This window comes from Taurulus bubalis (genome assembly GCF_910589615.1).
Source record: "Taurulus bubalis genome assembly, chromosome: 2".
Classification (NCBI taxonomy): domain Eukaryota; kingdom Metazoa; phylum Chordata; class Actinopteri; order Perciformes; family Cottidae; genus Taurulus; species Taurulus bubalis.
The window spans coordinates 34,463,292-34,580,791 of record NC_136590.1 but is presented as its reverse complement, the minus strand read 5'-3'; the positions used below and the strand labels follow the sequence as shown (position 1 = coordinate 34,580,791).

At 40.3% G+C, this 117,500-nt stretch overlaps 5 protein-coding genes across 5 annotated transcripts in view; 4 read left to right on the top strand and 1 right to left on the bottom strand.

Annotated features, from left to right (window-relative positions):
- The window catches only part of rtn4rl1a (reticulon 4 receptor-like 1a), a gene marked incomplete at both ends in the record, with an annotated part of 56,888 nt that extends 45,616 nt beyond the window's left edge, over window positions 1-11,272 (top strand). Inside the window, 2 exons of the mRNA XM_079237853.1 lie at window positions 9,253-9,707; window positions 10,373-11,272. Coding sequence (XP_079093979.1) covers window positions 9,253-9,707; window positions 10,373-11,272 — 1,355 coding nt within the window. The remainder of the gene's footprint in view (window positions 1-9,252; window positions 9,708-10,372) is intronic.
- Window positions 11,273-46,203: 34,931 nt separating this feature from the next.
- On the bottom strand, window positions 46,204-78,563 carry LOC306753531 (replication protein A 70 kDa DNA-binding subunit-like). Its single transcript, XM_079237411.1, has 15 exons — window positions 78,509-78,563; window positions 78,203-78,311; window positions 78,011-78,102; window positions 77,828-77,926; window positions 71,268-71,589; window positions 69,194-69,296; window positions 68,996-69,064; window positions 66,126-66,318; window positions 62,079-62,215; window positions 61,376-61,524; window positions 59,317-59,446; window positions 54,226-54,402; window positions 53,969-54,076; window positions 53,325-53,411; window positions 46,204-46,978 (listed from the first exon to the last, which is right to left on the bottom strand). The coding sequence occupies exons 1-15, from the start codon at window positions 78,537-78,539 to the stop codon at window positions 46,877-46,879; spliced, it is 1,908 nt and encodes a 635-aa protein (XP_079093537.1). The 5' UTR covers window positions 78,540-78,563; the 3' UTR covers window positions 46,204-46,876.
- Window positions 78,564-81,643: 3,080 nt separating this feature from the next.
- Window positions 81,644-88,347, top strand: smyd4 (SET and MYND domain containing 4; the record flags this gene model as incomplete). The annotated part of the gene is made up of 10 exons (XM_079238087.1): window positions 81,644-81,780; window positions 82,046-82,190; window positions 82,629-82,718; window positions 83,636-84,665; window positions 85,592-85,837; window positions 86,472-86,644; window positions 86,780-86,927; window positions 87,037-87,153; window positions 87,650-87,773; window positions 87,922-88,347. The coding sequence occupies 10 exons, from the start codon at window positions 81,644-81,646 to the stop codon at window positions 88,043-88,045; spliced, it is 2,334 nt and encodes a 777-aa protein (XP_079094213.1). The 3' UTR covers window positions 88,046-88,347.
- Window positions 88,348-101,386: 13,039 nt separating this feature from the next.
- tpbgl (trophoblast glycoprotein like) lies at window positions 101,387-102,460 on the top strand (the record flags this gene model as incomplete). Its single annotated transcript, XM_079237483.1, has 1 exon — window positions 101,387-102,460. One exon carries the CDS (start codon window positions 101,387-101,389, stop codon window positions 102,458-102,460), a length of 1,074 nt encoding a protein of 357 aa, XP_079093609.1.
- Window positions 102,461-116,364: 13,904 nt separating this feature from the next.
- The window catches only part of LOC306733103 (olfactory receptor 2AT4-like), a gene marked incomplete at both ends in the record, with an annotated part of 6,651 nt that continues 5,515 nt past the window's right edge, over window positions 116,365-117,500 (top strand). Inside the window, one exon of the mRNA XM_079214297.1 lies at window positions 116,365-116,509. Coding sequence (XP_079070423.1) covers window positions 116,365-116,509 — 145 coding nt within the window. The remainder of the gene's footprint in view (window positions 116,510-117,500) is intronic.

Here is a 117,500-nt window from a genome sequence, read left to right as displayed (position 1 = left end):
TGGAGTATCTCTTTAAATAGAAACAGGACCTCCGGAATGGGAGGGCAGACAAGTTCATGATCAAAATCAAAAAGTAATTGAGAAAACGAGGAACTGTAGCACAACAAACTAGAAAGCAGAAGAAGAGCAAGGCGAGACATTTCCAGATGATTCTAACCTTCACAGGAGCCGAACACTATGACTGATAGCGGAGTTTAACCAGCAACCTTCAGATTAGCCAGATCCGATGACTGATGGGAGGGAGTTTAGCCGACATGCTCTTCTCGCTTCATCCATCTTTCTTTAGCTGATGGAGCAAAGCTGTGACACGTCCTCCTGTTCGCCTGCCATACATCCCTCCTCTCCCTTTCACTGCCCTTCTCATATTTCCTGACTGATGTCTTCTCTCTGCTATTTCTCTGTCATGCCACCTGAATGTATTTTCCTTCAGCACCATAGTGGGAAACATGTCAACAAGAAAAAAGCAGGCCGAACGAGGAGAGCACAACTCTTTGCCACACTAATATCATGCTAATGGTGTCGTGAGAACGCTTAAAATGGCTGTCACTTGTAAACTATTAGAAACATTTCAGTCCGACACTCTGGATTTAGATGGACGGGGTTGATCAGGCAATTCTATTCCAGCACAGTATACTGTATGTTTAGTTGTGCTCTCAAGTCATTAATCATTCTGTTGCAGTAGGTTTCACATTTGTCAGCTGCTAGATAACTCATTTTGGAACGAAACTGATCGCATCAAGTGCTGACAGTTCTATGGTGCTTAAAATCATTCTCCATGGGGAGGCTGTTTAATGAGAGACCTGATGCCGACACCCCCCCTCCTGCTTGTTGTGGCCAATCAGTCTGAAAAATAGCCCATGCCTGCCTGTGATTGGCTCAGTGAAAGGCAAGTGCAGTAACAGCGTGTTATCCGATAAAACAGCCCAGTGATAGAAGATCCCTCGGACATGTCACTGCGCTGAAATCTCTCACTTCACTTGTCATTCTGGATATTTGGATTTGTAACCCTTCATCTCGTTTGCCTTCTGCCTCCTTCGTCTTTTCTTCTCTCTTTTCTTGAATCTGTGTGTGTCTGATTTACAAGTGTAATCCCCAAGCATGACGGAAATTTCTCGCTCCAAGTGCCTCAAAAACAAATACTGTGGAAACGAGGTGCAAGAGCGCAGACAGTCATTGCCATGAAAGATTTATGCAATAATAAGTCCAGATGTACTTTTAGCAGTCTTTGTAATAGAGACAGATGGGAAACTAAACGAACAACAGGGAGGAGAGCGGAGGAGGGTGACAAAGGGTGATTCATACCTGCAGTATAGAGGAGAGAGCAGGGAATGCTGTAGTCACAAGAAGAGGAGGAGATATTTTCCTTGTGCTGAGGGGAATTGGACCAACAGCTATTAAGAAAAGGAAACAGCTGGGCTGCCATGCTGCACTTTCCTTCCCTCTTCTCGTTGGCTTGTTGGACAGCCTCATTTCTCCCTGCTCTCCACTGAGGATATCTGCCAAAGAGCGTTCCAGATTCAGTCATGGGAAGACACAGGAGGCCAACCAGCATCCCAACCACAACTGCTGTAGAGTGTTTGTGGATGTACACACACACGTACACACACACACACGTACATACACACCATCTTAGCAAACACAGGCGCCTTCTGCCAGATCACGGTCAGTCAGCTGTGAAAATCCTGTGAATTAGCTCCATTGCGGCTGTACATCCGTGTGCGAGTGTGTGTTTGGGCGTCACGTTGCATCTGCATTTAGGCATTTAGGCATGTGTGTTATTGTTCGGAATAGTGTATGTTTCATAGTTTTCAGTATGCTCATTGTTATCACTTACTTATTTAAAAAAAATCTGCTTGATGTTCCCACGCACCCAAACATTTAGTTTTATGATTTCAGAATCAGAACCATTTATTTGCGAGGTATGTTTCACAAACGAGAAATTTGTCTTGGCCGGTGGTGCTTTCATTAGACAAACAACAACAATCAACACAGTGCAATGAATAGAACCATATTCAATTTACAATAGAATATAAAAAAGTAAAATAAAGTGCACCGACAGTACACAGTAACAGTACACTGCTTCACATCAGTTTACGATAATAATAAAAACGATTGTCTTTCAATACTAGCAGCTCAGATACTCAGATAAAGTTTTTTTGCAAATGAGCATCTCACTGGGAACCAGTGTATTTCTAAGTAAATAAGCAGTTGAACCGTGATTTTTGTTTTCCAATTTTCTTCACTTTTTTTAATGACAGGTGCTCCCCAAGTGCAGTACACATCGTGTTTCTGTGTAGAAGAGTGTGGGTCTCGGCTTCCCGTGTCCTTGCTTCCCTGAATGCATTAGTGTTTGATGCCTGAGGAGGGGGGTATACCTGCTCATCGAAGTCGGACCATGGCCTCTTTTTACCATTGACACATGTTATTATGGTTTCAGTGAGGCAGAATGAGACGGCGAGCAGCAGCAGCACTACTGTACGCCCGCTGACGTCTTTCCTCCACTAATAGGCAGGAGTTAAATATGGAAAGCTGTGACCTGCATCATCTGATTATGCATGTAGAGAGTGTGCATATGGGAGGGAGGGGTAGGCAAAGTTTTTCTGAGTATAATAAGAGCTTGATTAGTGTTGAGATAAGCTTACCCTTTAAATGACCCAATTACTGCATACAAAGAGGGTAGAGGTTATTTTTGCATTTTCTCTCTCTCTCTATCTCTCTCTCTATCTCTCTCTCTCACACACACGTGCGCACGCACACACACACACACACACACACACACACACACACAGACACACAGACACACACACGTGTTTGCAGATGCCCTGATCTGAGTAGATTGTGTGAATGTTTTTAATGGGCATGTGTGGTGTGTGCTGAACAGCTGTCACTATGCCGGGCCAGGGGCCAGAGCAGACAATCAGACCAGGCAGTGTCAGGCGGGGGAGAAGAGACCACACAGTAAAATACCTAGATACCTTTGAAAACAATTTTCAAGCAGGCCTCCTCGGATTTGTTAAACAGGCGAGGTCCCACTTAAGGTGCTTCATTATAATGAACATCGATTTTTCTTTCAAATTTAAGCACTTTGCTTCCTTGCTGGACAGAGGCAAACAACACCGCTGTGCTGGGGATCCTGAGGTTAAAGAGTCTGCAGTTTCCTATTATTATACAAGATTAAAAAGGACCAAAGCTGGTGGATTTATATGCTTTAGTGCATTAACAATGGCTATTTGTGAAGTAAATGATACTGTAGACTTTCAGATCTCATCATGTGGCAGCCACCAATGTACATGCTATAGACATTAACTTGCTTAAGATGAGTATTCCACAGTGAGTACTTCATTGTCAGGTTTGTTTCATGAAATCAGTCACTCCAACTCTGGCTGGTCAGACATGATTTGTCTGCAAGCTTTGCTTTCATTGTTTTCTTTGGGTTCACAGAAGTGAGACTAAATAAAAGAAACTTTCAAGACTACAAAATAGTTATTTCAAGGCCACAGAGGATCAGTGGTGCAGAGCCGGCAATATTGACCTGGTTTGTCTCCAATATGAAGATGGATGTAATGGTGATGTACTATATTACATGAGGGGAGGATTATATACTGCAGAGATATTTCAGCTGTGTCTTTGAGGCAATGACGCCATTTAAATCTCTCATTAACTCTGCCAGAGATTTATCACCATTTGAATGAGCAACACTAAATGATCTTTGGGATTATGCTAAGCTAAATCAACCACCAACAAGAGAGGAGCAGCAGCATCTATATTGAGTGTCTGAGCGAGCCGCTGTCCCTCCTGCACCCTGTCTCATTCTCTGCCTCCTCATTTTTGTAAATTCCACTCTTATTTCTCTCCCATTTTCACTCTGTTTTGCTCTTGCTTTTTGAATCTATTTGTATATTTTTCAGGTGAAACCCTGCCACTGCTGTTTAATTACAGTTGATTATCTGTGTCTGTATGTGGGTGTATGTGCCCGCGGCCTGTGTGCACGTGTGTGCGCGCACCTGGGTGAACAAGAAAAATACAAGTGATTCAGTGTGACTAAATGTTTTTTTCTCTGCAAGTCGAGTGTGCATGTGTGTTAATTAATTTGCAAGTGTTTATCTGACTCACCTCAAAGAAGGTCATAGAATTAGTTGTCATTTCATCGGAAGGCACAGCTGTGTTCTCTGCAGAGCAGACAAACATTTAGACACCTACATATATAATGGTCTACGCCTCACAGAAGATCCCTGTCACCCCATCATCCTTTATAAGCAGTCTCACTCGCTCTGCTCTCTTTCCCTCCCACACTGCCACGCTGAGCCTCCCTCCCCTTGCCTCTACTTTCATGTTTAAGAGCTTCCCATTCTCTTTGAGTTTGATATTGCCCACTCCCCTCCTCTCTGGCTCCCCTCCTCTTCTTTTCCCTCCCTCTCTCACATTCACCGCTCTGTTACTTTTTCCCTTATGTTCACCAGAATGACTGGCAGGTGCCTCTCCTCCAGATGCCAAGTTGTAGTTGGGAGGCAGAGGCAGTTGTGATGATGGCCTGACAAGCAGCATGTGGATATGCTTCTTTTCTTTTGTGTGTGTGTGTGTGTGTGTGTGTGTGTGTGTGTGTGTGTGTGTGTGTGTGTGTGTGTGTGTGTGTGTGTGTGTGTGTGTGTGTGTGTGCGCATAATGCCTGGTGTGGAGTGATGGAGCAGAGACGAGGAGAGAAATTGAACCCCGGCTGTGCTTGATGAAGCTTTCAGCTAATATCTATCCGGGGAGGCTAAGGTGAGAATTTAGACAAACAACCAGCAGGAGACAGACGCAGAGTGCAAAGAGAGAGAGTTGTGATTAAAAAGGCATCACTTACTGAAATGGACAATTACTGGTGTAAAGCGAAAGCTGTGCATGTTTGCCAACCCAGAGGACAAAAGGACATCGACACCAGTGTGATTATGATTCAATCAAGCTGGGATTTGAACAGCAAAACCTATTTGGTGGTGTCGTCGACAGTCCTCTATCACTTTTCCAAAGAGTAGATTTACACAATAGACCACTCAACCATATACGATTGTGGTTTTTGTTGGTCTCGGGCTGTGTTTTATGATTTCAGTGAGACCGCTTCAGTTCCAATACAGGAAAGACAATAGTGTGCTTTAACACTTTGAGAAAAAACGTTTTCCTGTAACAACATGACAATAGCCCCGCACACAAAGCCAGGTCCAGTTTGCTGTGAGGTTCAGGCCTGCACTGAGCCCGAGGAATCTCTTGGGATTAACTGAAACTCAGAATATGAACAATGCCGTGTCACTCCTCATCAGTGTCAGATCTCACTAATGCATATCCCAACACCCAAGTTACAAAATATTGCAAAAGGCTTTTCCAGGAGAGTGGAGTCTGTTTTACAGCAATGAGACCCGTGTAGAAATTACATACTGTGTAGATGTAATGCTCAGGTGTCCACATACTTATATACTCTATCTGTAGTGACTGAAGTGTACTGTAATTGTCCAGTATTATTGTTGAGGTATTTTATGCATATTAGATACACCTCCCTTAGCATTTTATTATGTTTTTATTGTAAAGCATTTTAATATATTTTTGAAAGGTGATATAGACATTTTTTATTATTATTTGTATAATGTCCGACGAATCAAATTTGCAAATGGTTTAGCACAAGCTGCAGCCCACATACTGCGCTCCACCCTTGTTCAGCAGAGCACCTGGTGACTAAAGAACAAAACATATTTCAATCTTAAGATGGTAGTAGGTATCAAATGAGCTATAAAACATTACACCCCTTCACCAGAGATTCACAGCAGGCCAAACCACTTTTATGGAAACTCAGCCTGATTCATTTTCCTATTTAACAGCAAGCAGTAGACAGGGATATGCTTCATGAAGAATTACTGGTGAAACATATTTGTATGTACCTAGAGTCTCCTTACTGGGAGGTCTGACGCTTGGCTCATTGCCAACTTGATACATCTGCTAATTGCTGATTTACAATTAGCTGTCTATTAATGTATGCAGAAGGCACTACTGCTGCGGAGATGAGCAGTTGAAAATATACAGTAGTAATTCCAAAGATTTGAAAACATGTTATCAAGAATTTGTTGTTGATTGCCGATTTTTCCTCACTGGTGCTGAAAATACATTTAAATAGCAATATGTTTTAAAAACTGCTCATGCATTATCTATACACTTATTGCAACCTTGAACTGTAAACCTTGTTTTTCTCATTTGCTACATAGTATCAAAAGCAGACTAACACTATCAGTAAAAAAAGACAATGGCCTCTCAAATGATCAAATGTTTGAATGACTGGATGCTGGTGGGAGAGTTGCTGCTCCAGTGGCACAGCCATACAGTGTCACAGTCTGCAGCTGTAATATCTGATTTAATCACATCCATCTCTCAATCTTTACATTTTAAACACCCACAAGCAGCAAGCAGAGATGCAAACACACATTTCACTCAGATCGGCTCAAAAGTACAGAATACACGCACTACTACATACACACTACATTGCACAATGACAAGCAGAATAATTTAGAGGATATAATTGGAAAGAATAAAAGAGGCAATGCGGAGGACGAAAGAAGTCAGATATAACGCGATGGTGATGAAAATACAAAAAGAAAAAAGAAAAAGACTGCAGGGGTAAACAGAAGGCAACGGCGAAGCAAAAGCAATTGTAAATGCAAACTAACACCAGAAGCACTATCACAAGTACGTGTCAAGCTGACTTATACTGTTGACAATTTGAATGGAAAGATATATTTTTACGAAACCAATGGGAACACATTCTGGGGAGTTCAACAATGTAAACTCACACTACCAGCTGACAGGTTGCTGAACTCTCAGTTATCAAACCCTTTGTAGTCCCATGTAGAGTGTACTTTGCATGTACATGAAGACGTACATGAAGAGCTATGTGTCATGGTCATGTCAATTTATACAATAAAACGTAAAAGCTAAAAGGAACTAATAAAACCTCAAACCAAGAAAACAGTTTTGTCAAGGGATTCTCAAAAAGAAGCACAAGGAAACAAAGTCACAGATACACACAGGCATGCACATACAGTCCAATATGCTCTATAACACAGTCCACATTTTATACAATAAGTAGCAGATAGGAGCTTTATACCTCATTAACAGGTACAGCATGCAGGGTGGAGCCGCACATGAAGCATATAGGGCAACACAGATGAACAAATAAAGTGGAGGAGTAGAAGAGGACAAAACAGAGAGGTATAATCCTTTTGATACCCATAGGGACTGAATACACACTGTATGTTACAGCTTACAGATATATAACATTTGACCAATCAAATATAAAGGCAGACTTTGAGTATAAAACAAATCAGTATGAAACACATTAAAAGAACGTTAAAAGAGGAGGAGAAATGGCTGAACGTACAAAAAAAACAAATCTTCGTATTTTTTTCAATATTATTCAATTGAACTTTGTTCACTTGCTTTTTTCTATTACATACATTGATACAACCGATAGACTACTTCAAATTATGTGGCACTAAATCATAGCATTGACATAATTTATTATTGTGATGTTCTGGACCTTTGCATGAGGAAATTCTCCTCGTTGACTTGTAATTGTGCACTGTGAAAACTACGTCTACTGTTGTCTGTATGAGTTGATTTGGTGGCAAATGAGTTTGCACACTGGGGATTAATAAAGCTTTCTAATCTAATCTAATTGTATACCTCTGACCTATCCGATTAAAGTGTGTGTTTCATCAATTATTAAAGAGTAAAACGTCACTAAAATTCACAAATAATTAAGTTGTTGTTGCAGGCAAAAACATTGTTTTTCACACACTGATCAATTTTGAGATTTCTGGCTACTTTACTTCCATAACAGTGGAAAGAAAACATCCAAAATACACATTCCGGTGTTTGTACTACATGGTGCCTATATTTGCATCTCTAGATTTCTCCAAAATTCACTAAAAGTTAGCCTTAGATAATGCATCATTTACATATTTAAACATAACATTTTAGAAAAGTGTCACGGTGAAATCTATTTGTAAAAAATACTGTTTCCCCTGTTCCTGGAGTGTCTCCCTTTTACCATCTTTATTTCTAAATGTTTAATCTACAGTATTAAAGAGGACCGCACAGTATTGATTTCTTGTTGGTAACCAACGACAGAGAGCTGTCTGCCATGAGGACAGCTGTGTGTTTTATGAAAAGGTCAGTCTTGTCAAATACAACAGACACTGCTCTCACAATATGTTCCAGATAAAATGTCACGTATACAGAGAGACTTGAGGACAACACACATATAGATGTGCGTGGTAACACAAGTGCACAGAGCAATGCAGATGCATACTGCTGCTCCGTCCTCTGCTGACATTTCAAAACATGTTGTTCTTTACAGAGCAGTAGCGTCCTGGACAAGCTGACATCTGTCGATCACATCTGTCCATGTCACACATGTCAGCACATTCTGTTCATATGCATCGTAACTCTGTCCGCCCAGTAATCACTCCCGGATCAGCATGTTTCCATCATCTTCCTTTTTTCTTTTTCTTGTTACCTCTCTGGCTACACAATACATGATCAACACTGGTGTGATCCAACGCAGGGAAAAGAAATCTAATAAATAACTAAGGAGTGAGATGAGGGGAGTCTGAAAACAAAAAGTAATATCCACTTCACAGGCATGCTGCAGATGATTCCCGCTTCATCCTCCATTTCCTCTCTCTCCCTCGCTTTTGTTTTCTCGCTTCCCCTTATTGTGGGAATGTATTACAGATGAGGTGCATGTTTACTTGTAAGCAGGAGAAACATCGATTTTCCTGTCGCCTTTAGAGGATAACCAAAAGATATAACATTGTGCGGTGCTTGATAGGATGCTGAATTGTCAAGATTGGTCCCAGGAACACATTAAGGAAATGTGACAATTATACTACCTTTAAAAAAAAAAAAATCCTGCATCTGAGGAGTAGTGTGTCAGTGGTGAAGGTGCCTCTTAGTATTAAGGGTTTTCAAGGTTTTTGCCAAATGTAAAAAATATGGTCCCCTGAGTTTGGATTTGAGATTAAGATGAATATAACAGTGGAGAGAAGGCAAGGTTAAGATTTAGCGTGAACAGTTTGGGAATACAAAATATGGGCTAACAAAACAATACCTGAATAATAAAGTGTGTACATGTGTGTAACAGGAGCTCTGCTGTATGACTCCAGCTAATTCTGCTTGTCTTTTTTTTCCTGCTCTCTTTCCTTTCTCTCTTATTCTCCTCTCCTCTCTCAGGTTATGGTGGGGTGGAGTTACTGTTGGTGCTGTGTGGCCTGGATCTCTCTCTGCCGTGCCCTCGCCACTGCATCTGCTACACCTCACCTAGCACCGTCTCCTGCCAGGCCCACAACTTCCATGCCGTGCCTGAGGGCATCCCTGCCCAGAGCGAGCGCGTCTTCCTGCAGAACAACAAGATCCAGCGGCTGCTTCGCGGCCACTTCTCGCCCACCACCACCATGTTGTGGCTTTATTCCAACAACATCTCCTACATACAACCCTCCACCTTCCATGGCTTTGACCGTCTGGAGGAGCTCGATCTTGGGGACAACCGGCACCTGCAGGCTGTTGCTTCAGACACCTTCCTGGGCCTGGGGAGGCTACACGCCCTGCACCTGTACCACTGCGGCCTGATCACCCTGCCTCCAGGCATCTTCGCAGGCCTCAATAATCTCCAGTATCTCTACCTACAGGTACATGGATAACAGTCTGCTTTTATCTTTACTGTATATTACATCTGCAACCACAATCACATTATGGTGTAATCAGCCTGGCTCAGCACTTACTATATATTGTGATTTATATTAATTGCACAATGATCAAATCCTAGCTGAGTACAGGGGAAATAGCCAAGAAAATCCTTTTTTGACCCCTCTTATACCGCTCACCACTTTTTTAGCTACTGCCCTCTGGAAGCCGTACAGATCAGTCTGCATCAAAGAACGATACAGACTTTTAATTCCTTGCATAGCCCAGCTACCTGTACTTAATGTGCTTTGTTAATGTATTGTGCGCAATAAGGCAAACCTAGTCTTTGTGTTGTATAATGTATGTGTGTGTGTGTGTGTGTATGTGCGTGTGTATGCATGTATGCATGTATGTGTGTGTGTGTATGCATGTATGCATGTATGTATGTATGTATGTATGTATTTGTTCTTCTGTACAAGACAAGAATACTGCTAAAATCCATGTAGAGTAGGATAATAATGTTTTTCCAATGACATTATATCATAATATAGCACATTTATCTTAAATTACTCTTACAGAATCAAATTGGTGTTCAATGGCCTGCATCCCATTTTAAACTTCTGTTTGTTTGTTTGTTTTTACCTTCCATCCTTCCCCTACATCCTGGCAGGACAACCAGTTGGAGTTCCTGGAGGACGATCTATTCATCGACCTTCTGAACCTGAGTCATCTCTTCCTGCACGGCAATAAGCTATGGAGCCTTCGCCAGAACACTTTCCGTGGTCTGGGCTCCTTAGACCGCCTGCTTCTGCACCAGAACCGGATCCAGTGGGTTGACCGCCAAGCTTTCCATGACCTGCGGCGCCTCACCACCCTGTACCTGTTTAATAACTCCCTCACTGAGCTATCCGGATCCAGCTTGACTCTCCTGCCGGCCCTGGAGTACCTACGACTGAACGACAACCCCTGGGAGTGTGACTGCAAGGCACTGTCACTTTGGGATTGGCTGCGTAGGTTCAGAGGCTCCACCTCAACTCTGATGTGTGTTTCACCACCAGAGCTGGCGGAGAAGGACCTGAAAACGCTGAAGAAAGAGGAGCTGCCCAGTTGCCTGTCAACAGAGGGTCACGCACACGGTGCCCCAGGTGGAGAGACGGAGCATGGAGAGTCTTTGAACCACCTGAATCGTCACAGAAACCGTCACACCCACCATCAGAGGCCGTACTTGCCCCACGGGGATCAGTACAGCTTGCCTTCACCCTCGCCCCTGCCGCGGCCACCAAAGGGAGGCCGCAGAAACTGTACCCGCCGGGGCCGCAAGGCAAAAGGGGGGCAGAATGAGGTGCAGGTACTGCGGGAGGGGGGTGAGAAAGACTATACTCCAGATGGAGGCAAATATGATCTGTCTGGAACTGCAAGGAGGAAGAACAAGTGCATCCCAAGAACTTCTGTCGGCCCACCAAGTGGGGTCCAGAGAGCCACTAACAACGCAGGGTCACACTTTGCCGATTATACCTTCTGTTTACTAACAGCTCTGCTGCTGTCACTCAACTCTGTCATCCTACGCTGAGACAGGAAACTGCCACTTTTGTGCTGGTGATCCAGCCTTATGATTCATTCTCCTGAACCACCCTGTCCTGGCTCTTTAAATGAGGCACGTGTGCATAACTGTGTGTACATGACTGTGTAAAAAAATAGAACATTATCAAATATCTACTGTCAAAGTACCCCTGCTGTATTAAGGCAGGAATCTTTATGAGTCATAATCAAAACATGGGAAAACAGGGAAAACAATTTAGCCTATTGCTTTGATGATGTCACCAAGGGAAACATCAGGAAAACGTAACATTTGTCTCTGTGGCGTCGATTGCTTCACTAAATCCATGCTCTTATAAAAAAAACCTACAGCCACATAAAATAACAAGCCAATGACTCATTCAAGTAACAGCAAGAAACACTCACAATAAGGATCAAAACAGTTCAAGGCTCTGCCTCTATGGTTTGCCCTCCACACAATAATGCTCTCTCCATCTGTCACTCACGCTGAGATGAAGACAGTCATTCATAACTGTCACACTGCTCACTCAACAGCACCTTAAGGTCCAGAAGCAAGATACTGCAGACACAAGTGACAGTAAAGTGAATCACCGTACTGTCATAGCAGTAATAACTAGAATCACTGTATATCTAGTAATAAAGCCATTTTACTTGCATGTCTCACAGGAAGGTTAACCCACTTTGATGCACATCTTTACTTTTTTAGTTAAAACTCTAAAAAAAACACCACTCGTGTGACACATCTATATAACTGGCAATTCTTCAAACTAGTCCTGTTATAAGGTGTCTGTTGTCCTTGCAACACTTCTACTTAAAAGCCATTCAGAACCAACCTTTCATTGTAAAGAGCCAACCGGTCACAGTCAGTGTACATGAGTGAGTTAAAGAATGTCTGTGTAACTGTTTGTATTGTATGATTGCGTGTCTACTTAAAAAATACAACAACAAAAAAAAAACACTAAAGCCATGTGGGTAGAACAACACTAGATGCGAATGTCTAATGAAGGACAAACTATGGAGGTTATGGATGACTTTATTCACTCTTCAAATTCACTGGCTACGAAACAGAGGCATCTACGAGCCTAAAAGGTCAACACATGCAGGCCAAGGAAAAGCTGGAGCCTGGCTCACACAACGTCTGACTTCCAGAAACTGTTATGTACGTTCCTTTGCAATGCTGTGGAGGCAAAATATATCCTTCAAGTACAGATGATTTCAATCCAAATAGTCACAGGAAGGTTTCAAATGCTGGAAAAATGACCCTACAATCAGAGAGGAGTGCAGATGACCAATCGCAAGACGACAATGTACTGTATATCATGCAATGGTTTAAATAACTGCATAACACAAACAGCTCAGAATATGGGATGATCACCACAGGGCAAAGGAACGGACAAACTCCTACTTCACTCCTGTCCTTGTCCTCTCTGATGTGTTTTTTTGTGCTCCAAAACAGATGGACTCGACAATCTGTAAGCACTGAGTAGAGAGTTGGATATTAATGCTGCTACATCCGAGAGGACCGACACTTTCTGAGTCTTCTTCATGAAATAACAAGGACAGAGAGGACGATGGGACGCGGTGTTCTGTATGAACTGGAGCGGTTCAAGCACACACAACCCTAACAAAGCCCGATCACCTTCACAGCCTTCCTGTCACACTGCAAACTACTAAACCATGTTAGTGCAGGGATTTCAAATCCCAGAGCAGAGCACCACAGGTTATGACTTCAGACCTGAACTATTTCAGTCCTTCACTTAAAGTCTCAAGAGCTCAACTACAATAGGTGAACCCTGTACAGATACACACGGGCCATCCGGGTACCTTAACTAGCCAATGATGCTAAAAGTCTTTATTTCTTTTAGTATTACAAAGTTATACATTCTATTTTAAGAAGGAGCTGCCCTTGTATGCAAAATATGACTTAGCTAAAAAGCTAAAATCATGGCATGCTGACAAAAAGCACAAGAAGTTATCAGTATGGTTTGCTGGCAACCTAAACACGCGTGGTTCGGATGGGAATCAGAGAGCAGGGGCCACATTTGTACCCTGCTTGTGTGTGTTCCCGCTGAGCCCCGCCTTTTTATGTCTATCTATCTAAATGTTGGGGACGAACAGAGGCCTGTCACTGGTGTCATTCTTCTGACATGTAGGATTAGAGACCCCTTCTGGTGAACTTGTTTGTGCTGCTGTGATCCCAGAGGTGATGTAAATTGTGTCTGTTTATTCCTGTGAGGATTTTTTTTTTTCTTTTTGTAAAAAAAATGAAGAAAAAATAAGGGAAACTGTCTGCTGTCTCTCGATAGTTCCCTAAAAAGAAAAAAACAGGGAGCTAGGAGCTGGAACTTTATTTTTTATTAAATAAGATCATTATCATTATTTCATTTTGTTTTGTTTTGCTGAGTCATTCAATATACGGTACTCTAACACAACATCCTCCTCTATGCGTTTATATCTCCCTATTCATCCCGCTGTCTTTCCCTCCCACCTTCTCCTCACCTCCCCTCCCTCCCTTCTTGCTTGCATTTCTCTCCCTCCTGCTCCACCATATCCTCTCCTTTCTCGTCCATCTTTGTTGTTCCCTCCTTCCTCCCCTCTATCTCCTTATTCTTTTTCTCTCCTCTCTTCCTTTGTGCAACTCAAATGTTTTGTACGTGGTTATCAAACAATGCCAGACTCAAAAGCTGTTTATAAATAACATTAAACAGAAAGTGTCCTCAAATGGCTGAGGTGGTCTGTGTTTGTTTGCCTCGCTTTAGTAACGTGTGTGTGTGTGTGTGTGTGTGTGTGTGTGTGTGTGTGTTTGTGTGTAGCTAATAGAAATACCTCCAAAATGAGCCCTCAGGCTGACTGATAAGACAGTGAAAAGAAAGATTTTTTTTTTTTTTTTTTTTTTTTTTTTTTAAAGGTAATGGACTAAGTGCGCAAATTCATCTACAACTGCTGGGAATGAGAAACACACACACACACATTTAACCAGGATGTATTTTGGCCTCCTTCATGCCCTAGTTTCACTCATACGCTCAGCAGCCTCATATAAAATATGCATCAGAATGACTGTAAGCGCCAGCACGCACACACACATTCAAAAACTCACGCACCTGTCAAGCTGTATTAGCTGTAAGGGGGGCGAGGGAGGTGTCTTGCTCAGGTGAAGGTGAGGTCCAATGGAGCGCGAGCATGTGCTGCGTCCACCTTGATCGTTTGCACAGTGTTCACATTTATGCATGAGTGTGTGCACGTGTCACTGGATTGTTCGGTGTCTGTGTGTGTTTGTGTATTATATGTGCGTGTCCACCGGTGTACGAAGTCTGCCCACTGTCACAGCAGATACAGCCTGACAGCCGGCTAGGGCAAGGGAAGAGGTGTGCCTCTGAGAGACAGTATCACAGCTCTGTTTGTAAAACAAAGCTGACAATTGGGCTGGAGAGAGAGAGAACGAGAGAGAGAGAGAGAGAGAGAACGAGAGAGAGAGAGAGAGAGAGAGAGAGACTAAAGCACAAGGATTTAAAGGCAGAAAGGTGGAGATGTCTGCAGGAAGTAGTTATCAGTCCCAAACAGACCAGCAGCCAGTAGAGAGGAAGTGGCTGAAGCATCAGCTCCAAGTTGTGTCTGTCAATCCCTGCACGTGTCTCCCAAACAAAGCCTGGGCTGAAGTTCCCTTGTGTTTACCCACGTGGAGACACTACATGTAATGAGGAGCAGTCTTTGTATCAGAGCTTCAGTCTCAATGTGTTCAGAGCGAGTATGACATAGGAATCAGTTATAAAACAGAAGTGACACTTCCTTCTTTCAACCTCACTTGAATGACAAAAGGAGCAAAGTAATAAGGAAAGGAAGAACAAAAAGTTATATAGGAAGTAACATACAAAAGAAAGTGAACAATGAAGCAAGGGAGGATCTTATTAAGGAAAAGGAGGGACGAATGAATGCAGTGATAAAAAGAAAGAAAGATGGCAGAAAGATAGTAAAACAGTGAAGGCAATGAAGAAAAAGTTAAGTACAAAAAAGATAATACAAAGGAGAAAAGAAATAAAGTTGCAAAGGGAAGCTGATAGGAGGCACACAAAAAAAAGCAAGTCAAAAGATATAAAGATGCAGTTAAGGACGATCAGAAGCATGTGAGAAGTTACGGAAGGAAGAGTTTCAGGGAGAAAACAAGGTAGTGAGGAAAGAGTTATATAGAGGGATGCACGGAAAGACAGAAATCATCCATAGAGACACATGTATACAGGCTTTATGATCAAACAGAAGAACAGCTCATCCACTAGTTCATTCCCCAAGCTGAGGATCTGAAATAGCCGCATGTGAATATTTATATATGCCTATGTTCCCTTCCAAAGGCAAAGAGGCCAAGCAAAATTGATTTCTCTGTGTGAATCCCCGAAGAGTTAAGACTCAGAAAGAGAAAAGCAGAAAAGAGCAAGGGAGAGTGAAAATAAAGAAATGAAGCACTGCTAGAAAGAACAGTGGGTGATTTTGTGAAACATGCGGGGAAACTAAAACATGAGAGACACCTTCAGTGAAATGCAAATGTGTGATGTTCCCACCAAACTGATGCATCCACCATTTGTGCTGTGTTCACCCTCCCTCCGATGCAGAATGTCTCAACTACATGATTTGATTTTCGTTACCATCGCCATCCAAGCGCATGGCATCCATCACGCACCAGCTCACATGCCTTACAGTACCTCCCTGTAAGCACCATTTAACACCAGCCTGCTTTTCAGTACCATAACTCCATCAGGCTTCATTACACTCATTACAGGCAGATATCTGATTTGAATTAAGAGGAAGGTTGTGGCACCGTAATGGAGGCAACAAGGATGTGCCACCATGAAACCGTGAGGCTTTCCTGTTGGATCCAACACGATCTGTCTGGGGGAAAAAAATATCCTTTTCAAGTTAATACATTTACTCGCACCTTTAATGTACATTTATTGACGGCTCTTACTCCATCTTTGTCCAAACTCACCCGACCAATTCAATTCAGTTTATTTTGTATATCCCCAAATCACAAATTACAAATTAGCCTCAGAGGGGCTTTACAATCTGTACACATACGACATTCCTGTCCTCGAACCACACATCGGCTCATGAAAAACCTTTCACAGGGAAAAAAAGTGGTATAGTATAAGAATAATGGAAACACAACAAGTGGTCCCATTATTTTTATATATGTCTTTATCTTTTTAAAGGGTAACAAAAGTTCATGTGCACATTAACAAAACGGGGAACAGTCAGAAACAGTTGGAGACATTTTTAACCTGAAGAGACGTGAACCAGGAAATCTGCAAAACGGCATTCGAATATGTCTCATCTGCTGTGCACGCTGAATCAAACATTTCAGTGTGTTTTCCTCCGTTTTAGAGTCTTGCTGCAGCTTTATTAAATGTTTCATCATCCTAGTATCATGTTCGAAACAACTGAATGTCTCTGTATCTGCACTGTAACAACGGCACGCTGTGTTGTGTCAGAAACTATATTTGTGTTTCTAACTACATTTTGAATATACTGTTCCCTCGTTCAAACACTCTCGAAAACAGAGCAAACAAATCAATTGGAGCACATCTGTAGAGAAGAGACAGCTGAATAACACTGACGAAACATGCTTTAATTTAAACATATTTGTAATTGTGGACCAAACTTGAACAACACAGAAAGATTGGCAGCTCTGTGAGACTGTACTCAAAAACTATAGCGCTAAATGCCAACATCAGCATCCTAATTTGCTCACAATGACAATACTAAAGTAACTTAGAGTGCACGTTGAAGAAGCAACATTGCCGTTCTTAGAGCCACGGCGTTAGCATGGCATAAACGTGTCAGTGGTGGTAAACTTTGACCAGAGCACACGGAAGAGAAGACCTTTTGGCTCACATAATTGCAGAATGCTACACATGAACATGCAATTACATCTCAAAGCTTTGCCTAGTCTGACCCACAGGGGACTGTATGTGGCTGCCTGAATGAACAATGACCTGAGCAACTGTCTGCTGCCTCCCCGCAGAAGGCACTTTCAGTTCTACTGAAAATGCTTAACTGTCCTATATTATTCACACCAAGATCTCAAATCAGGTCAGGCACCAGTCAAGCCCAGTGCCCAGTGACCTGTGATGACTCACTTCAAGATCTACGTGTGAAAAGAAAAAAGCATCATCATGCAAATAATCGCTACAGTTGGAGATTACTATTCAATGCGACGTCATAAATTCTCAGCTCCTCTTACTAAAATCCTTGCCTGAGTAAAATGAAAAAAAACATTTCCTGCATTTTTTTCTAAAATAAGAAAAATGTGTTTTTCACCCAGAGCTCCCCGTCTAATGGGGTCCTATCTATTATTTCTCAGTGCTCTGCTATGCTGGGTGGTTTTCTAAAAGAGACAGCGTCTCTCTTTCAGTCCTCTACCCGTCATCGAGATGCTGTCCCAAATTATTTCCTACACCTCAAGTCCATCTATATTATTAATTATTTGGAGCTTTTAAGCAGTGACTCATTCTTTTAAGATGCAAAAGTTCACCGCTCACATTGTTTTTTTTATCATTCATCACAAACTACGTCCCAACATCTGACTCAGAGTCACATTCCACAAACCATTGCACTTGAGTAAGTTCAGTTTTGTAGGATTTTGCCATCTTCTCTGCTCACTCACGTGAGAAAAGCAGGGGTTTTTTTGATTACATTTTGACATTGCGTCATTCAGTTAGATAGTATGAGATGATAGCTCAATTGGCTCAACTGCTTGAAGTCAACTGCAGAACCCAGAAGCTTTATGAACCTGTAAATCTTATTAACGTGCACCTTCATGGTCCAACTGGATCTGCTGTAAAATACATTACATGTGAGATACATTTTAGTTTTTTACTTTGAGGTCAGCTATGGGACAAGCTAAACAGTTAGTTATATTTGTCATAAAAGCTATAATAAGAAGAGTTCCCCTTACTTTTAAGAAGAGCAGTTGTTGTATACCATTCATGTGAACACAGAATATGGACAGAGAGATATCTGACTTCTACACTCTGATCTCAGGATTTTCCACAAGATCAGCACAGCAGAGATTGATTGCACAGTGATGATAAACTTCCTCCAAAACCACATATAAGATGCAGAGCTTAGATATTATGTGGACGTGTGGTTATTCCCTGGAAGAGCAACTCCAACCAGAGCGGGGAATATACTAATTAGTGCACTGATATGGATCAATCTAAGCCCAACAATCCACTTGATTTGCAGCAGCAGCCAGGCTAAAAACATGCACTGCACTTTCACTCACTGACATGAGCACATTGAATATTAAACACAAATGCACGGCTTGGATCAGACAACCATGAGCAGCAAAACATCAGTGCATGGGAACAAGTTCAGATCCCGCTGTACTTTTGGGCTGTATATCTAGATCGAAGAGACCCCCGTATCCTGGTCTGCGGTCCATCGAGACCTTTCTCTGTCTTTTGCTTTGTTTAACTAGACCCTCTTAACTCAAAGTTAACATTAAATCGTGCATACTCAGCCTAACAAATTCTAACCTTAACAATTTCTCTCATGACAAATTTTCTATTTTGCTTAGGAAACCTCTGCGGCATTATGTAGGTAAGGTATTGATTTATTGTATTCATATTAAATGATCTCTTTTGGGGGATTCTGTCTTAGCAGATATCAGCATCACTACCCCTTGCTGATCCCAAATTAGTCCAATCGCCAAAGACTTTGCACTCTTGCACTTTGCCCTATGCAATTGTAATACATTATTGTTAAACTCTAAACAAGTCTCTCCTGATTGCAATAAGGATACAGCTGTTATAGGCTAATATTAGCAAATAATTGACCTTGTCAGTCAGAGTCATATCAACTCTGTATCAACATGACATGCATGTTAGCACAAGCAGTGAACACTTACCTTTGTAACGTAAACCAGGGATTCCCCGTATCCCGGCTGTGTTCTCATTGAGAGACTACAGATGGAAACCTTCAAGGCGAGGGGAGTTACAGCTGCATGCAGCCTGGAGTGGACCCACACAGGAGGCCTTTTCCTCCACAAACCATCCTCAAGCTACATGATTGGACAGTTGGCAGGTGTGTCTTTATAAAAAGACAGAGTTTGCACATGACAGCAACAGCAGAGCAGAAAAAAAGAGGAGGCCGAGCTGTACAGTGGGTTTAAATGAATCGCCTTATTTGCAAGAGGGTGCTAGTCAAAGAGCAAAGTGTTAATCCGGAAGTACCGTAACTTCACTGGCAGAAATAATAACAGCCTGCTGTAGCGTACTATTATTAGCCGTAGATTTTACTAAAATGGTATTAGCTTAATTGCATGTGTGGGTAAAACTGCATGGAGTTCGGTTAACATTAGTATGCTTGGTCAAAGATAGTCAGTGTTGGGGTAGTTACTCAGAAAAAGTAACTAGTTACAAGTTACTTCTGAAAATTGTAACTAGATTACTTTACTAGTTACTGCATTTGAAAAGTAACTTCACTACTAGTTACTTTACTTTCCATTTTTTTAAGCAAATCTCCAAATTAACCGCAAAGATACATGGACAAACATCAATAAAGGGCATCTCTTAGCCTTTCCACATAGTGTATTGTAAACATGTAAAACAAAATGGCATATAAAACTCAGCTATTAACTTGAACGAACATTAACCCTGTTCACACTGTCTGACCAAAGAAATATGCCTCACTTTAAAATCCACAAACAACAGGATACAAGAGGCTGTGTATGGTGGGGACATTCAGGTCAAACAGCATAACACATTAAAAACAGGCTTTTGGAAACATGAGACCCCACTAAACCAAATGGGGGCCGACTCCTAAGAACAAAACCAGCTTGTTATAGGAATCATTGTAGTGGTTTAAGAAAAGTAGAAAAATGAATGGCACTTTTTCCCAAAAAATAGAAACTGAAAATGCAATTAAATAATCAGAAAATCCACTTCATCTTTGCCTAAATAAAACAGAAAGTGCATTATATCCTATGAAGTTTATCATTTTTCTCTATTCCCTAACCCTTCAAAATAGCGATTGTATCGCATCAGTAAAAGTCTCTGCAATCTTTTATCCGACAGTCTGTTCCTCCTTGGGGTCAGAACAATACTGCCCAGGCTGAAAAGCCGTTCCACAGTGTTGTAAGTTGTTTTATTACATCAGAATCAGAATCAGAAACCGTTCATTGCCAGGAGTGTTTGCACAAACGAGGAATTTGGTTAGGCGGAAGGTGCATACATTAGACATTAGACATTAGACGAGACAAACAACAATCAACGACAGCAACAGTGCAATGATGTCTAAATCAGATAAAGATAAAGTGCTCAGACAACAGATAACATTAACGTAAGTGTATGTTAAAGTGACGTGTGTGTTAAAGTGACGTGTGTGTTTAAGTTAAAGTTAAAGTTAAGTGTATGTGGCATAAGTGTTTAAATATGAATTGTGCAGTGGAGTGACCGGTAGGATGAGAGAAAGGAATAAAGAATAAAAATAAATGGTCCGAAAGAATGGTCCGAGAATAGTCCTGTGATAGTCAGTCAGTGGGGAACCCGGGCTCTATTGATGAGCCCGACTGCCGACGGGAAGAAACTGTTAGTGTGGCGTGAGGTCTTAGTCCTGATGGACCTCAGTCTCCTGCCAGAGGGGAGGGACACGAACAGGTTGTGTCCAGGGTGAGAGGGGTCAGCTGCGATCTTTCTTGCCCGCTTCAGTGACCTGGAAGTGGACAGGACCTGGAGGGATGGCAAATTGCAGCCAATCACCCTCTCCGCAGAGCGGATGATGCGCTGCAGCCTGGCCTTGTCCTTGGCAGTGGCTGCGGCATGCCAGACGGTGATGGAGGAGCAGAGGATGGACTCTACGATGGCAGTGTAGAACTGCACCATCATTTTCTTTGGCAGGTTGAATTTCCTCAGCTGCCTCAGGAAGAACATCCTCTGCTGGGCCTTCTTTGGCTCCCACTTGAGGTCCTGGGAAAATGATGGAGCCCAGGAAGCGGAAGGACTCTACAGTTTCGACGGGGGAGTCACACAGGATGAGAGGGGCGGGTGGGGCTGCATTCTTTCTGAAGTCCACAACCATCTCCACTGTCTTCAGAGCGTTGAGCTCCAGGTTGTTCTGGCTGCACCAGGTCACCAGGTGGTCAGTCTCCCACCTGTAGGCAGACTCGTCCCCACCAGCGATGAGTCCGATGAGGGTGGTGTCATCCGCGAACTTCAGGAGCTTGACGGACTGGTGACTGGAGGTGCAGCTGTTGGTGTACAGGGAGAAGAGCAGCGGGGAAAGAACGCAGCCTTGGGAGGAACCGGTGCTGATGGTCCGAGAGCCTGAGACGTGTTTCCCCAGCTTCACGTGCTGCTTCCTGTCAGTCAGGAAGTCTGTGATCCACCTGCAGGTGGAGTCGGGCACGTGCAGCTGGGAGAGCTTGTCCTGCAGCAGAGACGGGATGATGGTGTTGAAGGCAGAGCTAAAGTCCACGAACAGGATCCTGGCGTAGGTTCCTGGGGAGTCCAGATGCTGGAGGATGTGGTGGAGGGCCATGTTGACTGCATCGTCTACAGACCTGTTGGCCCTGTAGGCGAACTGCAGAGGGTCCAGGAGTGGGTCAGTCAGGGTTTTGAGGTGGGACAGGACCAGGCGCTCAAAGGACTTCATGACCACAGAGGTCAGGGCGACGGGCCTGTAGTCATTGAGCCCTGTGATCCTGGGTTTCTTGGGGACGGGGATGATGGTGGAGGCCTTGAAGCAGGCTGGAACGTGACATGTCTCCAGGGAGGTGTTGAAGATCCCTGTGAACACCGGAGACTGTGGGGGATGGCGTCAGGACTGCTCCATTGTCTATCAAAGCGACAGTAGAACTTGTTCAGCTCGTCTGCCAGGCGGAGGTCGTTCATGGCGTGGGGGGTTTTCGGCTTGTAGCTGGTAATCTGCTTGAGCCCTTTCCAGACAGAAGCAGAGTCACTTGCTGATAGCTGTTGTTGCAGTTTCTCAGAGTACAGTCGTTTAGCATCTCTCACCGCCTTGCTAAACCTGTATTTTGACTCTGTATACAAGTCCTTGTCCCCACTGAATGCCTGGTCCTTTTGCAGGCGTAGCTTCCTGAGTTCCGCTGTGAACCAGGGTTTGTCATTGTTATAACTCACCCTGGAGCTGGTTGGAACACAGCTGTCCTCACAGAAGCTGATGTAGGAAGTTACAGCCTCTGTGTACTCATCCAGACTGTTAGTGGCAGTCCTGAAGACATCCCAGTCGGTACAATCCAGGCACGCCCGGAGATTCTCCAGAGCCTCGCTGGTCCACTTCTTGAATTTCCTCACCACAGGTTTGCAGAGCTTTAGTTTCTGCCTGTATGAGGGAATCAGGTGAACCATGGCGTGGTCAGAGTTTCCCAGTGCAGCGCGTGGAACGGCGTAATAAGCCCCACTGATTGTGGTGTAGCAGTGGTCCAGAATGCTCTTCTCTCTAGTAGGGCATTTAATAAACTGTCTGTATTTAGGGAGTTCGTGGCTGAGTTTACCTTTGTTAAAGTCCCCAAGAACAATAACTAAGGAGTCCGGCTAGGTCTGCTCCACACACCGCATCTGCTCGGCGAGTGTCCGCTGTGCGTCCTGCGCATTGGCCTGCGGCGGCATGTAAACACCGACCAGGATGAATGAAGCGAACTCACAGGGGGAGTAGAAGGGTTTGAGGTGGATGATGAGAGATTCCAGGTCCGGCGAACAGTACTGTAGAATCACTGTTACGTCGTTACACCAGCCGTTGTTGAAGTAGAAACAGATTTCATGATTTACTCTTATTGTGAAGAGCATGTAAACAGGAAGTGCTTTTACTTTGATGGCATAAAGTACAGTGATACGTGCTTGTTGACGCTAACTAATGTTGATGTTACGTGTGGAAAATATATACATGTCGGGTGCAAGAGCGCGTTCTCAATGCTTTAACAGTTGTAATACTGCAGTTCACCAGTAAAGTGATTCCGTTCATACCAGACGTGTCTTGTCCTCATTAGAAGCTCCACGTCATTACAGACAGGTGCACTTGATGGTATTGGAGTGTTGTATTGCTTTGCAATATCCTTAATCCTAGGGGACCTGGAGAGAACCTCCCAGTTGGATCCGGGCACTCCGTCTCCGTCTCATCCATTCCCCGCTTCCCTCCTTCTACGCACCAGCAGCTACGTCACTCAAATCACTCAGATCGAGTTCTGTGATAGATTGTTCATGCAGGAAGTGTCGTGTGACTCGCGCGCCGCTAAAAGAGAACTTTTCGGACTGGTACAAATGTCTTGAGTAACGCAGGAACGCGCGTTACTGAGGTCTAGTAAAGTAGTGTAGTTACCAATATTTTGAGTGTAATGCGTTACTTTACTTCGTTACCTATAAAAGTAATTACGTTACTGTAATCCGTTACTTTGTAACTCCTTCGTGTAGCCCATTTCTTTTTATTGATTGGCAGGGGATTCGGGGGAGACGTGCTTGATTCCTCCATGGTGAGGGCAGCGCCACCAGGTCATTTTTGCGCACTGCGGCACATTAAATAGCTTAGAGTTTTTTTTCAGCGTGAGAAATACGATGTGTGGCGGGAGGGCGTGACTTAAGACCGAAATGCATGACAGTCACACTCAATGCGTGACACTTGAGAGCCCTGTGATGCATTCAATACACAAACGAGCTACGTGGTGGCATCGCGTCATTTAATATTTTACCTAAGTGAAAATAGCAATGCCATAATGTCAAAATATCCCAGATGAATCTTAAAATGTTAACCTAAAGTATTAGCAAAATCGCTCATTAATGAGAGAAATGTTTCTTCAGTACATTAATCATGTTATAGGGTATAATTTTGGGTCAACATTTAAGCAGCATTTTTAGGTTCATGCTGGTCAAAGGGGAGCTAATTTGATGTCTTTTATATGCTGTTGGATGGTTTGTTCTTCAACTATGCATCACATTTCATAAACTCATAGTTTGTCTATGTGAAATCTTAAATTGCAATGTAACTAGCAACTACAGCTGTTATATAGTGGAGTATAATCATGTTTCTCTTTGTGAAGTAAAAGCAGGGATAGCTAATACTCAATTACTTGAGTAAATGAAAAAAATATAAATAGCAATAATTGCAATCTATTGTTTCTGTCTAGTCCTTCCTGAAAAGGAGACAGACATATTTGTATAAAAATTACTGTCTCATTGCAGCAGCTTTAGCACATTGAGAATAGAAGAGCGATGGGCAGGCAAATGCACCATGTGGCAGACAAGAGTACATTGCAGAGTCTACGTCTAAGTAACACATCCTAATTATGAGCACATACAAGTGATGTTCACTTTTAATCCTCTTAGTCCTGAGTGCAAGGAGCAATACTGCATCAAATCACAGTGAACTCTCATGAACTTGACAGATCTTACTAATATTGCACGACTGATAAATGGATGCATATTAAGAGAAATTCTCAGATAACACAAGCGTAAGATTGTAATAAACAGAATGAACATTCCCAGCTAGTGTAGCAGCTGTGGCGGAGCGCTTAACAGTGGAGAGTAGTGAGTATCTCAAAGTGCAGTATAGGCCACCATACAAACGGGCCAATCAGGCCCTTGAGCACACAATACTGAGACTGTCCTTCTTAAAGTCAAGAATGACTTTCGTCTGGCCGCGGATGATGTTCAGCTGTAATCCTCTTAGCCCGGAGTGCAGGTTTCAACTCAGCACCGCTCCATTTTGATCGTCTGTGTCAGAAACTGTCCGTGAGGTTACTTACACGGCTTCTCTTGTGCCATAAGTAAATCACGAGTTCAAGAGGTCAAAATGTGTTTTCATGTATACGTCACATTACACAGACATATTATTTGGGAGATATTGTGAGATTCGAAGAATTTGTCCCACAGTATTTTAAGATTGAAGTGTGTGTGTGTACGAGAGACATCTAGTACGAGGATGGTAAAGCGTTGCATTGTTGAGAGAGAGAAACTGGAGCAGTCCTTAGGAGGAGTAGTAGTTTATATTCTCAGAAATACTTTCAATTATGGGCTTCTCTCTTTCCCAAATTAATTAAAGTATAAGCATTTGAAAAATATAAACTCCATAGAGGGGGCGAAAAAGAGTGAGAGAACAATGAGTTAAGTGTAGGTGGCTTGTGCCTTGAGAGTTTTGCATGTTTATTGAAAACATAATGGCAGACAAATCAGTCAGGAGGAGGGAGAGAGCTGGGCGGTAGCAGAACTCAGAATCTAACGGAGAAACAAAAGAGTGCCTTGTCATTCTCATCCTCATCTTCTCCTCCACTTCATAACCTCACCCTGTTTATCTGACTCGTATTGCAGATGAGCAGATCCATCATGGTTTAATCTGTTTGTTAAGAGTCTGCCTGAGCCATGTGTGTGTCTGTAGCATAGGCTGGTCACAGCAAAAAATGCAGTGTTTATTTGGTTATCATTAATTCAAAGTCACAAGACTGCTCAGTGAGTCCTTAGAGACCATTTATGCAAGGCAGGAATACTATTGACAACATATTGCAATGTTTTTTATTGACAAATCCTTTACGGGGATGGTTGCAAACAGTATTTATCATCATTACGAATCCACATTTTGTTCGGTGGGCAGCTTGCTTGTAGATCAGCAGAAAGTAGTTTCGAGATGGAGATTGGAACATTTAAGCAAGCATAACAGAACTAATGAGAGGGATCATCACTGGCTCAAACACTATATATTGTAGCGACCCTGGGTCAGGAAAGCTACGAGACGTAGATGGCTGATAGGGTGTTTATTCAGGGAACATAGAACAGGCTACTGTTGGCCGTAGCCTACGCCAAAACAACAGCAAAACCCCGTGAAAGCCTCTCAACCAGCTTCACGTCTGCTCCGGGTCATAGACTCTGCTCCGAACGGCTCGTAACACAACACCACACAACACAACAACATCCTCGCTCTCCAATCACAGACACGCTTCACAGCTACCAGCTCATGAGACGTTCACTTACATCCTGAACATAATATTTATAACACAACATTTCCCTCAGTCCGTTACAATATATTAGGGCTGGGCACTTGCTGCGTTAACGCGCAAACTATTAACAGCTTAATTATTTGATCATGCGTTAAATCGTTTTTTTTTTTGTATTGGGAGGGGCTTAGTGCTGCCACACAGGTGCTGCACTTTAAATCTCTCCTAGACGGCGTAGTTTAGACCTGGGCATCTTACGGCTCTCCCAGTCCGGCCCGCATGAGGTTAATCAAAAAAGAAAAAGAAATAAATAAGATCAGGGCTCTCAAGTGTCACGCATTTCGGTCTTAAGTCACGCCCTCCCGCCACACATCGTATTTCTCACGCTGAAAAAAAAGGAGGATGATATGTCACTCTTACCTGTCATAATAACTTGAGAGCCCTTTAAGATGCACACCATGAATGCAATACAACGGCACTGCTTTTACTTTGAAGGCGATTTACGTATCTACCTGTTAGCTGTCCTTCACATCTCCACCTCATTCAATCAGACTGAACAGACTGTTTATGTTGTTCCCTGATAAAAGACAAATGTTTCTTCTTCAGCATGATATTAAGCTGTTTTACATTAGAATAAAATAGTCTATAACATCTGAAAATAAATACAATGTTTAATTTAATTTATTTAATGACCAGTCTGTCACGATGTTGGTTTGTCTGGTGTCCTGTCTTATTGTGAAGTTCTTGTCTTGTGTGTCCTCTGTGTTCCTGCACTTCCTCCCTTGTGATTGTCAGTAATTGTCTGTCTGCCCTGTTTCCTGATTGTGCATTCCTTTCACCTGTGCTGCCCTCAGTGTTTCCACCTGTTCCTTGTTACCCTCCTCTTGTATTTAAACCCTGTTTGTCTTCTGTCTCCTTGTCGGATTGTACTGGTTTTGCCCCCCAATGACACAGTCATATAGAAGCATTAAAAAAATAAAATACATCTTTTTTTCCTTCCCTATCTTATATATTTTTTTATTTATATACTGTTGTTAACTTGCTGTTGCTCCAGAGTGCCTGTTATATTGTTCTGATAACATTACTTTAAAATAAAAGCTTGCAATACACTAGTTTTTACTTCATTATTGAATTTGGCGCACACATGCGATTAAGCAGTTACATTTTTTCAATTTTGCCCAGCCCTAATATATATATATTTATATATATATAATTAGAGTTGCTTCTCTTCTTTCATTCAAGCAGGTAAGAGAAGAGGACAGCATAAAACGTAACACGTATAAACGATGCATATGATGCATACAATGTAAACTGCCTCACACTACACAATAAAGCATAGAAAATAAAGTTTAGTTCAACTTTAAAAAGGTTTTTGAATTCTCAGGTGGCCATCCAAATAAATTGGAATACAACACCTTTGACAGAGTTAAGTGAAGTCAGTTCTTAAATACTGACTTGAATTAATCAAGAGTAATCACCTCAGGCAATTTCACATCGAGGGAGCAGCATATTTAACCCCTCAAACCTCTCCGACGAGCCATTGGGTCAGTCCTTACAAACTCATAGACTTAAATCTAAAAGTTTCCAAAGATACCAAATACATCAGGCTCATCTTGGGGGAAATTAGCATTCAAGGTGGTGCAGCCATAAAAACATGTACTTTTAATACTTCACTCAAGTGTGGATATTATACAGCTACAATGAAGGGTTGGAACAAGCTGATACAGAATATATAAATATGACATTGTGGATTAAGTAGATTTTCCAACATTAAAAACTATATGTTAAGGGGGGAAATGCCAAAAAACAGCCTTAGTTGTGTGTTCAAATGCCTGAAATGATCCATGTTTACTTTTGTCGAAGAAGATCTTGTGGTCTGTCTCTTTGAGTGAGTATTACATTTTTGGAAATGCATATAGTCTCTTCTGCAGCTTGTGAAACTAGACGAGGACTGTTTCTTCCAGCAAAGGAGAAAGCCTTCTAGGAGGTAAACCAAATATCTAAACACAAAGGGGACAGTTTGTACAACAGTCGTATGAAGTTCATTCCTCATCTTGTTATAAGTATACGTCCCACTGGCTAGCTCATGGCCGCCGCTCTGCACTGGGCTCATAGAGCAGTAACAGCTGATAACGACATCCTAACCCACGGCGCCTTCGTGGAATTGGAGCGCTGTTTGCGTTGCTATCACCGTTACCTTCTAGCTGCCTCGATGTTGAGAGCCATGAACAGGCAAAAGATATAGTTAGGTTTCTAAATCATGGCAATTTGAAGTGTTAGACACAACTTTTACCTCAAAATTGTTATTAGCCGTACAATTGAATTTGAAATTCAAAACTGCAAAAAAAAAACTAATTTGACATGGAACTTTAAAAAGTGGGTTTAAATGTGACTTAAAAGTGGGTTTAAATGTTGTAACTTGCCTCAACTTTCTTTTTTGTATGCACCAGAGTGACTAAAGAATTAATTCCCTAGAAACAAAGGGAATCTATCCATCACTTGCTGGTTCATGATAAACTCAATGGAGCTGCGAATTGCGAATTGCTCTTCTAAAAAGTCCCCTGAAAAAAACGATCTAATACTCATTGTCACTCACTGTTTCTCGCTAAAGCTTTTCTCAGCTCCCCATCCGAGAGCCCATTAATATCTGAAGAAAAAAGTGATGGAATTGAAATCTTTCTTTTCTTTTTCTTTTTTTTCTTTACTGGGCAGAAAAGCTGTCAGCAGATTATGTGGGAGGACAGCGAGTTGACAAGATTTGTCAGTTTTCACTCTCCTCCTCCCTCCTGCTCTCACGCTCACGCACATGCACACAAGCAGGGAAAGCCCATCGCCCTTACAAGCTCTGACCAAATAAATAAGAGCCACAGAGGAGGATAGAAGAATAAACATGTTGATTTACATGTATTTTCATGTACACTTTATTTTCCTTCTGTCTTACTTGCTGCTTTTTGTTTCCTCCATCAAACCCGCTCTACGTTTTTGTTTTCTCCATCATTCTGTCTACTTTTGTCTCCCTCACCCACTCTCTAACTCTGTCACCTCTCCTTATGTCTCACATCTCAGTCCCCATACCCTCCTCCCTCTTCTTTGCTGCCAGATGCCTATGATTCACATTCAAAGTGTTAATGCGTCCTGCTGTTCCTCCCTTTCCTTCCCCCCTCTCACACATACTTCATCTTTACGGTTTCTCCCTCTCTCTCATATGTGCTCCTTTCTCCCTCGTTCTTCCCCCAACATTTCTCCCAACATGTTATGTTTCCTGCCTCCTCCTGTGCCTCTTAAATAATTGTCTTCACCGCCAACTCTTTCATCACTGTAAGACCAATAGACATGGAGGGTGTGACCCCCATCCATGTCACTGTGTCACTCCCTCGTCATCCCCCTGTGAGAATTCCACCCATCTGTTCTTCAATAGCAGCTTTCTGAGATCCGTCATCTCCTCTCCTCCTTGTTACTCTGTTTTCTATGTCAACGTCTTTTCATGAAGGCCTCAATAAAATAATCCTATATAAAAATGGTATATGGTTCATGGTTCACTAAAACAAACGAGACTGCTATATACGTTCCTTTTTTTAACAGTTACAAAATGCACTAACTTGAAGACTTTGGGAATGATTCAGTCATATGTTCAGCTATAATTTTGCAGCACTGTCTCATTTTGACTTTCTAACCCAGACTATGTATTTTCTAAAGTCAGTTTGTGGAGAACAGATAGCAGTATTTAAGGATTACAATTTGAGTCGCCATTACAAGATGAAACACAAGGAGACATTTTTGGTTCAGAAGATGCTGGTTCTCTTTGGATCTACCTACATATGTGAACAAACATTCTCCGTGATGAAGTTGAACAAATCCAGATACAGATCCTCTCTCACAGACCTGTCAGCTGTCCTTTGCATATCCACTACAGACATTCAACCTGACTTCAGTGCACTCGTTCAAGCCCAACATAGACAACATTTCTCGCACTGAACTGAAAAACAGAAAATGAGGTAATTGGACTCCAAACAATAGTGATAAAAGTACTAATTTTGCAGAAACGTGATCCCTAATAATTATTTATTAATAATACATACCCACCCCTGTTCTAACTTGTAGTTGTTTATATAATTGTTAGTGGAAGTGAGGGATAAAAAATATGGTTAAAGTTATGGTTGCCTCAATAAAATACAGGAGGCTAAGAGTTTACCTGAGGCTGCCTTTCAGTCAATTAATGAGCCTCGAGGAAACCTTTTGCATAGTGGGTGAAGTGAGCATCTCACACCTGTCCCCCCACATATACTAGTTTAATCTTACTTTCCAGTATTTTTAACTGATTTGTTAATAACATGTGTATCCTTAGCCATTTTGAATAAACAGTGCTCATATTCAGACATTGGACTCTACTACTGTTAGGTATGCATGAGAAGGAGCTGCTATAGTCAATGGAATGTTCTACATCAACAATGGAACAGAAACCGGTCAATGTGCAAGGAGTCGCCTGTAGTGACAAACCAGCATACAAGTCATGTTTTCTGTGACTTCCTGTGTATACTTTGAAGTCAGCTGAAAACTGTCCAACTTGATCGCAGTTTTTTGTCCCAGTTGGATTGTACTGTGTGTCCCTGTTTGATTCCTGTTCATTCCGCTGCCTTTTTTTGATCCGGTCTGTTGGAAACCTGTCTTGCTTTTTTGGAGTAATACATTTACTTTAAACAGTTGTCAGCGTTTGGGTCCTCACTCCATAGCCAATCCTGACAATCCTTAATGCAATGTGAGCACAAGCTGCACAATCACAACAGGATGATATCGCCTTTGATGAGCTGTAACTTGTCTTTACTCCCAGGATTTATTTTGTCTGCAGGAACTCATGAACTCTGCTGCTGAAGATGTTGGGCTGCATGTTTGTGCACTTACTCTACGCGCTGTTGGATTTAACTGAATTCGACATAGGTGATTTATCAAACCATTGTGCTTTGATTGTGAATCACATAATGGATATATATACACATATATATATATATATATATATGTGTATATATATATATATACATATATATATATATATATATATACATATATATATATGTATATATATATGTATATATACACATATATATATATATATATGTATGTATATATATATACATATATATATATATATATATATATATATATATATATATATATATATATATATATATATATATATATATATATATATATATATATATATTCCCATTATATGATTTAAATTTAACTGATTAATCGCATGTGTGCGCCAAGTATAGTAATGTGAACTGTCGATATACTATACATCGACAGTTCACATTACTATGTATTACTATATATTTATTGTTTTTATTATTTCCACCCAGATGAAGATGCTGTGAGGTAGAAACCTCTCTGTATTTAAAACCATTGATGCGCCCCACTAATTCAAAGTAACCCCTCTCCTTGCTTTGCTCAGGATTGTATAAAGAATGTTTCTTCATGAGTAAAAACTGTTGACTCACTAACAGCCCTTGTGGTTGAAGCTCTTCAGCGTGATGTAATATTTGGCCTCAGTGCTGGGAACATATTACTGTGTCTAATAACTTCATCCAATTTCACCCCAACCATGTCTTATATGCGACTGATATATGGCTGTTGTTCAAAATTGAAAAGAAAGTTCAGAGAAACGGCACATTTTCTGTTCATACATTATCCTACAAGTCACAAGGAGCTAGCTTAACACACACACACACACGCACACACACACACACACACACACACACACACACACACACACACACACACACACACACACACACACACACACACACACAGTGCTCTGGTGATACCAGATTGGAGGGGGGTTTACAGCAGACAAATACAGCTGGCTATGCTAGTACACTCCACTAAATCATTTGTTCTGCAAACACACGTCAATGCTCCAGACACAAAAAACAAACACACACATTCACAATTGCCCACATGCGCGTGAAGATGTTCACTTAGCACCAACTACTGTTAAAACAAATCCAGCATAGTCATGATCACTTATGTAACATTCCTCAAGTGAACTGCCATAATTTTCCAAAAAATATATATTTTTACTTTTATTATTTTACTATATTATTTTATTTAATCCCCAACTACAGTATAATTTTTCATGCTGAGATTACAATAATGCTGATTCGACAAGGCTCCAGATTGTTCCCATCTGGAGACCGCTGAACCATGAGCATGTTCTGTAACATCCTCTTGCTTAGGCCTTCAGTTCTTCTAGATCAGCATTTTCAACACTAATAAAGATTCCTCTATTTTTGGCATGAGACAACTGATAGAAATCTGACCCACATTTTTTCTTTCACATAACAAAATGCAGTCTATTAAAAAGTCATGCAGAGGCATCTGGCTTTGTCGGCCAGTCCTCATTATTTCTGCCTGCCTAGTGGCCCAGCACCACACAGGCAGCTATCAACTAACTTACTCCACAGGCAGGGGCACTTTGGCTCTCTCCTAGGACGCAGGCACACAAAAACACACATATAACCATACCTCTCAGGTGTTACTCCTGAGGTTATACACACAGACATGCACACCCTTTGTCTCATGTGAATTGCCCCAGACAGATAATCCTGCGCCCTCATAAACATTAACCTACATCGTATGTGCGTCCTAGTTCTGCCTGGTGGTCTGCATAACCCCGCTATCCGATGAACGTGAACCGACACGCACACTTAAACAATCTCTTTTGGCTTTAGAGGCAGTAACTTCAGGAGTCCTCTAATGCAGTTTTACCTGAAATTATTGTTGTTAGTCCCACAGAAATCAAGCCTCAAAGGTAAACTCGATGTGCGCATCCGGCTTCCTGTGTGAATCTTAGAATAAAAGATATAAATAAAAATATATTTCTGACCTATTCGGTACGCCACATTAAGAAAAGTCCAGACCTCTCAGGCTGTCTGATACGGGTCCCTAAAGACAAAACTAAATATAGAGAAGCGCATTGGTTTCTATGCACCACTTATCTGGAATAAAGTTTCAGAAAAAAACATGTCATTTGTCACTGCATTTTATTAAATTAAATTGCTGACTATTTAATTCTTACACTGTACTTGTATTTTTGACCTTTATTGTATTTGTTAAATTTTTACATCACTGACCAAGTGAATTTCCTTTTTTGATTAAAATGCGTAAAACTAAAGTTAGTACAAATTAAACAATACTGTGTGAGATCAGCAACAAATTAGGATATGTGAGATGTGTTCTTTAGAGGTGCTGAATGTGCACAAGGAAGAGCAGAGGATGCAGAGTGGATAGCACTAAGCACATAGACTCGTTCTTGTAGCCTGGGAGTAGATGAACTGTTGACTCTTAGCCTACTGTATGTTGGACTTGATGAGATTGACGGAATTAGCCACCAATGTCAGTGCAGTACTGTACTTCTTCCTGTGAGTGCACCCTGCTGTGTGCTTCTCACTTCCTACCTCTGTGCATCAAACACACTTAACTGAAAGAGGTGTGTCTCTGATTGAAGCAGTCTAGTCCCGAGTGTCTAGACTGATCAATTATTAGTTTTTACTGTATGAGCCTGAATGCAGCAAATTTCATAAAGTATATTTCCACTTCTTTAGCTCACTGGCTCCTGCCTGGAAGGAGCAACGTGAACAATGTCCTCCTGCAGTCTTAAGACAACACAATAAGTCACTATTCCAATGAACGCCCTCACTACAAGACTATAAGTAATGAAATATGTCATTATTCCTCTGCGAAACACATCTTTCAGCTTCCACTGAATGATAACCTTCACTCCAATTAAATCCGTGCTCCAGAAACACACTGCCAGTAGAAAGTTCTTTGTGTTAAAGTAATCTACTGTGACTCTTGAACGAGGACAAAGAAAACGGCTGTATTTATAAAAAAAAAAAAGACTGGCAGAGCAAAAAATCATTTTTCTTACGAAATGAAAAAACCTTGTGAGTGATCTCAACATTTCATTGGTTTCTAAGTGAAATGGGATGCCTGATTAAACCCAACTCATTAGCAGAAGGTGCAGGATAAATGGGAAGGCAAAGAACTGAGAAGAAAATATTTCTAATTAGACTTAAGAGAAAACGACTAAAGAGGATCTCTGTTATGTTATTGGAAAGACATCTACATTTAAAAGGGAGAAGATGCCACTTGCAAAAGGGCAGATGCCCTGATTAGAGCACATCCAAATGTGCACTCCTTCTTTAGTATCAATTGTCATACCTAAACAAAAAAAATCCTGTACATTTTATTTTTGCTAACATCTGTCATGTTTGAGCGTGAAAGAATGGATGCTTGCTGTCAAAATGTGTAAGATGTTAAGGAATACACATTTTAGTTGAGGTTTTAACCATTTATTGCTATAATAATAATAAAACTTTGATAGCGGAGAACTGAGCTCAGCCAGCTCCATATATGGACACAGGATGCCCATATATGGACCTGACTGAGCTCAGTTGTTGAGAGCAATAGGTCATTGACATCCATGAACATGTGACTATCAAATTGATGACACAAAGTGCAATACTCACAATCACAAAGTATTTCAAAATGACATGTGTAGCCATAAAGATACATTTTCTTCACACATACATTCACATACAGCTTGTTTCCGATCGACACATATTCCATACGTATCTTAAAGTATTTGCTATACATTTAAAGCAAATGCTGCCTTTCTATACTCTACACTGTCATGTAAAGGGCTCAAGCATTGTTGCTAAAAAAGAGCGAGGAATAGTTTACTGGAGATTATTGCATTCATTTGTATTACATGCATTAATAGTGCGGGCACATTATTAAAAAAAACTGAGAACACTTAAGGCTAGTGTCACATAGTTGCAGTTTTAACCTCAAGAGAATAGCACTTTGGGATTTATGTAAAGAGGAAAAAAGCAGCAATATCTATTCTACAAGATGCATAGCCAACATTAATGATTTAAAACCATTATCATCAGTAATAGTCTGTATAATCTCTCATCAGTAACAAGGGATATTTGTGTGAACACCTAAACCTGGTGTTATGGTGTTACTGATGTTAATTTAAATGGAGGCCATAGTTTTCCAGCCAGAAAATCCTAAAGTTTGCAGAGTTCGATAAAGAAACAGCAACCACCGCAGCTGAGTGTTCGTAAATCCTGCAAAGCACACCCGTCTTTGAGCTTTGAAGTCCTTCTTTATGAACAGTTCTTCTAAAATGTGTCATTAAAATATATATACAAGTAAAACTGGGCCCTAAATATCAGATTTTTGCATGTTGTGTTTTCGACATCCATCTCACCAAAATGATTGGTGTATATCCTTAATGCCTTGCAGTCATGCCTTGCATTTCATTTCATATACATTTTGATATCGTCCTCTTTCAGTCTTCTACTCTTCTCGCTCTGCAGTGGATCAGGCGACCGCGAAAGCGTATGTCTTTATACAATGTGCACATAAAACTATGATGTAAAAAGCGACGTAAGCAGTGAAAATATTCATGTGCCCTAACCTTTAACGTGCATTTTCACTTGATGTGCCATTCGTGGTTGCCACTTCGTAAAATTACTTCCATAAAGGAAACTCAAGCGTATCCTCCAACAAATATGTTTTTTACATTTTCCAATGATACCAGGAGAATGGAGGAGCAAACATGTTTTTTGAGGGGACAAAGAAAAGAAGCAGGTAGCTCACAAAGACAGAGACATGTGTGCTCTGGCAGGCCACACCCCACCTGTCTCTTGCTCTTTCTCTCTATTGTCCCGGGCTGTAAAATACGCTCTTTTGAACAGTTTTTTGATATGTCAGATTTCGTCCGTCATGAGTGCTGTAACTGTTTTGGTAAAAGATGCAGCAACATGGAGTCCAAGGCAAATTTCCCTACAGGGACAATTAAATACTCCTCTAATCTACTTAAAAAGGTGCCGCTGCAGCTCAGCGTCCTCAAACACGAAGGACAGATGCTACACCTCATGTGCAATCGTTATAGGTTTTTGATTGGGCTTATAATTACTTTTATTACAGTTTCTATTTCTGTGTTTTTCATCTCCTCCTGTGTTCTTGTGTGAAATTCATGAACACTCAGCAGGCAAGAAAAATACTTGAGGCTATGATAACTTAACGTTACAATAATTGCAGTATTTTATGAGTGTGATAGATAAGTGGGGTCTTTTTGTGTGTGTGATTAATCAAGTGATACATGTAGGTTAAGTTCACGACAAAAAATGCGAGCAGGTTGATATTATAGCACAAGGAAGAAAAGATCATCTTTACACATTAACTCCACTCTGACAGCCCCTATTCTCCAATCCCCCATTTAATATAAGCCCTTTCCTTTTTTTTCTTGAAAATCTAATTTAATACAAGGTTGCAAAATTCCAGCAATCACCACCTCCTGAGGTTGTGTGTTTAGAAATGTGGTCTGCAGCATTGTTGCTCACCAGCTCCTGCACTGATAATCTGGCTAAATAACAGCGTCAGACATGTGGTGCGTCTGTGATTAGCCACGTCGCTCTGGGAGAACGATTTATGAGCTTCAAGAGATATTGTTTTATTCTCAGTCAGATACCAGGTATTGGACTCTGAATAGCTATAGACAGACATGTGTTTTTATGTGTGCCCCCCCACACCCCTCATTGAATGCTTCTTTTATTAACAGTAATATTTGAAAGGGTGTTTAAATGCTCCCATAAATATTAATCTGCACTGTAAACTTCAAGAAGATCCTCCCAAAAACATCTTGCCAATGAAGCTGTGAGGAATCCACACACTCAGAGGAAAGAGCCTCCAAGCTTTCCACTTCCTGACATTCATTACGTACTACAGACTCAACGTGCAGGTCTCCGTAGGGGTGTAATTACGTTTGTGGTGTACACTGGGTAATTAGCCGTGTTTCTACTTAGCGCTCAGCTGGAAACGTGGTGAGGAGCGAGCAGAGCAGCAGACAGCAACATCACATCATCTGAAGACTCTGATTCCATAGCAAGATAATGCAATTCCTCGACAAACCATTACAAAACATATGCTTGCATAGTGAGAATTATCCATATGCTGCATAGACAATCACCATAGTTTCCTTTTATGTTTACCCCACCCCTGCTGAAGCACCCTTTGTGGGAAAACAAACGCACCAAGCAGGGGTTTCTCCACACCCATGCACAGTATGTGGATGTGAGTATTTTAATTTCTGTCATATTCGTTTATTTTAAGACAATCTTCTATGTAATATATCTGATTCGGTTAATTTAATCAGAATCTACATCCGCTGGTGAAGGGTTGAGACCATGAGATGCAGTTGAAAGGTCTGGAAAAGGGTTAATGTTTAACTTTCACACACAACACCTGTACTTTGTTTAATTTGATGAATTATTTAAAATGCCTAAAACATATCTATAGTTTTAAACAAGAATATATTCTGAATATTTTGAATGAACGAGGGGCTTTAGCTGCTCTGAGTGTCATTTTGATGCAAGGCCTGAAAGAGTTTAAACCTCGACATGCACGGTAATGTAAGGATAGAAGATTCCCAGTTCATTCATGAATGTCTGAAAAGCTAAGTCACAGCAATCTATGCAGGCTTCATTGTAATAGCGCTCACCTCTTTCCCTCTTTCTGACCTGATAGTGGCAAAGTAGAATAGAAGCATCCCAGCAAGTGTATCTAATTCTGCAGAAAAGAAAAGCAAACAAAGGGGAGTTATAGATGTCATCTCTCTGAGATCAGATTAGAGGTTATGCAGATAGAAGCTTAAGACGGTTATCTACTGGCTCATCCTGAAGACACTACAGGTGCACACGGAGATAACATCACATGCTGTGGTGGGGTGTCCACTGGATGCGGTGGAGGTGGTGTGGATGTGGTGGGAGGCAGGATGTGGCTATCATCTCTGATGAACAACACCTCTCACCTCATGCAGGACACTCTGGCAGCTCTGCACATCTCCTTCAGCCACCGGCTGATTCATCCCCGATGTGTGAAGAAGAGGTACCGCAAGTCCTTCCTTCCTGCTGCTGTCAGGCTGCACAACCAACTGAGCTCGCAGTAGATCACAAAAATAAAATAAATAAACACTTCATTCACTGCTCTTTTACCATCTCAACTGAGCAATATACATATTTGTTTATTCTGCCTGTATATATATAATATTGTTATTGTGCATTCTTTACAGTTTTTATTTGTATTACTGTTTATTTATATTACTTGTAATTGTGTTTATTTAAATTTGACGATGCGTCTCTTGTGTGCACTTTACCCGTTTGCTGCTGTAATCCTGCAAATTTCCCCACTGCGGGACTAATAAAGGGGTATATAATCTAATCTAAAAAACATGGACTGACTGAAACATTTTGAGCCACTGGATGGGTACAGCAGGGGGAATACTTAAATATACTAAAGTTAAATTACATTTGGGTATATTCAACATCTTGCACGGTTGTCATGCTCCTACCACTTTGAGTGTAGTGGGGGAACCAGGGTGGAGCTGATGAGGCAGGCCGCAGCGTCAGATGGGAGAACACGGAGGGAGCCTGGTGGACAGGTGAGGGATGACACTCGTACCTCCAGTCAATGACAGTTGACCCAAATTACAAAAGAAATCGATTTGGTTTTGTTTCCCTCCACCTTAAAAATGTATAATAGTACACTGAAGGTGGGGGGATTTGTATTTATTCACAGAGACAATGTATCATCGGTGACAGGTTTGGTACTATCCACATTATATCTGCTGATGTTAGCATTTAGCTCAAAGCAGCATGGTGCCCAGTCACAGCCTTGCTGTATGCCGTTAGTCTTTAGTCTGATATTCAATCAGGTCTCCTTTAATAATGAATTAATCTCAAAAGGATTTACTTGATTAAATAAAGATGATCATTTGTATTATTTATGGTGCTCACAGCTTTGAAAAAAATATTGGAACAACTTATTTAAGAAAATGTATGTATATAACTGTATGTATTGTATAATGTTTCAATACTTCAAAGCTTAACAAACCTATGTTTTATTAATCAGTACTATAGAGTATAAATCATTTTGTTAATTTGCCCTGAGAAATGTGTTAATGTTTAGGCAGTATCACTGAACGGTACATTCAAGCAGAATAGAGGCTATTACATTTAGCTGTTTACAGTCAGAACAACACCGTTAACAACATAATCAATATTGAAGGAAATTTCTATAACTATAACTATAATTTCTACAACATAGTCAGTCTTGCTGTTCTGTGGTGCATTTCTGAATTTTTTATTTTATATAACTGGATGGACATGGAGTCACTACCAAATACACCTTTTTGTATTATATCCAACGATAAATTAATCCTCATGTTTCATGCGTTTTCCTCATCGACTGTATGATTTTCCTACAAAAGCCAACCACATGTGGCAATTTACGCTTGTTACTTGCATACAGTTTTTCAAAATAAACAACTCAGTTATGTTTAGGGGTAGATTGTGAAATATTTACTTAGGTTTATGCAACAAAACAACTTAGTTATGATTAAAAATGTTACCTTTTAACTGGCCCACCCTGTGTGTTTCAGCCGTTCACGGACCCGTTTTCAGTCACGGGCCTTTGCATGGGCAAAAAAATGTATCCTGTGGTTTTATTTTGAAGGGAATTTTGAATGCAGCAGAGTGCCGTTTATTCAATTCCTGTCATATTCATTGATGTGCTGTAACTCTGTTATGTTGTTCATTCTGGTCACATGCCATCTATTGCTTCTGTCCACCCGGGGAAAGGGATCCTCCTCTGTTGCTCTCCTGAAGGGTTCTTCCTTTTTTCCATGTGAAAGGGTATCTATAAAAAGGGTACTATCTTTATTTGGGGAGTTTTTCCTGATCTGATGTGAGGTCCTGGGACAGGGATGTTGTGTACAGATTGCAAATTTTAATTAGTGATTTTGGGCTATATAAAATAAACTGAATTGAATTGAACATTCACACACTCCTCAATGCTGCGTTCGCAACACACTTTATTTGCGTGAGTTTACACACTGGACGATTTGTGATAGTTCGCTTCATTCCCAACCTTTTTTTATTTTATGTTATGTTAAAAAAGGCTGAAGTTATGAAATGATTATGTGTGTTGTACTACCTTGTGTCCTTAAGATGCACTTTTTGTTTTTTAATTGAGTATAAAAGGGAATATTTCTGTGTTTGGCATACTGTGATACTATCTCAGGTTCAAACTGTACCACATTTTCATTAAATCAACGAACAGCTGATCCACTGAAGGCGCAGGTAGAAAATCTACGGCCCGCCACTGTATAGTTACAACCGCCTCTTTGAGGGCGACCATGATGCTGATGTGGCCCGGGGTGAAAATGAGTTTGACACCGCTGCTTTAAAGTATATTCTTTATACTTTACATATATGTAACTCTCCGCTCGTTCGGAGAGCCGTCTAGGATATGCAATTTGTCCATCATATTGTCGTTCTGACTCTGCTCCTTCTTTGCATAAAATACATGTCCTGATTGAATGATTTTACCAACCGGTGTCGAGTAAAATTTCTCGAACAACTTCCAACTTCCAACTGTTTTCTGTATCACTGTTTGAGCTCCATTAAGCAGAGACCAAACAATCCGTTAGAATAAAATTAGGAAAAAAATATATTTGATTGACGATGGCTGATGTGAGCCCTTACCACATTCTGGCAATATATTTCTCATAATCTCACCCAGTTTCCAACTTCAATTGTGCCACATGCCTCTAGCAATGAAATATCTAAAAGTCAGCTGCCACAGCATGAGCGCAGCCCTCTGCACCATTGATTCTTTACAACAGAGCCCAGAGACATCAATTTGTCCCTCGACCGCAGCCACAATAGACAAAAGCATAATACATTGTTTTGACTAATGCCTTCTGCTATTCACACCCTTTTCTCATTCTGTTTCTTTCAAATGTAGGATTCTCCTCCTTTCTTAATGCCATTGCTCCCTTCACTGACATCATAAGAGCAGGAAGTTCTCCTATCCTATCATTGAGGGGTACTGGAGGGCCTTCATTAACCAAAACGGAGGTAGTCCACTGTGTCCCAATTCAATAAACATAGTATGACACATTGTAGTCACCAATACATTACATGACTTTGGCAATTAGTTGAGGATAAAATACATTATTTTATTCCACCATGTGCTGAATGGGCCACAGTGTGGGATTGTCCGGGTAAAAAGCACAACATGTCCTTCGAATCAAGCTACAAAATGAATGGTTGGTTCAAGCAAATGTAGCGTTATTATCACTGAAAAACAAAAGTAAACTTCAGCAAAATTGTGATTTTTCCAACTGGGCAGAAGCCCTTGCTGCTTCCTGTGGCCGTGAACTTAATGAACTCTCTCCCCCTGTGAGGAGGAACCCTCTGTTCACCCAACCAATCCTGAAACCCAAACCCTGTCTCCGTGTCTTGTTTATTCTGCTTTGTGGATGTGATTTTTTTTTGCCGTGTTATCACCCTTCATATCTATACAACCAATGTGTTTTGGATTAAATTATTCATTAGAGCACAACATAGTTTACAAGACAACAAAGGTCTTCATAGATCTAGCCTCTTAATTTTGCTCTCAAACTGCATTAGATTGATGCATTTAACTTCAAAATGTTCACCTAGAAAGTCCGAAGCCACCCACTAAAGTTCCACAAAATCTGTTAGGCTTCACGTTATATGAATACCTTAACCCCAAATTCCCACACAACCAGGACCAAATATTTTTTTCTAAATCACATCATGCAATAATCACATAAAAATGGACCAGATGATGGATTTAAATAATAAAATACCTAAGTCAATATTAGGAAAACCTGATGGATTCATATCGGTGGTAAATATTCAGTCTATTCTTCTTCTATCTAATGGTGTCAATGTACATTTTAATTTTCAGTAAAAAATTATTTGCCATCGTGCCATTTAATGCAACACTCGAGCTCCCTCCTGGGAGTGCTCTTTGATCTAATTATCCATGTATTAGTTATGCATGTCATATAAACACGCCATCTGCCAGTTATCCCATTTCTACTGGGATAGACCACTAATGTGCAGCTTAAACATTATATGTCATTACTGCATCCAATAATTTCACCATTCAAATAATGATCCATTGTGTGCCTCGATTCGCTCACAGCTTTAAAAACTGCCAATTCCAAATCTTTCCGTCCCTGGGGTGTTAAAGGTGCAGGCACATAACATGCACGGTGCATGCTGGCCTTGCTGTTGGTATGGCCTCTGGCTCTCCTCGTGGAGCAGAAGAAGAAAAAACGTACATGGATACCCTCAGGCCAAATCTGCTTGTGGTGGAGGGCGAGAGAGAGCAGTAGGGAAGGTTTATTTAATGGTGGAGGGAAGGAGAGAAACAAAGACAAGAAAAGATGAGAGACAGCGCGGAGTGGGGAAAGAAATCGATAAGCTGAGAGCAAATGATGATGGGCGATGCTGGTAGAAACAATGTGTGAAAAAACAACTGATACTGTAGGTGGAGAGGAAAAGACAGAAGGGGAGAATAATGGAATGAGGAGGAAGTTAAAGGAGGATTGGGTAATTTATGTAAAAAGTGGAAGGAGGCAAAAAGGAAGGGCTGGACAGAAGAAGGACCGCCTGCAAGAGAGACAAAGTTAAGAGTGAGAAATCTTCACATCCAGCTCCTTCCCATGGACATGGAACATGAAAGATCCTGCAGAATACCTGTGCTGCTGCCTCTGGAGCCCTTTCAACTGGGATGACTAAGATCATACATTCACTCACACACAGGAAACCTATAAATAACCTTGAGAGAGTTCAGTGTCCTTGATATCACTGAGAAGTCTTTGAGCAGAAACAGGCAGTCAAACTGTCAATCACAATGTTCTTTAATACTGGCAGAAATTAAATCCACAGTCCTTGCAGAGCTTTGAGGCGAACACAATTTGTTTTGGATAAAACAATCATTCTTAAGTTATGCACTTCAAAGCACAACATGTAAATAGTTAATTGGATGTAATGTTCACTTGCTGAGTTCAGTTTTTATTGTAGGTATTCATTATTATTAATATATTAATACTAACTATTTACTCATTGCCATGTACTAGATTAGATGTATTTCTTCAAGAGGAATATGTGTTTCCACAGCCAGGACACAGAAACATACAGACATACATGCTGCATCTCAGCAACATACTGATTTGATATAAACAGTATTGAAATTCTTCACGTTTGCACTCATTCGTCTCCGCTCACAACAGTGTCAGAGAGGCAGATTGTTCAGGGTCGCTATTGCAGAAGAAACAAAACTGATGAAGCAAGAAGCCCTTCTCCATCCAAGTGTATTGCATCACTTTGCTGCTGCCAATCTTCAATTCGGAAGTATTCAAGAGTAACTCACAAGTGGTTTTACTTTCCTCAGCGTAACAGTGGGAAGACCCGAGGAATAATTTATCCTAATGATAATTGCTTGAGATTCGTAAAAGGCAACTGAGGCAAAATGCATTATGAAAACACACCAGGGTAATCATGAAATGGGCGCTTACCACTCAGATATCTAGCAGTGAAAAAGAACTTTATTAATCTCTATAAATTTTCTGTGTATATGGTTTAAGCTTTTTTTACCCTAGCTATCATAGCGTTATTATTATGTTGCACAAGTATACGTCACACGTTTCATTCACTGTCGGTACAGTTAACGCCTCTACACACCAAAAGTCTTTATTCACTCTTAGACTCTTCATGTGTTTTGGACGGATCAGAATACAATGTTTAAATGAAGCATTCAAGATTGAAATCTGATGGGTTCATTCCAGCCTTATGAAAATTTATAACTTCAACCGTCGACCAAAACGAAATCCATACTCCTCCTAAGGTTACATACAGTATGTCAGGAAGCGGTCTGTGGAAGCCTGTCCTTTGGTAACAGCAGCTGAAAGTAGGCTGAAATGCTCCCCTGATTTTATTAAAGTGACCGGGAAAAGCATGTTGTGTTTTTAACACATGCAGTCATACAACAAGAGTTGTTGTAACATTTATCTGACCTGTAATCTGTTTACCACTGAACGATCTAGACGAGGGAGCATTATTCTGTATCGGCGTCGAAGCGGCAAGAAGGGATTTTTCTTCTTTGAGCAGTTATTGGGCAGTTGTCAGACAGCTTTAGGCACATTACATCCACACCTCAAAGGAGCAGTTTAAATGGGAGCGCAGTCCAGCATGCAGGCATTAAATATCACAATTACACAGAAAATCGGGATTTTCTACAAAACATGCCGTTTGTTGTCAAAGCTAAGAGACAATCAGCTCTTCGTTCAGGCAACAGCCAGCATTTCCCAGCACACACAGGGTTTTACAGTCGATAAAGAGCAACTGCGGCGCCTGGCAACAAATTCAGGTCATTGTTGCTCACATGTGCATGATGTCAGAGCAAGTTGGACACTTAAATGTGAATGCCACATGTATACGCTACTTAAATGAAAGGTTTCTTTCCAGTGTTACGCCTACAATACATGTGTCGAATGCCTGTGTCTCCACTAGAAATGTTAGTAAACTGATGGTTCCAGGTTGTGGTGTTGCACGATGTAGGTGTTACATGTACGGGTTCTGAGGAATGGTGGTCTCTTGCAAAGTCAGTCAGTCAGTCAGTCAGTCAGACACACACACACACACACACACACATACACACTGGTGTGTGTGTAAGATAAGACTGCAGTCATGTAGACTGTGATCAGGGCTACGACCTCCGTGATAACCACGGCTCATTTCCATTTGCTGTCCTTGTAGCCTCACATTCTGCAGATAGAGACAAACTGCATATTCACCAGACTGAAGGTCCCACATTCCCAGAAAGAAGATATGACAACCTTAACGGCAATTCAGTTCACTACTGCTTAGCACATCACATTCAGATAAAGTTCTCTTGGGGTAATACAAAAAAAAAGTATTTCTCTTAATCTCTTCAGTGTCCTCCTCTGTCCCATAATGCCTTGGGGCTGGAGACTGACATGTCTCCATCTTAAGTCTCAATCACCAGCAAGGCTTTAAGTTGGAAATGACTTTTGGATCTCACAGACTGCTTTTTAGATTTGCTGAACAGAACAGTTACACCCGTTGCACCTGCTTGTGCCAGAAATAAAACCTGGCACGTTTGAGAGTAAAATGAACTTTAAAAGTGAATCATTACATTTCAAATTGTGTGGGACTATTCCCTTGGGTTCATCAGTGGCACATGAATCAAAAGCAACCATAATCATTTACTTAATTCCTTTTAGACTTTTCACTTTTGGTTTAAAATCCAATGTCTGTATTATATGTCAAGCCACTACGCTGCACTTATTAGTTCTGCTTGTGTTGTGGTTAAAAAGAGCTGATTAGAGACTTTGGCCTGAGAACAATGAACAAAAGAAAAGAGAGAAGACAGCGATAATAGAAAAAGTTAAGGGAAAGGTGACACTGGGATGAAAAGATCAGTGTGTGCGTGTTTAATCTCCCCAACCTCCACACACTCAGCATGGCAGCAGGCAGGAGATGGTGCTCAGAGTGAGGGGAGCAGACGGCTTGCTGCCAACATAAATCAGTGCCATGCCCTTGAGCCACACCTTTAGCTGAGGCACGGCACAGAAGCACTGTCCTTGTTTTCCAGTGTCTGAACGTAAACCAACAGTGAACAAAACGTGGTTTAAAATGTTCATACAATGATTTCAACAACAGTGTAAAAACGCTATTCATGGAGCATCTAAAAGGAGTAAAGGCCTCATTCATCGGTTTAATGTGTGTGATTCTTAAACAGGGTTTCCACTGGGTTTAACTGAGGACAACATAACCTAGTATTAGTCATCACCATATCGCATCAGTATAGATATATCAATAATTCCCGTTGATACAAAATTAAATTGGATGGATTAATCAATAATAAAAAAAATGGTATGATTGTAATTAATTTAGGTCTTAAAATCCCCAGCTGGCTTGTTTGTGTGCAGTTACTGAGGCTGAAGAAGCTGCTGGGTGGTCAGTAAATCCCTCAGATTTCCTGCTAAACTGAAATGCCTAATTCTCTGTTCCTACACATGAAATTGAGTAAAAAAAATGTGACATTTGGGTGAAGAGGATTTGGGGAAATCAAATGAATTGCTTTTCAAGGGTTTTGATTGTATAACAGTGATAAAGACGCACTAATCTTATTCTGACATTTTAATCACATTTCTTTTTTGACATTCGTTGGAAGTGCAGAAACAAACGAAACACTTCAGTATTTTAAATTGAAAGAATCATTTTAACGAGCTGAAGACAGTCAGTAAATCAGTTAAAACAAATGCCAACACGTGAATCTCCCACGCATGTTGGCCAAGCTTTCGTATTTAAAACAGAACAATGAAAATTAAATAATATCTGACTCATCTATGTCTTACTCAACTAACACTGAGCACCACCACCACAGGTTAGAAACAAAGATGAATCATTTGTAATAACAAAATAAAAAAGTGTGCAGATCTCAAACACAGTTATGCATAATCAAATAGTTAAAGCTCTTTGTTAAAATGTCAACAAATTAAAAAGGTAAAAGTCAGTTCCATCATGTTCCAGTGCTTCACAAAACAGCTAAATATCAGTCTTTTGTTCGGCTGCCATTTAATCAGATGAATCACTGACCGCCCAGCTGGCTCTGTCAGATATGCTCGATGCTGGAAAAAGTCGGACACCAGTCACAGACCAGTAGAAGAAATGTTTAATCACCAGGCAGCTGTTTGGAGGACTGGGACTGTATTCAGGTGGCCAGTTTGCGGATGTTATTGAGGAGTCTCCTGCTGTATTCCCTGTGGTCAACTGGCTGGACTTCCATGACGATTACCTTCACTCGACTCTCATCCTGAGGAGGGAAGGAAAATCTTGAGTTATATGCAGGAACATCTGATGAATAGACATGTCAACCCTCTATGATGAACATCATTCAACAAATGGATGCTGGTGGAGTACTGAACAGTCATCTGCCGTTGGCTGGTCTTTAGTGCCCGCTGACGTGACTTTTTCTGTAGATCAGTGGTCCCAAATGTTCTAACTCATCACATCTTCATGGGCATTTTCTTAATACGTTAATTTAGTTATGTATTGCTTTAGTTCTTCTGTTTTTAAATATTTGTTCATGAAAGAGTTTTCCAATTTATTATGTGGTGAAACTGAATGAGAGGCACACAATAAACAAATAATGAAATGTAGAAATCTTGCAGCGTCCTTAGCTTGTCATCAAGGCCCCGTCTTTGGGAACCACTGCTGTCAATACAAATGATGAATTCAAGGATTTTTCAACAAACGTGGGTCTATATTGGTCTCCAACTCGAGAACCTTGAAAACCTCTGCGGGGAACACTGTGTAAGAGGTGGAATGCACCACTCGTGTACGTACCATGTATGTTTAGTACATTTTTATCTTTAATTAAAAAGAGAAACAAATTATAAAATGATGTTCAATTTTAACTTATTGCACATTATTGTTTAAGAAGAGTAGAAATATAATGCATGGGAATCAATTGTTATAAAGTGCGTGCATATTTAGAAAGTGTAAGCCACACTGTTCAGTGTCATTCAGTCGCAACAATATGTAGTAACTGCCATCATCCGCAGGATATAATTCACATCATACTTTACATCATCAAATAATGCAGGGGTTTCTCATGAAGACAGGAAGCCAACAACTCATTTCATTATAATCTCACTAGAAGGAATAATCCCACAACAAATCATTAATCAACTAGCGATTCAGCCAACATAACCAGCTTCAATGACTTAATATTTGTCCATTATCTTATGTATGGTTTAACACCTCTATTAGTATTTCCAATTTGCATCCATCTGAGGATAGCATGAAAATTAAACAATATGGGGGGGCAAAAAAAAAAAAAAAGACAAAGCTTCCACTCGCAAAAGGTGAGAATTTATTTTAAAATAATGGTCTTTCAAAGGACGGGACACTGTGAGAACGACGGATCGTTAATTTAATGTGCGTGTACTAATATTCCAATCACGTTTGGAGAAAACAATTACCCAGGGGCATAACTTTCAACCCCTATTCGATGACTCAATTTCAGACGGCGGGGTAAACTCAGCTAAATTATTATATTATATCCTTTATATTTTACAGTTGCATACTTTTATATTTACCTTATCAACTTTAAAAGTTGGCACCATCGCTAAATGTGACAGAACAAACAATCGATAAAATACAGAAACAGCAGTGATGAAAGAAATAGGGCTGCAGTATTATAAAGAGTGGCATGAACTATCTTCTGACACGTTGAATGAACATTTATACTGAAAGGCTGCTCTATCGTTAAGTGTCTTTGTTAATTATTTCACCCACCCCGTCATGAATGCTCATTGTCAGATACGAGTTATGGAAGAAAGTAACAGAACAAATTATGTAAATGTTCACATTCATAAGGCTTTGAGTGGCAGCCTCAAGAAACAATTCTGTGCATCATTTACACGGGTGGCTTTCTCCTTAAGCCATATAAGAATCTTCAACCTTTTTTCACATGCCCAAGGACGGCTGAAAGACCTGAATGTGATGTTGACAGGATTACCAAGAGTTTGTTGATGATGTAAAGTGAGTGTGTTAAGTACAGTATGTGTGTGTGTGTGACTCTCAATGGCCTGCCTCTGATACTAATGTATTCATTGAGACTAAATCCATTCATTCACTTCAGACACATTCTCACGCACACAAACCGTATACGTCTACATACATTATTAAAACAGTATATGTAAAACGGACATCCATCCAGCTTGGAATAGACTCAAACACTCATGACTGGGACCCAATATATTTCATCTAGTTATTAGTTGGAAATCAGATACACTTTCCTGAATTCTAAGTGCATTAATCATATTTGGTAGTGTTTTAAACAAATGCAAAAGAGATGTTTATGGGAAAAATGCACTCGTCTGAGCTCAGTAAATCTAATCCTTCAGGCCAAATCTGATCATTACCATCAACTGAATTCTATTAACTCCACTATGAGATGGGCCTCTACTACACTGAAGTGTCTGATTCACTGCCCACGCTCATGCCTCTGAGGGGCTCAACCTTAATGAAACATGACCGACACTAAGGATGGAATTTTATTTAAGTACTATATTCCATTTTTTGTTAATTGGTTTAAACTCTAATATAAATCTTCCAGGAGTTATTTGTACATTTATCAGTTTTAGATGTTTTCATAATACTCAATCAAGTTCAGCAGCTGTCTTCACATCATAAACAATCAAGGTGGAAAATGTGACATTCTTCTTCTTCTGGCAGAGTCACTGGTCACCACAGTGGCGATTGTACTGCGTGCTTTCAGAGATCACTTGATGTGGCTCTGATGCTACAGCAGCTATCAAAATACATTCTGTCTAAACAGAAGGATGGAGCTGCTGCCTAAACATACAAAACAATCACTGCCTGTGTGAAACATCAAACGTTCCAATCTTCAAAGCTCCAGACTCACACGAACCACAATGCCGATAAGGGGTCGGTATGCTTCAACAGAAGTGCTTGTTGGATGGCCGAACAGCGCCTGAAATCCTCTCACTGCGCACCTTTCTGATGCCCGACTTGGGGGGTGGCTGCTTCCCACATTTTTCGTATCTTTTCAAAACCCGAAAATATGACAATCAAGTCCACTTCATGGAGAGTTGGACAGGAGTGCAAAGATGAAAAAGGTAGGCAGGGAACTTGAACTTCTCCCTTTAGCTATATAATACGTGAATGCATTATCGTAGGACATCAATGATCCAATACAAGAAATGGATTGATGATATTTGGTCATAATAATAATAATATATATATATATATATATATATATATATATATATATATATAAAACTTATTTTCTGTGCCGACGAGCTTTCGTCTGTGCCCAACACCTCCAGAAAGACATTTTTACACAAACATGCTATATTAGTCAGAACATCAAGAGAGGAAGCAACACCTGCTGCACCAGTGGAGAGAGCAGCTTTAACCACCATCACCATCTTAGACTGTCCATATGCTGAAGTGTCCTTGATCACTGAACCTTATGTTGCTTCCCGGGCATTTTATAGCAGCCCACTGCTAAATGTTTAAAATGGGTTAAATGCAGAGATCAAATTTCCTGTATGTACATGTACTGTATGTATATGACAATTGTAATGAATTTCAGAACTTATATTATCACCAACTGTGTAACATTAAGCTATAGGCTTGTGCGGTTCATTTTTATAATTGATGGCTCAGAACGATTTGAGTGCATTGCGCTTATTAAGTCAAAGATTGGTAGTTTATCATCTCTGCCCTAAAATAATTCAAACTATGAAAGGGAACAAACAGCAACTGTAATATATGCTCTTGAGCACACTGTTTCTTTCTTTGTGTCCTTGTTATGAAAAATGACAAAGCACAAATTGTGTTACTTCATTAATCTTGTTAAGATGACATGTCATTACTTTGTTCTATTTTTATGACGACACTGTGATAGATGTTGGATCTTTTTTGTCTTGTGTTACACTCAAAAGTCTATGGGAACGAACTGAAGATTAGGTAGACAGACACACTGAATAAGTGAACCACATACTCTATTTCTGTACTGTGCTCATCTTTTTGAATCAGAAGTTTTGAAAGAAAAACAGTGAACTTTAAAATAAAGTCTGAATACATTGATAAGCCCTGTGTAGAACGTATCTGCTCAAACCTCATTAGCTCTACTTCGTGGCATACTGAAATGATCAATTCTGATGTTATTCCATTTGGGCTTTAGAACAAGACTACAATAGTATGTCAATAAAAGGTGCAGGAAACTAACAGATAATAATTTGTACCTCTATTGTGTTGGTGGTATTGACACAAATTCCTATAAATGTCACCAACACACCTATTCAGCACATGTCTGGTGTTTGGCACACTTCTGCTCCTCACCTTTGATGTGTGATTAGCAGCTCCATCATTATATATTCTTAAGATTATAGCTGTAGATTTGGGGGAGGGGTCTAGTGTTGAACGGCGCTAAATAATGCATCAGTCTCACTTTCTCTGCCCCGAATACTGGCATGCAGTGCAAAATACAGATAGTAGTAATGAGTGCTTATTGTGAAATTCATTAAAAGGCACAGAGTGTAGGATTTCTGGGGATCCATAGGCAGAAATGAAATATGATATTCATAATGTGTTCATTGGTGTATAATATCCTGAAACGAAGAACCGTTGTTTTGGGAGAGGCTCCCCTTCACGCTGTGTTGCACCGCCATTTTTCTACAGTAGCCCAGAACGGACAAACCAAACAATGGCTCGAGGAAGGAATTAGCAGAGGGGTATTTACTGGGTTGACATCTTCAACCACACCGCTAGAGGTCTTTAAAGTGTTATGCTAAACTGATTCTCACTTAATTATTTTGAACACTGCAGATGTGTGCTACATTTTCATTTCTATTCTTTGCTCTTGTACATCTCTGGATTCGGATTTCTATGTCTAGATATCCACGGAAACTTGCTGTGGCTGTTCATGGTGCTCAGAGGATGATTTACAGGGCACATCCTGACTTGTGTCCAATGCCTCTTCCTGTAATGCAGCCCTGAAGACAAACTGTATTTTGAGCTCCACTACTAATCATCGGTATGTTGTTGTATGGTCTGACCAACACTTCTTTATTGTGGGCTGTAATGAAAATCGCAGCCTCCAGCATCTCCTGAGCCTTCAGGCTTGTTCTTGTTCAATATTGAGTAGCAGTGATGTGTTGACATTTACAGTTAACAGACAGTCATGACTATTTCATTTTGTGAGTGAACATTCCTCCTCACGGCAACAAATATCATCGTATGTTAAATTAAGCAGCAGCTACAGAAAATATGCCTTTGTGTGCATAACGACGGAATGTCAATACTTTCCGTAGACTTTGTGCAACTCCTTCTCAAAGGGTTTTACATTATTTTCTAGACTATAATGATCAATGTATGATCTTTGCATAGCGTTCCTTGTAGGTTTTCTTGGGGTCGGGACACAGACTGTTCAGAGCTCATCCTACATTTCAATCATTCCACTCAGACTATCGGCATGTGCCCCGAGTATCAAATTAGCCACTGAATAATTAAGCTAATTAGGCTTAGACAGACAATAGCTAAATGCTAATTAGTGCCTAATTAAGAGAAATGAATCCACAGCTGTATTTGTTTTCTGTTACCCAAAGTGCACTGGTGGCTACATAACAACTCCCTTGTCACTGTGATACTAATTGAAATGATTTTGGATTCACGTTGTGTGACTGACACTGCGTTATGATTATATTGCATTTTACGCATCTTGTTTTGTGGCTTTACATGCTTGAGACTGCAGTTCAGCCGAAGATAATAACTGAAGATGAGACTGGTTGTTACAAATTCATGGATGGCGGGCAGCCTATTAATTAAAATAATACACTTCAATGTTTTATGCTCAACACGAGGTGATGCATCGCATAAAACAATAAAGATTCACTTTTTCTTTGTAGAATGAATTGTGAAGATTTCATCAAGCAATCTCCTTGTAGCCTTTTATGCTGTTCATTATTTGAAAAGAATCCCTCCCACCTCTGCCTGCAACCGCTGCTGATCCATAAACACTTTGTGCCAATCAAAACACTGAATCAGCAAACACTGCAAGCTTTGCCTCCTCCTCATCATGTTGTAATCAAATTCATCAGTCACCAGAAAACTTCAGGAAGTTCTACGTTTTCAGCCGAAATCTTGTATAATTGACAAATATTAAGTGCTAAAATGTCCAATTACAATTTCATAACTGAAATAAGGCAACTGTCATACAATTACACACACACACACACCTGTGTGTGTAAGATAAGACTGCAGTCATGTCTAGTGTGGCTGGAATTCTTTTTTGGTTCGATTGTGAAATTACCCTAAATAAGACCATTAACTGTTTTTACAACAATGGCTTTTGTTCGCAATCCTGGTTATTTTGAAAGTCCATTTTCCCAGAACTATTATTACTGTACTGCTGGTGTATTTGTTCAGCGATAAGACAGCAGTTTGTGACAGACGTACGATAACCAATGAGGGTTGAGTATTCCTGCATGCAGAGATCATTAAAACATTTCTCACAGCTTGCAAGACAATGACGAGCACCACTGTATGACATTGTATTCAGCTCTTTCACTAAATTGCATTGCATTGTATCAAATTCTATTGTGCTCGTGTTTAATGCAACTTACGTTGTACGTCTCCAGCTTGACTCTGTTTCTGAAGAGGTGAGTTGTGAAGTTGGTTTTCTGAAAGACTTCATCGAATGCAGTTTCGTCCTGACGAGCACACACACACACAACAATGTAAATACAAAGTCACAGCAAATGGGAAAAAGGGCTTTTGGGTACTCTGCCCCCTCATCATGGAATATGTTGCAGAATGTTTTAAAGCTCAGGGAACTAATATCACTGACTGATTTTAAATCTCGAATGAAAGAAATAGAGGCAGGTTCCCAAAAATGTAAATGTTTCTTAAATTAACTCTATGTCACTGTTTCTTAGCTCTTAGCTTTTAGTTTCTTTTAACTTGTCTTGTTCTGTGTTTTCTGTCTAGAACTATGTGTTTTTTATGCAGCTGCCTGTCTTGGCCAAGTCTCCCTCGAAAAAGAGATTTTTAATCTCAATGGGACTTCCTGGTTAAATAAAAAAAAATTAAAAATGGTTTACAGGAAACAGTGTGTGGTAGCAGATCCCTGTGTGTGTGTGTGTGTGTGTGTGTGTGTGTGTGTGTGTGTGTGTGTGTGTGTGTGTGTGTGTGTGTGTGTGTGTGTGTGTGTGTGTGTGTGTGTGTGTGTGTGTGTGTGTGTGTGTGTGTGTGTGTGTGTCTCACTCACTGTGTCTCTGAGCTGTCCCAGTGTTTCTGCAGTGTGACCTAACAGGACCTCAGCTGTCTCCTGGAAGCATGTCACCCACTGGTTATCCCCGAAGTCTGCTAAATTGGCCTGAGAGTGAGAAAGAGAGATAATGAAAGGGCGAGAGATTATTCAGGTATGTTCGTTTGAGTGATCACATAAATTACAATTTTCCTCAAAGTCAGTGGCACTGCACGTGTGACAAACAAGCATATATTATGTGCACTGTATGCACTTACAGAAAGTAGGAGTCTGTATTTGAAGTTGGGGAACTCTCTGCTACACTTTTCGCAGCGGTACAGTCCGTTCTGTTGGTCGATGACCTTCTTACTGCAGTCTGCAGATGGACAGGCCTGGTACAGACAATTCTCCTTACGAATGTACAGCACTGTCGCCATACAGCTGAAATAGTCCACCTGAGAGGAGAGAACAAAAATGGGTGACGAATCCCTTTCTCCCTGTCTCACACATAAATTGTGCTAATGCACACGCACACGCGCACACACACACGCGGTTATATTCATAGACCCAAAGTTACACATTTGCAATACAGATACAATGTGTTAAACCTCTTTCTGTTTTGAATTTCAATTAAAGTGTAAACAGTTAAACAGAATCAAATTAAAATGCAGAGATGTTGCGGTAATTTAAACAGATATTAGCACCTAAAGCTGCAGAACTCACACTGTCTAAAATCAACAGCTAAAAAGGAAAGAAATGCTAACTCTGGGGGGAAAGATGCAGTTCTCCCATCCTGTGGAGAAGCACATCATTCAATTACCATAAATATAAATAAAAATAATGCACACAGCAGACAAACTGTGTCTCCTTGGGAAGAGGCACGCACACGTAGACGCCTGCATGCAAACGCACTCATGGATATAAAGCATAGCGCAGTAAATACAATATACATGCACATGTAAGAAACCACACAAAAAAAACCTTTTCCTTGCATCACCAGAGGGTATTTCATCTGCCAGGAGAGCAGGCCTTGAACAAGATGTTGGAATTACAGCCAGCATTTAAAATGCATTCTAAACAACAACTACAAGCAAGTGCTGGGCCAGACTCATTACTAATGTTGGCCTAAATGAGTCTATCAAAGACTCTCTCTAGGATGCTGGCCAAATTTACACACACTGACTGAGCAAGGCTGCCACCGTTACACAACACACACTTTCTGTAAAGTGTTCAGTAAGAGCTTTGAATGTGAAAAGGCCATTGTGTTCTCTGCATCCCTTGTGAGATGATTGATGTTGTCCTGTGTCCCTACGACCTCTACAGATACTGTCAGTCAGACTTAGAGCTCTCCGACACTTTCTTCCCGCTAGCTAACATTGACTCACATCCTCATAATCTGTCCACCCATCTATCTACCCAGTGCCCATGCCACACAGCAAGAACCCCCGGAAAGACTTACTAAGAAGGTCCTTTTAATTAGGAGAGTTTCTCCCGTGAGCAACAGCCATCACCCCCTCAATCCTCGGCAACACTCCACTCCCATGTTTCCGCCCGCGTGCCTGCCTCATCACATTTTGCAGACTTGGGCAGATTGGAGCGCTCGAAGGCTGAAGAGGTGGGAAAGCGATGGGTGGGGAAGGTGGTAGGAGGGTGGACGTGGCACGAAGAAAAGAAAAGAACAGGACGCTTTCTTTGGGGGATTGTTGAAGACTCGTGATGTTGGCAGATGCCACACAGGATGTGAGGATAGAGGTCAGCAGGATCTGGACCATAACGCTTCCATCACAAGTAGACCACTCAAAATTAATCCCCCTGCATTTGTCATCATCTCGCCCATTCTTTTTCTGCTTCTGTGTCTTTTTCGGCTCCCTCTGTATTCCGGTGTGTACACAGAAGCCTTCGGGCAAAGTCTTAACCTAGGAGAACCTAGAAGAGCAGCATGACTAAAACGCTCACGGACAAAAAAAACACTAAAATATGTGAGAGACTTACCTAAAGATTCATACACACATATAAACAGACACACAGACCTAACAGTCTGAAAATAGTATTAATTCTTACTATACCAAATCCCTTTGTCACCTTCTGGCACCTAAATGCAATTAAAATGTGTATGTGGAAGGGCAACCAAGTGAAAATCTACTTCACATGATTGACGTGGCTGCACATGCCAACTCTAATGCTTGTCCCAAAACCCAGACACACACACACACACACACACACACACACACACACACACACACACACACACACACACACACACACACACACACACACACACACACACAGTTACATTAATTAGAAATGGCGCACGCACACGTGCAAACAAACGCAAACAAACGCGCAGGTAGAATGTCAAATTAGATTCTTTCAAAGTAAAAGCGCCTCAGTGTGTGACAGACAACCTCTTCCTAAAAGCCGTTCAGTTACAGAAACGGTTTGGGTTACACAGGGCAAGGAGAGAAAAGAGGAGAAGACAAAGAGAATAAGTGAAGGTAAAAAAAGAAAAAGAAATCAGGTCTTGAATTGTTAACATGTTCTCATTTTTAAACACTCTTTCCGTACATCTGCTAGTTAACCGTTTCTATTAGTATCCTTTTCTTAATAATCCCTGGTCACTTCTCTTTCTTAGTCACCACATTCTTCACTCCGTTTTAATTTTTTTTTTCCTGTGGCCTGGTTCCCTTCCATCAATTAAGTTTAAGTGCCTGGATTTTCTTCCCATCTCTGACTCTCCCACATTCTCAGGCTGCACTACTTCCCTTCTGGTAATGTTATGCCCTATAGGCTTCCTCAACTCCAACACATAATTAGAAATTTTCATTAGAAACGACATTGATCTTGAAGCTATCCATAAGTGGCTTCTAATTTAACGTGAGGGAGACTAGTTGGAGATAAACCTAATTAATTTGATAGAAAGTTTATGAGAGGCACTCACCACCTACATTCACTCTACTTTTAGTTGAAAGCACTGCATTATTCTGTGCTATGACACTTCTTAAAATGGCACACGGTTCAATTTGAGAGTTCTCACATGCTTCTACAATGGCATATGTGAGCATCACTATCTCTCTCCCACAGCTAAAACAAGAGAACCATGACTCTAATCCACGAAGTCAAAGAAAGGCACAGCATAAAACAGCTCTATTTACAATGAATGGAAGACTGACTGTGGATTTATGTTTGACTAAACGCTTACATTTAAATGAGACAGACAAAATCCATGTCTGTTCACACAAATTCTTGTCTGGTTTTAAATAAGAGGCCATCAGTGTAATCTCTATATGCTGAAACAAAGACCATTAAACTGTCAAGTGGTATGACCCCGTATCATTCTTAGTGGAAGGGGTTATTTTTAGCATGCTTGATGTCCATGCGTGTGATTTTCTACACTTTTCGGAAATGCTTCAAAATGAATTTGCTGAGGGTTATGCTGTATGCATGAAAGCATAAGCCATAGTAAGAGCATATAAGTGAAATATGTCAAGTCATGCTCTTGCCGTAAGTCCGTCAACATGATGGATTTGTTGTTGTGTTACTGCAAAACTTTGGTTTTAAAGAATAAAGCTCTAACTCTTTGATTCTCAAAAGCCTGTGTTTACTGTGCTTGTCTGACAACACTGAACGATTTTCTGCTATCAAACTCTGTTGTGCTGCAGCTGTGCTGATGTTACGTCATTGTCGTTTTTTCCCCCCATTTGTCTTCAAACGGTAGCCATCTGCCCAAGTGAAAGAAGGATTTTCTGGCTCGCATATCAATTTGCTTCCTGCCAAAGTTTTCAGAAAGAACCGGCTCAGAGATCCTAATAAAACGGCAAAGCAAATGCATTCATTTCCACCTGATCGACCGTCGATCCCCTGTTGAGACTCAAATGCTAGCCAGTATACCAAACTAAAACTTAAGTTACAAAGCCATATGTAATACAGTAAAATTGTTAGTGTCAAAGTGTTTTATGTGACATACACATTAGTAACATTAGTGATTATTATGGACCTTTTATTGTGGACTGCACTGATCATGCAAGTGTCTAAATCAATCTACAACCAAAGCCGAAGAAACAAATTATGTAAATGTAACACATTCAGTGAAATTAAGAAATGGACCCTTAATATACTTCTTTATTGTCTACAAATCCCATCTGGAAGAATAATTAATTAATTATTTAATGATGAATTCCCCATCCATGAATAAAAAGACATCTGATTAATTTGTTGAGCAACATGAAAGTAATCATCAAAACTATAATAAAAGATGACTAATGAGTTGCAGCTCTATTACTGTGAATCCAGTTATCCATGACAATACAACATCCAATATCAAAATGGCCAGGGAATTAATAAAACATCACCAAAAACTGTTTTATGTGGTACTCACAGGTGTGCAGTACCGGCACTTCTACATTTTGCTCTTTGGCGTACCATTACTTTTCTCACAAGATGCCAATACTCTTTTCTGCCATCTCCATATCAGGAAAGACCATCTCCATATATCAGGTTCTCTGGGCGATTCATAACGGCGCTGAACCAGCGTTCTAAAAAAATATGTTGAGAGCATCTGGACGAGCCGACGCACAGCAGGGCACAGTGTCAGTGTCATTTTTGTAAAAATAATTAGTGAACCGCCTGTCCTAACTTTTTTTTTTATATCTGATAGTTTTTTCAAAGTTCTCTGAATCTGCTCTTTTGATTTACACAATATAATTTTACAAAGTAAATATTTTAAGTAGAATAAGTATAAAGATGATTATTCAACTTTCGAAAGTTTGGCTTTTTCGGCGTTATCTATAATAATAATTATTGTCTTATTATTATTATTGAATTGCATCGTTTTAAGTTAAAACCTTGACATCTTTTGCAGTGGACATCTGGTTTGCCAGACAGGCAGGTGTGCAACAGGCAACAGGCATCATGTAATATATTATAGGGCAGTACTATATTCTACATATAACACAAGTAAGGACATATACAAACACCAACATAACCCTATAATGTTTCAGTTGGAATATTGTTGGAGTGTTATAAGCCTACAATAGAACATGCATAGCCCAGGTATAACAATGATAAAAAAATCACAACTGATTGTGACTGATTTAGTATAACATGCTTGAAGAAATTGTAAATAAATAAGAAGAAGTAGCAGGACTTGCTTATATCAGCTGATACACACGAACATGTGAATAAGTTGAGTACTGGCACATGCTTTCCCCCACTTCAAGCACTGGGTTACTGGTGGATTTTTTGTATTTTTTTAAAAGGTCAATTAATCCAAACTACCAATGCAAGTGTGTCGATCCACTTCTTTAGATGGATGTCCTGCTATGTGGTTGAGTGAGGCTTCATGTATGTGTGTATGTACGTTTGCACTGCACCTTCTCTCCTTGTCCCAACTGTTCATTCTTGACGTCACTCAGTGTTTTCCAGTTCGTCTTTGCTCGGCTGCCCACTGACCTCGTCTCTGTCAGGGATTGGCCGTCGATCGCATTGCCTCCCTGGTCATACCTATAGTTAAAACACAAAGAACATATTTGCAAATAAATGTATGCGCAAAAACTCCTGGACACGATACACAGACGAGTGTAGGGCGACAAAGAAAAAAGAAATTTGATTTGTTGAGTCAAATGAAAAGCACAGAGCATGCTTGAGAAAGCGATCCTTGGATACTAAGGTGATTAAAGTACACAAGATATACACCATCAATATTAGTGGTCTGTGAACATGTCTTTCTCTTTGCAAAAAACAGGGTGAGGAAAAAAGTGAGTCTGCATTTGTTCATGTGTATAAAGGTGTTACATTCACAATTTTGCTATAAGATACTGCACTGTATCCGGTTTTTCCAGTGAAGGAGATTCTGCACTGTATCTGCTATTATCTCAAAGAAACCGCCTTCAGCCATGACAGAATGACTCCCTTAATCCCTTAACTGATTTACAGCCACTGCATCCATACCCTGCTATCTATTTCATCAGATACATGGCTGTCTATCACGGACAAATGCATTCATACTTCAATCAGCTTTACATTTACATAATTGTTTGTCCTTTACTGAGGCAAGGAGAAAAATAATTGTCTGTCTTTCTTTTTGTGCACCCACTACATCTACTAATTCAACTTTTAATATTCCCGTTAAAATCTTAATGCATCAGTGTGATTCCTCCTCTGTATTCTAGCCGAGCAATCTAATCAAGGAATCATCCAAATTCATCAGTTTCCTTCAATTATGCAAGCGGGCCTGGTCAAAGCAATCTCACAAAGCACCACATCGCCACAGGAACTAGAATCAGGCTGATACTCTTTGTCTTTTAAAGTGCAGACCTACATGTTAAAATGGAGTGTCTGTTCTTAACATTCATTGTCATTCATTCACCGCTGTAAACTGGAGAGAGGACCAAACAGCAACAGAGATGAGGGGGAAAAGTCAGGGATTAGAGAAGAATGGAAAGAGGAATGAAAGGAAGGAGAGGCACTGTTTCTTTACTTTGAATGTCAAGATGCGATGGTGTATTGACCAGAGACTAATAGGATCAAGATGAAAGCTGGAGCAATGGAGCCTGTACCTCCACTCTCTCACCCTCTAACAAATGCATACAACAGCGATAACTAATGCAACATATACCCAAAAATGACTATTAATCATGGAGCAGAATTAAGGCCCACAGGTGCCTACAAACCCAAACCTATACTATATTTACACTTTAAAGCCGTGGGTGCCCTATTTGACGCATTTTTCTGCCTAAGAATAGCTTTCAATGTAACACGCAAGCAATCACATGCATACTGAAGCATTGATATGTACATATACACACACACAGCAAAAAAAAGAGAGGAAAAAACGCATTTATATTTCAGCGGTGGCCAGACTTGGGAACAGCCTTAATGAGTCATAATTTAAAATCCCTCTGCTAATATGAATCCAGTTTGATGCGGCTCACCGTGTCCCATCTTTCTCTGCACGTACAGCAGCAGTTCAGAAACTGGAATCCAGAAATATCTGTGTTCTGCTTTTCTGTTATTCCCTTCATCCATCCTCTCTACATCGCGTCTAGAGTCGTGCTGGGACTGAGGAGGCACATGCCACCAATCTCCTGACACGTGTTCATCAGGTCTTTACACTTAGGTTTGTTCATCGGTGTGTGTGTGTGTGTGTGTGTGTGTGTGTGTGTGTGTGTGTGTGTGTGTGTGTGTGTGTGCGCGCGAGTAAGCCCTGTGTTAAGTATTCCCTCTAATATATTATACAAATAATAAGCATCACAGCAACAAGAATACAATGTATTTTTAGTCATTCGTCCTTCTGTTTGGACATAATGTGTCTTGTAGTGATGTCCGTGCACACAATATACAGACCAGCATGACTGAACAATTCTTTATACACGTATATACGTATATATGTGTGTGAGTGTTGGTGTATGTGTGCACACCAATGTGACTCACCAGGCCCGCAGACTAAATGCCTCCGGTATGTCTGGGTTGACCATGACTGTTGAAGTGAATAAAGCAGAGAGAGATCTGCCTCCAAAATCAGACAAGCGAGCTCCTTTGATGGCGACCACTGGCTGCCGAGAGCCATCAAACTTCTCGGCCTGGAGAAACAACAAACTGTGTCAAAGACAGTAATTGAGGAGCGAAAGATGGAGGACAAGAGATGGAAATAGCAGTTGTGTTATTGTCTTATTGTCTTATATGCTCAGTCTGTTTCTGCAGTTCGCAGAGACTAGAAAGTAATACGTGGTATAGTTTGCTTTTATAGTTGGACAACCTACAAGTTAATTTGAAAGTCATTTCTGGATTTTGGCAAAGAGGAGGGATTAGCTCTTGCAGATTGAATGAGCTTAGAGAATAATAGTGCCATTTCATGCACATTCAAGAGTTATTTAGCCTTCCGTCTCAAAGCAGGGACGCTGGTCCAAAACACTCCTGAAGGTCACAAGAAGGATTTGACCGGTCCAAATTTAACAGCCCAGAAAACCTAATCAAGCGCCTCTGTATGCAAGAGCAGACACAGAGATATGTTACGCACATAGATGGATGGGCACCTTCATAAACACACGATTAATTACAGGATCCCTGAATATAGAGTGAGGAGGAGAGAGAGAAAAAAAGAGTGCGAAAAAGAGAGAGAGATTATAGTTATTACCTCCTCTCCCCACAGTGTGGCTGTAACCACTTTGCCAGTTGTGTCTATTAGGTTGAGGGCCCTCTTGGAGACTTCCCTGCTGGTCTTAGTGGTGATACGGGATACATCCTCCGCACTCTTACACACTCCAATCACATCTAACACACACACACACACACACACACACACACACACACACACACACACACACACACACACACACACACACACACACACACACACACACACACACACAGACAGAGCGAGAGAGAGAGAGAGAGATTTTAGATCTCCATCTATGGATGGCTCATGAATACAGGTAGACAAATATTCTTAAGGTAAAGATATTGTGTTATGCGAGGAGAGCCTATTAAAATGTCTCCACATGGTGTTTAAGAGTAAAAATGTCTCCTGGATACATAAAGTAGTAAAGACCCAACACAGCAGAGTTGACACTCTTCTGATATTGCCAAGTCACAGCAGACTGACATAAATGCCACAACAGGCTGGCTAACACCCAGGCCCACACTGTAAATCACAACAAACACACTCATTCCTCATTCATGTTTCCTGTCATGCTCAGGGCCTCAAAACTTCATTCAGGATTACTGCACTGAAGAGCAGCCAGCGCTGAGCTCTAAGAAGGTGTAGAGCCTGGCCTACCAGGACTAATATGAAAAGTAAAATCGAACAAGTGAAATTAATTTATAAAGCGCTTCTGTACTACTTGTCGCAAGATTCCTGAAAACAAAGAAAATAAAAGATTAAATCAAGAGCAGACAGGATTAATGCATCTCAATGCTGTGACATAGGTTAGATAACCTGTGTGTTTGTTTTTATTTCTATGATTTAACCTTCAGTCTATACATGACAAATGGCCATGATTTAAAAAAGGTGTCTCCTTTTTCTGACTAAAAACATTTACAAACCATTTTCATTCATTTGAAACACGGGGAAAGCAGCCGGGGTTTGTCATTTCACTTGATGAATAACTTAAATTTGCCCTCTGAGTTTTCTTGTAAACAAACAAAGTTATGTAAACATTCAGTGTTACTTTTTAAAACACACCGTTTGGGACTTGACAAATGTGTTGAATGTAATTTCTTATTAATGAAAAATTTACTAAGCAATTTTTTTTATATTCATGTTTTCAAGCTTTTGTTCCTTGCCTTTCTCGCCGGATTGCTCAGTTTCTTTGCTGCCATCTGCCGATCACTGAATAGTGTGAAACATGTAGCGGATATGTATTGCATTGTGTCCTTAATACAGTCAAAACAAAAACCCACTCAAAAGGTATTGCTCCATAGCACTACTAGTTGTCACAAAATCCACAAGGCTCCTCTAAATGGCTCAACAATGATCACATTTGTGTTTCATTTGTGTATTTTCTGTTCATCTCATGGCGTCAGACCTAGTACCCATGTGTTATAGAAAATGGCTGGACAGAATTATAATATAGACTTAGCAAACCAGTCATTCTCTGAACATCATCATCCTCCCGCTACTTCTGCTCACCTTTCTCTAAACTCTGCCTCTCCCTCCCCCTCCTGCCCCCGTTCTTCTCTTGCTCTGTCTGCGCTCTTTCAGCCCTCCTTAATTCCATTATGATTGAGACGATGTCACCCACCTCTGAACTCCATTATCACCAGAGGAACAGGCTGACAGTTCTCATTACCATGTCATAATCCCCTATTTAACAAAGGAGCAAGGAGAGCAGCAGTGGAGAGAGAGTGAATGTAGAGACAACAGATGACACACAGGAGATGTAATGCTGCCCCTCTGCGACCAATGCAAACACACTCCTCCAGGTAAACCGCTCAGCGCATCTCCGTGTTGCTGGGCTGGCCTGCATTGCTCATAGTTTACACTAATATAACATATGCATATTGCTGCTCTGAATGTAAACTTGCATGAATCTTCCACTCAGAGACTCTTACACTTAAGATAATGAATAGCCCTTCCTGCAGCCTACAGTCTGCTGGATGGGTGATCACATGTACAAACTTTGCTCATGGGTGTGGTTTTAATTTTTAGGGAAATGTGAATGAACGATTATTTACTCAGTGATTAGCTAGCACCTGGTTTAGATGAAAAAAAATTCCAAATTTAGAAAACTACGTTTGTATTTCTCAAACATAAGTAATGGGGGAAAAAGTGACTTGGGATTTGTACCAAAACTCAGGTATTGTATTGACACTAGTAATTCCAACTTTTAAATAATGCTGAGCCCTGATCATAACTAACAAACACCATTGATGAATGCAAGTCTAATAAATTGACCAAATAATTGAAGGAGTCAAAAGCTGTAACATGCAATGTTATGTGCTCACCTTTCAACTTGCATACAGACAAAAGACTATTTTTTTTCAATTACACCCTCATTTCCACAACTACAGAAACATCGTTGTCATACTTGTGCATCATGTCATTAAAAATATTGAGCAGACTGCCAAAAGCACACTTTGAATCACTAATTTCCACCCCAATCTTTACGTGGACCATCCTAATTTACCTGTCACCGAGATAAGACATTCCTCTCAGGCACAGAGGGCAGGCACTGCAACTAACCTTCATAAAAACAGTGGAATGAGCATTATCCTCATTTTATCTCTCCTCTTTACCATATGCCTGAATTAACCTCCCCTATGACCCGGTCATAATTTATTCTTCCACGACACCTGGTACATAATAGACTGACACGTGCCTGTCTATTAACTCTAACTTTTACCATCTATAACTTGTAATTGCCTGGGTTGGCAGAGCAGTTGGAGAGCGGCTGATAACCAAAAAGTTATTATACTGACAACTAGCCTGAGAACACCAGGGATCTCAAAGAGCTGCAAGAAATCGTACAAACAGATTTGTTCTTAAGTTGCACAAACAAGTGATCAAAGAGAATTTGTGGCACTTGTTCTTAAGAACACAATTCACACAAGTGGTTCAGTCCTATCATACAAGTCAGGTACAGATAGTCTGACTCCCTCCACAGAGAATTTTGAGTTTAAAAAGGATATTACAATTAACTCAAATACATATATACAACTAAAGCTTACTGCAAAGTAAATTTTTTCAAATCATCATCAACATGACTGCAAATAGACAGAGATTTTGTCTCCAACTCCGACAGCTTCCTCAAGGTCTTTATGCAAGTCGCTGTTGAGTAGCATTCCCCTGTAGCATGCAACAGAGTCAAATCCCCTACTGTAGGCTATAATTTTCTCTTGTCTAATATCTCCATGACCGCCTTTCATATTAGTTAGTCATGGACCGCTTAGCTTTAGACAGAACTATTTTAGCATTTAACGTCACCTCAGACCATTCCCTCTTTTCTTCTGTGTTAGTACTGCACTGCTCTGATGACAGCTCATCTAGAGCCGTGCAAATTAATATCTTCTAACAGTTCTGGGTCCTCCAACACCAACGCAGTTGTTGATTGGGTTTGACACAAAACTATCTTCAGGTAATCAGTTGATGATCAATGTTTTCGAGCCTCTGTTGCAAAAATGAGCACATGAAAACAAGCCTCAAAGCTCTTTACTGTTTCTACCCCAGCCGCCTGTCTGGCTCACTCACTCTTAAAGTTGAGATGTAATGAAATATGCCTTTTAAAACCTTTTGGATTGCATCACTGTTCATATTGTGCACCTATTTAACAATATATGCCAATTGTTTTTTTTACAATTGTATTTTCATATGAAAATCAAATCTATTTTTCTTCCTGTAAAACAAAATATGACATGTGCTTACATAAACGTGTACCAAACAGTTTCAATCAATAATATAATGACATCCATCCAATCAACCTGCAACTTTTCGCGACAAGGCAGTTGAGTGTGGAGCCACCGTCCTCTGTAGCGTCATGATGCTCTACATTCTAAGCCTGTACACTTTTTAGCAGTCCAATAAAATGCAAAGAATTTGATTTAAATCCCTCTTGTAACTGTACACCACTTAAATATTCTGTTTCACTCGGGGAATACTCACAGTACAGAAGCTGTATTTTAAATTGTTCTTTCATCAGTAAACGGTAGAAATATGTAAGTCTCATTGGTGAAATTCTTCTCTTACCAATGATGGCGTCCTTATCTCTGTTCTCCAGCTCAGCGATGGGCACAAAGTCACAGTGCACAGCTGGGATGCCTTGACTGTCATCGCATGGGACGATGGATGACTGAGCATGGAGGGTCATCTCATAGTCGTTCTTCAGTGTGGTGTACTGTTTGTTGGCCACCTTCAGTGTAGCCTTGGTGATGAAGTACACCTACAGAGAATGGGCGAGCAAGGTGAGCTGGCATTATACAATTAGACCTAATCAGACTGGTTATTTCCTGCTACTTACTATGACCGATTGAATTGGGAACGCTTTATAGATCCTGCAAAGGAAACTATTACTACAACAAACCTTCTGTTCCACCAAAAGCTTTTAATAAGAAAGGAAAAACCTTGAGGTCCAACTAAGATGTGGTGTCATATCAGGCCCATCACTTCTCTAATTCACCAGAAAATAGAGTGAGTTTGCTAAACAGCACAATTTATACTCAATATGCGAGGCACACACTTCTTCATTTGCTCTTCCAACTCCCCATTATCCCCTCTCTCTGCCTCCAAGTTTGTCTCTATAGCTTCCTCTTTTTCCTTTCCTTCCTCTCTCTCCGATTTACCCCACACAGAGATAGGAGCATGACACTAATGTGATAAGCATTCCGGCTGTTCAGAGCCAGTCACACCCACTCACTGTTCTGTCAATACTCGGATCACGAAGGGAAGACGGATTCATTCCTTTATTTATCTTCGGAGGGCAGAGGGCACAAATTGGATCTTGGGCTGTGTTGGGAGTCACTGCCAGTGGCTGATACCTGAGCCAGTGTGACTAGCAAAATGATGGCCGGGGTTAATTGAGTTATTAAGCTCTGTGGGCCAGACTGAGTTGAGCAAGAGCTTTAACATACAGGAACATGCAAAGAGCACGTTGTAGGTGGTCAGACTGAGCGCCACCATTTTTGTCTTGCATAAACAATAGCCTGAGACAATATCTCTCACTGTCTGCCATCTGTGTACACCATCTTGCATTTTACTTTTTGTCACTTGTCCATTACTGGTGATTTTATTCGTTTAACCACTTACATGTAATAATAGTAATAGTAATAATAGTATTAATAAGGAATTATTGTATAAAGTTTGCTTTGCGGGCCTCCAGCCAGGTCAGAGATCAGCATTATTGTCAGTTCTGAAACAGCTGGTGGACATTACATTTATTTCTAAAAGGACAGTAAAGCAGATGCTTACTGACACAAGATATTGAAATGCACAGACAGTGTGGATGAAAGATGATCCATTATCAAATGCTACCTATGAGGCTCTTTAAGTTAAAAAAGGTGCCAAATTTGATATTCAGATCATTAATATTGTAACAAACAACTATTTACAGTATAAAGATATAGTAGAGCAATGTCTACCTGAGCAGAGAATTAAGTCACTTCTCTGTGCTTCGTTGTCACAGCAGGCCGTGCCTTTTAGTGTGTGTGAGTGTACCACATTGGCCAGCTCATGACTGCCGCTCTACACTGCTCTCTTAAGAATGCAAATGCGTAGCAACCACCCTCCGGTTCTCCCGCAGGTAAACACTTTGAGCTCCGTCAGCGACATTGTCATTGATTGCACTGTTAGCACTGTTGGCTGTGACCCACCATCTCAGACATCACCATGTTGAGAGCCGTGTGGAGGCAAGAGACATGCTCTGAATTCTGCATAGAGAACATTAAAGACCAATCGGTTTGCCAAAAAGATTAATGTGCAATTGACTGACTTTAATCCTGATATTCCTCAAAATGATAAAAGTTAGAATACCTGAAGGATAGGATTTAAATATTCAAATTCCCGTGTACATAATAAGAGTTACTTAATCGTTGTGATTGTTCATCTGCTCCCTACTTAGAGATCCCCTTGTGGCGTTACTACACGTAAGAGAAGGGTAACAGAATCCAGTGTTCTGTTCAGTGCAAAAGTGTATTGTACATTTCAGCTAAAAGCAGATATGAAGCTTCGGCAGTTTGAGTTGCCCGTATAGGTTGGTTATATTTTGAATTCACAGTCTTTATGGAAGGCTATTTCTACTTTGCTTTTAAACTGACATGTCTACTGCCCTGGTAGTTACATTGCCAGGACACAACACTGGACACAACACTGGCTATACACCTTCACATGACCACCTCTAGGATTGAGCCTCATTATCTTTGGCCAGACTTTAGAATTTCAGTGACCCATGCACAATTATAATCTCAGTATTAATTACTTATGCCAAAGATAACCTTTATGAACACATCCACCATTGTGAACACAGCCTGCAAGACTGGCAGCCATTTCTTACACAATAAAAACAACTTTAAGCTAAAACTTAACCAACAGCCAAACAATATAAAAATCTGATTTGAAGTCTTCTCACACTGTTCTCCACAGCATACCCCATGCCTCATATATCCACTCAAATGCTTATTATGTCTAATAAATATATATTTCAGTAAAATATTACAGCACTTAATGAATTCCCTCCACAAAATCCTCTAATTCTTGCCTCTGGCTCATTCATCGGCCAGAAGTCCTGCAGGCATGAGATTATTTTGCAGAAGGGTTTCTTATATACTTTTTTTTACCTATGATGAATGAGTTTGAGGCATTATGTGCATACAAAATGGATGGCTGAGAAAGCTACTTTGCAAGTAGTTTGTTTATATATTATGTATTTTGTATAGCCTTTAGGTTATTAATTTAATCAAATAAATGATATGGCTAAGAAGTTAGGAAACTCATTCCTAAACAATGAGAGTACAAACATTTCAGTAAATTAAATATGTACCAAAGTTATAATTTTCAAGTGAAGTTTCAAAGAAGTTCTTATCACTTCAAGTGAGGATGGATATGGGTGAGTGGGATTTGCTCACCTTGCCTTGCTCCACTAGAGAGAAAAACTTGTTCACTTCGTTGTTGAAGGCTGTGATCTTGATTTCTCCCTGTTGACGAGCATATTTCCATTAAACAACATTTCGTTTCACGGATAAAACCAAAAACAGCCATGTGTGACATATGTTGACATACATGCACATGAACAGATATTCAGGCATCTTTACTCCTCTACTCACACTTTCATCCAATATCTCAAAGGAGAAGAGCTTGCCCTCTCCTCTAGAGTTACTCCATGTGCGGATACTGGATTTGTTGGTGACTCGGGCTTTGATAGTCCAACTAAGGATTTACACAGAGTAGAAAATTGTAATAATGAATCAGTGCTCACAGCGTCAACAAAAACACAACATGCTTAAATGATTGGGGGGGTGAGGGTGGAAGGGGGTGTGGGGGGGGGGGAATATCTTAATTAAAACTGACCTTAAAAAAGCAGATAACATTTGGGAAACCAGCAAGCATAAGTCTGATTTTTTAATTATCCAACCAAAAAACACAGCCCAGCATTTCCAACTCTTTTCCAATAACAGTACCGAGCAACACTAGCTTCAAAAGTTGCTAAATCTAGTGAGAAAGTTGCAGAACACTGACGCCAAGTAGGAAACTGTGACAGTCCATCCCTTCGGGACAAGCAACTCCCCCAAAATTAACATTATACATGTAAAAATACCATGTTTTGAAAGAAATGTTTAGACAGGCCTATTACAGTCTTTACAACTAATTTACTGAAATAGGAAACAGGCCTAGTGGGCATGTTAACAAATTATGTTTTCATTTTCCATCAAAAGATTAATTTTATGTGAATGCACACAGAGCACTTAACATAAATCATTTGTTAAAACAAATGCTGACAAAAGCTTTCTTTGATCAACACATAAAAACTTAACTATGACAGTTGCAGTCTAAAGGTCAGCACATACAATAAAGAATGCTGCAGAGACACTTGCTTTTTTGTTAATGAGCACCCAACTCCGCTCACATCAGTCACCATCGTGAAACACAACTGTGCAAAAGAACAATTCCCGAGGAAATTGTTTGAGTGTCTTTTTAAAGTTCCAGGAGAGAGAAAAAAGTATCCAGCAACTTTCTTTTCAAAGAGTGAACTCAGTGTTGTACATCTGCCAACTCCTGGTTGCTTTAAAAATGTGCTTCTTGTTCTGTTTTTAACAACAGCCAGCCAAGCTCGACAGTTTATGCAGCAGTGAGCTTTTTGACTGCGTTGATAATTGTGCAGTGGAGGATATTCATACCATAACTTTGCCTGCAATTAAATCCCCTATCATGAGAGCAGCTGCTGGCCCAGAGTGAACCCCATTCCCTGCTCAGTATGGATAAGAATGCTATACCAAGGTTTATGGCAGCCAAAAGCCAATTATAGTCTGCTCTAGATGCTATTACTTAACACCAGCAGAATGGGATGAGAGAGCTATGCAAACAGCCATAAAAGACCATGTGAACATGCACGGCATCCCTATATAATCCACTGTGCAAAACACTTTGTGTCACACACAACCGCACTTTTCATTCCACGCAAACATATGTGGAAGAACCACAGCTGCTGAAGTCATCTCTTTTACTCACTGTAGGTACTCCCCAACTTCCAAGTTAGAACAGTCATCAGTTTATTACAACACCTAGAGGCACAGTTATCTTTACAGCTTGCAATTTCAAACAGGCTACGTTATCAGAGCCCATACATGGAGGGAGAGTTGACAGGGTACTTTTACGCCGATCTGAAGAACCACATCTTGCTATACTGTGCTCTTGTCTTTTTGTAGCCAACTTTAAAAAGGTCAGAGACTTAAGCCAAACGAAACGATAAGAGGAGAAGAAAAAAAAACAGCAGTAAAATTGAACCCTGGAGGGCCAAATAACAGAATCCAAGCGTCAGCAGCAGACCTTAAAGACCCTGCAGTACCTGCCTTGAAAGTGTCTGTTTCTGAAGCAAGATCGGTCATTTCATTTCTATGCAGATTGGCTGACTAACATGCCCCTGCATACATGCACAAGCACGTACCCACACACATCTCCAAACATGCCCTTAAGTACTACCAAGAAAAGGCAGCAAACAGGCAAGTAGAGTCATAGCATGAGAGGAAATAGCTCAGCTGATGAACGAGCAGAAGAGGAAAGGCTTACATTTTAAAAGGAAATACATTAGCCACCTCAGAAGTGAAGACATGTTTAAAGAATTGTACATATACCATACATGTTTGTGAAAGCAGACACATGCACAGATACACCTAAACTTACTTGCTTTGGTAGGGGTTTAGGCTTGCAATAGGAAACACTTTTGATGAAGAACCTGGAGAAGTGCTGGTAGCCTTCATGGGAGACGCCTTCATGGGAGACGCCTTCATGGGAGACGCCTTCATGGAAGACGCCTTCATGGGAGACGCCTTCATGGAAGACGCCTTCATGGAAGACGCCTTCATGGGAGACGCCTTCATGGGAGACGCCTTCATGGGAGACGCCTTCATGGGAGACGCCTTCATGGGAGACGCCTTCATGGGAGACGCCTTCATGGGAGACGTTCCAACAAAACCTTTTTCATGGCCTCGGGAAGGAGAAAGGGCTGCAGGGAAACAAGGTGAGATACTTACTGTATAAGATTACTTCAAATTTACAAGTTTGCAAATTAATAGTATTAAAATATTAGTACATTTATCGAAACAAAATTCTGTATTAATGCCAAACTTGAATGTCTCCAGGTTTGATTTTAACTGACTAACTTATCTGCCTGAGTCCAACGCCATTTTAAGTTGTGTTGCCATGACAACAACTTTTTGTTGATGTTTTAAGAGTGGTGCGAGTTCACAGAGAAAGTTAAAAAAAAGCTGATTAAATAAACGCAAAAGAGAGAGGTCATTGATTGAACGACACAGATGTCAGGGTTGTTCTCCCATATAGACCCGCCATCTTTTTTGGGACTAAAATGTTTTAGATTGCATCTAAGGATGGAAGATTAACAATGTATTGAAAATAAGTGGCCACTGTAGCTAAACGTAACATAACATACACAATCGAGGAAGGCTCGAGAAGCGTAGAGAGGATGGACTGCGATTCGCCAACAAAGACGGAGGGAAAAAGAAGTAGTTTGAGAGTCTCAACGCAGCATCTATTAGCATGACAGAGATAAATAATATATTTTTTCCAAACATCTGAGCAGAGCGCTGTTTGGATTTCAAAGCAATTGGTACTTTTAATCAATTTAGAACAGTCTTGTTAGCAGCTTTAATGTTGCCTGTAGTGGTCTCTATCTATTTGCCATTGTCAACAGCTTGACAATGGGTGTTAGTACCGTCCATGGCGCTGATCGGCTAATTGTTGGATCAACCCCGTGGCACATGTAGGCCTGATCACTTTTTTTATTTTTTAAATGGATAAACCGCCGTTTTAATTCATGTCACGATGCCAGACAAATCAGTTAACTTGAGCGCAGTGGAGTTGCCGGACTCAAAGGTCTGGACTCAGGCAAGCCATCGTCACTAATATACCATGAAATGCAACAAATAAAAGAAGACTCCACTGATTAGAAGGGTATTATCAGGGACTATAACATAGTAAGACTCTACAAAGTTGACAGTTCAATCTGAGATTCTGAAACACTTGTGGCGGCTAATGTGGGCTCGAGCCGATGGCCTTAAGCAGAAATAAGGAGCGTATTCATATTTGTTTTTGTAATTGTATTCATTGACTATCGAACTGTGACACGTATTTCCTCAAATCACGTGCAAAGGCTCTCAAGAACAGTAGTTGAAGTGGACAAATTCCTTTGCAGACAATAAGTATCTGATAGAGCACCTATCACTTTGCCAGACTCTACAAACTTAAACACTTTAGAAAATGATTTCAACGATTAAAAAACATTAGTGGTAGTACTGTTACCTGATCATCTAAGCAGCTACCAAAAGGATAAACCGCCCAAAAAAGTGAAACGCTCCCCACAGACCTGTAGAGTTACTCATTTCCCTGTTATCAATTTGTGCCAATTAATAAAACTGTGTTTTTCTTCTTATGAAAGACTAACAATTATTCATTTCATAATGACTGTACTTATGCCTTCCAGTCATAGCAAAAATTAAGATTAGTTATCAGAATATCAATCAAGGACCCAGAGATTATTTTGTAAATACTTAGTATGCCAGTCTTAACCGTATTCATTAACTAACAATTTCCTATTTAGTTTGAGGTTAATAGGTTATTGAGCTCATTTACAAAAGGGTAAAATGGTTCTTTTACAATAGGCAGTAAAGTATATGAAAGTATGTATGAAGGCTTAAGGTTGTTTCCATCAGATGCTTTTAATAATCAAGCATAATATAAGTATCATGGTGTGTAATGAAAAACATGTCTAATCAATCAAACTGATTATTTTTATAACAGTCTGCGGTCCGCATGTGTTAAATGTAATTACTTCATTTATATCATGTCATCTGTCATGGCAAGGTGTGTGCTTTCACCCAATGTTCACATACCAAAAAAAAAACCCACAACTAATTAGAAAAAAAGTAAAGAATAAGTTCCCTTTGTTTAAAAAACAACAACAGATCAGCTTTTACAAATGATAATGCCAGAAAGTTAGGAGTTCGAACCGGCCCACAGAATCACACGGTGTTATTCTCACCTCCCACAATAAAGTTGCATCAGCTCCATCATCAGTGATTCAGGCTAGATATTTAGCTATTGTCAAAAAATAATGTAAGGTATTGCCTCATTTTGGCATGATTGTGTCATATTGAGGAACAGCATTTGAGGGAAGAATTGTCAGGGATAAAATGATGTAATCCCACAGAGACCACTCCCCTGATGTAAACTCCTGTTCTGGAGCACAACAAATACTCACCTCTATGATACCCTCCTTTGCAGGTGTGTGCGTGTGCGTGCATGTGCATGTGTGTCATGAGCACATACCTTGGGGAAATCACAGATTGAACAGCTATTTTCAGGCAAGGAGTAATTAACATCAATATTCATACACACGCAATCCGGATGGAGTGTTTAGAGGGAAAAAGCAAAAGGAGAGAACAAGATTATAGGTGTGGAAATGGGGTGAGGGGGTGGCGTTACTATAGGAAGAGAGAAAATGAGAAATATATAGACAAGAAAAAGGCAATAAATAGAGAAAGTGAGCAAGAAAGCAAGTGTGTAAAACTGTATCCTCACAACTCTTTCCCTCCACTCGTCCCTCTCTCTCATAAACACAAAAGGAAACCTGCAGAGAATGGTTAGTGATGAATAATTAAAACATTTTTAACTGCACTTCAACGAGTGCAGATCTCTTTTTGGAATTTAAATATCATCTGTGAAGCAATTTGAAGGTAGTCTATTTCAAGGGTTGCTGCTGATGAATATTTAAATGAGAACACAGAACTGTCAGTGCCTACTGTGTCACGACCTTTGGCTCCACACCTAAGGAGGAATAGGTACAGTTCATTTCAGAATACTAATATTGCGAGTCACATTTTGATGTTACAATGTCGCTTGTGACTGACAGAGTTTACAAGGAATGCCCAAAACAATAATAAATGCTAACAACATTTTAAATTATTCCTTCAAACTCTGCTGACCGAGGGGAAATGTTCTGACCACATCCTCCCACTCCAATGATGACAGAGGTTAGACTTCACTACAGAGCAGAACGCCTGGAGCCGATAGGGAGTGCTTTCCATTCAGCGAATCACACTTTCTCCCGTCCTCGTTCCCCCATCTTCTAGCCCTTGACCTGGAAAAATATCCAGGGTCATCATCAAAGATATGTCTCGGAGAAGACGAGGAGCGTGGAACCACAGGTGTATCCTATATGGATTTACACCATTGAAATCAGATGCCGTTCAGTGATTGGTGGTCAGCGCTAACCTTTCTCATATTTATCCAGAAAATAATCAGAATCACATACAAATCATAACAAACTGCACTTCTTTGAGTGACTCTTGGCTCATTCATAAAATATTTGTTGTCCTAAAGAGTGTGCAGCTCTTTAGGACAACAACAATTTTGCAGTTTCAGTTGTAGTTAATATTAGTCCTGAATTATCCAGCCTGAGCAGGATAGACTCACTGTACCTGCAGCCTTTCACAGACAAATATAGGATTTTATTGCGCCATATTGTCTGTTTTATTCTTTTAACCACAAACACATTTATTTGTCTATTGATGTTATTTATATCATGCCCTGACGCAGCAATGGATCTGTAATTGCTATTGGAGCAGCCGGCATCAGGCAGTTGAGATGCTGCGTTTCATGAGTAGAAGCCTTTTCTTAAAAATGACCCTGTGAGAGCGAAGATGTCCCGTTTGGCAAATATAATTGCTGTCTTTGCATCGCCGCTAGGAGTAGCTACGATACAAGGAAGAGACTGTTGCTGAAGGACAGTGAAGTCTTCACAGAGGCTTGAACCCAGACACTTAAATAAAACAGCTGCCTACCCAGTCATTACATGCCTCACAGCTCAATGGAAACACTTCATGTGTTGCACTTAGCAATCTTGTAAATGTACATGAATGTATCGACTTACTGAAAATGCAATTTACAAAAACATTGAAAAGTAATCATTTAGGAAGAGAAAATACTTTGAGATGTTAAGAATTACGCTTGTTTTGCTATTAAAAAAGAGGAATGCAAGACCATGTCATCAACGGAACAATTGTGTGTGTGTGTGTGTGTGTGTGTGTGTGTGTGTGTGTGTGTGTGTGTGTGTGTGTGTGTGTGTGTGTCACTACGAAGGGATTCAGTCCACAACACAATATTCATGGAGCCATGAACTGGAGGATCCATCGGCCCACACAAGCTCCCTCAGTCACAACACACACACATGCAGAGACACACACATACACCAAGCACTCATTATCCACCCACATGCCTACATCCTCAACCGAGGAGGACTACTGGGTATATTTCTGCCACATAACAAAATCAATGTTGATGCTGAGAGCATTTGGTGGTATAAAACAAGTGAGTGAAACAAAGTCTAAGCTAATAAAAGATGATCCAATAAAACACAGGCTACTTTAGGCATGATACATGGCACCAGCCATTTTGGCAGAAATCCAACCATTATTTAGAGGTCCTATTCTGTTATAAAAAAGTGTTGGTGGTAAAACAGTGAAAGGTGCGAGTTATGGACTCCACCAGCCGCAGTGGCCAGTGGGCAAGATAGTTTGATAGAAGAGTCTGATAGAAGAGCAGGAAATATGATAAAAGTGCAGTGTCATAAGAAAATAACGCACTTGAGTTGACGGAACTGTGTTCTTTCATTAATTTGGAGTTCCATCTAGTTCTGAAGTCACTTAGACTACCTCCTTTGAACACCGAAGAGCTATGAATATCAAAGGAATGAAAACCAGGATTTAATTTCAAGTTCATAGTGCTGGTTAATGTGTGGAAAACTGAACAACAAACACTCTGTTGGTCCAAAAGTATGGCTGCAGAACAGTATTGAGGAAAAAAAAACAGGATTGCAAATTAATTATCAGCACACTTCTCTCAAAAAGTACATGGCTCCCTCTGCTGGATAGATAGGAGATTGTGAAATTATTCAGATTTTCTCTCAAATAGAAAAGGGCCAAAACTTACAATCTAATCAACTCCTAACATTTTCTGTAATTCTCAAACTTTCATTGAATTCTGACCAGTGTTACACACCTGGTAATGAACAATCAAAAAAATGTGTTATATTGAAAACTGAAAAAAGAATGAACTCTGAGAAGCAGAGGGTTGTTAACAAAAAAAGGCAATAATTCATCAGCTAACCATGAAGCTCATATTTTGTTCCAAATTATGTTCAATTTGAAAATCCTAACTTGTTTTTTCTGACTTCATATTATTAGTTATTAATATTTGGTCCTCTATAAACCCTATACTTTAAGAGTTCCTTCTGCATAACTTCAGAATCAATTCTGCAACTTTTAGTCAACAAAACTGTATTCAGCTTGCACAAAGCCCTAATGCTCAGTGCATCTAACTTTGCTAAATGAAGAAATTAGAACTTGTTTATATTAGTGAGGCATTTAATTGCTCTAATCTTCACAGCAAATGAGTACTATAACTCAATATGACATGTAATATCATGAACGGAGAGCTTGAGGGCTTCTGGGTGCATTGTTTTTGCCACGTTTAAAAATGATTTATTCAGACATCTCTGCCTTGCATGCAGTTGCTTGGGAAAACTGTTCGGTAACACCATCAACAGTTCATTTCTGCTACTGGCTTTAAAAAAAAAAAAACACACTATAGGAGATTTTTTACACCTAAATGACTTTCTGTGTCTGTCAGCGTTGTATTGAGTCTGCATCCGCCTCATGCTACTCTCTTGTACATAGAGAACAATGGTTCAGCTGTTGTATATTCTTGCTATATCTAGAATGTCAGTGCAGAAATAAATAAGTGTGTGCAAGTTCCATTCATCCAATTAGTTTGCCGCTGAAAAGTTTCATAAAAACAAGACATACTGCTCCAGTAGGGGAAACTATAATGTACCACCACATCACTACGAAATATGATACAGCTCAAAGCTAAATCACATTTGTCTTAAAATGCTGCTGAGCCTGAGAAGTAAACAACTCGAAAAGCTACAACTGCCATATAAGTGACTGTTAAACAAGGATCAACAAGAAATAGCATCTCAGAGATTCTGTTGGATTTGTCTTGGCTGACAAAACTGCTTCAAGGTATCAGAAATAAAAAAGGCAGGTATGTCATTTTCATGACATTGATAGTTGACAAAAATGTGACAGCATTTATGATTAATGACAGACGACAAGATCATTATTCAAGCATGAAATCACATACAAAATATTTGATGTGACACTCACTGCTGTTGTTCTTATAGGAGGGTCCAGGTACTGCATCAGATGGAGGGGATGCTGGGACAGAAGAACGTGATGCAGACTCCTGTGGGGATGATGTCTTACCTGCAATGGAACAAACACCATAAGAGACCTGCAGAAACTGTTGATTACTGTTACTAATGCATGTGCCATTTAAAAGAATAATACCAGTTGGATTATATGAAGTGGGATTTCCAATCTTCCCTCCAGTTTCCTCGGCCGATTGCAATATCTCCATATCAAGCACAATCACCACGTGCCTGGAAGAAGGTTACAATAATGCCAAAAGGAATTACATGCAACAAACAAATAAAGAGAAAGTAGCAGCAAGTAAAGACATGTAAATATAAAAACACATACCTGCCATCTGACAACGTGTTGTTGATGGTCTTCTTCACCATGCACACACAGTTAGGGACCAGGAGGTTCTCTTCTGCCAGATTGTTTAACTGTGTGGCCAACAGAAAGGCTACGTACACAAACACAGACAAATGTACAGCTAAAAACACGTATCCATCATTGGTACTGTATTATCTCCAGAGGTGATAATTTGCTTCGCCCGACTTTTATGCTTTGTAAATTATGATATTACCCTTGTTGAATTTAACACATTTGTCTGTCAACTTGCTGCAAAAAGGCCAAACCCACAGTCTGCAAAATACTCACAAGACAAAGAGCGCCGACCATCACTCATCATGAGCCGGAACCTGGGTGGACCAGAACCAATGGGACACCGACGGATGTTCTGACAAACCGGAAGGAAGGATTTCATAAGTAAAACACTCATCAAGCCTGATACTGGACATTAAACAGTTCCATGAGGATTTATTAAATCATACTGCCCTGTCTAAGTAACAATAATCACAGCAACATAAATGATACAAATAATCTTCATATAATCAGTAGCAGTAATGACTTCATGAACTTCTTCAATGATGAAGATTGAATGAAGATTCTAACTATTAGACGCAAGATTAATAATCTCCTGCCCTCAACCAGTACCGATCAATCCTCAAATAGAGTAGCCTTAGAAACAGTTGTAAATCGTGATATATATTTAGATGGCTTTTCTCCCATCGACCTTGACCAATTGTCTTCACTGGTTTCTACTTCTAAACCTTCAACCTGTCTCTTAGACCCCATTCCGACGAGGCTGCTTAAAGAAGTTTTACCTTTAATTAGCACCTCTCTACTAGATATTATCAATGTGTCTTTACCAACGGGTCATGTACCACAGTCCTTTAAAGTGGCTGTAATTAAAACTTTTCTTAAGAAGCCCACTCTTGATCCAGAGGTGATGACTAACTACAGACCTATCTCTAACCTTCCCTTCCTCTCTAAGATGCTTAAGAAAGAAGTCGTCCGGATTTAGAAAACACCACAGCACAGAGCCAGTACTGGTGAAAAATAATAATGACCTCCTAATTGCATCAGATAAAGGACTTGTCTCTGTACTTGTCTTGTTAGACCTTAGTGCTGTGTTCGACACCATTGACCATGACATCCTATTACAGAGACTAGACCAGTCAATTGGTATTAAAGGTACCGCATTAAGCTGGTTTAAGTCCTATTCATCAGATCGATCTCAGTTTGTATATGCACATCCTGTCTCAAAGCGATGCAGAAAAACGAGTTCACACATTTGTCACTTCTAGACTAGACTACAGCAATTCCTTATTATCAGGCTGCTCTAATAAATCTCTTAAACCTCTCCAGTTGATCCAGAATGCTGCAGCTCGTGTACTAACAAAAATAAGGCAGAAGCTTCAGTTATCAAGCTCCTCTTCTCTGTTACCAGCTTCCACTTTTCACCTCATTTAAGAGTAGACTTTCGACTTTTCTCTTTGATAGCGCTTATAGTTATAGGGGCTGGCTCAGGTTTGCCCTGGTCCAGCCGCTAGATATGCTGCTATAGGCCTAGACTGCTGGGGGACATCTTAGGAAACACTGAGCTCCTCTCTGCTCTTCTCTTTCTCCTTCTGGAAAAAAAACATGTTCTTCAATGCACATTACTAACTCTACTTCTTTCCTGGGGTCTTTGTGCTTACTCCCCTCACAGGTTCCCATGGATCGTGGCTGTGTCTGCAGCCGTTCCTGCCTCCTGGGCCCTGCTGATGCCCTTCTCTCTATCACCTTCTGTTTACATGGATCGTGGCTATATGGAACGCGGTTCTGCCTGACACCTCCTGCTATTATCATTATTATTATGAGTTGCATTGCTATTAGTATTGCCAACACAATTACTGCTTCCATTACCATTATTGTTCTATTACGTCCACTGTTGCTGCTATTTTTAGTAGCTGTAACTGTTTCATCATGCCTACTACTCATTATCTGAATAATTTCTGTCATGTGTATTGACTAACTCTGTTACGTTGTTCATTCTGTACACATGACATCTATTGCACTTCTGTCTATCCGGGGAGAGGGATCCTCCTCTGTTGCTCCTCTGTTTTTCCTGATCCGATGCAAGGTCCCGGGACAGAGGATGTCGTATGTGTACAGATTGTAAAGCCCTCTGAGGCAAATTTGTAATTGTGGGCTATGCAAAATAAACTGAATTTAATCACCTCTTTATATTTGACAACACAGAGAAACACAGAAACAGCATGAGACAACGGTTACAGTAGAGGGTATGGGTGTTAACAGTCATCTGAGAGAAGCTCAGAGGGCTTTGCTGCAGCATTAGGAGTTCCATAGATGAAGACAATACATAATTGGTTATTTTTGGATATTGATTAACAATTGTTTTGCTTCGCAAATTGGATTGGATGGTCAAGTGGACTCTTTTTACTTACCAGCAGCTGCAGCACGAGATTGTTGTCCGTTTGTGAGCCGTTGAACAGCGCCTAGACAATAACACACATGGACGTGTTAGTGTCTACCACCTGGCCCCATCCTGTCCCATCACATTACCCTGCTACTAATGCAAAGTTACAGTCCAACATTAATTGGAGATTCATGAAGTGCTAATTGTTTTGTACCACCCCAAGCAGCTGAAGTAAAGCAGCGGTGGACAAACAGAACGGGACTCGATCAGACCGCCCTGGTGTTGTTGTTTTGATTCATGTCTCTGGACCCCTACACGTGTGGCACGAAATGCCCAAAGGGTAACTAAGATGTCAGTCCAACCACCAAACGCATGCATTGTTCTGCGTCAATATTTTAATAAATGCGACCTGCATTAATGTCATCCCATTAACTCAGAAACGCAATGTGGTCGGTTAACGCTGAGCTAAGCTCATTGGCTAGCATTGCTAACAGCTGCAGCTTCGCAGCTAACATACATTGGTAAATACTAGAGGCTGGTATTTCAAGTACAGATTAGAAGCAACGTTTATTTTCAGCTGTATACATTGCTATGCTTACTTCAACTGCTCCCTCTGTGAGTTTTACATTCATGACCCCCGGTAAAGTAGTTATCCAAGCAAGCAGACTTTGGCTTGTTTGTGTGCGTAAACAAGTTAAAGGTATGGAACTTATCGCGAGAGGAAACGATACTTTGGGGAACGACTTCAATACCGGATATGGCATATTCCCGCCTTCAAAATAAAAGAGTAAATAAGCGCGGCAGACATGGTGGCCAGTTTCTTCATGTAAAATTGTCAACGTAATTTAAATTACCACCCCCAAGGTACATTTTATTTTGGACAAAACACTCGGAGGTATATTTTGGTGAGAAACATCCCTTTTCAGCCACGCCACCTTGACAGTCGGGCTCCGCGTGCTCCGCAGAAGTGCAAGGGACTCAAAACAAACCCTGACCTGTCCCCCGGTACTTATGTGGTTTACGTGTAGTTCATGATGGATCTTCCGTGCGTTCAGTGGCAGGATCACGTTGCGCAGAAATGGATCGGACTCGACCCCGAGCTGAAGGAAAAGTTAACAGCCCAGCTTGAAATAGACGAGCTTTTCAAATGTGCCCTAACTCTGACAACGTGAGTAGCTAACGTTAGCTTACTTCTCTAGTTTGTTGCAAATTAATTTGCAGTTTATATCTGATAAATATGAGAAAATGTGTACAATTTTAAAAAGGCATGCACTTTGTGAACATTAGTTTGCATAACTTAACTATGAATAAACAATTAAAAGTAAACCCATGCTTTCCTGCTGCTGGAGAAGATGTTGAACATAAAAGCATTACTTCAGTTGTGGATCATAGAGACAGTTTATCTGTAATTTGTCTCCATTTCTGTTTCATAGCCAAGAGGATCTGGACTTGGTGAAGTCGATCTCCTCAGGATACTCTGTACAGAAGGATGCAGAGCTAGCAGCCAAATGCAGGGAGAGGGGCAACTCTAGCTTCAAGACCAGAGACTACACTGCAGCCGCTCTGCACTATTCACAGGTGAAGTGAACATATTATTCTATTGCTCCACAGGGAAATATAAACTACAATGAAGCATTATCATGAGAAAGGCCACTATTCCATTCCATTATATTATGGCTTTAACTATAATAGAATGTAAAAATCCCTGTAAACTGGTTGAAAATCAGATGTACTGTCAATATATAATGCATATATACATTCAGTCTTTGTATATTATACAGAATAATATTGTATTGTAATGATTGACTGATTAAAACACACACATATATATATATATATATATATATATATATATATATATGTATATATATATATATATATATATATATATATATATTAGTTTATAATTTGAGAACAGTAGTGTAAAATATGTTTTGTTTGTTTATATAGCAGTATGCCTTAAAGTCCTAAGTAATATGCATTAACAACCAGCTTCTCTGCGTCCTGCAATGACAGGGCATATGTTTTGCACATCAAGGTTCGGAGCAGCTGTCTCTGTGCTATGCCAACCGCTCTGCTGCACTCTACCATCTGCAGCACTGCCAGGTAAGATGGCGCCATCTTCAAAATCATCTTTCATAATGAGAAAGTGCTGTACTTGTGGTGTCATTAACACCTGCTTCTTATTTGTTGACTTAAAACGGGCCTGTAGACATCTAACAGATTGTGTCAATTGATTGACGTGTGATCAATTTCAACATAACTTGTTTGCAGGAAGTCAACACAAATGACAGTTGGTTTGCAAGAGCACATACATTAGTGATATCATATCATATTTAACCATCCTGGTAAAATATGATTGGAGGACAGACATTTAGTTTTGACCTCGGTCTGTGTGTGGTCAGGATGCAGCTCCTCACCCACAGGACATGCAGTATGTTTCACTATAATTTAGCCTGTTTTCACTGCATCCACTTTTTCCAGGAACCCATGAAAAATCATTAAGATATTATCATAGATGTCCAGGTTCTTCTGAAACCATGCACTCATCTTCTATAATACCTAGTTTAAATTAAGCCTTTTCGGCCTCATGATTGGCTAATTGATTCAACTTTGTTTCACCAATTCATTTCTTTGTCTCTAATAAAGCAAGTTGGACACATTTCAGTTTTAATCCGTTGAGTCATTTAGCCCCACGCAAGAAGTATCAACAGCACATAAAAGTCTCTGGAATGTTTCCGGATAATGATCTATTCAGTGGCCCTTTGAAGTTTAAATACACCTGTAATAAAGCTCCTGCCATTACTTCTGTAACAATGACGACTCCTTAGTACTACTGAGTGTCCCACGGAAATTGCTTCATCATCTCTTTCTCAGCCTTGTAAGGTCGGCATCTCTGTTTGAGGTTTTGATTTGTCTGAAAGCAAAAATGTTCACTTAAATGATTAAATCGTAAGTTATCTTCATTTTACTCACAATCTTAGATTTTCTACTGACTACACTCTATTCTCTTCTTCTCTCAGGAATCCCTTAATGACATTGACAAAGCTCTAAAGAATGACTACCCCTCTCATCTTTTACACAAACTAGAGGACCGTCGCACACAATGCCTCAAGCACCTCTCTGTAGGTCAAAAGGCAAAAGAGGATCAACCCAATCCTCCCTCACACAATCGCAAAGCTCCAGACAGAGTAGAAGGGGCATCTGCTGGACTTCTCAAATTTGGGATTTGTCCTCAAACTGCTGTTGGCTTCAGCTCGGAGAAAGGTCGACACCTTGTGGCTGCAGAGACGATAGCAGCTGGAGAGGTGATCCTTCATGACAGGCCGTACAGCTGTGTCCTCATACCGGGGATGGAGGAAGTAAAAGGGAAGGGAGGAAGGCAGGACGCAGAGAGGGGAGTGTTGTTTGGACTGGAGCACAGGCGCTGTCACAGGTGTTTGACTGAAACACTGTGTCCCGTGCCGTGTGATGGTTGTAGCTACAGCCGGTACTGTTCAACTTCCTGCCAGCTAGATGCCTGGGAGGAACACCACTGCTGGGAGTGTCCACTGGGAGCAGATCTGAAGATGATGGGTGTGATGTCACAGCTCGCTCTGAGGGTAACGCTAAAGGCGGGGTTAAAAGGCATCCAGATGGCCAGGGATCCAATCAGAGATGAGCACACAGAATCAGAGCCAAGTGGTCCAAAGGGAGAGTCCATTGATTCCTCTCCACGTCACTCAAATCAAACCAATCCTTGTACTTCATACTACGGTGACTCTTACCCGAGCGTGTTTCACTTGCGGCATCACCTGAATCGTCATAGCCCTGACTTGCGTTTCCAGTGTGCGGTTACCATAGCAACACTCTTCCTAAAGCTCAGCAAAGCAGGACCCCCACCTGCCTCTTCGGACCTTGGTCGACACTTATGGGCAGACAGCCAATCACCAGACAAGGAGGAAGGTATCGCAGATTGGAGCTCGAACCTGTGGCTGCTGGGAAGTGCAGTTCTGAGGCACGTGCTGCAGCTGAGGTGTAACGCCCAGGCAATCCTCATGCTGCAAGATACAGGTTACTAAATTCACATGTTATTACTTTGCTTCAAATTGAGTTTCGTCACAATGAAAAATCATAACTAGAGTATGTCTCAATTATCAGAAACATGAAAGCAGTTTGTTCCAGAGATGCACCGATCTGTTAATACCTGGGCGTTGGGTGTCAGTGTCTAATTAATATGCCTCACTGTGTGGAAGTGACTGGGCTCATTCATTTATTTGTAAGGCAACATTACGCTTTGTAAAACTACATTTAACAAATAACTACATAGATATAAATGTATTAAATTATTATTTATCAAATAATACATTGTACACAAACACAATTCTAGTAAAAACATTTGAATGAAACAAAAACATTTTCATGAATTGTACTTCCTTATTTAATGTATATAGTATATACCTATTTAATTAATTGAGCCCATTGTCACCGTCCCAATCCATCTTTTTGAGTCAGTTCGATACTGACTCAAAAAGATGGTCCAAATTCAGATGTATCCAGTTTATTTTTATCACAGAAGAAAAAGAAAAAAAGTGAATTTGGGGCATTTTGCTTACAAATGTCAATTAACTGTACTTTTCGATTGATTGATTCAGTTCTAATGGTACAATCCACTATAGACAGTTTCTCAGCAACAGCTTGGGTCCATGTTCACTTCCTGTCATTCACATACACTGCAAAAGGAAATAAACTGGAACACATTTGTAATGTTTATGTTTACTACTGTCGAATGGTCCTTTTCAAATTTGACAACATAAAAGTTATGAATGGGTCCCTTTTGTATTTCCTGTTGCCATGTTTGTTAAGGCAAAAGGCTGATGGGAAGCAAACAATAAAAAGGTCTATTGAAGAATTCCATCTTTTCCAATAATTTAATGTTAAGCTTTAAATGTTCTTGAGTTGCACAACAACTTCCAGTTTCTGTTTCTTGCATCTCACAGGAGCAGCAAACTCACCAGTGCAGTCCAGCAGGGAAATCCGCATTGCTACGGCAATATTCCCAACTCTCAGTCTTTTGAATCACTCCTGCTGTCCCAACACCAGTCTGGTGTTCAGTACTGGAACCAGTCTGTCTGCAGACTTCAGTGAGAGTGTGACTGAGTACAGAAGCACAGCCCGCGGAGTCACTGTGACTATCAGAGCATCTAAAGTTATCACTCCTGGACAAGAGATCCTACACTGCTATGGTAAGAAAATGTTTAAGTTTACCAAGTCCTATGAGTGCAAAAAGGATTATTAGGGTGCTGATATATTTCTGGTTTTCGTTTCTAAACCTTGTAGTATTGACCAATCACGTTTCAGCAGGCTTTAGTTGAATGCAGGTTAACAGTCCATGTGGAGAGCAAACACATTGGCCAAAATGCAATCTTAGAACCCACCGGCTATCACCTGACAATGATTTTGCTCTTTTTGTGTGTGAAATTGGCTTGTAATCTGGCTACTTGTGAAACAATCTGATCGTACACGTTGTCTCTCAACTCCAGTCTCGCATCTCAAGTTGCAAATTGAAGAGTAAACAACCAGCAGGGCACAGAAATCTAAGTTTTTTTCCATCTTTGACATCTGCTGGCTACACTATAACCTGAGAAATATAGCCTCTTGTCGCCAGATGCTTATCCGCTTTCTGAATGATAGCCGATGGGTTCCGGGATTGGGTTCAAATGACAAAATCAGGTCAGCCAGACCTGATGCAGCACTTCCAGACATCACTCTCCACTGAAAGGAGTGTGTCATTGCTTCCAGCAGTATTGTTCTGTTACTTTTCTTCTGTGACTTATTACCTGTGGCCTTATGTCTCCCCCCCCCCCCCCCCCCCCCCAGGTCCTCACAGCAGTCGGATGGAAACCCAAGAACGGCAGCGTCTCCTGCAGGAACAGTACTATTTCCTGTGTCAGTGTGAGGCCTGCACCCTGCAGCAGGAGGAGGGTTCTGAGGGCAGACAGCAGTGGTCGGGTGTTGGACTCCTGTGTGGCAAGTGCAAAGGATCTCTCAAAGTAGGCGTTCATTAGTGTTTTTGTGGATATTTTTTCTTACAATCATACATAATTAATTGTACAACTTGATTGATGAACTCCTCTTTCCAGATGAATCTTGCTTTTGTTCCATCTTGATCTTTATATGATTTTCAGAAAAGCAGCGAGGACGGAGGAAAAGGATTGATATGTTTGCAATCATCCTGTGCTCATCGTGTGTCTTTATCTGAAGTGAGCCACCGTCTGCAGGAGATCAAGGTTGACCTGGAGAAGGCTGTGGACCTCATGGAACGAGAGAGGCCAGGTGGTTGTGAAAAACTACATTCAAATGCTGCTACAGAATGCAGATTCAGTAATGTATTATTTCCATTAGTTCAGAATATCTTTGTAACATCCGCTCCTCCCTCCCTCAGATGAGGCTCTGAGACTCTTAAGAAGCACCCAGAGTCAGCCTGGACTGATCCTTGCAGAGACACACCCAGTACAGGGCGAGCTGGCAGATGCAACAGCCAGAGCATATGCTACAATGGGTGAGAATGATAATGCATGAGCTTTGTGATACACCCCTACTGTTTCATGTGGATAAGGCACACTTTCACGATTAATGGACATCTCTACCAATTGATTGAGCATGTTAACGGTAACTTCCAGGAAGGTTGCCGCTTGTAAAGGTCTGGCTCTAAAAACCCAGTGCACTTTGGGGATTCTATTAGGTTTGACATACTTCAATGGAGTGCTTCAGATGGCTCACTCTTTTGAGTGATACATTTTTCAACAAGATATCACGACTCAAACGCTCTAGCACACAGCAGAGAAACTTACTAAAGGGTTCAGGATCAACAGATTAACGTTTCATACAACGGTTTCAGTGACAGTGTTTTTGTTCAATAACAGGCACATGCTGTAGCACACATATACAACTATTTCAATCTACATCATTAACATTGAGTGACTTTCAGCAGACGTTTTAAAATGTAAACATGATTGCCGTGATTTTCTTACTGCTGTTTTCTGCGGTTCCTGCAGGTGACTGGAGTAATGCAGCCTCCCATCTGGAGAGAAGTGCTGTAGCTATTGGCTCCCAGTACGGAGAAGACAGTATTGAATTGGGTCGACAACTCTTCAAATTAGCTCAGCTACACTTCAATGGGTGAGTGAGTTGTACAGGGAAAATGTTCAGGGCATGCTCTCTTCAGTGTCTGATGCGCAGTGAAACTGTCCGACTATTGTATTATGTTGACTGGCATTATTTGAAGAGATAACAACAGGTCTGTGTCTCTCTCCTCTCTTTCTCACAGTGGTGCCAGAGGCCCGGCCCTCTCTGTCATCCCCAAGGTCAGACAACTCCTCTGTCTTCACGGGGGCCCTCTTTGTCACGAACTACAAGAGCTGCAAGCTATGGAGGACTGTCTACAGGGGTAGTCTTACATATGCTTTTTAACTCAAAGTGATACAAATATATGCAAATGCTTCTGGTTGCGGACACTGATTATATGACTGTTTATAAGCACTTGTGCGAGTGTGTGTATATACAGGTACTATTATAATGATATACTAATTTAGTCAGCAGAAAATTATACTGTTTCAGAAGTGACTTTCAAGTCTGCACAGCCACCAACTGAGCACAGGTATACATGCAGTTTATTGTGGCTCTCTGACCTCTTGGTGTCTGAATGTATCCATCAATAATTTCAATTTCATGCTTCAGTGGTAGTCTTGCAATGTGAGGCAACGTATCCACCAGGTACGTCAATGTACTTCTCTGAATTAAACTGAAGTAAATGAGAGATGTTTGTGGTTGTGGGCATTTTGTTTGAATCCAGTCAAAGATCAGGCATGGTTTACACTTAAGCAACTAAATCAATCTATAAAATCTGCAAATACCCTCAGCCACATGGTAGTCCTCTGACCTTTAGGTGGCAGCAGTTATCCACCGACAAATTCAATTTCATGCTTCGGTGACCAGAAAGCAAAATGTGGCTCTGACCTTTACACCTTCAACATAAAAGTTTTTATGACTATTAATTTTAAGTCTTTATTATCTTTGACTTTTGGTCCTCTCTCCACTTGTAATCAATTAGTAGCCTTCTATGTAGCTGGTGGATGTAACTGGAGATGAGTGAAAGCTCCCGTTGAGACAATAAAATCTCGATCACAGCTGGACCTCCGGAAGCCGCTGCCACTTAGACATCAACAATATCTGGAGGGCAGCCAATTTGACAATGTAGTAGAAAGTCAAGGTCGAGAAGACAAGAGAAAAAACTCAGGGGAGAGGCAGCTGGTGAAATCAGCTGAGGAGTGTTGTAAAAAGAGCGGCCTCATGCTAAATATTGTAGAGACAAAGTTCGCCACAGGTTTTGGACCAAAACAAGTAAAGCCATTCCTGAGGTGCTGGGACAAAATTTGAGGCAGAAGAATAAAACCAAATTACAGGGATTATTTCAGTCGGACTTCACTCTTGTCATTCTTTGTTGAAACCCAAGACAATCAGAGAAGACTGAGAAAACGGTTGCATGAAACATTAGAAAACAGTGAAACATTCACGTCACAATATCCTATAGCCCAAGGTGACATCAATAATATAATAATAATAATTTTGAGTGACTCAACAGTTCAAAACTCCAAAATATTTATTTTACTATAACGTAAGACACATTTTAGAACATGGAACCATCAACTGTTTTTGCTTTTAAAATTAAATGATTATCAAAATAGTATAGCAATTAAAAATTGGATAGTAATTAATTTTCTTTTGAGTAATTAATCAAGTAAACAGTCCAACTGTAACTCAGATTAGCCTAAAGGATGACACTACCCTCTTCAGAGCACATACGATACTAAAAACATACTGTATATTCTAACAATCTGTGGCTCAAATAAAAACCTTTTTCTTCAAAATCTATTTTATATGACAAGACTTTTATTTTTTATTAATATCCTACTTTTATTTGTGTATATTCAAACAAGCTGGCTTGAGTGAATATTCAACCACTTGTTAAAGGTTCAACCACTTCGTGGTATTTGTTTACTTTTTTTGCCAAACAGGACTATACAAACAGACAAAACATACTTTAGGATGCTGTACTACAGTATTACGTCAAAACAGCTTCAAGTTATATTCTATTCATACGATCTTTCGCTAAAATATTTACTGAATCATGCTGCTGTACAGTCTGTTGCCACTCAACAATTACATTTAAAATTTGAATGAAACTGATATTGCAATTCCACTCTTCGCTCAAGTCCCTCTAGTCCTATCTAGAGTATGTCCTTTTTTGTACAGTTTGTCCTCGAAGGAGCTACAACATGACATGATGTCAGATAATGTCTTCTTACAGTGGGCACTGATGCGGAGTAAAATCTGCAGAGGTAAAGCCAAAGATAGCATTGCTTACATTGAGATAAAGCTATTAATATGAGATTGCTAATGTAGCTGAATATCCCTTAATGTAGAGCAAGTAATAACATAGTTGGCATAGCAATCCTAGAGATAATAAACCTACAGTATTTGAATGTTAAAGGGTTGAAGGAAAAGTGCCCCCAAAGCAAATTCTTTACATCTCAAGATTTTAAATCACAAAGAAAACTATTCATGTTTTCTGAGTTTTGTTTGTTGGTTTGTTGGTTTGCGTGCGCCTCTGCTTTTGCAAGCGTCTCTATCAGCCAGCAGCTTAGGGAGAAAATGTGAGGTCAGGTTCTCAAGGAGAAACACTAGCAAACTAAATGTTAAGAAGAAGGGAGGGAAAAGGAGCCGAGGAAACAGTAAGGAGCCGAGTAAGCCTGCAGACATCTCGTTGCTGCTGCAGTATCAGATCACAGGTTCTGTATTTAACTGCCCAGAGCCATTTGGGGCCATTTCCAGTGGCTGTGATCTTGGTCTTATCAGATGTCTTGCTATACATAATGCAATCAAAATTGGCCAGACCACAAACAAAAAGCTGTCACGTGTGTATTTTGTAACAAGGCCTGCGTCAATATCTGTAACTCAGACCGACAGAGTTACTAACAACTGAGTTGACCTGACTCATCTTGTCTTCTGTAAACCGCTGGACATCAAAATTACAACCAATCCTGCATGAATTATACACACAGCTGCTAGCCATAACTCTGAACTTCAGTCTGAAGGTGTGGCTAGAATGGTAAAGTGAAAGAAAGGTTCTCACCTGTCACACATTTGAAGTATTTGGTAATACCAGCGGGTCTTTCAGGATAAAATCATCAGAATAATCACCAGCTGCTTCTATTGCAACATGAAAACCATCTTCTACTTGACAGAGAATAGCCTGTATGTTGTTTACTTCTGATGTTAAATAATGTATGGCATTACTATTTGATATAATAATGATAATGGCGCGAGATGAAAAGTCAGGCTCCCCAAAGTCAACAAAGACCACAAAAGTCTGCTCCAAATTGGATGATGGTTGTCGAGACATTTCACTTTGAGCCACAAATGTCAACCTGTTGGAGGTGCTGGAAGAAAAGTTAAGGGGATCACCAAAGGATTCATCCTTTGGGGACCATGACAGTAGAGTATGTACAAAATGTATAGTCAATCCGATGAATAGCTGTTGATACATTTCAGTTTGGACCAAAGTGGTGGACTGATCCATAGAAGAATGGTCAAAATTTTGGTCCTCAACAATGGATTCTACAATTCCGACAATGCAACAATGCCCCAGACCCTCAGTAGACATTATACAACTGTCTGCACGTACTGCTCATGTGTACTGATCTTGATGTGTAAAATTGCCCCTTTGTTTTCCTTTTGGTTTGTATTTCTAAATTGCCTTTTCTGAGTTGCTTGCTAGCTTAGTTATGCAGGCATTACTGTCGGTGTATCTGATCAACAGAAGAGCAGATGCCCTTCTCCATAAATTTGCACTTTCAATTCTCCCATGAAGACCCCTTTGGAGGGTCTCATGTTTACCTTTTTCAGACAAAATATCCTCTCTTGCCTTTTTCCCATCCTGATAGTTACATGAGGCCCTCACTTCCTCTCTGAGAGCTCCGACCCCCTCAAGCTCTCCAATGTCTGCATCTGCCTTTAAGTGGATTTTCTCCTTTAGTCAGTCTCCTCGTTCTTTCAGTCCCTCTTTCCACAGTGGAAGACATCTGATACATGATGCAGACGATGGTAATGTGGCTGGTGCTCATGTAAAAATAAAATTCCCATCAATGTCTCACACAGGCAAGGTTATTGCCATCTATTATGGAAATGGCTGACAGTAACTAATAGTCCCTCAAAACTGAATGTTAAAATACAATTGTGTATTTAAAACAGTTTGGAAAGACTCAACCATTCTTGATTTGTGTTGCAGCAAAAATAGAAACCTTCATTAGTTTGTACTTGCTTTTGCAGGCTACAATGTCAACATTCAATTCCTTATTAGAAAGAGAGACAGAGGGATTGTGGGTTGAATAAGAATCACAATACAAGTGTTTGAGGGCTGGTGTAATTTCATCTGCAGAGAAAGGCTTGATGAGAGGCGTGGTCAGTACTGGACAAGGTGAGGCAGACCCACCGGCAATCACTCCTAAAACAGTCTGTCCACTTTGCTGGAACACGGCCACACACACCTATGACTAAGCAGCCCGAACCATACAAGGTTAGGGTTTGAATGGCATTACAATCTTCTGCATTTCAGCCACACCAGCCTCATGTATCCGACGTGGCAATGTTGGTCTGTCAGTCGGTGGGTCGGTACATCACTTTGGCCCCGATCGAAATAATGTGAACAACTGTATCTAGATTTTGTGCCGATTCCCATGGTCCCCAAATGATGAATCCTATACTGTCTTTGGAGATCCTCGGTCTATTCTTGTAGCGCCACCATTAGGTTGACATTCATGGTTTTAGGGGAAATGTCTCAACAACTTTTAAAGGGATTACCTTTGCATTTTGTACAAGTCTCCCTTGTCTCACATCAGCATGTTTGCATTGTAATTGTGAGTGTGTTAGGATCAAGTAGGCTATGTGGTTAGCATGCTGAAGATAGCCAAAAGCTCAAAGTAACACTGAAGCCTCGCAGAGCTGCTAGCGTCGGGTTAGTTTAACCTTACATCAACTGCTTCTTGTGATTTAAATCATCAGCAATTTTATGAGCTTGTATTTACACGAGAGCAGTCGTCACATTATCTCCCACAATGACAGGAGATGCTGTTGACAGGTGCTGTTGTTTTCTCCCATCTCCTGACTAGAGACTGCTCTCTTGTTATGATGTTCCCAGATATGAATACATTCATCCACTCCAGCAAACAATAACCCAGGTGAAATACTTCAACCCCAAAAAAGTTAATAACAAATATCGAGGAATACTGAGTTGCCCTTGGGGAAATGTATTTATTTACTTAGTTTATATTCTGTGGTGTCAGCATTCCCAGCTGTCGCCTGCAGCAATAAATATATTAACTGAAGAACTGCAACTCTTTCTTTTTCATAACTGCAGTAAAAGTATATGCATCTGACAAACCAATAATAATATAAGTAGGATATATTGTGTGTTTGATAAAACAGTAGTTTGGCCGAGTCGGGCTTGGGGTTCTAAAACAGACTTACGTAAAACTGTAGATCTATCTTGTCAACCAGCCACAGGGGTAAAAGCTAAAAATAGGCTGCCTGCTCTCTACTCTCCAGATAGAAATAATGACCTCCCCTTTTTAATAAGCTCCACCATAATAAATGTAAGATAATCTCTTCCTCCTCCTTCATTTATCCTTGCCTCCCTTTCTCTGCAAATGCCCCGCTCTGTTCTCAGACATAATGGCATGGGTATTTTCAGCACTGTGGTGAAACATGGATGGATGATGAAGACAATGACAGTGCTCATGCTTCTCCTTCATCAGTTATATCTCCATGTAATGTAATGTGATTATGTATTGGTCTTTGTAGGAAAATGTACTTTTCACTTTCTATCTTCACAAGAAGAACTCAGGATCAGCTGCAGAGCAGGTAGGCATGCATCGGTGTCGTATTCAAGGACACTTCCGCAGGGATAATACTTTCTGCTCCTCCTGTTGATAAGGGATCCAATCAAGCTGGAGCTAGTTTAAATGGTCCAATGGTTCTAAATCTAGGGATAAGTCAACCTCCAAAGGACCACAAAATAATGATTGTTTGGTAATGGGATGATTAACTGTGCAGGAAAAAAAAACAATTCCACAAATCTGTATTTTGGACTTTTCTCTTATGTATTTTGTGTTACACATTGGCTTATTGAACCTCTTTTGGCTTAGAACAGCCATTCAAATAAAACCCAATTCACTAGAAATGCGACAAGATCCCAACCAGACACTACATTTTAGTAACGTTTTGGTGACAAGCCAGAAAAGTTGTGAATCTTAATTATCATAAACTTATCATATATAAAAAATGAAATATGCAATCCAAAGTAATGAGTAACTGCAGCTAACAAATAATTGTCTGTAATCACTGTCTGATTTACTGTAACCAAATAGATGTACTACAAACTCTGTGAACAAATGTAAAGGCCATGTGTGTGGGTGGGTTTGTGGGCGGGCATGTTTTGATTAATTATTTTTTCTTATTTTCAATTTTTTACTTTTTTATTTTATTTGTTGTATTTCTTCAAATTGTTCACTTTACGTTGTCTGTTTGCTCTACTTTCCTGTCACTGTTTGCATTACTATTGCAAACAGATCAACACACACACAAAAAGAAGAAACAAAAGAAAATACTTGTGTGCTGATCCCTGTCGGCATATTGTGCACACTATCTAATAAAGTATATTTAAAAAAAATAATAATAATAATTGTAGTGGAGTCAAAACCTTCAACCTTCTGTGAAATGTAGTGGAGTAGAAGTATAACGTTGGAGTAAATATACATAATCTCATAATATGAATTAGTTAAGAACCAAATAACCTAAGCACTTGAGTAAATGTACTTTGTATGTAATGCATTTGTATTGTGCATTTACACCACTGTCTGGTTTACTAGCTCTCTTCTTTGACCACACAGTCACAGAGATCTAACATCGCACATCTCTCAGCAGCTACAAATACATTAATTATTAAACAAATGAGAGGCGAGAGCACTCGACTCTGTGCGCTGGTCGTCCATCTCCACAGGGTCTCGCTGCCCTCGATGCCGAGTAGAACAACGGCAATTTGCCTTGGAAAGTTCACCCTGTCCAGAAGTGATGAGCAGTCTCGTTGCTGATGGATGAAGTGTACTACTACTCTGCATGGCCATGCTAAACATAAATACCGTCTCTTGCTTTTCCCCTTCGGGACAACCTGACAGCACCAAGGTTTATTGAAATATGTTGAGGGAGTGATATCAGGCTGGCTAGGCCACATGAATGACTCTGCTTCAAAACAAAAAGTTAGTATTAATTTGTTGTTTTTATTTGACTGTATTTGGATCATGTGTTAGGGATTAAGTAACCAATGTTCATGTTGGCCACTAAGTGATAAAACATTGGTTACTAAATTGTTGCAACTTGCTTTTTCTGGTGACTCAATATCAATTCTGGAAACTCTTAACTTATTGAGCTCAAATCAGTGACTGACTATATTTGTACCAAAAAAAACATACTTTACAGTATTTATAGTGCAGTAATCGAATAGACAAATGGAAGAAATTCTCTTTTCCAAAACATTATGTCCGTATAGTGGCAACGAAACAGGATCACAGACCACTGGAACTGATAAACCCCTTCTAACAGGACGGGGCCAGTGTCTTGCTCTTGGTTCACTTCCAAGGTGTCACTGATACACTTCAGCCTTCAACAGGAGTGTCTTAACTGCCATGGGGACCTCTGCGTCGTCGGTCAATTACAGCCAGAAGGACAAACAGCGGTCACCTGAACATCAGATATCAACCGTTTTGTAATTCAATCTAAATAGAGACATTGTGAGCCAAGTCTCTATATCATTTGTTTGTTACGTGATCGTTAGAAACTTAACGTTATTATAAACCGGGAGGAGACGTAAACTAATCCACCTGGTTACTGGAGGAGTCATTCTTGTGTAATATAACTGGGTAAAGCCATAGACCCTTTGGAGGTTTAGAAATATACATAACGTCATAAATATGTGATTCAGAAGTCCTCAGAGCCAAAAGGAACTGTAAAAAAAAATCTTTGACCAAGACAATACCATAATACATAACCCCAAGGAACCCGTGTGACTCATACACTTTTTAATTCTATCTAAATATCCTCTTAGAAGGTCAGTATCCACCGCAATTGACTGTTACACGATCGTGACAAAATGTGTTCTTTGACTCTTAAATGTTAATCAATAAAACTATGACTTTGTGCAGGTGAAGTTGAATTACCTGCATATGTTATGAATTCAAAGACACTCATATTTATTAAGATAGGAAAATATGTGAATATGATCTTGCATGAACTATTGATTGCCAGATAACGTTAGACTCCAAGTCTTAACAATACTATAGATCACTAATGAGTTTCATACCCCGACTCAAGACTTTAATGTGAAAAATTATATATTTATGCATCGCTACAACTGCATTGTTCATGGAATATAAACTTTTCATTAGATGCAGGCAAGTATGATATTGGAATATTGTATTATATATAATTATCTCATTTATATATATATATATATATATATATATATATATATATATATATATATATATATCGTTAATGATCCAACAGAATTGAATATATTCAATTTAATCATGTGTAATATTATGACATGGACTCAGTGATTCCACCGATCACCTCTGATCACCTCTAGTTTTCCACTCCGGCCACACAGAGTGATCAACAGTTACAGCTAACTCCTCTGATTGAGTGACTTGGCTTTGTTTGGCCGGTTGCTTCTGTCTGGCTACGGCTCACTCCATTACAACTGTAAATGACTAATTAATGGTCCCGGGACAGTTGACACCGGCTCCTCAAGATCCATTTACATCCTCATCCCCACAGGGCTCTGCCTGGACTCCGCTGCACTTCTTCACTTCTCCCTAACCTCCATATCCTCTTCTCCCTCATCCCCTCATCTATTATTCATCCGGTGGTAGAGTACTGTTTAAGGAGCAGGTCTGCAGATAGACATATTGAGAGACAGGTTGATCAGACAAATAGAGGTACACATTGTATTTGGGATAGGAGGGTGAGAGAGATAGAAAGAGTGAGGTGGGGGAAGTGTTGCTATCTGTATTGGTCTTTTCAACTCTGAGGTATTTTGCAGTAGTTTGTCTGAAGGGGATGTGGATGAACTCTGATCTCCACCTGAGCACGAGCACAAGCACACCCACATCCCTCTCTGAAGAGTTTAATGTTAGGTCAGAAAGATATTATTAGACTGTGTGTGTGTGTGTGTGTGTGTGTGTGTGTGTGTGTGTGTGTGTGTGTGTGTGTGTGTGTTGTGTGTGTGTGTGTGTGTGTGTGTGTGTGTGTGTGTGTGTGTGTGTTTGTGTGTGTGTGTGTGTGCCTCTAGCCAGTAATGATCCTGCACATACAAAGCTCTGAGAGTATTTTTCATAGCTAACAGAGTTATGTCTCTAATTTCCTGAGACTCTACAGAGAGGGAAAAGTTTTATTCAGTTTCAGTTTTATTAAAGGTTGTGCTTTTCATGCTAAACTTAAAGGAACATTGCTAATCCGTCAAAGCTAAAATGGGCAGAATCCACTGAAGATGTCCTACTGTAAAGTCGGAGAATGGAGAAAACTGTTTGACATAGTGGTTAAAGAGACAATTTAGTGTATTGTTATACCCTCAAGACTTGACCCAGAAGATGCAACAGTCTGTACATGTTGTATGTACAATATTTTCCTTTACTTAGGTCAAATTTGATTGTATTTATTCTTTATTTTGAATTTAAAAGTCCTCCATGTGTCGGCCATGTACCAGCTGGAGGGCGGACGAAGAACAGATCAGGTGGGCTATTAAAACAAGGTTAATGAATGACGAGTGACGCAGGAAAGATGAAGGAGGAAATTAAAATGTAAGGGTAGAATTTGCAGTGGACATATCATTCTACACACAGTGCTCACTAAATGTTTTTACGCGTACATACAGAACAATACATACACAGACAAAAACAGCATGCCACTGCTAATTTAGCACGTGCACCAGAGCTGTCAGGAAATAATGACACACCTGAGGATATGAGGAAAACTCAACTGCCAAGGTTATTGGAACTGGTCACACACACACACACACACACACACACACACACACACACACACACACACACACACACACACACATACACACACACACACACACACACACACACACACACACACACACACACACACACACAGAGTAGTCAGGAGATAGGGATGGGCAGCCTTGAGTAAATCAATTACAAGGTTCAGTATCAAGTTGAAGGTCACGGGGAGGGCACCATAACAATATCCCAGCAACAGCCTGTGAATAACAGCTACTGCTAAATCAGTGAGCGAACACTTGTGGAGCAGGCAAAGGGGTCCTAAGAGGAGAAGAGAAGGACTAAGCAGATGTCCTTGTTTGTTTGGAGGAAGAAATACTATCCCATATGTCGTAATAGGCAAAACAACCTGACATTAATATGGCCCTCTGTGCTTATCTATAGGACCAGCAGGCCCATTCTCCAGCTTCTCTATCTCTTTCTGTCTTGTTGCTTCTCTGTCTCAGTTTCTCATTCTTGCCCTCTCAGTGTCTATATTTATATCGCCTACCATAGCCGCTTTTGTCCACCCGTTCCAGATTTAGTGCTCTTGAGCATGACAGCAAACTGCAATCATCTTAAGACTCCCCAGTGCCATGGCCCCTGTGAAATACAAACAAACACAATGCCTGAATGTCTTCTATGTTTCTTATTGTCCTTTAAAGAAATACTTTGACATTTTGAGAAATATTCTTATTTGCTTTCCTGCTGAGAGTTAAATTAGAAGATCAATATTACTCTCATATCGGTTCCATTTTATTTATGATGCAAGTAGAGTCATTGAGTCAGTTATGATGCTGCACTCTGCTAGACTGTGTATAAACCATAGTGTCCACATAATTGTTTGCACTTTTTGTCGGGGGCTGTTTTCATGGTTTTGGCCCCTTAGTTCCAAAAAAGAGAAATTTTAATGTTATGACACTCAACTTTGTGACAGTGGTTTGGGGAAAGGCCAGTTCAAGTTTCAACATGAAAATACACAAACCATGGTCCATAAAAAAAATGTTCCCTAGTTTAGTGTAGAGGAACTTGACTGGCCTGCATACAACACTGATCTCCACTTCATGCAACACCTTTGGGAAAATGTAAGGCCCAGAGAGGTTACTGCACAACATCAGTTCCGTTACCTTACTAGTGATACTGTGGCTTAATGGGTGCAAATCCCAACAGCAGGGTTTCATTTTTTTGGAGAAAACTCTGGAGCCAGAAGAGTGGAGGCTGTTGTAGCAGTAGATTGATGCCTATGGTTTTAGAGAGAGATGTTAAACAAACATATGGGTGTAATGTTTGTGGCATCCACATACTTACAGCTACGTATACCTGTGGATACAGTTGGCCCTGTGAGACTATATAGGCTAGATATATGCTGGGTCTACTCATTGACATAAACACAGCAAGCGATGTATTGATCCAGATGATGTCCAACAAAGTTCTTTGACCAAATAAGATAATAAATACATTATTCAAGTTCCCCTTCTGTGCAGTTCAGATAAATGTTGCCATAAGCCTGTAGAAATGAAGAAAAAGGCTGGCACTTAAATACAAGGCAGATTGCAGATACACCTTCTTTATCAGGAGAGAACACATGGCATGGTCTGATGCTCTTTGTCTAGGTGTGTGCTCTCACTACTCAGTAAACAAACACACACACACACACACACACACACACACACACACACACACACACACACACACACACACACACACAGAGAGAGAGAAAGACTGAAAAAGAAGAACAGGCCCATAGTCGTGCTCATTGTGATTGTGACATGTCATAATGACTAATGACAGCTTACTGTTACATTGTATCTGCTCCAATTAAGTAAACCCTAAATGGTTTGATTTGAACTTGGTTTGTTAATAGGCCATCATGGTCAGGTCATCCTGAAAGTTATTTCTGTGCCAAATGTATTATAAATGACACCACACGTGACAGAGGGAGTTGTGGATACTGTTGAGGTAGCTTTAGTCTTTCTTTCTTACTCTCATTAATCATCTATTACCGGTAGTGCGTCCTCTATGCCATCCGGTCCTGAGTCTCTCAAAACCGTCTCTGCTTCTTTATGTATTTTTCTCTCTTTGCTTTCCTTCTTTCATTGTGTTGTTTTCTTGGTCAAAACTGCACTATCCGTGGTGCTGAACCGCTCTTCCTTCCTGTCTGTGTCTGCATTTATTTTTTTATTCCGTGGCTCATGTTATGTTTGTTGTCAGTTTTTAACAGAAACATCGTCTTTCATTTTTCTTCTTTCCACCCTTTCATCTTTCCATTTGCGGTTTACTTATTTCATTGCGTCCTTGTGAGCACAGCACAAGATTCTTTTAAGCCAAGTACTTTAATTCTCTGTGGAGCTGTCCATAGGGCTGAACCTCTAACCATCTCTGTTTTATGAGCAGCCTTTCTTTCTATCTCTCTTTATTTCTTCCTGACCACTTAACTACTTTAATAAACGGATACATTATCTGTGCTTCTGGCTTATTGATGAGTCCTTAATTATGATGGTGGGTGGAGGAATAGTTAAAATAGTGTCACTGTTTCTAGTTCAGATAAAAGATGTAGCCTATTGAATTTTAGTGATATTGTGTGCCTTGGTGCCCAAATATCAAAGTTTCAAGCCCCTGTTTTGCTTAATTATAGTATAATTAATGTCATCCTCACTACTTCCAGGCGTAGATGTAAAACTCTGTGTTTCCAGTTCAGTCATCAAACAACATGACAAACACACCTTCTTGTCAGTCCAGCATCACATATCTCAGTGTTAGAAGCGGCTTAGAAAGTCTGTTTTAGAAAGTCTGTTTTCTTTCTTTGGAAAAGCGATCAATCGGCGAAAAATTGACCATGGCCCCCTTCAAACAGGCTCCACTGCCTGCACATAATTAGATCAGCTGATTTGCAACACAATATGCCATAAATTAAGACTGTATTCATGGGAACGTGACGTGGAAAGAAAACAACACACTATCTTTGATATATTTATTTCTCTGCAAGCAAGCTTAATTCATGATAAATGATTTCATTTGTCGTTCAAACTGAGAGGATTGGGCGTTTTTTTCCACTGGGAAAAAGTCTTCCTTCAACATAGTTGCAAGTGAAAATTTTAATAATTTTGCTCTCAATAACTTTTATAGCATTTCTGCATGATACTGTATCTGTATTACATGTCCTTTCTACTAATGGTTTAGTAGAATATCCATATTGTCACGTGCATCTCTCTCTCTCTTCTCTCTCTCTCTCTCTCTCTCTCTCTGTTTCTCTCTCTCTCTTCTCTCTCTCTCTCTCTCTCTCTCTCTCTCTCTCTCTCTCTCTCTCTCTCTCTGTTTCTCTCTCTCTCTCAGTGACAGGCGTCAAAAATACCACCAAGGGAGCGCATATCTGCAGCTTTTCACGCAGCCACACTCAGCTGTTGTCCACCGTACCTATGCGTAAATATCCCCCAAAAAACTAATCTTTTCTCTGGACAGAGATACAGAGCACGGAGGGCGTTTTTTTGTTGTCCTATTCTGAGAGTTCAAAGTATCCGAAGCCGGACTGAATCGACTTTACATGCCAGATAGGACAGTAGTCGGTCACCTTCTTTGCGAGACATATCGGCACAGACCTGCTTTGAGACTTAAATGAGGGAGAAGATGTGGATATTTTACAGTGCCGACAATTCAAAGTGTCTTTTTTCTATTTGGAACCAGTGGTGTTTGTATTACGCAGCAGTGGCGTGTTTATTGTTTTCTCCTGTGAGGATGGATCATGCTTGCCCGTCGTCCTGCATCTGTGCCAAAGACTCAGGGACAGTGACCTGCCGTGATGGGGAGGACGCCGAGGTGCCGGGAGACATACCGGAGTGGACGTCCACCTTGATAGTCAAGGGAAGAAACATTTCAACTTTACAGCGTGGTGCGTTCATGAGCAACGGGACGGAGTTGCAAATGACGACACTCTCGCTGTCCTATAACGGGATACAGTCTATTGAACCTTACGCCTTCTTGGGACTCCCCCGATTGTATTTGCTGGATCTAAGCCACAACCAGCTGCAGTACATCTCAGCCAGGGCTTTCCACGGGTTACTGGAGCTCCGCTCTCTTTACCTAAATCACTCTATTTTACCTCCGGCCACAGCGCAGCTCTCAAATGCGCTCAACACACAAAGTTTGCGCAACCTCCACAGACTGGAGTTAGCGGGAAACACGCTGAAGTCAATTCCCCTGATGCGATTAGATATGCATAATCTCCACGCGTTAGTGCTGGTAAATAACCTAATAGAGAGCATAGGAGGAGGAAATGTATCCATGTTGTACCAGCAAACGCGCATTCGCGTTTACTTGGCTTTAAACCCGTTTCGGTGCAACTGTGAACTGGAGGCGTTTTACTACTGGTTGAAGAACTCATCCCAGTGCCCGGATGCAGGGCGTCTCCTGTGCAGCGAGCCGAAGGCAAAGAGGGGGATTCCTGTGGAGAAGCTCCGGGAAGAGGACGTGGATTGTTTAAATGAGAACCTTGAGGCGGTTTCTTACGTGTTCCTCGGTTTAGTATTGGCTCTGATCGGGGTGGTGTTTCTAATGGTGCTGTATCTCAACCGGAGAGGCATCAAACGGTGGCTCAACAACATCAGAGATGCGTGCCGGGACCAGATGGAGGTCTACCATTACCGCTACGAGCAGGACTCAGACCCGAGACTGGCCAACGTGGCTGTTTAACCTACTGAAACATCCGGCCAATGCCGTGTGAGTGAGAGGACACGGGAGGCAACGGTTCCATGGCAGTGCCTGTGACAATCCAAATCAATAGAATCAATCATTTTTACAAACAGTTTCATCTTTTTCAGCAGCTGGCCAATGAACTGCATGTGGCATTCCTCTCACACTGGGATATGCACGCAGCCAAACACAGTTAAATGACTTTAAGAGACTATTATTATATTGAGTGTTCGTCTTGCACAAATGCATATTTACCCTTCCAAGCACTATTGTACACATTGTATCTCCTCAATAGAGGAATGCTTGTCATGCATCATGTTAACTTGCACAGTCAGCTTGTCAGACTAACTTAGTATTATTTATCTTATTAACAAAGTGACAAATATACAGTAAAGGTATATATAACTTCTGATTTGAAAAATGGAATGAAATTGTGAATCACTGTCATTTCTGAAAACTGCAGCCCTTTGCAAATTGTTGCAAATGAATGGCCTACATTCAAGAGACCCCACAGGAAGAACAAGGTATTTGTGTTTCTAATCTACTGAGGGAGTGCATATTGCAAAGGGTGAGAGAGAAAAGTGGTAGAGAAGGAGACTTGAGCAAGTAAGATGAGGCAAGGAAGCTGGTGAGTGCCATGTTAGGGCAAGCAGGTGCATGATGCTCGATTAAACTGTCATATGTCATCAAGAACATGGGATAAGTTACCAACCTGGCCTTTCAGAACAGCCTTTGATTTCTAAAAATCACACATGTGTATCATTCGCCACCAGGTCAGTTTATCCGTGAAGGGGCAGAAGACGAAGAGACATAATCTACCCATGCATGTGACTGTTATAGGCATAGAAAACCAACCAAAACATAAATAAAAGGTCAAATAAAAAATGGCGAGTTAGCAATGTTCTTTACGTCAGTGCATTTTATCATCACTGTCAAGAAATGTTGATTTCATGCAGCACTGTGCCAGACATTAAACACAGGAAGTGTTTCCTGGTTATATTTTGTAAAGAAGTTTTTGTGAAATTGCTACAAGCAGGTGTGAATGAGTGCATCGGCTCCATGCGATGATGTAATATTTCGAGTAAGTTTAACCGAACTACAAAATGTCACATCGTCAGCATTTATGCTCCCCTGAAAAGATATCGACTATCTCACCTGCTTCTTTTTAAAGCACCAAATAGTCCACGGCTGGTATAGAGCTCTGCTGCTTGAGCGATATACAGTATAACAGAAAAGCATGGCAGTGTTAATCTCATCAGCTCTGTGACGAATAAACCACGGAGAATCACGATCAACCCGTGAAGTCAGTATCTCTCTGCACCCCGGAGCTCATCAACCCTCTTAACTAAAGGTCAAACATGAAAAGCTGGAAAACAGCAGGAGAGTAGGAATGTGTGTGTGGTAATATTCATTTAAGTCATTGAACAGAGTCCAACTGGCACGTTAGGCAAAAAATAGATGACAGTGAAAACGACAAACATATTTTTCTGACTTTTGATATTGACTTGTTTCATATATAAATAATAGTTTGTATAATGTAAGAGGTAATTAATGTGGCTTTCTCATCAGTCTGAATTCCCCTGCTTTCACTTTTCTGAAAATCATAATGAACGTGATTAATACACCAGATTTAAGACAACGAGGCGATAAATGATTCATTGTTAATAAATAGATCAGTTTGAAACAGAAGGTTAGTTATAAGGCATTTCTGTTCTTTTCATTTAACACTTATTTAGTATAAGATGTTTGTAAATAAACAAGTGGATGATAGATAGATAGATAGATAGATAGATAGATAGATAGATAGATAGATAGATAGATAGATAGATAGACAGACAGACAAATATATAGATCATCAAAATGCAGATCCATCAATAAAGGAACCAAACTCAAACACCCACTTGTGTGTGAGGGTGTGAATAAAACTCAAGATACAAGGTCGATACCTGAGGATGGGATGAAGAAAAATAAATACATAAGAACATAAAATAAAATACGACAGAGAGTGAGAAATATGTTTTATGTTGTGTATGTTGATCATCACCTTAGTGACATGCTGACATGGGCAGAACATACAAGGTCCACACAGGAGGCTGGCAAGTGGGTTCAGACCCGGAGCCCTATTGCTGTGAGGCAACTACACCACCATGCCTTCCTCTTTACACATCAACTTTGTTTCCTATTCGTTTCGGATTCTGGGACATAAATACAGAGTTGAGACAACACAGTGTTCTGTTGTTGGTTTAAAACGACTGAATTTGTGTTTTGAAAGCATTCAGGCATCACCTCTGCACTTCCCTTGTCATTGATTCATCCTTTGTTCCTCTGCAATCTTGCTACAGTCTCCTTAAAAAAACAGTGTTTGTAAAAGACGTGCTCTCAGCCCTACATGACACACCCTCCCTTTCTCTGCCTATTCCCCTCTCTTGCTCCCCTTCATCCAGGTAAATTACTTTATCCAGTTGAGTGACTTTGTAAAGGACGCAGGGATGGGGTTTAAGCTGAGCCCAGTGAAAAAGGAAGAACGGAAAGAGACAGATAAAGAAAAGGGGAATAGCGGAAAGATTCATTAGGGTTTGTGTCGTCCAGACACCAAACGTCCTTGACTTATGCAAAGCGATGACTCATCTTCTTGCTCTTTATGGGAATGGCCAAAGCACGACTAGGGGAGATGTCTAAAATGGAAAACATCCTCTTCATTTTTGAACAGCTGCTGCTATCAGATCATTTAATCATATCTGAGCATCTGAACTTTAGGCGACTTTTTAAATGGCCTCCATCTTTCCTCCGTAGAAACACTTTCTCTATGATGTCTCACAGCCTATCAAACGCTGATGGAATATTGTGCACTCCTAGCTAAATGTGAGAAGTTTGTGATGTGACATATTACTAGTTATTGATTGCTGGATGTGCCTCAGCTGCCTTCTGAAGGTAAAGGATGGAGTTTGTCATTGTGGGAGAGGAGAAGCAGAGGTGTTTCTGTGGGGAGGAGGTTGAGCATTGAAGCTATCTGGTTAGACACTGCTTAAGTTGAACTTTTTATGATGTCCAAATCTTTAACTCACAGCCACAGCAAACAGAAATATATTGCATTTCTGATTTGGTGTTTGCAGAAATGTTCACATATAGAAGGAGACAGCAGCTGCTAATGTGAATGAAAAAAGTGTAGGACGCCTAATGGTGTACAAAGACATTTGTCTGACATTGCTTTTTATTTATCCTCTCTTATTGACATCTATATTTGGAAGTTTAAAAACTGTAAGTAAATTTCTTTTAACTAAACACATAACACAAACATACAATCTTGATGACATTTCTTTTCTATTAATTGTGATCAAGATATATATGGAGCAGCGCTCTCTGGTGGACAAACTATGTAATGTTGAATTACTGCAAACTGAATTTGCTTGGCATCTCTGTACTGCAACTTTCAAGATTTTTTAAACCATATGCCCTATGTACACTTGAATATCAAATGATAGTCCACAGCACACAGGACACAATGAAAGGTCAAAATGCATTCTGGGTAAATATGTTGCTCTAATGCCTGTCATTGTTCGCTTTCTCTCTCTGCCCTTGAAGATCTCTGATGATCTCTCAAAGGTCCCCTGAATATTAGACTTCAGATTTCTGAGGATTGGAGTTAAAGTTGGGGATGAGGACCCAAAGAGTGAGAGCCAATGGGAAGTCAACCAGGGCTTTTTAAAACATACAGCTTTGAATATCTATTCAATTCAGTTTATTTTGTATAGCCCTAAATCACAAATTACAAATTTGCCTCGGAGGGCTTTACAATCTGTACACATACATCATCAAAAACTCCCCCAAATAAAGATAGTAAAAACACTTTCATGGGGAAAAAAGGGAAGAAACCTTTGGAACAGAGGAGGATCCCTCTCCCCGGATGGACAGAAGCAATAGATGTTATGTTACCAGAATAAACAACATAACAGAGTTACAACACATTAAATGAATCTGACAGAAATTATTCATATAATGAGTTGTAGGCATGGACCACGATCCAGATAACCACAATCCATGTCAGCGGAAGAAGGTAGAGAGGAGGGGTATCAGAAGGGCCGAGAGAGGAGCTCAGTGTATCCTAAGATGTCCCCCCTGCAGTCTAAGCCTATAGCAGAACTTTTGAAAATTCGAGGGGGAGGGAATCTCTCTGACGGAATCACGGGGTGAGTTGCCCTCGTGAATCGCAAGGGGAGTTGTCTGACTCTCCCTCTCCTGACAGAGCCAGCCCTGGCTATAAACCTGAGCCAGTCCGAACTACAAGGGAGCTAATACAGGAGTAATGTGATCTCTCTTCCTTGTCCTTGTCAGTACACGAGCTGTAGCATTCTGGATCAACTGGAGAGACCCAAGAGACTTACCAGAGCAGCCTGATAATAAGGAGTTACAGTAATCCAGTCTTGAAGTAACAAATGCGTGAATCAACTTTTCTGCATCGCTTTGAGACAGGATGTGCCTGATTTTTGAAATGTTACGTAGGTGAAAAAAGGCAGTCCCTGAGATTTGTTTTACGTGGGAGTTAAAGGAAAAGTCCTGATCAAAGATAACTCTGAGATTCTTTTCGGTGGTGCCGGATGCCAGAGCAATGCCATCAAGAGAAACTATATCATCAGATAATTGATTTCTGAGGTGTTCTGGGTCAAGTAAAATATCTTCAGTCTTGTCTGAGTTCAACATCAGGAAGTTGCAGGTCGTCCAGGCTTTTATGTCTTTAAGACACGCTTGAAGTTTAGCGACTTGGTTGATTTTTATCTGGCTTGATCGATAGTTATAGTTGAGTATCATCGGCATAACAATGAAAGTTTATGGAGTGTTTTCTGATAATATTGCCTAAAAGAAATATATAAGGTGAATAAAATTGGTCCAAGCACAGAACCTTGAGGAACTCTATGACGAACGCCGGTGGTCATCGAGGCTTCATCGTTTACATATACAAACTTAGATCGATCTGATAAATAGGACTTAAACCAACTTAGTGTGGTACCTTTAATACCAATTGACTGGTCTAGTCTCTGTAATAGGATGTCATTGTCAATGGTGTCGAATGCAGCACTAAGGTCTAACAAGACAAGAACAGAGACAAGTCCACTATCTGATGCAACTAGAAGGTAATTCGTAATTGTCACCAGTGCTGTCTCTCTGCTATGACGCTTTCTAAATCCTGACTGAAAGTCCTCAAATAAACTATTGTTATGTAGAAAGTCACACAACTGGTTTGCGACTACTTTCTCAAGTATCTTAGAGAGGAAGGGAAGGTTAGAGATAGGTCTGTAGTTAGCCAACACCTCTGGGTCCAGAGTGGGCTTCTTAAGAAAAGGTTTAATTACAGCCACTTTGAAGGACTGTGGTACATGACCCGTTAGTAAAGACACATTGATAATATATCTAGTAGAGAGGTGCTAATTAAAGGTAAAACTTATTTAAGCAGCCTCGTCGGAATGGGGTCCAGGTGACAGGTTGAGGGTTTATAAGTAGAAACCGTTGAAGACAATTGGTCAAGGTTGATGGAAGAAAAGCCATCCAGACGCACATCAGGGCCCACAGCCGCCCCCAATGCCACCCCACCTGAGGACAGACCGGCAGTGGCCGAGAGCAGGAGATCACCAATCCTGCCTCTAATAGTCAGAATCTTATCATTGAAGAAGTTCATGAAGTCATTACTACTGAGGTCTGTAGGAATACACAGCTCCACAGAGCTGTGACTCTCTGTCAGCCTGGACACAGCGCTAAAGAGAAACCTGGGGTTGTTCTTTTTTCTCTCTATCTTTCAGAGAAGGAAGGGTTGATCATTTCACAATTGCAATGGTTACTTTAAATAAAATGTCAGCTTTCAAGACCAACATTCATAGCTCATTATTAGCCTGCACCCCCACAAATTCCCTTCACGTTTTTTTGTATATAATTCAGGGCATGCTTGAAACTCCTAGGTTCTTATGAGATTAATTAAGCTTAAATTTGAACAATAAAAAGTGTGTTTGTTTGTTTTAAACAAGGTCATTAACCGGCATTCAGTGGAAACGCCGTCATAATTGGAGCTCATTAGAGAGACTCCCAGGAGTCAAAGAGGCAGGAGTGAATCCTTTTGTTTGGGGTCACCGTGCCCTGTTTGATGATAAATGCACCCTTAGGGAATACTTAACTTTTGGCATTTCATCATATTATTTTGTTTACTTAATTCATACAGTCAAAGCTCACACACAGTATTAGATTAGTAAGGAGTCAAACAGACACTACCATACAAGTATTGTACAAGACATGAAAGAAAATGATGGAATAATCTAATTTTACATCTGGCCTACTCCAATCAATATTTCCATTTTCTGGCTACTCTGCAGTGTAATTACAAACCATGGGAACCAATATTCTGATGTGTGATATTGCACTTTTGTCTGGCCTCTAAGCTCAAAGGTTGTGGGTTTTGATCAGAACCACATCAGGTTTTAAAGAGGATGACCGCAGTCCTGCCACGGAGTTTTGATTCATCCTGGAGTGTGGATAAACACAGCCGGCTGGTCGATTGGCCTTTGACCGGGAGCACAGATTCTGTCTGAACAAGCTGTCTCGGTATCTCAGATCTATACACTAATTACACCCGTTGACTTGCCTGTCAATTTCTAAGCAGAAGCATAGGATGAGCTTCTGAGAGAGAGAGTTTTGAACTTAAATCCCTCACTGTAAGGCAATGTTAATTACCTCACATTTCACATGTTAATTTCAATCAAGTTCTTTCCAACAAGATGCTCCTTTTGGTTCGATAATTCAAGAATCCAATATATCCTTCACCTCCCTGCAGTGTTGTAGTCAAGGCCACCTAAACCAAGACAAAGTCATGACCAAGAATTTGAAGGGATGTATCTGTATTCACAGTAAGAACACACAGCATTCATATGCTTATGTTTCTAGACAGAATTATACTCTATATATATATATATATATATATATATATATATATATATATATATATATATATATATATATATATATATATCAGACAAACAGCTCTGCATTTCTCACTCATTGTCTAATTTCATGTGGCACAGGTGACATAAGCACACCGCTGTGGCTCTAATTACAGTAACACACAAATATATTTCAATACATTATTTTTGAATCACTGAAGCATTTATAAAAAATAGAATAAATCATTTAAATACCTAATGACAAATATTCAGCTTAATTACTAAATGTTTGGTGCTCATTAAATCTCACTCCCATCAATTACAGCACTACCTACAGTAGCTCTGCTAATTAGCTGCCAGCGAGCCTGTTTGAGCAGTACGAGCATGAAACAGGCTGCCTCTCGTTTAAATGACTGTGAAATAATTGCAGTCTCAGCAGTTTGAATATTTGATGTTGTCCTTCGCTTGAGTGAAGTTGCAGATCCTCTGAGCGGTCACATTGGCCCGTTACCTCAGAGAGAGCAGCATCTGTTCTGACAACCTGTCCGTCACTTTCTGAGCATTTAAAGAGCTCTTTCCTCTCAGTCCAATCTCAAGCCAACTTTTACAACCTGAATTTAAACATGCAGCAAAAACATGTTACAGGAGTACAGACACTTTTACCATTCATTCCCTGTCCCATTTATTTGAAAATTCCTCACAACAAAATCCCGTAAAGTCACGGTTTCATGTTATTCTCGCACTCACGAAACATCCCTGCACACTGACGTTTTGCACCGACCATTAAAATCAGCCAACTCCTACCCCCGTGTGAATATTTGGCTGTCCACTTATTCAACAATAAAATGTGTTGATTCATTCCTACTTCTCATTTCTAAATTTCAACACTTCCAACATTGTATTATATTTTACAAGTGTATCAAAGATGTGTTATTTGTAAATATATTGTATATGTTGGAGTAAAAGACACAACAGTATGTTCGAGAACATTACCACAGACTTAAATCAATATCTGTCTGACAGTCTTTCAGTCTTTGTACTGCAGTAATAATTAAATACTTACTAAATAATTGAATACTCTCTGGTTTGGAAATAAATTAACGTATGGACATATGGACATATATATATATATATATATACGTATATATTTATATATATATGTATATATATATATATATATATATTTCCAAAAGAGAAAATACAAGGGTCTCATATCTTCCGACGGAAGACTCAGTGACTCTGTATGCAGTTTAATGAATAGAGATGACCTTCATTTATGGCTGTGATATCATGCTGATGAAAACAACTGTGTCTTATTTCACTTATAAAATGACTCACTATCCACAGACACTGATCAAACTGGTCAAATATGTTTGGGCATTAATGGAAATAAAATAAGTATAGGTACAGATGCAGTTTCATACATCACACAATATTACATTAGATATTCAAAACGATTGAGGACCTGCCATGGCTCGACAGATACATTACTCATTATTTGGGAAAGGATTTAAATTGGGAGATTTTATAATGAGTTCATTGCATTGTAATAGAGGCAAATTAGATTAATTAGGCTGAAGTCTAAACAGTAAAAAGGTTTTGTTTGTTACAGAAAAAAAATCATGAACCTGCAGGCTTTGTGGATGACATCAGTCTCATTAGGAAAGTCAGGAGAGCAATGTGTTTTCTGAGGGCACCTGTCTGAATGATTTATATGGATTTTCATCATACTATGTTAGCCATAAATGCAAACATTGTGTCATGAGGGGAAGACCAATTTCTATACATCTCACTTTTGTGTGATAGATGTGAAGTTTGGGGTTTCACTTCTTGTTGCTACTCAGCTTTTTTGAAATCTTGAAGTTAATTAAACAATTACTGCATGGATAGTCCATGTCTTTGAGTTTCAAGGTATAGTGGACATGCTTTAAGAGGAGTTGATATAGATTGGTAGATAATGACTGGAGTTTACACAGCTGTCATGTCCCCAGAGAAAGTAAATATATAGTTAAGTTTCAAACATCAATTTCACGCGCTCATTTATATCCACTATACCTGGGAGTGAAAAGAATCATAAATCAATGCCCAGATTAAAGAAATGTAGATTAGGCAGTTTAGGTGCAGCCATAAATCAGGTAGGCCTATATGACTGGTTAACAGCAGTATGTTAAAATACAATTCTCACATAAGAAAAGTTAGTTTCCGGGTAAAAAATTCTATTTTGACAATGAATTCCCTCATCAGCCCGTGGACATCTGTTTCACAAAGGCCTGCGCTATAAGTCTGGCTGAGGCTCATATGCTCACTCCTGGTGCAAATCATCAAAACACAGTTTGTCATGGGTTTATTGCATTACAAGGTCAATGTACTATTCAAACAGGGATTGATTTGACCATACCATAAAGGTAGATGTACTTATATTCAGTCTTGTCCGGCAGTCTGACACTTTCATGAGATTAAACTTGAAACTCCTACTTCATTTTATTATCAAAAAGGACATGATGACCTAAGATAAAAGAATCCTGCCTCTAAGAGTCTCTGTAATGAATCCCAGTTGGGATGGCATCACTGGGGAACAATGGTTAATGACTTTGCCTGTATACAAACAACCCTCCATTGAACTGTTTGCCTAATTAATCTCTTCCCTCATTCATTAAAATGGAAGGGAAAGGGGTCATGCAAATATTACATTACAGCTGTCCTTTGCATTATCCACCTCAGACATTCAACCTGACTTCAGTGCACTCGTTCAAGCCCAACACAGACGAGATTTCTTGCACTGAACTGATTAACTGAAAATTAGGTAGTTGGACTAAACAATAGTGATAAAAATACACATTTTGCAGAAACATGATCCTTGTCAGTGTCTTACTATTATATATGGATATTAGATATGTATATTTGTTTGGATCATTATTCCATATGTTTAAGGTGGAGGGGTTGAAATAATGAATGTAGTTTTGGTCGATGCTGGACTCGATGCTGGTCATTGACGGACTGAAACACTGACTGACTGACTGGCTCACTGGCTCACTGACAGTGACTGACGAACAGTGACTGACTGAGACACTGGCTGACTGAGAAAGAGACTGACAGAGACAGATACTGACTGACAGAAGCAGTGACAGAGACGGGGTGGGGGGGAGGATATGTCACTCTTACCTGTCTTAAAAACTTGAGAGCCCTGTGAAAGTGACTGACTGACAGAGACTGACAAACAGAAGCAGTGACAGAGACTGACTGAGAGTGACCGACTAAGACACTGACTGACTGAGAGTAACCGAATGAGACACTGACTGACGGTGACTGACTGAGAGTGACCGACTGAGACACTGACTCACTGACAGACACTGACTGACAGTGACTGAGTGAGACACTGACTGACTGAGACACTGACTGACTGGCTGACAGTGACTGACAGACACTGGCGGACTTACTGAGAGACTGACTGACTGACAGACAGTGACTGACAGAGACAGAGACTGACTAACAGAGACAGAGACCGGCTGAGGCAGTGACTGACTGACAGACACTGGCTGACTGACACTGACTGACTGACTGACTGAGACAGATACTGACAGAGGCAGTGACTGACTGAGACACTGACTGACTGACAGAGCAACTGACTGAGAGTGACTAACTGAGAGTGACTGACTGAGAGTGACTGACTGAGACACTGACTGACTGAGACACTGACACCGACTGACTAAGAGTGACTGACTGAGACACTGACACCGACTGACTAAGAGTGACTGACTGAGACACAGACTGACTGGGACAGTGACTGACTGATTGACTGAGAAAGAGACTGACTGAGGCAGTGATTGACCGAGAGATTGACTGACAGAGACAGATACTGACTGAAGCAGAGACTGACTGAGAGAGACAGTGACTAACTGAGACACTGACTGACTGACAGTGACTGACAGTGACTGACTGACTGACTGACAGTGACTGACAGTTACTGACTGTGACTGAGACAGAATTTTGATCTGAGCCATGTTGGTTTTGAAAAAGCTGTCTTTTCAGAATGAAACGGATCACTGACTGAGAGTGACTGACTGAGACACTGACTGACTGAGACACTGGCAGCGACTGACTAAGAGTGACTGACTGAGACACAGACTGACTGAGACAATGACTGACTGAGTCACTGACAGTGACTGATTGACTGAGAAAGAGACTGACTGAGACAGTGATTGCCCGAGAGACTGACTGACAGAGACAGATACTGACTGACTGACATAACTAACTGGCAGAAGCAGAGACTGACTGAGAGAGTGACTGACTGACTGACAGTGACTGACAGTTACTGACTGTGACTGACTGAGGCACTGACTGACTGAGACACTGACTGGCTGACACTGACTGACACTGACTGACACTGACTGACACTGACTGACTGAGACTGACTGAGACACTGACGGATACTGACTGAGACACTTTTTGCCAGAAGAATGACTTGGACCTTTCTTTTTTGTTTGTGTCCAATACTTTTTCTTTTTTCACGTTTCCACACATATTCAGTGTCATGCTATCTTACAATTAAATAAAAACATTATATACAATAATGTGCTTTTTCTCAATATGTATTTATTCTATTCTGCCAATATGTAAACACTCACCAGATTCAAGTGAATGAAATGCACACATAAATGACTTATTTCGATATACAATATACTTGTATTTGACTGTAACTGTATGATACATTTGACTGCTCTGCTCTTATGTCTTACCTGAAATACACAGGTTGACTTACATTTGGTATGTAGAGAAATTGACTGCAGTTGATCGCAGATATTTAAGCATTCATTATGTTATCACTCTCTGAGAAGACTATTTTAGCTTTCTGACATTTCAAAAATGTATTAAAATGTAAAACAATTTAAACTTGAGCATGCCTCTATAGACAAGGATGGATGGACATTAATTTCAATTTCAGTTTATTTTAACTGTTTGAACAGGCACATGTTTTGCAGCAGTTTAGTGTAGTGCTATGAGAAAATATGGGCAGACGGATAACATGAATGCATGACGGTAGCCTATTTTGAATGACCCTTATGAAATAACCCAGTGAGTCAACAAAAAAAATCCTAAAAACAATGCGCAAAACCAAAGAATCTAACACCATGAACATCAATTTGCACGGTTTAGTGACCTGAAAGTACCCACATGACGAATAGCATTTACTCTACTTTTTCAATTCACGTGTAATTTAAACTTGGCTTCAGCATTATACAGTCACAAAAGAAAATTTGCTAAAAAAGCTGGTAAATGGAATTTAAAGCCTGAATAGAAGTTAATGTAAGTCATTTTAAGAAAGCATACAAGTTATAAAACAAAGCAGAACTATTTGTTTAGAGCTGAAACAAAAGGTATTCAGAGGACATTTGGTGCCGTGTCAAGGAAATGACTTCTGGCATTTCTCTTGCGGCAGGTGTAAGTTGAATTAAATGACAGCTTCACACCACTTCCCCTTCATTTTGTATTGTCTTTATTGCTAATAGGTGCAACTGAGATTAAGTAGTCTGAAGTGTGTACAGTAAAAGGTTTGTTTGTTCAAGCTCAGGTCATTAACCAAGATTCTCTGGTGATTGCAACACAAACTAGGCTCATTAGAACTATTTTGCTTTGGCTCACCACAGCCTTTTTAATTTTAAATATATCCTCCGGGAACATTGCGCAATATAAGAGTCATTAAATGTATTTGTAACTGTTTACTCACTTTGTACAAACATAGTTCACACAATGTTCAAAAAGTTCTTACACCTCCTCCTGCCTCCTCTACATTTCCTGAAAATAAACATAGCGTGTCAAATTAATCAGTGATCACATTGTGGATGGTCGTTGCCTCACAAGACGTTGTGGAGGTCTTTGTGGGTATAGGAGAATATTATCTCATGCAGCACTTGGGATCAGTAAACCAAAAATAAAAATCACCCTCTTCCACTCTGACACTGAGTTACAAATAATGCAATGATAATGTTTAGTGGAATTGTATAGGGACAATAATATGATATCATTTTTATAAAATGAAATACATATATATATAATATAATTTGTGTTCAATCATCAAAATACCTAATACTTTTACTTACTTTTACTTTAAAAGTTGTGTCTAGACTAATGCATAATAACAGTGTAACTGTAAGGTCCTTTTATATCTGACTTTCCATACATTTGCCATATCATGGTATAGATTATTATTGATATTTTAATAGAATTTTGATAAGCCTACATTCTTAGTTTAAAGACAATAATTACAAATATCTACCACAAATTCAGACATTATCAGACAATCCACAACAAAGCTACACTATAGCAGTGAGTATAATTCCGTTCTTTCACACTCATCTTAAAATGTAAAACCTTTTCTTCATCAAAGATGATTCAGAATTTCAGAATTCAGATTTTTGGAACATTGAACAGTCAAAGCAACATGCATTTATGACCCATAATTGTGACCCACCCTTTTATTTAATTCTGTTCTATATCATTTTACCAATGAATCTTTAAATTATTAGTCAAATGCAAATTAGGCATTTGTTTTAAATGTAGTACAAGTTTAATCGAAAATAAATAATCTACAGCCCGACTCTCCAGGGGTTAAAAGAACTTCACTGATAGGGTATTGCACAATGAGTCTTTTTTGAGAGAGCAGAGTATATATTTCACTGTCCAACCAGTGAGACATGTAGACATCTGCATGCTGCTTTCAGAGTCAGCATCACAAGTTAATGCTGAACGATTCTTCACAGATAATCAGGTAGGATTCATTTATTGACTTGGAGTCAACTTACTGAGAATGCATTATACAAATACTGCTTTGTTTAAACATGTTTTATCTAAATGGCATGACATTTGTGCACTGTAGCTATTACTCTTTATAGAAATACGATACAATTGCTCTGTTTTTCAGACTGGTGAACTTGTAAACACTGTGGATCAGAGGCTGTCCTCCAATACAGGCTGTGGAGTTCAACTATGTCTTTTCTCAGGGCTGTTTTAAATGACTCTCTCATCATTCATCCTCCAGGCTTCTATATCATCGGATTTGAGACATTTCCCTTCATCAGTGTCTACTTCATCTTTCTATCGTTTGTTTATGTGATTACAGTGCTGTTCAATAGTGTGGTGATCTATGTAATTGCTTTTAATCACTGCTTACATACTCCTAAATTCCTGGCTGTGATCAACCTTGCAGTAATTGATATAGTCCTTAACACATGCACTATTCCTAGCATGATTAAGATATTTCTCGTTAAGGACAATTTCATTCCATTCAACTTGTGTTTAGTACAAATGTTCATCTACTATTCTTTTGGGCCTTTGGAGTCATTTGCACTTGCTATACTTGCCTACGACAGGTTGACTGCAATATGTTTCCCTCTGCGCCAGAACTCAGTCAACACTTTGCGGAGCATGTCTTGTATTATCTGCCTGACTTGGTGTTTTTCTCTGGGAGTAATAGCATTCACAACAGGTATCATGACTCATCTCTCATTTTGCAATTCTGTCAGAGTGTTCAGCTACTTCTGTGACTATGCACCTGTGTTTAGACTCGCCTGTAACGATTACACAATGCAGTGGTTTGCAGCTGCTTTTCTCACTGTTATGATCCTTGTTGGACCCTTTACTTTCATTCTTCTGTCTTATGTGACTATCCTGGTGACCGTGTTCAGAATGAAATCTTTAGACAGTCGAGTGAAAGCTTTAGCCACTTGCATTGAGCATGTCATCCTTGTTGCTGTATTTTACATTCCTCTCATTACCATTTTTACGATTGGGTTTTATATGCGTCAGATTGACCCGGACCAGCGTGTCCTGAGCCTGTCGCTGGCCTCTTGCCTCCCACCCTGCATCAATCCTATTGTCTATTCTTTGAAAACCAAAGAGATCAAAATCAGAGTCCTGGCTCTGGTGAGAACAATTAAAATTGGCACAGATCAAAGTAAGAGCAAACCTTTGAGGGTTAATAAGTCAATCAAGCTTTAAGTGTAATGGGTCAAAAGTCTGAGCTATTTTTTGTTCTGACATAAGTTTTTATTAAAACAGGTTTAATAAAGTTACTGTGTTTTCCCTTAACTTACCCTGACCCCAACCTATTCCCGAAGCACTTT

Coding starts and splice junctions, on each gene's coding strand:
- LOC306753531 (XM_079237411.1), bottom strand. CDS start 78,539: ATGATGAGTGATGGTCGGCGCTCTTTGTCTT. Junction 62,216..66,125: donor AGATAAGGACGCCATCATTG/GTAAGAGAAGAA, acceptor TGTGTGTGTTAG/ATGTGATTGGAGTGTGTAAG. Junction 59,447..61,375: donor GCATTTAGTCTGCGGGCCTG/GTGAGTCACATT, acceptor TTTTAACTATAG/GTATGACCAGGGAGGCAATG.